The sequence below is a fragment of the Triplophysa dalaica genome, chromosome 9 (assembly GCF_015846415.1).
Source record: "Triplophysa dalaica isolate WHDGS20190420 chromosome 9, ASM1584641v1, whole genome shotgun sequence".
Classification (NCBI taxonomy): Eukaryota; Metazoa; Chordata; class Actinopteri; order Cypriniformes; family Nemacheilidae; genus Triplophysa; species Triplophysa dalaica.
The window spans coordinates 6056993-6201171 of record NC_079550.1 but is presented as its reverse complement, the minus strand read 5'-3'; the positions used below and the strand labels follow the sequence as shown (position 1 = coordinate 6201171).

At 37.0% G+C, this 144179-nt stretch overlaps 8 protein-coding genes across 10 annotated transcripts; all 8 read right to left on the bottom strand.

Annotated features, from left to right (window-relative positions):
- Window positions 1–5011: 5011 nt before the first annotated feature.
- On the bottom strand, window positions 5012–8851 carry LOC130429020 (uncharacterized). Its single transcript, XM_056757369.1, has 3 exons — window positions 7855–8851; window positions 7546–7674; window positions 5012–7404 (listed from the first exon to the last, which is right to left on the bottom strand). The coding sequence occupies exons 1-3, from the start codon at window positions 7934–7936 to the stop codon at window positions 6827–6829; spliced, it is 789 nt and encodes a 262-aa protein (XP_056613347.1). The 5' UTR covers window positions 7937–8851; the 3' UTR covers window positions 5012–6826.
- Window positions 8852–17596: 8745 nt separating this feature from the next.
- Window positions 17597–18684, bottom strand: LOC130429085 (P2Y purinoceptor 14-like). The gene has a single exon (XM_056757453.1). It carries the CDS (start codon window positions 18682–18684, stop codon window positions 17716–17718), a length of 969 nt encoding a protein of 322 aa, XP_056613431.1. The 3' UTR covers window positions 17597–17715.
- A 9680-nt stretch (window positions 18685–28364) lies between these two features.
- Window positions 28365–41638, bottom strand: LOC130428282 (P2Y purinoceptor 14-like). Its single transcript, XM_056756165.1, has 2 exons — window positions 41544–41638; window positions 28365–32709 (listed from the first exon to the last, which is right to left on the bottom strand). The coding sequence occupies exons 1-2, from the start codon at window positions 41566–41568 to the stop codon at window positions 31709–31711; spliced, it is 1026 nt and encodes a 341-aa protein (XP_056612143.1). The 5' UTR covers window positions 41569–41638; the 3' UTR covers window positions 28365–31708.
- A 2414-nt stretch (window positions 41639–44052) lies between these two features.
- On the bottom strand, window positions 44053–46066 carry LOC130428137 (G-protein coupled receptor 87-like). Its single transcript, XM_056756003.1, has 3 exons — window positions 46012–46066; window positions 45151–45547; window positions 44053–44653 (listed from the first exon to the last, which is right to left on the bottom strand). Exons 2-3 carry the CDS (start codon window positions 45501–45503, stop codon window positions 44053–44055), a joined length of 954 nt encoding a protein of 317 aa, XP_056611981.1. The 5' UTR covers window positions 45504–45547; window positions 46012–46066.
- A 6503-nt stretch (window positions 46067–52569) lies between these two features.
- LOC130429108 (transmembrane 4 L6 family member 5) lies at window positions 52570–55355 on the bottom strand. Its single transcript, XM_056757474.1, has 6 exons — window positions 55249–55355; window positions 54642–54835; window positions 53795–53863; window positions 53506–53660; window positions 53176–53368; window positions 52570–53088 (listed from the first exon to the last, which is right to left on the bottom strand). The coding sequence occupies exons 2-6, from the start codon at window positions 54816–54818 to the stop codon at window positions 53074–53076; spliced, it is 609 nt and encodes a 202-aa protein (XP_056613452.1). The 5' UTR covers window positions 54819–54835; window positions 55249–55355; the 3' UTR covers window positions 52570–53073.
- Window positions 55356–62163: 6808 nt separating this feature from the next.
- rnf168 (ring finger protein 168) lies at window positions 62164–69443 on the bottom strand. The gene is given in 8 exon segments (XM_056757452.1): window positions 62164–63168; window positions 63171–63195; window positions 63543–63618; window positions 65517–65611; window positions 67783–67953; window positions 68145–68215; window positions 68384–68788; window positions 69365–69443. Coding segments are annotated over 7 exon segments (1425 nt in total). The 5' UTR covers window positions 68718–68788; window positions 69365–69443; the 3' UTR covers window positions 62164–62515.
- A 919-nt stretch (window positions 69444–70362) lies between these two features.
- Window positions 70363–83496, bottom strand: ano7 (anoctamin 7). Its single transcript, XM_056757451.1, has 24 exons — window positions 83333–83496; window positions 81100–81249; window positions 80734–80791; window positions 80137–80285; window positions 78092–78199; window positions 77627–77763; window positions 77222–77279; window positions 76977–77087; window positions 75905–76070; window positions 75719–75809; window positions 75520–75616; window positions 75183–75326; window positions 74976–75113; window positions 74757–74855; window positions 73969–74071; window positions 73764–73875; window positions 73636–73690; window positions 73368–73465; window positions 73122–73276; window positions 72793–72998; window positions 72139–72275; window positions 71532–71622; window positions 71122–71241; window positions 70363–70652 (listed from the first exon to the last, which is right to left on the bottom strand). The coding sequence occupies exons 2-24, from the start codon at window positions 81187–81189 to the stop codon at window positions 70518–70520; spliced, it is 2658 nt and encodes an 885-aa protein (XP_056613429.1). The 5' UTR covers window positions 81190–81249; window positions 83333–83496; the 3' UTR covers window positions 70363–70517.
- A 2318-nt stretch (window positions 83497–85814) lies between these two features.
- ece2b (endothelin converting enzyme 2b) lies at window positions 85815–138880 on the bottom strand. Of its 3 annotated transcripts, XM_056756687.1 has the most exons (20): window positions 138726–138880; window positions 138555–138635; window positions 110747–110833; window positions 109364–109508; window positions 108011–108226; window positions 100839–100963; window positions 99375–99521; window positions 99206–99268; window positions 96833–97021; window positions 93387–93529; window positions 93054–93168; window positions 92450–92560; window positions 92196–92294; window positions 91968–92045; window positions 91362–91465; window positions 91129–91239; window positions 90954–91021; window positions 90063–90253; window positions 88854–88949; window positions 85815–88432 (listed from the first exon to the last, which is right to left on the bottom strand). In XM_056756687.1, exons 2-20 carry the CDS (start codon window positions 138585–138587, stop codon window positions 88256–88258), a joined length of 2298 nt encoding a protein of 765 aa, XP_056612665.1. In that variant the 5' UTR covers window positions 138588–138635; window positions 138726–138880; the 3' UTR covers window positions 85815–88255. The 3 variants fall into 3 exon arrangements, with proteins under 3 accessions (XP_056612665.1, XP_056612666.1, XP_056612664.1); XM_056756688.1 differs by lacking the exons at window positions 138555–138635; window positions 138726–138880 and adding an exon at window positions 118017–118134; XM_056756686.1 differs by lacking the exons at window positions 138555–138635; window positions 138726–138880 and adding an exon at window positions 112443–112554.
- Between the last annotated feature and the right edge of the window lie 5299 nt (window positions 138881–144179).

The following is a 144179-nucleotide window of genomic DNA, read 5'->3' as shown; positions in this document are numbered from 1 at the left end:
AAAGTAGCGTTGAACAGGAAGTGGCTGGAGATGAGATGGATAGAGGAGGAAGTCAAAGGTTTTAAGGGGTCTGTCAGATATATTGCTGGTATGGTTAGAGGTTTTATCACTGTGGACAATTGCAGAGAAAGGAAACTAATGACAAGAGTCTAATAGTCTAGACAAAGTAGATTATCTGTATTTTAAGATGTGTGCTATGTTCTTTCTGCAGGCCTGAGTTCGCACAGACTGGTGTTCGCAGAAGACTTCAGGTCAAATGTAGACTGTAAAGTTTGGAAGTCTGTGACAGGATTTGTCCTGGCGAATGCTGATATCTCCAGAGAGGGGGCTGCCATCCTTACAGAATGAAGAAAGTAGCTAATCCATCTTTTTTCCCTGTGTTTTCTTCAGTTCTTTGTCCGGTTTATCTGTGTTATGTGTTGTTCTTCTTTTGGATTTTTTTAAAGAGAACCTTTTGGATTACCTTCTTTGACATGCGTTCGTATTGACACACCATTCCATAACATAGATAAGGAAATATATGTCCAGTAACCTAATTGGCGAGGTAGACAGAGTAATTTTACGTTGTGTTTTGTAGTCATCTCTTGCTGAAATTATAAATATCTTTTATATATCTTTGCTTGAAAAAAAGTGTAAAAAGAAGTGTTCACTTTATTTGTATACTGTGACACAAGGACGTCCTTCTGAATCATTCCCACAAAAGTACTTCTACAGTGTTGAATTTGAATCTTTGAATCTCTTGACTCCAACCAGATTAAACTCATAAAATCTTCAACAACAAATAAGGTATATACGTTCTAGGTTCAGGCACATGGCATGCCAAAACAAACAATGTCATGTGTCTCACACAAAACATGGCTATAGAAAAGCATGACAAGGTGAGGCAGGATCATGACAACAGCTGTGTGCACCTGCCGTGCTTCTGCTGCGCTGCAGCAGACATTTCTAGGTGTTTCTAATCTGCACTTGACCTACTTAACCACCGTACTTCTCCCGCTTCGCCCCTCTTGCACGGACCTCGCTAAACCACGCCCCCCCTTGCCACACTCACATTTTTGCACGTCATATTACTGAAACATTATTTTATCTTGCCTTTTGTATTGCAGTTAGGCTATGTTGCAAAAATACTGCCTTATTTTTACTGCGCAGTATTTCGTTATATTTTTTCATTAAAGCTGTGTAAATTCGCACCGAACAAGCTAGGGGTGCGTTTCCTGATAATGTTGTCTCTTAGTGCGCTACGAAGACTCTAAAGGTAAACCTTAACTCCAGTTATACCTTTTCTAAGTGTGTTCCCCAAACTATACCTTAGGATATTACTTAAGGTAAACCTTCTTACGTGCGACGGTGGTCCTGAAAAGGTTGATATCGATGCCTCAAGAATCGATTTTTCACTCTAACCTTCACTGCGTACAGGGTAAAGTATTGAGAAAATGATGTTCATTAAATAAAAGCGCTAAATAGAAATGGCATTTATCAGGGCTCACCAAAATAGCATAAATAAATAAATATGAGTATGTATTAATCATTTTGCAAGTGTACGATCCCACACCCTCACAGCCATAAGTTTTTTGCGTTAACCAGCTACATTAACTGGCTGTTGGCTTTCCTTGCTTTTGAAAGGGTCATTTATAATCTCATAAATTGCCATAGTGTGTTAATGTTCTGCACAATCTGTTTTGATTACCCACAAGCCTAATCCCATTATTGGCTTAAATTACTCATTTGTGTGATTTTATGATTTACCCAGTAAAAGCGCAAACATGCGAGACATACTAACAACCACTATGGCGGAAAAAGAGGGCCCCCAGCTTTACTTCTGCCGAAATGGCCATACTGCTGGATGAGGTGGGACACCACAAAGGTGTACTTTTTCATAGTTTCCGGACAACCGTTTTAAATAAACACAAAAATGAAATGTGGGAAAGCATAGCCATGAAAGGAGGAGCGTCTAGTTCCTGCCCACAGAGACAGTGGGACGTTGTTCGTAAAAAATGGCATGATTTTGCCAGCGCAAATTGAGAGGCGCTACAGTCCGGAGAGACAGGGATGGAACAGGTGGAGGCAGGGATATGCCAAACAATCTGCGCAGCACAACATCAAGTTGAAGGCGTCTCTTCCCGATTGGCCTCTTCAGGTGTTTTATCAGTGTTGGTGCTAAACTCGGCCGGAAGGTGGATCTCGCGGGCCAGAGTTGAAAACCACTGCCAGGGCCGGCCTAGCATTTCGGGGGCCCTAAACAGATCACAAAATGAGGCCCCCCATCATCTAATGTACACAACATACTAACTTTACACAGATTATATCACACTGACAATCTGACAATGTCAAATTAACAACACAATATTATCCCTTTACTTATTCCTGTAGCTCAGTGGTTAGAGCATGGTTCTAGCAACGCAGAGATCATGGGATCGATCCCAGGGATTACACATACACAGAATGTATAGTATAATGCAATTAATGTAAGTCACTTTGGAAAAAAGTATCTTCCAAATGCATAAATGTAAATTCTGATTTGTAAATACACACAACATAACTTCGAAAGCTAAAGGGTGCAATCAGGTTATTCAAAAGAAAGAGGTTACAAGCAGCAGATCAAACGTAATAACACGCACTACAGTCAGTTTTACTGTATTTGTGAATTAGTAAATTAATCTTTCAAATAAAATTCTAAGGACACTTGAGGATGTGGTGGAGGAAACAGATAAACTGGAAGCAAGGCCAATGTAGGTTTAGACAGGGCCAAGACTGTCATGTGACGAGGAGGCCTCTCCTTTGTGTTGTAATTTTAATATTTTTTATTATATGTTTTACTAATAAACCTTTGTACATGTAGTGTTATTAATATAAAAAGCCTATTTTAGTTGTATTTCAGTTAAGTGAGATCTACACTCACCTAAAGGATTATTAGGAACACCATACTAATACTGTGTTTGACCCCCTTTCGCCTTCAGAACTGCCTTAATTCTACGTGGCATTGATTCAACAAGGTGCTGAAAGCATTCTTTAGAAATGTTGGCCCATATTGATAGGATAGCATCTTACAGTTGATGGAGATTTGTGGGATGCACGAAGCTCCCGTTCCACCACATCCCAAAGATGCTCTATTGGGTTGAGATCTGGTGACTGTCGGGGCCATTTTAGTACAGTGAACTCATTGTCATGTTCAAGAAACCATTTTGAAATGATTCAAGCTTTGTGACATGATGCATTATCCTGCTGAAGTAGCCATCAGAGGATGGGTACATGGTCGTCATAAAGGGATGGACATGGTCAGAAACAATGCTCAGGTAGGCTGTGGCATTTAAACGATGCCCAATTGGCACTAAGGGGCCTAAAGTGTGCCAAGAAAACACCCCCCACACCATTACACCACCACCACAATTGCAATAATGAGAAATTGAACAGGTGTTCCTAATAATCCTTTAGGTGAGTGTATAATGAAGTTTTTTTAACTGACCTGCATTTTCAACAGCTGTAAGTTCATTCTTTGGAAAATACTTCAAAAGTGCCACTAGGGTGCAAAACACATGCACGCACAAACACACACACGTGACAACCACACATTCTTCAAATGATTCTGTCCCCTTCCTCACTAACCCTCACAAAACACATTAAGCATATTTTATTTAAAAATAAATCTCCATTTTGTATGTTTACTGAGCGGATAGTCCTTGTACAGATCTTTACAAGTACACACAGCTTATTTTCAACAATATTTTATATACAGTGTCTTGTTAAAATTGATACATTTTTATTGAACTCTTACCCTTTTCTTGATCCTTTCTTTTCTCATCTTCTTTCCTCTGATTGACATTGACACAACGAGCAAGTAAATTCAAATTTCACGCATGGCAGGGGGCCCCCTAGTGGCCATGGAGGCCCCATGCAACTGCCTATATCGTTTATTAGGTAGGGCCAGCACTGACCACTGCTATAGGCTTCCCACCTTTCTTGGTAAAAAACTGGGATACAGTTTGATACGCTTTGCTTTGTCGTTCCTCTCTCTCTTCCCTTTTTTTGAAAACCAGATTTTGATTTAAAGTTACCATGCAACATTGTGGTCACTGTAGTTCTGACGCATCTATGCAACTAAACACCGTCACTGAGAGCGGTAAGGCAGGACCAAACCATTTCATGCAGATACAGGGAGTTGTCGGTCAATATGGATGTTTACTTTTTGGTCAATGGGGATTTTTAACTTTTACTGCCAAAAACAAAGACATCATTAATTGTATTATTATATAAATATATATATCTATGTATATACTGAATGATGATGGTTTGATACTTTTGTAACCCTGTTACATTAATTTTTACTTATTTTTGGGGCCCTATCAGTCATGGGCCCTTGGAATTGTCCTAACTTTTCCCCCTATACGCACCCCTGGGTGGAGGACCCAGCTCTTACCGGCACTGAGCCCTTATAAGGAAAAGGCCCTGGCAATCCTCAGAGAAGCTGCCTCTGTAACGCCCTCATCACAAGATATGAATAATTAACAAAACACAGACACAGTCTCTATATTTTTTAAAAGCCTTACAACATTAAACATTTCAACACATTTTATTGAATTTTATTCTATTTCAACTTCACAGAAACAGAGGTGACATGAAGGACATGAAATATTCTTCTTTTCCTGTGTACATGTGCATGGCACGTCCCTTTAACATGTTTAACATGTCCCAAATATGAACTGAACAAATATTCAACACTTAACACAAATATTAGCCTGTAAGAATGTCTTTAATGTTCTCATTTAGCTCAGAGAGCTTATACAATGTTCAGGACATTAATCACCTCACATATACATTTTATCAACTTCAGGGGGTCCATAGACCATGATAGAAAGTCAGCGTGTAACCCTCACCTGGCATCAAAAGAGAAATAATAATTGACTTAACCTGGTGTTTGAAACGTGATTTAGCTTAAAAAATGTATTCACATACTATGAATTGTCAGAGTCTCTATCCCGTAACACACAGACTGCATACAAACGGGACACTAATGTCATTCTGTTGAATATAAATTCTTGGTCTTTAATAAGTGTTAAACATCCCAAACATTTTCAGATATAATGCTTAAGCACCAAGAACAATGGGATAAAGTGCATTATAGAATTTCACATTTCACATTTCAAGAAAAAAAAAACATGAATTGCAAAACATGCAATTAAACATGAATCAGAAATTGCAGAAACTGACTGATTGATAATAGAAATAATCATTCTGGTTTATATTAAAGGAATTTAAAACAAAACAAGTCTACGGTTCTGGTGAGAACTTGCAAAACGTTTCACAAACTCATCCATGTTGAGGCTGTCTGCCCTACTTGACTCAACACTAAGAATTCCAAGGTGACTTAACCTGTCATCCACCATTGTTTTCCTAAAATGAGTTTTAATCAGTTTTAAAGCTGAGAAGCTTCTCTCACAGGAAGCACTGCTGACTGGTTTGACAACAGAAATCTTACAAAGTCTAAACAGCTCATGGAAAACCTCTTTATAAGGTTAAAGAAAGACAACAAATTCTAGGGGAGTAGATGGTCTGTCCCCTCCACTTTTCTCTCTCCTGTCAAGAAGTCGCTTAGTCTGTTGAACCTCATGTTTAAGGTCCTCAAAATTTGACTCAAAGATCTGAGCGAAGGCAAACATAGGCTCCTCACTTAAGAATGTTCCACTCTTTGGGTTAAGAGACTGGATTCCTTGCATTATTTCACAATTCTTCTTTGAAAAACACCTCTGCATCTCAGCTGTGAGACTGTCAAGCACTTGATAAAAGACAGCTCTTTGGAAGCTCTCAACATCACTTTGGTCACTATTTCTCTGTCCTACAGTGCTCATCATCAATGAATCATTAAATCTTATGCTTCTTTTAGGCTGTCTTCTACACATTGTTTGTATACATATTTTGCAATGTTCTGCAATCTCTTCAACCTCTTTCCACAGTTCTCTAAAGTAATCTTCACTTCTGTAGTCCTGTATTGTGTCTGTGAGGGCACCTACTAAATCCACAGCCCTTGTTAGGTCAAGAGAGCTTGATTGGAGCATGTCAGAAAGACACTTAGCATCACCAAGAACTTTACAAAAGGTAACCAAAAGCCCTATGAAATGTAAATCTATCTGAGACAGAATTCCCTTGGCCTCCACTGATCTATCGCCACTATTTTCAAGTGCTATATCCTGTAACACTCTCAGCACTGATGGAAGCCTGTCTCTTAGATTAAGGCACCATGTATCTGCATGCCCACCTTACATCTGTAAGTCTCTGTAGTTCCCTGGGTTGCTGCTGTGGATACAACTCTTTTTGAACTGCAAGCCACTGGAGATGAACATATGATCCAGATACAAAGGAATAAAGCTTCCGCACTAGAGCCAAAAAGTTAACTGCCTCAGGCACTGATTTTATAGCATCGACAAGAACCAAATTTAACATAAAATGCAAATCTTGCACAGCTTTTAATGCGTGCAGACACACCAGAATGCTTTCCGCTCATAACGGATGCACCGTCATAGCCCTGCCCCACAAGATTATTTTTGTAGTCCAGACCATGTTTTTCAAGGCAATCAATTATGATTTTTGTGAGACCTGCAGCATCCAAGCTTTGAGCTGAATGAAAGTTTAAAAAACTTTTGTAGATGGCCCCATTGTAATAGTACCTGAGGACTAAAGACAACTGTTCTTTTTTCTTTAAATCTTTAGTTTCATCTACAATTACACTAAAAACTTCACTTTCTTTTACTTCTCTTATTATTTCAATTTGTACCATTTCAGCCAAGACCTGAAGAATTTCGTTTTGAATTTCGTGGCTTGTATACTTATATACTTATATAGCATTGCTACATGCAGTCATCCTTTTTTCTATGAGAGGGTCATGCTTTGCGATTTCATCTAAGATTACCAAAAAATGACCCTTGTTTTGAGATTCATCAGACTCTCGATGACCTCTCTGTGCTATATTTTGGGTGGCAGTTAAAAGTAGCACGTCTGCAATGGTTTTTATGTAAGCACAGTTTTCTTCCACTTTCTTTTTACGCTCTTCATCCGTGACATCTAGCATTGATGAGTTGCCATCAACAGATCTTTGATACTCATTCCAAGCGTACATGGCATTGAAGTGATGGTCTGCTTTTGAATGGAGCTTAAACCCAGAATCTTTCAACAGAGCTTTTTTCCAGTTACAAAAGCCGGCCTGTGATGTAAATGCAGATTCAGATGTATTTGGCAAAGAAAAATGCCTACAGGCAAAACAATAAGTTGAGTCTTGACTTTCAGAATATTCAAGCCATGAATTGTCCTTATACCAGGAGCTGTTAAAAGCTCTTTTCCTTGTACCAAACTGAGTTCTGGGAAATGTTTTCAAACCTGGCTGTACAGGACCCTTGTCTCTGGATCTTGAGATACCTGAAATATATGTAAAACAACGTGTCATCTCTATGAAAAGGTATAAGTATTATAAATGTAAAATAAACAATAAAATATTAATGAGAGCTACTCTGTAAATTAATACTAATTAGTTTTAAATATAGACTTCCCTTGGCCTACCATTGGGTCCTTTTGGAACAGCATATTTCCTGCTTGATGTGGTTGGCCGAGGCTCTTTGACATCTCCTGGCAGCTCTGGCTCACTCTCCTGCTCAGAGTCAGAACTCTCTGTGTCATCCCTCAACTCATCTATTACAGTAAAATGTAAAATTAGTGTAGAATCACAATAAAAATGTAATCACATCAAAACGAGGGCACATGTGAATAAAAAGTCACAGCTTTTCCGACAAAATAATTTATTTCAAGCTGAAGCTAAAGTCTGAACTTGACATGTGAGTGACTGACTAACTGTCTGCTTGATTATCAAACCTGTTGGTGGTTCTTGTGAAGCCTGACCACATTGACTCTGACTAGTCTCAGGTAGGGAGCTGCTCCGGGGTCCGGTGGTCATGCAAGGGTTGGAGACTGTTTGCACCTGATCTGCCTATTTTTGCTTCTTTAAAAAGAAGTCTGTTATCTCTCCCTTTCTTTTCATGTTTAATTGACCCTATGCAAAAATATGACAGTCTATAGTTACATCTGAGCATCAATACAATTTTAAAAATTTTTTAATTTCAATTCCATTAGGACTATACCATTAAATCAACTGAAGCATACGTTACTAGATTCGTTACATGGCAGGCCGTACTTTGGAGTAACTTAGCTGTATTTTATTAGCCCTTTATGAAACGTAAACAGGCTATTTGCAATTGAGGTAATCTTTTGAGGATCATGACCAGATAAATAGCTTAAGAATTTCAAAGTTAGCTTAACATTTAAACACTGGTGGTGGGTGTAGCTGACGTTAGCCTACATTAAGTAAACAGGCAAATAGTGTAATGTAATGGCACTGCACTGTTTATGTGTATATAACTAGCACAAATGTAACGTTAAACATAATATTTGGGCTAAATCGGGAACCGATCTCTCTTATCTGATTAACCCGTCTAGCGCCAACATTCATGTTTACTCATACAGAGACTTCACTTTCAAAATGATTTCCGCACACAAAATCCCGATGCCTAGTATTAAAACTAACCTTATATGCGGTAACCTTATATACCTTATCTGTTACTCGCATCACTTTCGTCCTTTATTAATTTGAAAGATGCGTGCGGCACCAGACGCTTTTTCAGCAAGTGGTGAAATGAGATGTCAATCATCATTAAACTGGCCGATAAAATTTGAGGTGGCACTCAGCACCCAGGACTCTGGCTCTGCCTCTGCCTATCGCACATGACATTTGCACATCGAATACTTTAACACATCACAACGGCTGTATATGTATATTTCTGTATATGTAGATAGTATTCATTCCTGACGAGGTTATCTTCCAGTTCTTTTAACCCCTCCTTCTCAAGGTGTCTCACAATAGCAGAAATAACAAATGAACGGCTTTTGTTGTCACCATGTTCAATCTCTGCAATATCCAAAAAGTCACATAACGTCACCAGATTTTCTCTTGACAATGAGTACAACACTCCTATCAATTCCAGTTTGAATGGTTCGATTGGGCTTTGAGTGTGTGCAGTGTGTTTCAGAAGAGTAGTCTTAGCTGATTTGGAAGACGAACTCGCTCCAGGTATTAACGATCAACCTCAGAGGCAGACTTTCTCTCCAAACTCAACATGGACACTAGACGTTCCCACTCTGCTGTTCCAAAGTGCCAGGCATTAAGATTAGTGACACTGGAGGTAGACCATCAATTGTGGATGCTGACCTTCACTGCATTTCATCCCAGCGGTGCCACCAAAATGTAACAACCTCATCACCTGATGAGGGGAGATATGAATAATAAATAAAACATAGACACGGAGCTGCTGCTTCACCATCAGAGTCTCTGTATTTTTTAAAAGCAGCGCCCCTCCTCTCCAAACAAGTGAACAGTTACCAAGAGAAACTAATCGAGACATGAGCCTCATTCAAAGCTGAGCAGGGAATATCAATCATCACAGACAAATAAAGTACATTCGAAACCATTAAGTTATTTTTCCAAATTAGAACCATCCATCCATCGTTACCTCCTCGCACCAACATGTCTATTCCCCAACCAGCAGCAACAGTGCTTCCCCAGCACCACACCTGTCCCCACCTTCACTAGCCTTCACTGAGGTCGCCCAACACCAGCAATCCAGGAAGGGCTCCAGAAGCCGTCCTACTATCCAATACGACTGCAGTGATGAGGTAGTGAAGCCTGAAAAAGAGAAGCTTGAAGTTCTGCGGGGAATCATGCAAGGGCTACAAGAAGCAAACAACCTTTGCTGGGTCACATTGGAGGTGAAAAAGGCAAAGTTTCAGATTATGGAGAAGCAGTATGCTTTGTTCGAAGCACAGTTTCAAAATTTATAAATTTCCGTTCCAAAAATACTATCAAGGTAAGGGTGTTTATGATGGTTGGTAGAATCCCGTGTTGTGTTTTAATTCAAACAATTTCATTACGTTACAGATGAACCATCGTCAACGCAGTTTCAGGCTCTTTTCACATCTTTATTTCATTCTCAGTGATGTGTATTTTCTGTGTTTCTTTTCAGAAAAAACCTGATAAATCACAAATATGTTTTCATGAATGTTGAATCTGCAGAGCATCTTTATTGTAAAAAAATATTCTTTCTCAAGCCCGATCTCATGAAAGAGTGTGTCAGTGGAACAATTTTACATGTTTTACAGTTTTCATTTGAGGTATTTTTCTATGTACGCAAAAGGCAATTTCTTAGTATGACACATTTTTCCACATAGGGGCCTATATATATAATACACCCTTACTCACACCATCAACACCTCCGGTGACTGCAATGTTGTGTAGCTTTACTGTAACAACTACTACTGCACAACATCTTTGTGGCTTCAGACGCCACCCTCCAGCAGATTTATGCAGACACCGGAAATGCATCTTCCAGCACCTAATCAAGCTCTCCACCAAGTTGCGGGTACGGACATAATGTTGTAACTGTGCTCAGACTGCGTGGTGAGGTTGGTGACTAGATTAAGAAGGTAGGTTCTGCCCCGAAACTCCTATTTTTGCGTCTTGACCCACTGCTGAATTGGCCCAAACAAAGCTGTTGTGTGTACTACCAGGCTACTTTGCCACCATGTCTGTAAACATGCCCCTGTGATCCACCACCACCTGCAATGTAAAAAATGTCCCTGTAAATTTACAGAAAAGTACTGGCAGTAGTGGTTCCAGCCATTTACTGTAATTTTGCAGGTTTGCAGCCGGTTTTTTTCATTTTACAGTTGTGCTGTAATTCCACAGTAAAGTACTGGCAGCGATTTACCATAATTGTACAGTTTTCTGTTTTACGGCCGTACTGTACTTTCACAGTAATGGCTATGTTATTTTATATTTACTCTACAGCCCAGATGGCAAATAAATACCTTATTTCTACCAGAAATGGGCCATAGTGCCACCACAACTATCTAACTCCCCCACAACTGGCCCAATATATAATAATATATTGAAAAAACAAAACAAAAAAAAACAAGCAAATGAAGGAATTGTGTTTAATTGATGCTGGAAAAAAATCTACTCAAATGCAGCAAAAATAAATTTAACCTGGTTCCTCAAAAGAGGTTTAGAAAATAGAAAAAAACAACAAAAACCAAGTCACACAATACAACAGAAACATAAAGATACACTGGAAACAATGCAACAAATAATGTCAAAAAATAAACTAAAAGCAACACATACAGTAAATAGTAACACAAACCAAAAACACAGCAACAAATACCTAAGCACTACATTCATATATTAAGGATTAAATTAAAACAATGCAAAATATTAAGTTCATTAAACATATAATAAGAAAAAAACCAATAAACAATCTGACTGAACAAACATGATAAATTAAAGACAAAAAGAATGTTTACTGATGTGCAAATATGTATTAGACAAATAAGTTACAAACAACACTGTAAAAGATGAAAACAGTTAGATGAAAGTTATAGCTAAGAGTGGTCCAGACCAACCTTACGAAAGTATGACTAACAGAAGGTATACTTTACTAAGAAGGTTTCGGGAAACACGTATTAACGATAAGGCACAGCTTAAGGTATAGCTTAAGAACGACGTAGCGTTAAGGTTTCTGGAAACGCAGCCCTGAACAATTTGCTTTTATTTGTTTTTATATGAAATTTTGAATTTATCTTAATCTCGTTGGGCTATAGCCTAGCTCGCGTTCTTGTGCCTCATTCCTCTTCGTTGTTCTGCATTTACGAATAAAAAATATAAATACAAAATATTGTTTTAAAATTGAGGTCTTTGTCATTTGCAAAAGAATAACAATATATACTACACAATAATAAAAAATAGATTATTTAGGAAAGGAGAAGCAGTTATAATAACAAATTGTGCTATTAAGCCATCTAAAAACACCGCAAGGAAATATCTTTTACCGTGATCAATCCTATTTTCACGACAATATTTTTATTTCACATAACATTACATTGCAGTTTATTAAGTCAAGTATATTTACAGGATCTCCACGGGAGGTGTGTGAAGGCACACACAGATTCCAGAAAATCACTGGCAGTGTGAATGAACAAAATCTTGTCATCCCGGGCCACATTCCTCCGGACACATTTTTTTCAGACAGTGAGAGAAAAAATCTGAGCATTAAAAAATTACATTTTCATCTTGAAATTTGGTTTGGCTAGAAGGAATTGTCACATATGTCTGACATTCTGACAGGGTGGGTTAGGGTTAACTAAACATTTTTAGTATGAGCATCTTCACTCTAGCTCATTCCTGACCGGAGGGATAAGCCATCTTGCAACCACCCCAGTCTCTCACCTATACCCAAAATAAAAACATAAAGAACATTTTGAAGCCTGTCCTTCTCTAAAAAAATAACTTCACACACTGTAAAAATAAAAGATTCTTTGGGTACACAACAGTGTAAAAGACCACCCACTGGGCTAGCGACAGAATCCAATGATGTGGTTGAAGGGATCTTGTGTTCTGCTTCTTCTCAGCGATCACTACATGAAGTTATTAAAGAACTGTTACAATTTATATGACTCTGTGGTTAATAAAATAACTTATATGACGTTTCAAATGTATCTGTATATTATAGTTAATTTATCTATAAATCTCCATACTTTATTATTTATTATTTATAGTTAGTCTTTCGATTGGGACATGCAGTAGCACAGAGTCTCACGCCGGCCGGGTACATGGATCTCTTGGACACAAAACGGTCAGTTCTGATCTTTAGTCAGAGGTTGCCGGGTAAACTAATATCATTAAGTTTGGCCGCCACATGCTTGCTCAGAAACATAACAACAGTTATTTTAGTCACGATCATGCAACGTGCTAAGCCAGATGATAGGTGGAAATTTGTAATATGTGAGCTTTAGTAATGCCCCATTTAAAATTTAAAGTCTAGTATAAACTAGTCCATCCTATCCTGACATATCAATTTGCGGTAATAAAACAGGCTCCCATTCAATCTACTGCTAATAACAGACTCTGAAGAATTTAGATAATATCAACAATAATACTTTATTATTCCAGGCAGGTCAACATTAATTAAAATCATTAAATGTGCATACACAGACAATTCTAACTTAATAAGCAAAGATTATCAACATAGTATAAAATTAAAACCACAAAGTTTATCATACCTGGCAAAATCAACCTTAAATACCCAAATGTAACAAAGAATCATGAATTCAATGGTCTTTGTGAAATTTAGTTTAACTCGTGGCTGACGAGATCATCAAATGGGATGCCAATCTATCCGTGAACAGGATTCCCCGATAAAGCCAATCCTCTTAGAGGAGTGCAGGTAATGTTCTAAAGTAAAAAAAAACTCTAATACACTCTTTGTTAGGTTTGAAGGAACTAGGCCCACTTTCACCTATCGCACCAAGACCTTTAAAACAATACCAAACATGATAAAACATTATAAACACAATATGGAATGTGTAAGCACTTTTCCAATGATCAAGGCCTGAAGAGATGAAGGGGAGGAGAGAGGTGTGATAAGAAGAGGGGTTCAGTTCATGGACATCAACCCCTGATGGGAGGAAAGGATATCATTCCTTAGAATCTAGCAACAAATGGGGTTTGATTGTTTTGTGTCCTAGCATCACAAACAACCTTAGTTCTTAGCACATTTCCATCTGCGTAGGGAATTTCTGTGTGATGTTTAACAGATGGTTCACTATCACTTGTACCATTGTATTTGCAGTGTTATTTCAAAGTATAATGAAAAGTATAATGCTAAAGTAAACCCCCCTTTTTGGCACTTGGTAGTGGACCATTCCATTCCATTCCATTTTCTACCGTTTGACCCATTAAAGTTAGAAATGCATGTGATGTGTTCACTTTTCACCATATGAGGCCTGTCTGGCCGTTATAATATAATCTATATCATAATGTGATTATAATATCTCTTACATTATATTAAAAATAATATAAATTAAATAATAATTTCATTGCTGGTCTCAAGGTCTTCGGGAAGGATACTAATAAATTAGTAAAACTGCACACATTCCTGTGTTTTAATGCTGCATTATGTCTATTTTGTTTTAAACAACAGCACTCTGTTGCTGTAAAGATGCAATAAACTACAAGCACATAAAGGACTGGGACCAGGGCTTAATTTGTTATTTTTGCAATAATATGGAATTAAGCACAGAATTCTCATGTTTTTTGGGCTGAGTTTTCTTATGTTAATCTATTTACATATGAGAAGGATGGAATTGGGCCAATTGGTACGGAACACAGTTTTTCTGATAGGTTTTAAAAACCTGAACTTTCTATCAATGTTAAGATATACAGAAGTGCAAAAATGCTTTTAGGAACTCCCACTGAATTACTGTTAACAGGAATTCCAGTTCCTACAGTGATTTCAGAACTTCACTATAAGCTCTTTTTATGGCTTTCAACAATCTCTAGACAACTGGACCAATTTGCTTCTTTGTCAATTACCAGTCTCATAAAGAAAGACAGAGCCTAGATCTTAAAGACAGTTCATACTGCACTGCACTGTATGTTAAGATGTTTTAACCTGGCTTTCAATACCACCTTTAACTGATTCACAGGGAATAATGATATTTTATTTATTACAATTGGGCTCAACTTCTCACTTGAAACAAGTATAGATATAGTACATGTTGTCTGAGTGGGGGTTAAGCTCTTTAATCTCAGTGTTGTGTCTCCCTCAGTGAGATAAGGCCATACACACTTTATTGACCCATGTAACAATACTCTCATCATTATCTTTGTAGTGATCAGCTTTAGTTTTGCCCTCTTTTGTCAAATTTTAGCAATTGGGATCCTGCATTGTTTTTTAGGAGCAATAACACTTACTGGTTTCATTCTACTTTCTAGCTTTCTTCCTACTTGCTGAATATCCAAACTTATGTTCTGCTCCACATGTGTCAGTCATTTTAACTCCAACAGGGCCAACTTAAACCAGTCAGATCATACACTTCCCTTTCTCCGTCATTTTCCTTTTACTTAAACAACAATCAATTATACTGATGTTTTCAGCATTAAATGATCACAATTGCTATATCTGTGCTTTTTTTACATCTTTTCTCATATGCAAAACATTATTTTGCAATTTAAATTGGGGTTGCGTAGGGTTTACAACATTAATTAAAATCATAGAATGTGCATACAAAGATAATAAATATCATCATAGTATAAAATTAAAACCACAAAGTTTATCATACCTGGCAACATTGAGGCACACAGTTGCAGTGAAGTAAGTTCTGGTTACAGAAGCGTTCCTGAGTCTTTTGCCAATGCACCTTATATACCCAAATGTAACAAAGAATCATGAATACAATGGTCATTGTGAAATTTATTTTAACTTGTGGCTGACGAGATCATCAAATGGGATGCCAATCTATCTGTGAACAGGATTCCCCGATAAAGCCAATCCTCTTAGAGGAGTGCAGGTAATGTTCTAAAGTAAAAAAAAACTTTAATATACTCTTTGTTAGGATTGAAGGAACTAGACCCTTTCACCTATCGCACCAAGACCTTTAAAACAATACCAAACATGATGTTCAAATCTTCATAACATGACAAAACATTACAAACACAATATGGAATGTGTAAGAAGAGTCTCCTGTAGCTTAGTGGTAAGAGCATTGTTGTAACAACGCAAGGTTGTGGGTTTGATCCCAGGGGATTGCAAAAACCTATGTATAGGATAAAGCAATGCAAGTCGCTTTGGATTAAAGCGTCTGCCAAATGCTTAATTGTAAAAGTAAATGTAAGAGGGGTTCAGTTCATGGACATCAACCCCTGATGGGAGGAAAGGATATCATTCCTCAGGATCTAGCATCAAATGGGGTTTGATTGATTTGTGTCACAGCATCACAAACAAACTTTGTTCTTAGTACATTTCCAGCTGCGTTACAACATAATTTTTTAGGCACCTTTAATTTTTACGGTGTGGGTCAGTTTTGCAAGAAGCTTAAAACATATACTGTAGTTTTGTTTTAACTGCAGCCTACAGAAGCTCTAGCTACCTTAAAATAATATCATGATGCGGATTGCTGGAATGATTGATTCTAATTGGCCAGTCTTTAAATTCCAAGATGTGTTATTAGAAAATGAAATAAACTTATAACACATGGTGGTACTACTTGTACGTTTTATATCACTCAGGTGACATTTTGGGCCATCTTATGAGAAAAAAGCTTTATGACTGCTGGGAACTATTTCTCTTAATTTGAAATTTGTGATGTCTAGACATCAAATAAGCTAATAAAACATTTCAAATTCATATTTTCTGTCCATTTTTTCTCATGTGGCAAGTATAGCTGTGTGGGATAATGTACATGCAGACAGCTGTCACGGCAGAATAAACACCTTCAGTGTGATACAAGACCATCTGCTTCACCATGTCTCTGTTATGATAAACCACAATGGGTATTTCTGAAAAACTGAAAACCAGTAAATGACTGACACCCAAAAAGAACCACTGATAAGGACAGTGTAAGATTCTACTTATTTATCCCCTAAGTCCAAGTTCTATTATTCTAAGTTGAAGAGTCTAGTTGATGGAACACACAGATTTTCTGGATACAGGAGACCAAGAATGACACAGACACAGAAGTGCAGTTCAATCATGGTCCAAAGTTTATTGAAAATAGTTCCCATATTCAGAAAAGAGGAAGTAAATATGTCATTGAAACTATTAATATTATTCACGTGGTTAGTTCTTTGTTCTTAGAGCTCCTTATAAGTTCATTAGATGTTCTTCATTAGTACATTTGCATTGAGAACTTCTTATAAGTACATTAGTATTTTTAGCAGAAGGCAGCACGATGTTCTGAACATTCTGTTAACTTGGTCAGCGCTTGAACTCAAGTAAGGTTAGACATAATTCAAGAACAATATTCATTGAAATACATTTCTCACAATATGATTTGTGAACAATAATCATTGCAATACATTTCACATAATGTGTGTGGGACACAGGCAAAACCCAAATTCTCACAGACAGTACAGCTTTTGCAATTTTCACCCACAGCATAAATTTGTACGAATCAGTTTGTGATCATTCATTATTTCAGAAATCTAAGTATACACCCTAATTCTACAGATCGTCGTTTTCGACCCACATTTTTGTGTGACCTATTGTTTCATTTGATTGATTAAATATTTAACATCAGTTTCATTTGTTTCTGCTCCATCACAAACAGATTAAAGCTTGTTTGAAGTTGTTGTGTTTCAAACATGTTTCCTTGGGCGGATGACTGTGGTATTGGTAACCTAGTAATCAACAATAAATAAAACAAGACTATCAGCCGTGTTTAGTGCACTGAAGCACAGGCCAGAGGACAATTCTTCAAAATGGTAAAGTCCAGGCTGGGTGGAATCTGTGATGATGTTTTTATGCCCTTTGCTTCACTATGGAGGAGCACAAGTCCTGAAGAATGGGAAAATGAGAACCAATATTCCTCTCAGCAATTCCACTGTACAGCTTTTGTATTCTCCAGGCATAAACGTGTGCACATAAGAAGTTTGTGCTCTTCGCTTATTTCAGAAATCCAAGTACACATCCTAATTCTACAGAACATCAGTTTCTACATATTTGTGGTTTTGTGAAAAACAAGCAGCTTTCTGTGTGGTCTTTAGTTCCATTTGACATCCTCACCACAATGTTTAAGCTGTTCATGCTGAGGAAACCAGGTGTGGTTTGTCTTGTTCATCATTGTTCTGTTTTACAGATTACTCCGCCTTCTGTATTTACCATTAACTGAAGACATCTTTTGTAAAAGTGACTCTCTGAAGGTTCTGCACATTAAGAAGTAAATGACGGGATCCAGACAAACGTTAAGTGAGGAAAGGAAGAGTGTGACCTCCTTTATCTGGAAGAGAATGAAGTGGTTGTTAATGCAATCGTTGACTTGGCTGAGTGTGTAGGGCACACGGCAAATGTGATATGGTACAAAGCACAATACGAAGACGGCCAGCAAGCAGAAGATGCTTCGATTTGACCGTCGTCCTGCCTCACTGCTGTCCTGTTGCACCCTTTTGTAGGAGCGGTACACATGACATGCTATAGAGGTGTAGCAAAACATGATCAACAGGAAGGCCACCCAGAAGACTCCAACGTTGAAGTGGACAGAAATTTCATGCCAGTATTGACCCAGTGAACTTTTTAGTTCCATGCAGAAAAAATCCCCAGGAATGGGCTGGTTGGTTAATATGGAGTTTGGCAACATACAGATGATCATAACAATCCATGCTAAGAGCGCCAGAAACTTCCCCACAGTGACACGCTGTAGAAGGGTCGATACGCTTGACGTGCCGCAGACGATTTTTAAATAACGTTCCAAACTGATAAGGCTCATAAATACGATTCCAGTGTACATGCATAAGTAGAAAAGTACAGCAATGTAGCGGCAAAAAATTAGTTTTAACTGCCAACCACCATAACCCAGATCTCTCGCCACACGCCAGGGGTATGTGAAGAGCATCAGAATGTCAGCCACCACCATATTTTTTAGGTAAACCACCAAGACTGAGGAGCTTGGAACTCTGAAGAATGTCCAAGCTGCAAATCCATTGAGTATAAACGCAAAAGCACAGAGGATTGAGTAGAATAAAGGCAAAACCTGCCGTGCGGACACACTGTGTACATTTGTGCAATTTCTTTCCATTGTCTGAGTCTCATTGCTGTAGTCCATATCTGGAACAACAAAAAAGTGGGGACAATTAAAAAAGTATAATGTTCATAACTACACCGTAAAACTTTGCTGTAGTTTTGCCAGTAACTTAATGTAGACTTAATTAAAAAATTTGTTTTGAAAATATACTTACCTAGTTCTTATATTTTCTTTCATAAAACAAGACTAAACGTCTCAGAACACATTTCTTGGTATGTAAATTTATCATCATTTTAGACATTTGAGATATTTTTTCTAGAAAACAATACAAAAATGCTTAGGAAGAATATCCTATTTCTGCAGTGTAATGCCAGTAATGAGACCAGTCTCTTCTTGCTCATTTTGAATCTCAAAAGTCAAAGTGTTTCATTTTGAATAAAGTCAAGTTTAACTCAAATTGAAAACAGTAATAGGAAAATATTAAGTAGTAATCAAAGTTACAACAAAGTTTACAGTGTTGATAAATTAGTTTTTGTTCAATAATTAAACACAGAAAACTTATGCCAACATCAACACATTTAATTATTACAATAATTATTACGAAATTGAAAAGCTATCAAAATCATAGTCGTCATTATTTATTCCTTTCACTTTTTGAAATATTTGTTTTAAACCAGGTACTTGGAAAAAATTGAAAATAGAAATAATTCTATAAGAAATTGAAATAGTTCTAACTTATTTGGTGAAAGAAGCATAGCACTTTGTACATCTTAGTAAAGTAATAAAACTGGAAGTCCAAAATACAGCTGATTAATACATTATGGCCCGGTTTCACAGGCAAGGCTTCAGGTTAGTCCCAGACTAAATGAATGTGTGATCTGTCTTAACTGAATACAGCTTGCCCAGAAATATATTGAGATGTATCAGTGTCATTGTTTTGTCTCGATATGCACACCAGTAATGTATTCTTCAAAGGCCTTTTTATAAAAGCGACATAAATATCTTAATTCAACTATGGCATAGCCCTGGCTTGAGATGGGCTATCATTACATATTACATCATTGGCCTATAATATAGTTCTATACATTACATATTTCTAGATTAAATTGACAATTTGATGGGTACCATCAAACAACATTTGTACTACCTTTTTATATTCAATCAATAATTATTAGTATCAGTATTATTAATAGTTTGATTTGTTGTATATAAAAAGCTAATATAAACATTGTTATTTGTGTTATTTATTGCAAAAACATTTTGGTGGATGAATACAAATACTATTAAGGAAACTAACTTACTTGAAGAGCTGAATCAACATGTATCATTGGAGAGGAGAGCAGAAGATTTAGATTGAGCAGTTACAGTATGCCTCACTCAGCAGAGGAAGGAGGCGTGCCCCGTGTGACAGGAATTGAAAAAAACAGAGAGGGCATTCTTGCTCGGCGGTTCTCAATCGGTGATGGGAAGTTCGGATCATTTTATTGACTCGGACCTTTGAGTCTCGTTCAGCAAAATGAACGAATCTTTTTTCGAGTTATATCGTTATATCGTTCATTATAGCAGAGTATTATAGTGTTACGTGTTTGTTTTTGTTTCACTTTCCTAACAAATCTACTACTTATGCAAACGTTGATCACATCACAAACAATACAAAACTACAATGCTATAATTAACAGAAAAGATTAATACTTGTTTACCTGGGTATTTAGTCTATGATTAGCTCACCTCACCTCTTATCTGACAAGTCTTCGGATTTGACTCCGTTCGTTCATCACGTGACAGCCATGCACGTTTAACAAATGCAGTCAGACCCGTAAAGTATCGAAAGCCAACAGGATCACAATTCGCGTGCTTTGGATCGCCGTATTACTATTAAAACGCCGATTTCTTATGTCACTCAAAATGCAAATGTATTAGCCAATATACATAGCCCCTCCTCTTCTGGGTTTGCCTGCTCTACTGCAAGTCGGAGGCCCGTTTCATCTCAAATCCATATCCAGCTTAACTTTGTGGAAAAACGAAAAAATGGAAAGAAATGAAAGAAAAACCCGCTGAATAGAAAATCATATAACTAATGCTGTATGTTCCAGGAAGCTATATGTGATGAATGTGTAATATGTCAAATTAAGTCAAGTCATGATTAAAGGTAGTTCACCCCCAATACGAAATTTCTGTCATCATTGACTTCTATTGTATGAAGAAAAAGTCAATATGTACGAACGGTTTTCTGTAACTATCTTTCTTTCAAATATCTTCTTTTTTTAATGTTGATCATCGCGCCCGCTGTAGACACGGTGAAAATTTCATGCTTCGACTGTTGGGATTCACGGTAATTTAGTGTTGAAAACCACACTCGGTCGTGATTATTTGTGGTGTAATTCAATTTGCAAATGCATTCATCCGTTAAATCGAGCGCACAAATTAAAACAAGTCGCCAAAGCTTGAGGTAAGTTGATGTTCACGGAGGATAGCCCGGTAAAATGATTAATGTACGTAACCAGATAGATATACAGTTTATGTAACGGAGGCCAGATGAGAGCAAAAGACGTTAGCGACACCCTCATTGTTACAGCAGGACTGTCTCCCAAATAGGACCGTTGGACGGTGTGATTGAGACGACCCGTTACAAATACCAGTGTGACAATTTCTTGACCGTGACATCCCTAACGTTAGTTAGCTTACATTTCTGTATAAGTACGGTTTTAAGTGTAAGTTACTCTGAATAATTTGCTTAGAGTTTGTTTGTAGAGTCACTTATACTTAAATATAGTTTAAATGTAAAAAGCTTAAAGATAGAAGTCTATAGTAACTATTAACTATTGTCACATGTGGTATTGTTTGTTTTAGGACACACTTGCAGGCCACTGGATGCTGACTACTGAAGGTTAGGTTGTGTGTGATGGTGCTCAGCACAGCTTCATGTCTGGCCGTCCCACTCTGTTCATAGCATGTTACATATTCAATCTTGAGTACCAGGAGGGGGCAGCGTGTATCTTGGAGTCCACTGAAAGGTATTAGTTGAACAACTTCCTTACCTGCATTTTATAGATATGTTAATGTTATATATCCAGACGTCACACGTAACATTTGGTCGCGAATGAGATCGTAATTGTACGTTGGCATGTAAGTAGGTAAACGTAGAAGTTCTGAGTGATACGTTGGTTGTGATGTCATGTCCTATGTCATGGGTTGTCATCTCATCTTTCGTCCCTGAATCCCCGTTTTTACTTTGGCGGTTTTTGTCTCCACAGGTGGAAAAGTCGAATGCTCTCTAGGATGGATCTTAGAAGTTTTTTATTAAACTGTCAAAGAACCTTTACGGACTGCATTGGATTGCATATTGCCTTACGTTTACTTTGAAATTTGCCCTGCACATTACATATAGACAGGCCTATGAAGAGTTATACAGTATGGTTGTGAGTCAGTAAGAGACATTCACCAAGGTTGTCATGATTCCACTATCATGTCATGTTTATTCGTGTTATTTGAGTGGAGTCGTGGCATAACCTATGGTTTTATGTGAGATTGAATGTTTCTTTCTCGTGTCTCGTCATTGTTCCCTACATCTCGTTCCTTGTCAGCCTCTCCTCAGTGCTAATCCCCAGCACCTGTTTCTCGTTAACGATCCTTTGTCTGTCCCCCTATAAAGAGTCCTCATGTTTCATTGTCCTGTGCTCGTGCATTGTATGCTGTACATGTTCATGTCCTTGTACCTGTTGATACCTCGTTCCTTGTATGAGGTTGTTCGCTGTTGTTGCTAAGTAAGTCTAGTTTAGTCAGTATAAGTGTGTTGTTAGTCCAGTGTTTGTTTTATAGTTTAGTTAGTCAGTGTTTGTTGTTAAAGTAAATATTTTCCTGTCTTGTTTTACCCCCTCGTGGGTTTTGTTTTGCGTGTTTGTTTAGTCTTGTTTATTGTTAAATAAATCTTTGTTACCACCTTACCGTTTGTGTCTGCCTGCAATTGGGTTCCCACGCCATTGTCTCCATGTGAGATTCATGACAAAGGTACTGTACCTTTAAGGGAGGGAGGAGTTAGTTTGAGTGTTGTGTTCCGGTGGTTGATGTGCATGGTTGTATTTGTCCTCACTTGCTGTTCAGAGTGTGATTTATTAAAGTGGAGAGTAAAGCTGTCTGGATGCATCTTCGTCTCTTGTCTCCTTATTTATTATACTCCACGTGGTGGTCAAAAGTCATACACCTGATTCTTCTAAACAATGACAGTGTGTGTGGTTTTGTGATAGTTGTTTAAGGGTTTAAAGTTGTCCTGTTCCATTAAACTGTTCCCTGGTCTTTGATTTTTTTCAGCACTTTCTGCATGTTTGACCAGTGGTGTAGTCTACGTGATACGCAGGAATACGCCGTATACCCACTAGAAAAGATCAAGAATTTCCGTATACCCACTTAAAAAAGCGCAAGGTTACGTAACAACATCGTTTGTGTCAGAAAAGTACGACCCACTGACTTTTGGTGCAACCAGGAGATATGAAATCAAATAGGTCATTAAAGGCAGCATTTAGACTAACAGTGTTATCGTAAGCCTGCCCCAGGAGCTACTGGCGCTTCGTGCAGCTGCAGCAGGTGTTACACATAATGAGTCCGACGAGGCTCATGCGATGCTTTACGCGGGGTCCCCACTCCTCACGTTAGTGTTCCGGGGTCGCAATGTGCACACTGTTCGCCCGTGTATTATACTTTCTGCCTTTAACTCACCCCACTTTTAAACCACAGTGTAGTCTTTAATAAAACGAGCATATTTGTTATCATTAACCAAACTGCAAGTCATATTTTGACTGCTGGCATATTAAATTGTATCTAACTAGCCAACTTCACAAACGTTAGTTTGTGTGTTGAATCAATAAATGAGGGAGAAAGGGAGAGATAACTTATTCTACAATGTTTATAATTGTTTTAGATGATTAGAGATGAGAACTCCTTACAAGCCTTGTGAAAGTCAAGCTAGAGACACTGGCAGCAATCTATAGGTGCAACAGGTGCTTGATAAAACTGCACAAATGTTCATTGTTAATTATTATAGTTCACTATCAATGTCAATAATAGATGCAACTTACATAAGTGTGTGAAAAATCTAGTTATTAGGGACGAGTATCAGAGTTTGATTTTAACCATTTTTTTCAATATGATTTACTGTAAGTCTCTGACTTGGCCTTAGTTAAACTAAATCAAAATCTAACGTTTATACTTTCACAAGATATTCTTTACATTATGTAGTTGCCCTGCTTAAAAAAACAATAGAACCCTGCCCAAAACACAAGAGATGCAGATGGGAATCAATAGAAAAGGCATAAAATAAAAAATTATAAAGAAATGTGTTTCATAATGGTATTTAAATGAAAACCACTAGAATGTAAGTAATACTATTTTTAGCAGGATGGGTTTGTGTAGAAATACTTAATAGCTTTTCCCGTGGATCACTAATGTGCATTGAAAATTGCCAGCTGATAAAACCTGTGCTTTAGTGACTGTATACATAAATAAATCTCTTAACTGACTGATTTAAAACCAGCAAGTCCCACAGCTGTCATTGGCTATTGAAATCTTGCTTGCAATAAATCTTTCTTGATTACATATAGAGGCATACACTATCCTTGCATTCGTGAGTGTGGTGGTGCTCATGGGTTGTCGACCTGGGACGGATGAGTAGGCTGGGGGGAATCATAGTATACTCACTACAAAAAACTAGACTACACCACTGTGTTTGACCAATGTCAAGCTGTGACTATACATTGTTAGATTCATCTTTACAGACTGGCAACAAGATCAACTCAACATCAGAGTTACTGCTGGACAGAGGTCGGACATGCAGAAGATACTGAACATCAAAGAACATGTGCAGGACCTGGAGGATTTCTCTGAAGATCAGTGTACAAGTTAAATGGCTCATAAAGAAAAAAACTCTTAGACAGCAGTCAGACAACACAAAAACTAAAATTGATTGTCCAGGTACATCATACAGTATAAGAAGCAATATGTAAACTTTTGAACGGTGTGATTTTTTTTTATATATTCAGTTATTATACTGTTTTGTGTAATATAGGTGAAATAATTTGTTCAGGGCAGTACCAAAATAAAAACAAATCTTTAAAATTACACTTATTTGAATAAATTATATTTCAAAAGTTTTTAGGATTTTGCAAGGTGTATGTAAACTTTCGGCTTCTGTGTATATTCCATATGATATCATAAAATGATGACTGAAAACCACACACTCTTTTATCTATTCCTATTTTTTAGTATCAGAATCAGAAAGAGCTTTATTGCTGAGTATGTATGTTTGCACATACAAGTAATTTTTTTTGGTGACGACACAGAAACAGCAACAACAGTACACAGAGACCATAACACAATAGAATACAGTACACAGATGATTTATATAAGGGCCTATGGGTATAAAAATTTGAAATACAATATAATAAACATAAAATATAGATGTAGAGAGTAAAGCTATGTGTGTATGTAAATATGTACAAGTAAAAACTAAGAATCGACTATTGTAATTAAAGGTATGTGCTATGTACAGCAGAATTAAATATAATTTACGGAAAAAGTTGTATATAAATAGATAGTGTATTATCTGCAGGATATAATTACTATTGAATTTAAGTATTATTGCACAGAGTTATTGATGGCACGGTGGGTATAAACCATTGAACTGTTCAAGAGATAGATGGCCTGAGGGAAGAAGCTATTTTAGTGTCTGGTTGTTTTGGTGCTCAGTGCTCTGTAGCGTCGACCAGACGGCAGCATTGTGAAGAGATGATGGCTTGGATGTGAGAGGTCCAGGGTGATTTCTGAGCCCTTTCCTCACTCTGGATGTATACAGTTCTTGGAGGGTGGGCAGGGGAGCACGAATGATCTTCTCAGCAGTCCGAACCGTCCGTGTAGTCTTCTGATGTCTGACTTTGTGGCTGAGCCAAACCAGACAGTGATGGATGTGCAGGGGACAGACTCTATGACTGCTGTGTAAAACTGTTTTAACAGAGTTTGTGGTAGGTTGAACTTCTTCAGCTGATGTAAGAAGAACATCCCCTGCTTGGCTTTTTAGAAATGCAGCCAATGTGATTGCCCCACTTCAGGTCCTGAGAAATGGTGGTGCCCAGGAACCTGAATGACTCCACTGCTGCCACAGTGCTGTTCATGATGCAAGAAGCTGGAAGTTTTTAAGCTAATGTCCGGAAAGGTTGTCCTTTTAGGGCTGCTCATCTCTCCTTGAGTCAGTACAAAGGTCTCTTTAATGTCCTTTGGTATTCTAACCATGCCTTTAATTGCTCCCTTATCCACATATGTGCATTTTGGACATAATTGGTTACATTGAAGCATGAAAAACATAGTTTTAACCCTTTTCAACAAATACATTTTATTTGATAAATATCTTCTTTTAAATTCTGTATTAAAATGTATTTAAGACATAAGTGATGTTATAGGCTGTAATATGTGTGTGCAGTGAACTTTAAGTTGATAAAAAAACGTAAATATATGTAAGTTATACACCATATAACCCAGGATAGAATATAAATGTATGTAGGCTATGCCACAAAAGAAGCAATTATTTAACAGCGATCTATAAGAAGTGATTTGAATTTATTAATTGACCTCAAATTGTCAGCAGATCAACTAAAACAGTATTATTAGTAAGTCACGTATCAAAATAAGAGTCATAATATTACAGGCTGAAAAAATGACCTGTATACACGACAAAAACGTTCGTTTAAACAAAACACTGCCAAAAAGATCGCATTATGGCAATACAAACGATCGTGTCTTCAAATAACACGCCAAAAAACTTCGCGTAAAGAAGACAGAAACGTTCGCGTTTACACGGATCAAAAAGTCACGTTCAAAATTTTCACGACGAAGCGTCCAAATTTCACATGTTTCGCGTTATAGGCCTACATATTTTCCCCGTTCGCGTTCCATAATTGTTTTTACAACTCTTGTTGAGTTTTTGCTTATTTCAACATAACATAAATAAAATAGATAGTAAACTTAATTTATATGCATTTTTGCAACGCATCTGCGCGTAACGCGTAACGCCTGGGCCACACATATATGGAAAGCCGTTTGGGTAATATTTCGCCAACAACCTATGGAAAGCCGTTTGGGTCATATTTCACCATCAACCAGACGCCTGGTGTTCAGAAGACGCCTGCTTTTACGGCGTTTAAGACATACAGACGCCTGCTTTTACGGCGTTTAAGACATGCAGACGCCGTAAATTACGGCGTTTAAGACATACAGACGCCTGGTGTTCAGAAGACGCACGCTTTTATGGCGTTTAAGACATACAGACGCCGTAAATTACCGTTAATAACGCAGTTTAAATGCAATGCGAAACGCCGTTCATTTCGCCGTTTGAACTTCCATAGTACGCCGTAAATTACGGCGCTTCCGTGCAACAAAGATGCCGTAAAAAGCGGCGTTTTCTATAATATTAAAATCAGCCCAGAAACAACATACAGAAACAATAAGGGCAATGCTGACCAAAAAAAAGATATTGTTGGGTTATTCTTGTATAGCAATTTTTTTTTACTTAAAATGACAATCGGATAAGCATAGTGAGAATTCTGTAATCACCCTCTTTACGTTTCAAACCTGTATGACTGTTTAATGTGTAAACCGTATAAACACAAAAGATTATTGAAAGAAAGTTAGTAACAGAAAACCATTCGTCCACATTGACTTTTCTTCATACAATAGAAGTCAATCGGGACCATTGGTAAATGATGACAGAAATTTCGTTTTGGGGGGGAATAACTATGGTACCTTTAATCCTGATTTGACTTAATTTGACATTTTACACATAGTTTACTGGAACATACTACTGTTTTTCAACAAAATTAAGCTGGATATGGATTTGAGATGACACGGGCGTCCTACTTGCCGTAGAGCGCTCAAACTCAGAAGAGGAGGGGCTATGTATATTAGCTAATACGTTTGAATTTTGAGTGACGTGTGACGTTAACTTAACGTCGATCGGCGCACGGCGTTATTTAAACGCATGGCGGGGTATGACGTTAATTTCGCACAAGACGGCGCTTATTTAACGCCTGGCGGCGTTAAGGAATCTGCGTTTTAATATTAATACGGCGATCCAAAGCACGCGATTTGTGATACCATTGGCTTTCGATATCTGTACTGCATACCTGTTGCTCTACGAACCGCGTATATGGCAAGCCGATGGTGTCACAATTACGCCATAGATTAAACGCGTTTGTATACGCATACGTACTGCACACGGATTATGTTTGGCCCAGGCGTTACCCTAGTTCACACTAAACGCTTGAGCAGAGCGAGAGCAGCGTGTATGTTTTATCAAATGAGTGCTTTACCAGGAGCAGCGCGTAAGCATCAATCAGGATCGTCTTGTGAGAAGCATGTTTATGTGGGTGGGAAGTGGGTAGTTTTAGGTTTAGGTTAGGACTAGGGTTAGGGTTAGGTGCTCTAACATATCTATTAAAGTATTTTTTAAATCGTTTTGTTGAGTTATATGTTCTCATCAATCATATTATTTGTGTAACTAAAGTTTTGTTTTGTTTTGTTTTTGATGTATGCTAAATACAAGAGTTCAACAAATGTGTGAAGAAACGGGACTTTTATTTTGACTTGAGTTCAGTGAGAGTGAAGCTTACCTGCAACTGTGTGTTTTCTGCTGCTCGTGTGTGAGCACTGATGTTCCCTCGTGTGCTGATGTTATACTATTGCGTTGAGATGTAAATCAACAAATAAACAACACAAAGAAGTTATATCTGAACGAGTCTTTAATGAATGGATGACGACAACATATTGCACATTAAAAATGTAATATGCAAGAGAGAAGAGTACTGCACTATCTTGGCACTGTCAGTACACCAAAGCATTTCGGGATTATTTTAGAACATATATATGATCATTTTTATTGACAGTTTCTTTATAAAAAAAATGTGTTGATTGTGTTTTTTAATACGGATTACAAACAGAGTTCCATAAACACCAATAAACACTGACCAAAATTATAAACGCAACACTTTTGTTTTCATCCCATTTTGCAGACGCTGAAGTCAAAGGTCTAAGATGTACACAAATGAGCTATTTCTCTCAAATATTCATCCCCAAATCTGTCTAAATCTGTGTAAGTGATCACTTCTCCTTTGCCGAGATATTCCATCCACCTCACAGGTGTGGCATATCAAGATGCTGATTAGACAGCATGGTTATTGCACAGGTGTGCCTTAGGCTGGCCACAATAAAAGGCAACTCTAAAATGTGCAGTTTTGCTGTTGTGGGGGGATCCGGGGGGTCTGAAAACCAGTCAGTATCTTGTGTGACCACCATTTGCCTCACGCAGTGCAACACATCTCCCATATGTCGGGAAAGTGATAAATAACTTGGAGTCGAATGGGTTGGCGGATATGTTGCCTATTTTAGATGTCAACAAACATCTACAAAGGTGCTATAGGTACTTCCAAAATGCAAATGCAGACTCTGTACAGTGGTTAGGGCTTTGCAGACTGCAGTCGTTAAAGTCGCAATGTTGTCGACAATTTTATCTCTTAAAACGAATCATTACGTACTTAAATGCTTTTTTCCTGTGAAAATAAAACTTCCTGCTTTAAAATAACTTGAATATAAATTCACTTCAGCTTTATATAAGTATACGTAGATTCATGAATGTCCAAATTAGCTCTGTCTCCAATCAATCGCAGGGTTGTTCCAGATGCTGCTTTAACTGAAAGTGAAACTAAAAGTTAAGCGGAGAGCTGACACAGCAATGCAGGAATAATTTTTGCCCGAATCTATGCGCCATCTTTGCATATTTATCCCTCAAACTGCTGATCCTCAGGGGTCACAAGTTGATGTGATTGGTTACAGGTTTATGACATATTTAGTGGGAGAGTTTAAAACCGCATTTTAGACTATCTTTGTTAAACTGTTTTATGTAGAAAATACTCAGCAATTGTTTAAAAGTATAAATTTACACACGGTTTGTGTTAATGCATATTAAAACACCCCTCATAAAAACTTGATATTAAAACACCCCTCATAAAAACTTGATATTAAAACACCCCTGATAAAAACTTGATTTTCACCACAATTGGTCTTTAAATTAATAGCTTACCACTATTTCTAGATAGAAAACCCATCTCCCATGTGCCACAAAAGTGAGCGTTAACCTTGAGATTAAGAGAGGATCATGATATCATGTAATTTATGTTAGCAATATATTCATATAGTTGAAAGTTGAAATCCATCTCAGTAATTTTATATTCATGTCAATTGTTTTATGTGCAAATCTGTCATTGTTATATCACAATGTAACATTACAGACTACTACTTAAAATAATGCCATAATACAAACAATGAGAATACAAATACACTCATTCAGCAAACAAATCAAGGTCCCTCAGTTTAACTCATATTTTTTGTATAAAATGAAACTACAAACTCTGACCTCTACTTATTAAATACATAAATGAAAATGTGATTTTACTTACATTCCTTTCTGACAAATGGGTTAAACACAGTGGTTTGAGAAAGTAAATGGGTTTTTAACTAAACCCCTTAAATATTGTTGGTTGTTCTAAATATTTAAACACAAATATATACTATATATATATATATATATATATATATATATATATATATATATATATATACATTAGTGGTGGGTCGTTAACGGCGTTGCAGTGAGACTCTTATCGCGCGATAAAAAAAATGTCGCCGTTAATCTATTCTCAAAGTTGGGTTGGGAGCTGGGTCTATACTACGCAAGCTATGATGACTTTCACCTTGATATTTTAGCGCGGATGTATACCAGCTTAACTGCACTGTACGGGGCGAGAACAAGATTTTTCAACTCACGTGATTCGCGTCATTCGCGGAAGCAGAAGCCGCCTCATCATCTCATAACCAGGGCTTCATTCGCGCAATTCGCGCAGCAAGTAGGTCTATTGGCTCTTTGCATTAACATATAAATCACTCGCGCTTGACGCGCCATTCGCGTTTGGTCTGAACACAACATAACGTTACTGTGAAATTACCGCATCAAACGTGACGTGCTAACATGGATGCAGCTATGAAGCCGCCGGGTTTGCTTCAGGGAAAATACATTTTTAAGAAGCTTCCCAATAGAAACATCGACAAGACTAAGGTTGTTTGCACCTTGTGCAATGCGGAATTGGTTTAAAAAAAACACTTTCTCTCAACAGGTAGTGGTCTAGCTTTAGTTGAAACCAGTAACTTTGTATTGAGATCTAATGTATTATGGCTCCTGTATGACATATCGCTTGTTGCTCCCTCACTCTTTGTAAATCGCTTTGGATAAAAGCGTCTGCTAAATGACTAAATGTAAATGTACTGTAGGAGCTCTTCCAGTCTCAAGTACCACCTAAACGCAAATCATCCCTTAGCTAATGCGGAAGTAAACACAAGTTCATCTTATTGAACATAATTTAATTTTCATCACCAATTATCATAGTAGAACAGCTTTCTCAAGCAGTTTGTGATGCATTTTGGAAACAGGAGATGAGCCCCTGGTCTAATGCGCCACCTGGCTTGAGAAACCCGTTCTCAAAGACTTACTTTTAGTCATTATTTGGGTAGCACACATATTCTGAATGTCTTCGGCAGAATTCAAATGAGCCATTTTAATCTAGATTTATCTAGATTAATCTTGGAATTAATCTAGATTAATCTAGATTAAAAAAAATAATCTATGCCCACCACTAATATACATATATATATATATATATATATATATATATGTATTTTATAAATATGACTGTTCAAATGTATGATATTTTGTAAGCATCTTCTGTAAATCATGGTAAAAATGTATGATAGCCATTATCAAACATTTTTAAGCAGACAAAGATATTTTAAGTACATGTAGACCATATAAAACAAGTGAGATCTTACTCAGAAACCTAGATGAGATTTTTCAGCACAATCTAATTCTGAAGAACATGTGTTTTTTCATCTTTGTGGTTTTGTACACCACATTTCCGTGTGACATTTCCTTTCAAATGTCACCCCTTTCTTGCTATTCGTTTCGCAAGTGTTAAAACCACGTGTTTTTATCAAACTCTCTTTTCCTTTAACTTTCTTTTTACAGATTACTGATGCTCAGTCCGGTCCCGATAGAAGGCCTTCTGTTTTCAACATTTACGGAAGGCATCTTTTGCAAAAGTGACTCTCTGAATGTTCTGCACATAAAGAAGTAAATGACGGGATCCAGACAAACATTAAGGGCAGACAGGAAGAGTGTGGCCTCTTTCATCTGGAAGAGAATAAAACGGTTGTGCATGCTAAAACCAGCCCCGGGCCTTTGGCTGAGTGTGTAGGGCACACGACAAATGTGATATGGTACGAAGCACAAAACAAATACAGCCAGCAAGCTGAAGATGCTTCGATTTGACCGTCGTCCGGCCCTGCTGCAGTCCTGTTGCACCCTTTTGTAGGAGCGGTACACATGACATGCTATAGAGGTGTAGCAAAACATGATCAACAGGAAGGCCACCCAGAAGACTCCGACATTAAAATGGACAGAAATTTCATGCCAGCGTTGACCCAGTGAACTTTTTAGGGCCATGCAGGAATAATCCTCAGGAATGGGCTGGTTGGTTAATATGGAGTTTGGCAACATACAGATGATCATAACAATCCATGCTAAGAGCGCCAGAACCTTTCCCACAGTCACACGTTGTAGAAGGGACGATACGCTTGACGTGCCGCAGACGATTTTTAAATAACGTTCCAAACTGATAAGGCACATGAATACGATTCCAGTGTACATGCTTAAGTAGAAAAGTACAGCAGTGTAGCGGCAAACTATGAGTTTTAACTGCAAGTCACCGTAACCCAGGTCACTCGCCACACGCCAGGGGTATGTGAAGAGCATCAGAATGTCAGCCACCACCATGTTTTTTAGGTAAACCACCAAGACTGAGGAGCTTTGAACTCTGAAGAAAATCCAAGCAGCAAATCCATTGAGTATAAACGCACAAACACAGATGATGGAGTAGAATAAAGGCAAAACCTGCCGTGTGAACACACTGTTAAAATCTGTCCCGTTTCTTGCTTTCTGAGTCACATTGCTGTAGTCCATATCTGAAACATCGAAAGCTCTTGATTAGTTACATTAAACAATAAAGGGACTTTAAAATCCATGCTACTTAAAAATATAAAACAAATCTTTGTAACAAAGCATTGTATGGTATAACCTCAAGACTTTGTTCCAATAACCCAAGGTTTCCCAAAACTGGGATTTGCGAACAGCAGGTGGTTCACAAAGTATTTGCAGGGGGTTTGTGAGGTATAATGTACATCTCTACTAGTGCACAGACAGGTTGTTTCCAATGAAAAAAAATGTAAATAGCAAATAAATATCTAGAATATACCACAGAAATACTACTAATAAAAACCCCCAAAAAGAGTGTTCTTGAAGTTAAACATGCAAATGTGGCATTCAATTATTGAAATATTAACATCCTCAAGGAGAATACTTCAAATAAATGATTGAGATAAAATGGGTTTGTTGGACAAAAATGTTTTAAAACCTCTGTGATAACAAATCTGAAGGTGCATATAGAATCTGTGATTTCAAGCATTTTTTCTGAAGAGTTGACGTATGTGTTATTGTGGAGATGTGGTTTTTGATTCAGATTGAGACTGAGATAGAACAGCCTGTCCTATTGATGTTGAATGGCAGAAGAAAAAATTGTATGGATGTTTGGTATGTATATACTCCCACGTAAAGATGGTTTGTCTGCTTTTCTGTTCAGTTGTGAATTTATTGTGCTATCATCTTTTTCAGTGCCTTTCAGTGTTTCTAGTTGCATCTTCAGTGATTTTGCAACCGTTTATTGCTGTTTCAAAATCAATACAAATAACACAATTATTTGATTAACAGGGTATTTAAACGGGATTTAAAAGAGAAAAGTAAAGTACTGAACCTGAACACATGCTAATTTAAAAGAAAAAGTCTGATTGACTCGTCATATACAAATTTTGACACAGATGATAATAGTTGGTAACCTTGGTAACCAATGGAAACTCAATTAGTAACTAAGAAAGCCAACAATTGACTAAAGACGTTGTCACACTTGACATTTGGCTCCATTGACTTCCATTCATACTCATGCAAATGCAACAGACCGGAAGCGAAAGCCAGTCCGAAGATATTATGCATTTCGCTGCATAGCAGAGTTCAAGTTTGGTGACCTGCGAATTCGTGTCACAATAATGCGTGGTTTCAGAGTGTTTTTTTTTTAGAGGTCATGCTGCAATCTCAACCGCTCATCCGGTGTGAGACACTTGTGAGAATTAGTTTCACCTGCAGGCCACTTGTAAGTACATTGATTTCATTCATACAAGATTAGGTAAATATAAAAGTCTTGTTTTCTTGTAAATAATCTGCGTTTCCAGATGTATGGCGTTTGTGTAAATTGGGTAACTTTACTTGTGAAATTAGTGAAGAACTGTCTAAATTCATTATTTTAGGCAGTGAAAAAATGGAAGTTTTACTGGCTTTCCCTTTACAAAGAGAATAACATGCCAAATGTTACCTTGACAACGACGCACGTGCACTCTGATTCCAGCGCCCTTTTGTTGAAAATAAACAACATTAATAATACTTCTTGTTGAATATTGTGTAATTATGTCTAATATATATCACCCTGTTTTTTCACTCCACTTGGTATTTATAAAGGAAATAACGTTATATGATAAAGGAAACATATATTTAAGGAGCCATTTTTGAAAATAATTTCCAATAAACTAAATTATATTTTACCATATTTAACCATCTAAAATCATATTTATCACTGACAAAAATAGCGTAAACATATACAAACTAAATTATTGTACTTACATTTACATTTACATTTAGTCATTTAGCAGACGCTTTTATCCAAAGCGACTTACAAGTGGGGTAGATAATGGAAGCAATTAGGACATCATAAGTACAACAAAAGCATAAGTGCAATCAAAAAGAAGACTAGTCTCATATAGCCTAAACACAGTATATGGAACCATTCATTCATACTTTTTTTTTTTTTTAGAGTAGAGAAGAAAAGAGTAGAGAAGAAAAGAGTCAGAACAGATCAGTCAGATGTTGGCGGAAGAGATGTGTTTTCAGGCGTTTCTTAAAGATGGCTACAGAATCTGCAGATCTTGTAGCAGTGGGCAGATCATTCCATATAGGTGGAACAGATCCGGAGAAGGTGCGCGAGAGAGATTTTTTACCTTTATGGGATGGCACCACAAGACGTCGTTCGTTTGCAGAGCGTAGGGATCTGGCGGGTACATATGTCTGCATTAACGATTTAAGATAAGGTGGTGCCGAACCAGTAGTGGTCTTGTAGGCCAGGAGCAGAGTCTTGAATTTGATGCGAGCGACTACGGGAAGCCAATGTAGCTTAATGAGTAGAGGAGTGACGTGTGCTCTCTTTGGTTCATTAAAGATAACTCTTGCCGCACTTACATTTAGGTAACGTCAAAATCCCGCACCATACTTGTTTTAAAATATGTTCAGAGATTTCGCAATCCAGGATCATGTGATCACAAACGGAACTCGCTTCCATGAAGTGACCATAGGATGCACCCTTCGCTAACGGACTTCAGAAAGGGCCCTCCGCGAAGGGATTCAGGTGTTCAATTTCGTTTGGAACGCCCCTACATATGGCGTCCCCTCCACCATCGCATAAGAGCCTTTTGGAAAATGCCCATTGATTAGACTATGTGTTACTAAACATTATTTAATATGACGTTGAAATCTATAAAATAACAAAAGTCATTTTGATGTCGTTCACAATTGTTCTTTAAAATGAGAGATACATGCGACCAAACAAATAACAAAAACAAAAGAATATTATACACATCAGAATGATTTTCATTGCTGTCTCAATTTATGCTTACAGATGCATCAATCAAAAGTTCTAGCAGTTGTAAAGCACCTGATACCAAAGTACACTTCTTGTTGCACATTGTATCATTGCGCCTTGTGCCATTCACTGAGGTTGAAAAAGAAAGTTCAGGCTCATTGGGAAGTCCACATAAAAAAGGCAATCATTTTTCAAGCTAAGCTCATAGTATTTAAAAATGATAAGAATTTGTCTGTTTGAAGTACTTCAGAAGGGTACAGAAATATATGAAACCGCATGAAAGGCTGTTAAAGACATTTTAAATGCTCTTGGGCACACTTCCAAAATCATTCAGTTCGTGTGTCATCCGTTCATTTTCTTAATTATAATAATCAAGTTGTATATACATACTTGTACCCCTTAAATGAAAACAAAAAAAAGAAGCATGTGTGTTAGAGAGTTTTACAGTGTATGAAAAAATTTGAAATATGTCTTCGGCCTCTTGTATAGTAACGGTACTGTGAAGGGGGATGTTAGAGGTATTTAATCAATGTCAAATCGATTTTGTTTAAAGTTTTTCTTTCTGATTTACATACTGTTTATAATTTCTAGATAAAATATAATGCAAGTGCCACTTGGCCTGCAGAACAGAGGCCCATTATCATTCCCCTACTTGCAGCAAAACTGAGAAGAAATAGAATGGAGGGTCACCTGTACAAGTGCTTCCCATCATAAACTCAACTTGAAAAAATATGAAACATGTATATTGTAAACGATTCATTAGACAATATATATTTCCATATACAGTATCTCACAGAAGTGAGTAAAACCCCATATTTGAGTAAATATTTGATTACAGTATATCTTTTCCTGTGACAACACTGACAAAATGACACTCAGCTACAATGTAAAGTAGTGAGTGTACAGCTTGTATAACAGTGTAAATTGAATGTCTCCTCAATATAACTCAACACACAGCCATTAACGTCTATACCGTTGCCAACAAAAGTGGATTTTGAGAAATATCCATATTTACAACTTTACAAACTTTAATGTCTAACTTGCGTTTTCTGTCAGCTGCACGTGAGGGCGGCATTCCGGCAAATAACCAAGTGTGTCTTAAGTTCTCGTGACACATACGGCAGTGCACAGGAAACTAACAAAAATGCTGCATTCTCACTTGCAGCTGACAGAAAAAGGAAGTTAGACTTTACTGTTTATAAACTGCCAAATATGAATATTTGTCTTAAACAAACACATTGATTTGCTTCGGAAGCCATCATGGACCCCATGTAGTCAAATGGAGTAGTGTTTTGATCGATGGATGCACTTTTTAAAGCTTCAAAATCCAGTCCCACTTTCCCCTCTATTATAAAGCTTAGAAGAGCCAGGATAAATGTATTATAACTCAAACTGTAACCGTCTCAAAGAGAAGGTCATATACACCTATGATGCCTCGAGGATGAGAAAAACATAGTGTTTTATATTTTGTCCCTGAAATTGCGCTTTCATTTCACTCAGCGGCCATCTTTGAAAAGCCACTCGGGCATGCATTTGCAACTCCAATCTCTTTAAAAGGGGAAGCATCAAATTCTACAAAACTGTTTGCCAAGCTTACAATGGAATTTTATCAATAAAATCTGAAAACACTCAAATGTTGTTTCTTTGGCTGATCTTTTTGCAGTTAAATAAAAACGTAGTTTTAAGGCCAGTATGGATGCGCTGTCCTAAGTATACATCTCATTATGCTGACTGTTCATATAGCAACTGTAGCCTGGTTTTCAATACAGATTTGCGCAAAGTTTAAGAGATGTTTCATAAATGTCGATTAAAACAATATAACGAAAGACTGAGTTTCCATTAAATGATGTTATACGATTTTGATTCTTCTGGCAGCTGTAGTGACGCGATGACTTTACTGATTAGCAATTTCATTCCGAATGTGGGGATTCCTTCAATAGATCTGCCACATTGAGTGTTGCATTTTTACCAATTCAAAACAATACAAATGACATGTCTTGGGTATTCTATAGTCTGTGGTTCATTTAATATTGATGTTATCAAATTCCCCTTTTATTACTCCGGCCAAACAAAAAATGAGAAGTGAGCTCCCTGAATTGGGAAATAAAACAAGGATGAGAAAGTTGTTTCTATGAACATTATATCACCCGAAGTTTAGGTTCTCATTGCATCGGAGGAACATCTTGTTGACGAGTTGATGAAACAGAACGTTAATGTCTTGAAGAACTGTTTTAATAATTTCCATTTAATCCGATGATTTGTCTGTCCCTCGCCAACCAGCAGGTTGCAGAGATCTGGACGTTTTTCTCAGTAGGAGGGCATTCAAGAGGGTTGTTTGTTTCACATGCCACTCGTGGTCAAAAAGAGTCTGATTTGGATTTTAAATCCTCCTGTTGAGGTTTCTTGTGGAATCAGCTCCTTTGATGTCCCCAGGATCTCTGCTCTCTCAGACATAGTTGCACTGTTCTTTTTCTCTCTGGATTGGTGTCATCCATGGTGTTGAGATGAATTCCTCGATGACTGTTGGGCCGGAACAGGTCAGTGGCTCCTAGGTTGCCAGCTGGGTTTCCACGGTGCGCCTTCTTTCTTTCGAGTCCGAAGGCAGGATTTACACAGTCTTTATGGCCAGCTTGCTGGGGTCTGTGGGGCCATGCAGCGTGTGTGTCTGCAGGTTCTTCTGGATGGTTCCTGCCCCACCCCTCTGTGTTTGCTGGCCAGAAAGGTGTGAACAGTGGGGTTTCACCGCCCCCCCTCGCAGCTTTGGTCTTTTAGCTGGGGGACTGGCTAGGAGAGATTCTGTTGCATTTTCCTGTCTGTTCACATTGTAGTCTGCAAGCTAAGTTCAGTTAATTTTGATTCCGTGGCTTGGACTTCAGCGGGGACTATATCAATATTAATTCATATTAATCAATATATTGCTCAAACTTCAATACTAGAAAATGGCCACTAGGTGGAGTACATACACCATAATAATTGGAATGTTGTAAGAGTTGGCGGTGTCTCTGCCAATTTATTCACAGCACTCTGCACTCATTGTTTAAAAATGTTACAGCGTGGGACGCGAGGGTCTCGATCAAGATAATAGAAATGGGATTAACACATTCTTGGTGAGTTGTCTTTTAAAAGTCTCTCTCAGCACAGCGCAATTTAAAAAGAAGTGATTGTTTGGACTCGGTAGCGGATGTATGCTGGGCTTGGATTTGTGACGGAAGAAAGTAGTTCCCCATTTCCTTTTCAATAGTTTGCCTATACAGATGATTTGTGTTCAGCAGGAGTAGCAAGGGAAAGCTTGTTTGACATGCTGTCGGGAGGGGGGGTAGGGCCCCGAACTCGCAGGTTCCTGTCGAACCCGGAACATCCCCCCTCGGTGAGGGGAGTGCGCCGAGCTCAGAACCAGCCCGAACCCGGAGTACAAACCCAAAAATGCATGATGCTGGACAGCAGCCAATCAAACTTACACCCCAAAAGGCATAATGCATAGGCTGCCGGTGTGGCAAAGTGCTCGAGAACATGAGTGGGTGTGGGAGCATCGTGTGCAGGGACAAGGCGCTGGCTCTGGACATAGAGCGGGCCTGGGATGGACTTGGCCATGGGACTGGGAGCGGGCTTGGGACAGAACACGAGCCTGGAAAAAGAGTGGGCCTGGGACAGGGAGCGGGCCTCGGTCAGGGTGTAGGCGGGCCGTAAGTAGGAAGGAAGGGAATGGAGATTGTCTGAGGGGTCAGAGCCTGAGGGAGGAGAGCCCGGCCGGGGGACAGGGCTTGGGTCTATAGCGGGAGACTCAAGCCTGGAGCCGAACTCGGGGCTGGCAGCTAGAAATCTGTGAATGATGGGGCGGTTGGAGTTGCGCCGCTGGGACCATTCAGCTGGAAAGACGTGGAAGACACGGCAGCCCGGCACACGCAGGCTGCTCACTGGGTGCGCGGCCTGAGCTTGCTGAGGTCTTGTGGCGGCGGACTGAGGGAGATGAAAATCGTGGAGGGCCCTCAGAGGGTGGCATGGTCCTGGAAGAAAGAGGTCCGGTCGCTGTACTCAAATGGACAGTGGCCTGCACTTTCGCCGTCAATCTCCGTGGGTGAGTTGTCGAATGGAGCAAGACAAGAAGGCCGTACAGATCCGGTTTGGTCATTTTCCGGCTCACGTGGATGTCTCGTTCGGAGAGGGCTTGTCATGTTCCATTTCCCAATAGGTGGATGACGCCTAAACACAAGAGGATACCGGGGAAGGAAGCTGGCATCCGACGGAACCAGGAGATGATCGACGTTTTCTTGTAGAAGTGCTAGGAGTAGATCGGTGAGATGGAGGACCCCGCAGCTGAGCCGATATTACTGGATAGCGCTTGAACGAGCCGGTGAGTCACCGACAGTGGAACTGTCCCGTCCGGATGAGGAGGAAGTATCAGACATTTTGAGGTTGTCTTATGAAGGCTCTGACGTAAAGACTTTTGTAGAAGCAAAAGCAGAGATATTTCCCTGACTTGCGATGTCGAAAGACTGAAAAAGTGTAGGTAAAATTGTTACCTATTTATTGAAAGGTTCGCTAGGTCTGATAGGTTGAAATCATGATAATTACTTTGAATCAGCTGCTTAACTGAAGCAGATTGGCTGATTGCTGATGCGCATCAGCTCAGGCTTGATCATATGCTCAAGCTCCAGCTCCTCCCGAATTTAGTTAATAAAACATCATTAAAACTGGAAGGATTTAAAGACACTCCGACGTTGTTTCTGGTTTATCTACACACTTTTGTCATCGAACTGATGTATAAATGCAATATCGCTCTCGTAGTCGTGTATGTAGTGTTGGAATATCCATTGTTGTGCAAGTTACTTCCAAACTGTAGTACATTACAGATTACTTGTTACTGTTATTTAAAATGAATCTCAGAATTGTAATATGTTACATGATTCCTGTTTTACTTTTGAGTTACTTTCACCAAAATAACTACAGAAGTAGAACTGAACATTCTAAAATGACAAAATGTCTTTGTGCTCAAGGCAACGCACGGAAATGGACGAGAAACGTGTTTTCTGAGACATGCAAAAACTTGCTTAACAAATAAGCATGGTTAAGTTTATTGCATGTGTATAATGTGTACAAGCACGTCTATGTTTTAGGTGTTCTAGACTGCGTATAACGCTGCTCAAACGTGATATTTGGCAGCCGGAATAATCAACTGTTGTACACTTACGCGTAATTTCTCTCATTGTGCAACGTGACATGCACCTTAGCTCGAAACATTGGTAGAAACATAATTCGGATGCATTGTCTAGTACAGCTATATTTTCCTCTTTGGTTGAGCTGCGTTGAGTTTGTTGCAACTCAAGTGTTACTGAACATGTACAGAGTAAAATATTACTGAAAATTAATAAGTAATGCCTTACACTACTGCGTTACAGCAAAAAGTAATACGCTATTGTAAAAGATTACTTTTGTATTTTGTATTGTCCTTTAGTTGTTAATCAAGGATTTAAAAGAAAAAACTTCTAGATTCTCTTGGGTGACACTGAGCAAGTTCAGCTGTTTGTCCACCTCAGAGAAACAGCAAACACAATGGGGGAAAGACTTCCTTTTTGTCTGAAATCAAAACTTATGATTTATAAATCCGCTGTGTTTAAGATCTAATGACATGAAGATTTGGCCTGGAAGTCTACTTTACTGCTCAGTTTACTACATTTAACATTTACATTTATGCATTTGGCAGACGCTTTTATCTAAAGCAACTTACATTGCATTATCCTATACATTTTTACATGGGTATGTGCAATAACCTGGGATTGAACCCACAACCTTGCGTTGTCAACGTAATGCTCTTATCACTGAGCTACAGGAAAGCTACTTCTTTTTATTAACTTATTTCATCTTTGAAAACCTTTTTTCCTTATGCTTTTCTTGAATCAAATAAACCACATCAAAGAGCTCACAAACAAATGCTCTTTCATCACAAATTTTTGTTTGTTTTACCTTAATAATTTACACTGTGGTACTGTCTATCAAGAATATTCAACATGATTTAGAATCAAAACTTTTAATTGATTATAAACTTGATAGAAAAAAACTTACTTTGAGGAGGTGAATCAGTAATCATTGAATCATAAGAGGCGCAGAAGTATTAGACTGGGCAGATAAACCTCACATGATATTACAGAGGAAGGAGGCGTGCTCACTGGGACAGGAACCAAAAGAATGGGTAAAAGAAGTCGCGTGGGTAGACACTTGCTCAGCACTACAGGAGGTTCCTCCACTAACACGTCTATACACAAGCACAGTTTCCTTCTCTAAAAGCTTTACTATTATGACATTTTATTGCTCTTTCATGCAGGAGCTCTGGAGAGTTCTCAATCATATTGTTAAAGTATACAATATTCTATGAAATAATGCAGAGGATTTTATATTGTGGTGTCTTGGTAATTTAATTTAGAATGAAATTTAGACATGTAATAAATGTGGTCCCAGGGTTGGCATGGTGTACACCACTTCATCCTCAGAACAAAGTTACAGTGGTTTATAAGGGTATGACAGTGATCTTTAGAGTAAATTATTCGGGTCATGTGTTGGAATGAAAAAATAATACATTTTAATAAGTAATGTACATACTGCCAAAAGTTTTTTTATTAATATATTTTTTTATTATAATGAACAAACCTTCAGTAAAAGACGATGTAAGAACAATGCATTAATATAAAACAAATTGATAAAAATGGGTTTGCGTGCTTTGCTGACATATTATAAGCTCTCTGAGATGTGGCCCCCTGTGTTGCACCCTATGAGGCTTCTGAAGTGGTTCAAAGAGGTGGTTTAAATGTAGGAAGCTGTGCTTGTTTTTATCATGTGCAGTTTATCTGGTTTCCTCTCTCAAGCTAGACTGCGGCTGCGTCCAAATATCCCCACTTGCGGTTTTGGCCACTTGAGAGCGCGTCCACGCGGCAGGAAGAAAGAGCACACGTGTGTCCAATGTCTTAAAAATGCCAAAAGCATTATTGTGCGCTTAACGCGCACTAAACCCAGCTTGAATACCGCTTTGGAGCAGTATTAAGGCCAAGCTTATCCCATCATGCATCATGTTCTGGATGTGAATCATGAGACTTTTTGCTCGGGTCTCGCGAGATGTTGCGGAAAGCGCTCCATTGTAGGTGATACTACTAGATTGTATCTTAATTTTATCTTTGTTTGGCTAACATGTTTTGTTCTTTTGTTTTAGTTTTTTGATACAATACAAATAAAGCGCTATAAATCTGACTGGACTATATAATTACATATTACATATAATTTATATAATTATATTACATATAATAGTAAAACGTAGTGTTACATATTTTATTGGTGAAAACTCCAGAGTTATGTATTTTGTAAAACTGCTTTTTATCTCATAATTAGAAACACCACATTAATTAACGTAATATCTTTGCAATTGCTAAGTGTCCCATCGGGTTAGAAATACCTTATGCTCACTTGGGATCTTCACACCCACTAGAACACTAGGGCCATAAACAGGAAACACGTTATGAAAGTAGTCAATCGGTCAAATGCAAAGACCGCAAGTGGGGGTATTTTGACGCATCCTAACAATTGGGGAATATGTCACAATACTACGATGATATCTACAGATGTAGATAAAATACAAAATTCCTCAATGTCAAGTTAACAGTCACAATTAATTGCCTAAATTATTCAAAATATGTCATTCAACAGAACAAATAATATACATATAAATTCAATTTATATATGTATATATATATACAGGTACATCAAAACAAATATATGTTTTCAAAACTAATTATATAAATAAACAGAAAATTGCTAACATTCTTCCAAATATCTTTACTGGTCATCAGAACAATGAAATGTATTGAGGATTGGAACAACTAGAGGGTGAGTAAACTTCAGGGTGTGGATTCTTCTTTCTTTTTTCCTAAAATCAATCTTAAGAGATTTATGAACTGTTTTCCAAGTTTTTATTTTAACGGGAATTTGAAATATTTCTGACTTATTAGTCAGGTAAGTCTTTTTTTTATGTTTCATGAATCCAGCCCCAGGTTTTATATCCCAGTTCAATAGAATCAACACAAACAGAACTTTTGTCACAGCACAAAGTATTAAATTGTCTTCCCCAGTAATAAAGTATTCAAAAGTTAGAAGACAAGTGATTGAACCAATAAAATAAGCTACTATAACAAACATACTAGAGCACAACATCATATAAGATGAACGAGTTGGTCTGGAAGGCGTTACAACTTTTTTTTCAAAGAACCGCAGCAGTAACTTTTTAACTCTTAGAACAGGTTTCATTGGCTAAATTTTCATTTCATAAACATCCACATATGTATTATGTCTAACCTATATATATTGTACATATTTTCTATCTTAACTCCGTATACAGAAACAACTACAAGTAATCGACTCGTTGATTTTTCCAAAAAGTGTGAGCATTGAGCTTTTCGATGAGTCAGACACTGAAACACTGGCTCAACCAATGGTTGACTGACCAATGTCAGATAGGAGGAGTCTTTTGGATTCGCTTTAATTCCATTGATGACATTACTGCATAGAAACATTCTGCCTTTTGTTCCAGTTAACTACATTTCCAGCAAATGTTCAGATGACTTCTGAAGGCCTTACAGAAGACAAAGTAAATGAGTGGATCTAAGGAGGCATTTAGTACTGCAAGCACCACAGTCAGTTCCTTCAGGATGTAGAAGGTCTGGACTGCTGTACAATCGCTCAACAGGGGTTTGATGAACACGTATGGCAGTCTCACCAGGTGATATGGCACGAAACACACAAAGAAAACACCCACCAGTACTTTCATGTTACGATTTGACTTGCTCAGCTTGGTGCTGTCGGACTGGACTGGTGCAGCACGCTGAGCTTGCTGGAGTCTCCGTACGTTCCACCAGTAAAGCAGGATCAGTGATACCAACACGAGCAAAAATATTACAAAGCATAAGATTTGCATGATCAAGTAAATCATGTTGAGCAAATTGTTATGATAAATATCACAGTCAAAACCTCCATCAGGGCTTCTTGAATCAACATTTGGGGTACTTGCAAAAACTACAATATAGACACAATTAACCGCCAAAAGGATAGCCCAGGTTGTTATGCAGATGTTGCGGGTTGATTGCACTGTTTGTATAATGTGAGCCTCCAGCGGTCGCACAATTTTCAGGTACCTTAAATGGAAAAACAGTTTGAATTATACAGACTTCTTTCAAATAGTTATAGTGTCATTATGCATAGATATGGTCTGCATTTTTGTCCCACTTCCAAAATTTCCATGATTCACTGTTAATAAAATGTACATTTTTATTAAAATGTGCGTTTTTGTCAGAGTGAATCATGAATTAAGCATGCTCTATTCTTCACTATTTTATGGGTACATTTACATTTACATTTAGGCATTTGGGAGACGCTTTTATCCAAAGAGACTAACATTGCTTTATCCTATACATTTATATATAGGTATTTGCAATCCCCTGGGATCCAACCCACAACCTTACCACTGAGCTACAGGAAAGCTAGGGAAAGTGCAGCAATGTAAAAACACATATTTAGTCTGTCATTCTTTCACCTTTTTTCAAAAGTATTTAAGGATTTCTTTATTTTTTAATCAGAATTTAATCAGAATCAGAAGAACTCCACAGTATAGAAGCAAACTTGTGTACTGTACCTGTTTACAGCGATGTAGCCCATGAAGAGAATACTGGAGTACATGTTGAGGTAGGCTGCTGGAGCGCCAAAGTTACAGTAGATACGCTGAACTTCCTCTGAGCTGACAGCATATTTAATTATGCGTAATATCAAACACAGGCAGACGAACATGTCCGCAACAGCTAGATTCTTTAAATAGAAGGTGATGCTGGACTTAGTTGTAACTTTACAAAAATACACATATATTGTAATGGTGTTGAGCACCAGGCTTGCCAAACAGATCAGTGTGTAGACACTTATGAAGAATGGACGAGCTGGCATTTCAGACAAGCCACATGATCTTTCAGTTGAATTTGTTGTGTTTCCCTCCATGTTTGAGCAGACTGGTGATCAAGATGTAAAATCGAGTATTTAACCTATTTGAAGAGGCAGTAGTTGTATTTTATCAAATATAAACATTAAGCAAAATACCTTAGTATAATGAAATATTCTTGACAAAAATAAATTAGTTCCTTTCAGTAATTTTAATTTAATTTTTTACAATTTATCATCAAACTACTGTTTAACAGCTCATAGTTCTTGGCTCAGTTCACACATTTTAGGGGGTGGTAGGGGGATCTGTTATCATATTAACTTTAATTCAATACATTGAACTAAATACATGTCATGTCTGTATTGAGATGCTAAACTATTAATGTCAAACATTAAATTAATAAATACTTGGTAAATGAAAACTCTTGAAATGATGTGTGAAATCTTATATTTCAAAAAATCAGTCTGTGTAATTCTGCTCTAAATTAATATGCTCTTAAATTAGTTTAACATTATTTGCTATGGGTTCAGTTTATACAGTAACATATAAAGTAACAGTATAACATACCTTATGACATCTGTTCTCCACTTACGAACAACGAATGTTCAAAAGAGTGTGTAAAAACAGGAACCTTATATTGTGTTGTTTCTTGAAGACGTATTTCTTTGGTAACTGAGAATAAGCCAGATGACGCAGTGGTAGAGAAGTGCCTCACTTCACCCAAATCAATTTACCAATGTACTGTATATGAAATCCTTTCTTAAGTTGAAGCAAACAATTTATATTAAAATGCCATGTTTTTTTTTTATGTGCAGCTCAGCATGTAATACATTCAGGAAGTTCAAATACAACATGAAGATAAACCCTTTAGTGCTATATAGCCTATACAATATGAATAGACCATGTACGCTCATGTCCATGTTTACGCTCACGTCCTCTCCCCCACTATAGAAGCCACAAGCCATTCATCTCTACCTAGAGCTGTGAGCATGACAGAGGAGCAGAGTAATTTTGTACTTGCTGCTTACACAAAGTTCACCGGATTACAATAAGCGATGTTCGACATCTTTGTAATCTTCATTTCGACATATAGAATTCATTTCAAATGATGTTTCATCTCTTTCTTAAAGTAGCCGTAACTTTCTGCTCTCTGAGATCTTTAGTTTGATCACATTTTTAAAAGACAGATACAGCTGTACGATTATTTCCGAAAACATACGGCGCGTGTTGGGGGGGTACTAAAGCATGTGCACACCAACAAAACACAGACATATGACTCAGTTTCACTTACCACGTGGAGCAGGCACGAGCACACAAAGACATCAAAGGGGGCTTGCACCCCTGCACTCAGGGGAGGCGCCAGGACTACTACTCTGTTGTAGTTTTACAATTCTTTAATTATAACGTAAACTCAGATAGCACCCGCGCTATACATATAAAAACAACACAACATCTGATTTGCCAGGGCAGGCATAACAATCCACTTTACCTGCTCTTAAACTGCTCTTCTCTTTGCTTTAAAATGGAGAGCTTATCTTCCAGTTACGTGCGATTTATTTAAAGTAATGTTTTATTGAGTTCGCTGCTATCTGAAAGACACATTTTCCTACATTTATATACTGGAAAAGTTTGACTGGGCAGCCAACCACAAACTCACAGGCTGAGTCTTGATAACAGATGCAACATATAAAATCCAAAAATGTTTGTTTGTTTTTTTAATGATATCAGCTTGTTTGCAATAACAATAAAGTAATACTATTTTAAGAAATAAAATATTTATATAAAATATCAGTGGGACTATTCATCATTGTTGGGAGGGACTTTTCTCAATATTTTGTTTTTTGGCACCCCCAGATTCCAGCTTTGTGAACAGTTGTTGTTCCGCCAGATATTGTCCTATCCTAAAAAAACGTATATCAATAGAACACTTATTCAGCTGATGTAAAAATCTCAATTTCAAAAAATGTACCCTTAAGACTGGTTTTGTTGTCCAGGATCACAAATTAACAGTGTCATCAAAATTGACAGATGCATATCATGCAAATCAGGCGTTACATTTACATTTATACATTTGGCAGATGCTTTTATCCAAAGCGACTTGCATTGCAGTAACCTTTACAATGTGCAATCCCATGGGATCAAACCCACAACCTTGTGTTGTTAACGCAATGCTCTTACAACTGAGCTACAGGAAAGCTATTATGTAATTGAAATTAGCATATTTTCATACATTTGATGCAAGGCATTGCAGATGAATAGGATAAACAAAATAACTAATGCATATCACCACAGAACTTCCCCGGTTATTACAGTTATTAGTTAATGACTTATATCAGGTATTTTCCTTTTAAATGTTATGTTTAAAAGAAATATACAGAAGCAAACAGATATTAGGCTTTAAAGAAACACTTTAATTTGAATTTTTGTAATTTTGCAAAAGAAGAAATGGAAACTAAATCAATATAGTCTACTAAAATCTCAAAACTGAACAGTAAATATAGTGTCCTGCCTTAAAGGGGTCACATGATTAAAAACATGATTAACTTGTGATTATGGTGTAATAAAATGTGTTTTACGGTTGAAAAAAAACTATCTTTTGCATACTGTTCATTAGTGTAACTCCTCTATGCCCTGCCTTTCTAAATTGCTTGGATTTTGACAAAACAAATCGCTTTGAAAAGCTGCCCAGTGCGATGTGATTGTCTGAATATTGAGCACAAAAATACTACATCAAACGGCCAACTCGTTTTTTGAAAAGCTGACCATGTTAAGCATGAGAAGATCGCATGTTTAACATTGTAAAGAAGTCAGAATGCATGAAACACTGTTGCAGGCCCCTTTAAACTATAAAGCGGAGAATAGAACCCACGTGTAGACAGCAATACCGAACTAATGAGACACAACATTAACAAAACTCAAGACTTGAAACTTCACTTGACAGCGATGCTAGAACACAAGGCAGGATACATTTTATAAATCAGCAAGGATAAGTTGTTTTCACATAATGCAATTTCCCAATTCCGGGTAACACATGAAACACTGATGTGAAGTCGGTGAACTATGTTTGGTTTGGTGACAAGACTGGCCTTGTTCTAAGAAGTGATACTGCTCTTCTAAGAAGAGTGTAGAGGAGTTTATTTCAAAATGACTGTTGTTTCTGAGAATGTTGCTGGTAATACACAGACAATAAGGTACAGAAGGCTGTGTTTTATCGTGAATAAATCATGAAGTCGTGATTTATTCTTGACAATGCACTAGCCTCCATTTGTTAACCCTTTTTATAAAAGGGTTCACAAATATATTACAAATTTTAAAGCCAACAAATATTGTACAAGAAAGCTATTGACAAATCAGATTCAAGAAATGGACAAATTATTTTATTGAGAGCTTCTACAGCAACAACATAAACAACGTCTGATGAAACATCTTTAACGTGTAACATGCATGCCAACTGTGACTTGGCTCACAAAAGTTCTTTAACTTATAGGTAAGAGAGTTATGCCATTGACAGAATAGAAAAAAATATATAATCTAGTATTGCACATGTTTTTATAATCGTAAACTATATAATTGATTCAATTTTATTCAGTTCACCTAGTGAGTATGAAACTGACTTGTTTAAATGAAACTAGTATGATCAGAGATGACTCTGTGGTAAGTGCACATGCTATTATCAGATGAGTGGTCATCCATTTGGTTACTTCTCACGCTGTTTTAATGCCTTGTTCTTCCTCTAAACAAAATCCTTTATAAAAAGTCTAAACTAAAGTAATACATGTTGTTGAAAAAAAGTGGTTTTTACCCTGCATGTGTGTCAATAATTTCTATTTCCGTTTTCTTATTTGTCATATCTATAAATCTTGTTTTGAAGTCTGTCAAAGATGTTATCTGCTTTATCTTTTGGTAGAACAGGAACTAAACTTGGGGCATCATTAATAAAGCGTGCGTATTTGATCGTAGAGTGTGCGTATGCACAAATCCATGGGAACGTTCAAACGTTGTCTTTGTCCACAGCCCAGCTTGTGTATATTCATACTGAAATTGTCTTCAGTGCGCCCAATCTACAAGAGTTCTAAACTGTTTTCAGCAGATACCGTACTGCATTTGTATGTTTCTGTCCAAAAAAATCCACTTTGAGTTGCTATGGTAGATTTGAGGAACATAAATTATATTTTGTTTATAAATATGTGGGTGTGCAGAGTGTGTTTTGAAAGAGCGGGACATAAAAGTGCAGCATTGTGACAGGGAGACGCCAACAGCGAGAAACAATTCCTCAATTTTGAAAGAGAGGAAGCAGAAACAACAAATGCGGCTGACTAAATTTATGAATTACATCCTGAGAATAGCAGGGGCTCTATGAACTAGAAGATATTTTAAGCCGCTGCACGTTCCCGGAAGACCAGAATAACTAGACCAGGGGTTGACAAACTTTTTCAAAATATGGTGAACCTTTTATGCGGGACCCCTTTATTTAATTTTTTTTTGGTATAAAGAAGCATTTAAACTGTGAGACAAATAGTTAGTGTGATATTATAAAGACAATGGGCCTCATTCATGAAACAGAAAGATTTCTTGTGTTAATCGTTCGTAAAGTCGTTTTGACGTAAATTTTCAGATTCATGAAAATGCTTCATATTTTCAAAATGTTAGTTTGTACGAAAGAATTGTACACTCGATCCATATCACGTTTAAATAGCGCATAAAACCACACGTAACTGTCTGTTTTTTTTTTACACAAACTGATGACACTGTTTTGATGCAATATGTATCGTAATGATATTTCATGAGTTCTTTTGCCTGGTCTTTTATCATTTTTCACTTTGTGTTAAATGCAAAAGTAGTCACACCGTGTCTATAGGCCTACCAGAGGCGTCCAGCGCGAAGCACAATGACAAAAGACATTAGAAACAAATTTAAACCCGTTTTTTTTAACATAACCCATAATTTAACATTTTGTCTACACTGGATGCGGCGTGGCGCGACGCGACAAATTTAAAAAGAAAACAGGTAGGTAGTCATGTCGCACCTGTCGCGTCCGGTGTAGACACGGTGTCACCGATTTTTTTCACACAGCCGTCCAATCACAGTGGAGAAGAGGCAGGACAAACATTACATTGACCAACCTTCAGAAACAACAATGAAGAAGTTGTATTAATGGTAACTGCATTTTCATATCAAGTAATATTCTGTTTAATAAGATACTAGAACACTACAACCTGCTTGTTCTTAATGGGTTTTGTCGCGTCGCACCGGGCTGCATCATGTGTGGACAAAATTGACATTATAATGAGTTTCTTATGTCTTCTGGCGGGGAATGCAGCTATCCCCCCCTCCGCTTCTTCCTCCTGGACCAGACCACAGGGCTGGCAGGTTGAGGAGACGCGTTGGAGAGTGCGGGTATCTCCGAACTGGAGACGTCTGACGCAGAGTCCCACTACTCTCTTCTTCCCTGCCTACCAAGACAGACTGGCTGGGAAGGACCTCTGAAGGTGGGAAGGTGCTCCCCTCCGACGGCCTTGGAGGTGGAGAGACCCTGTTCTCCCTGCGGTACATGGCTTAACGGATGTGGTCTTCAAGGTCCAGGGGAGCCAGCAACCATCATCTCCCATGCAACGAGGGGAACATTGAGTCCGGAGCCAAAAAGGTACTTTAGCTATCCCTCTCTGCACCCTCGCCCATCCACGGCAGCCAAGAGCTCAAAGCCAAAGGACCGAGCATCAGTGGAAGCGCAGAGAGCTCCTGGACAGTGCAAGATGGAGGACGGATGGAGCCGGGGGGATGGAAGGCGAGGCTGCCTGCTGGACTCTCATTTGGCCGGTTTGTCCTGTCAGGATTTAGACAGAGAACCCAGTCGCATACAGCCAAATAATGAAAATATTCTTATTTTTATTAATAATAAACACAAAAATAAAAACCCACGATGGGGAAAAACAGGAAACAATAATGCTAAACAAACAAAACACTTATCACAAGGGGGGGGGAAACTTGGCGGATTAAAAGGAACAAACGTGCAGGTGACGTGCAGGTGACAAGAATCAAACAGTAGGGGCGAGATTACGGGAAACAAGGGGGCGTGGCAAAGAGACACGACAGGAGGACAACAATTGACAACAGTGACAAAAAAGCCACACAATTCTCCACACATAACACAATAAGCACCAAACACATGGTACTGTCATGACTCTGAACAGGACAGGAGAACTCATGACATGAAGGACAGAATCATGACAGACCACATATTGTTGGTAGAAATTAAACTGTTATAATCTTCAATAAATTATTTTCTGTTTTTTGTTTCTCAGAAATTTTCTGGGGACCCTTAAGTACATTCTGGAGTATGATGAATTCGGTTTAAACTATACACATATATCTATATATATATAAAAACTTGTCTTTAAGACTGCAATTTACATCAAAAATCATCTTGAAATGATTCTTGAAATTTGATAAAACGGCATTCATGAAATTAAACTTTGGGCATAATCCAAATTTTTGAAGATGAAAATTTACACTTAATTTAGAATTTCTTAAATCAGCTGCCATCTATGACATTTATTTGCTAATTAATTTCAAATTACAAGTGATTGTTTAATCCTGTCTATGTTTTAATATTAACTTCAGCTTCTAGTTAGTGTTTATGTTGTTTATAACATTCTGAGATGTAGGTTACATAGTAGTTAAGCCAACAAGCATTCACTAAGAACAGGTGAATCTAAAATTGTTTGCCCTCGTGTAGCTCATGAAGTAACTGCATTTTAAGAAAGCATCTCATTTCTCCAGAAAGTTTCCTTGTGTTCATTTAATACATTGGCACTGTGACACATTATAATGTGTAAATGTGTTGAAAACGATACTCTGCAATACAGTGAGCATTTTTTAGAATGTACAATAGTATTAAAGGTTTATTAACTACAAAAGAAGAGTTGTGCATTCCAATTATATCAATCAAACTGCAGTTGGTTTGTTTTGATTTAAGCCAGAATAATAAAACAAATACAGCTAATTAACACAATAAAACACAATAAAAACATGATACCATAATAAAGGAACATGATCATTTTGGAACAACAATTTATTGCAATATATTAGCAGATAATACACTATTAAAAATTAGGTGGGATCTGCAAACAATTGATTATAACAAAGTCTGCAGGAAAGATTAAAATACATTTTTATCGCTACTCTTTACTTATTTTTATTTGTATATGTCCCAACAATATAATAATTTGCAGTACTTTGACCTCATAAATAAACAGATTTTTATGATAAAGTTATATGCATTAAATTTGTAAACAATGGTGTGCTCATGCAATCATAGTTTATAACCAAGTAGAAATGATAACAATTAATTGAAAGTAAAGCTATTTACATTCACATCAAGTCTACTCTCAAAAACTTGGATTTATTCAAATGACCCCCAACATTCCTATACAGTGTAAAATCTTAAAAATAACAATTATAAACAGCTTATTTGTGGAAATCAAAAATGGTATTAACGATAGGTTTATTTTCAGATATGTGAAAATCAACTAATTCACTTCTCATTTCTATTTTGTGTCTATTTAAAATAGATGAATGTGAGTCAAAGCTCACATGCTGAGAAAAACCCAATCCTCTGAATCTCTCCTTTTACGCTGGCGAAACCTAGCAGAAAGGAAAATATTGTTTAACATTGCTATCTCCTACAGAAATGCCAAAACATTTGTTTTTCGTTTTTGTAAACATTTGTACCTTGTTCTTACAGAAACTTGTTCCACAAATCACCCCCAATATTGTAGTGAGGAGATGAACGGCACAGAAGATGAGCTGAAGTCCACTTGCTGCCATGAGGACGGAAAACAGAACAACGTTCCAGATCACGACACCTCGAGGTTCCTCACAGGCTGATGCCCACCTTTCTGGCTCAAACAGGTAACACTTCTCTCTGCGATAACAGAAACAGAAGAAACATGTTCAGAATTTTCACAGTTTTAATATTATTTAATGTGCAACCAGATTCAAATCATTGCCACAAAAAAACATATGCAGCCACAATTCTGATGCAGGAATTTGAGGTCTCACCCATGTTTAACTTGTTTTAATGGACGTTCCCAACTCAGGCCCTCGGTTCCGTTGTGCTGACAAAGGGGGCCCAGCACCAGACCATTGCCACTAATCAAAAAACAGATCCCGGCTGCCAGCAGAGCCAAACACGTGTAACCAAACTTACACAACATCTAAACAAATGACAGTACATGAGATCTGCACTGAATGTTTACAGGATACTGATCATTTCATTTAGACATGTGATATCATTAGAAAAGGTTATTGTGGTCAATTATTAGTCAGCAAATGAACACAATTCTAGCACCTGAGCTCTTAAGTAGCAGCATCCCTTCTGATCAGAGTGTGATGCAGATCCTCGAACAGCCACAAGCACCTGACAACACACAGCACACACACACACATGCGTTATTGGACAATCCATATGACTGCTGTGTCATGTGAAACTAAATGTTGCAGATGACTTGATGTGGTGTTGTTAACACTGACAAATGAAAACATAAACTTTATCTTTGCAATCCATATTAGGTCACAGCTTAACCTGTCAGTCCAATAGTCGGAAAGCTTTATTAGTTATTGTAGCAAGCCCAGAGGTGGAAGGTCACACACAATGGCAATATGTAGAACACTTAATATAGTTAAATACATAAATCGATTAAAGCATTACTATATTTACATGGAAATATACATTTAAATATGTTTCAACTGTATTTACATAATAAATATAAATGCACAAAAACCTGTTTTTACTTTGTAGGCAAGGAACCCGTTTTAAATGCTTGTAATTGAATTACTGAATAATTAAATCAAATTCAAACTCACAATTGAGTAGTATTGAGATCAATTATTCTTGAGGTTAAATAGATAAAAATAAAATGTTTTGAATGTATCTTTTTCGTTTTTGTTTATTTTATATGGTAATGTTTTTATCTGTATTTTCAAACGCTACTACTAATAGGTAATATTGTTATAATGTAATTATTAAATAATAATAATAATACATGTTGGTATTGTTACTATACTTTTTATAATAAAATATAATAATAATGATAATAATAAATTTTAACTTTCTTTGCGTAACATCAGACATTTGATCACATCTTCCGTATTATACATGAATTTCAAAGAAAACCACTTGTGCAGTCAGAACTCACCAGAAATCCAGATGCCCATATACCACAACACCAAAGAGCTTCTGTGGTTACATGATGTTCTATCAAGTATCGATAATTCATGTCTGGAAATAACAGCAGCACATTTGCCACCACGCACACGGCTGCCAACGGAATCAGAGCCATCCCCAAACACCTGGAGCACCGTGAAATACACATCACAGTAGTACAAAACCCTGCATTCAAACAAGACAGATAAAGTAAGAAATTAGATCTGACTCATTCTGACATTCTGTTTTTAACCGTTATTGGGTTTATTAGACAACCATTTATATGATATGACATAATATGCAGTAAATAATGCAACTCGGAACAAAAATGTGCTTATCAAATGTTCCCATTAAACACAATTCATGTTTGATGTGTTCAATAAATTCTCTTGTTTAAATAATTCTTCAAATAACATACAATGCAAAAGTATTTGGACACTTAAGCCACACATAAACATCCATGAATTTATGTAATATGTGCTAATATATCATAACATTACATTCTAAACCAGGTGCAAACAAATAATCCCAAATAAATTTTAGTTTATAGGACCCGTCTTGTTAAATGCACACTGATGTAATTCAAAAACCTACTGTACCTGTGCAAAGACCGTAGAGTGAAGTGGTAAAAATAAGTCTCCAGATGGTAATAACACTGGTGTTTCGTTCACTTCAATGCACAGAAGAATCTTGAAAGCCACAAAGCATCCAACAAATCTCAAGAAAAGGAACTTCAGCCGCTGCTTAAATAACTATGTCTGCCTACGTTTCTGTGACACATACAAAAAAAAGGATGTTGAAAGTATCATTCTTAAAGTTTGAATGAGATCGCAATTTGTGGAATAACGTACATGATGCCAAACTACAATGATGACGAAAGTGATCCATTAACCAATAGAGAACTAGTGAATCTCAATAAATTATTTATATCATTGGAATAAAATGGAATAATTACATAATGTTGAAAATATGTGGATTCTGTGCAGTGTGCTTTTATGGGATATGCTTGTTTTCCAGTGGCTCAGTGGTAAGAGCAAGGCGCTGGCAACGCTAAGGTCATGGGTTCGATCCAAGTCGATGGTACATACTTAAATGTATAGTATAATCCAATGTAAATCACTTTGGATAAAAGCGTATGTCAAATGTCAATATGAACACTTTATGACTTTATCATACCAACCTTTATGCTTCTGTAGGACGGATGAAAACGTCAAAGGGAACATGGAGCTTTTTTAGTCAACAGAAAGGACATCATATCAGAGTTGAATTTATAGTGGCATTTACAGCTTCATTTAAAGTCATTAGAGACAACTTGACTCAAAACAGCCGAACATAAACTTAACATCTGCAACTTGGTGTCCCTTCTATATCTGCTGTTATTTTCTGCCTCTACTAGTGTGTAAAAACTGCCAAACAATATCTATTACACAACATATACAGTATGTTTTAATATATATGTCTTGTTTTTAACAATCCGTGTACTTTGTTGTAATATGAAAGTACTGTGGCACTTGTGCAATAAGTGGGTGAGAAACATGTGCATGAGTAATTGATGACACTTTTATAGCATTTGAAGAACCAGGTCAACTGACCAGACCACCATCAGTCAGCAAACTCACGAGACACTTCCTGAAGCAATCTGCCGTAGGGAGATTTTGCATTCCTACGGGCAGCATCCAGAGAATGGTTCACTGTGGGCTGAAGTATTGACATAACATGACTTTTATTATTAGCTATCATTTTTAAATACGACTAATAATCTGTTCTGTGCAACAATTGTGTTATTATGTTTCAATGAAAATTTTGAAAATGTAATGCTATGGGGTTGAAGGTCAATACCTGCTTCAAAGGTGAAATATCTTTTTGAGGGATTTTTTTTACATGCAGAGACACACCTAGATCATTAATTATTAAATATGCAGGTAATTGCACCAAACCATACCCTACATAATGTAGGCTACACAATGTACATGTTCATTTTTGGATGGTTCAAGTCAAACTCACTATGACAAAAAGCATTGGGGGGATTTTTGTCACAGGGAATGAACGGTGAGGAATGTTATTATTCACACAGTGACGAGAGGCACGAGACCGAACTGGGAAGTGGTGCAATACTTTAAACCACATATATGGAAATACTTAAAACAAGACCATAATAGTATATGAGTAAGGTCAAAAAGGCATTTGAGTTGTTATATAATTCATTTGGATGAATACATTTCATTTCTTTATCATCATGTTGCTCAAACCCTCTAGTCTAGACGGTTTCATCAGACACATGTGTTCCTCCACTTTATGTTTGCTTATTATGATTTTTTTACTGTTATATTATAACTTATAACAGCCATCCTCAATCGGCGGATTGTTTACTCTTTGGTCTATGTCTCCAACCTTTCGACCAGATTTGTGATATTTTATGAACCATAATGTTTTCATTTAAATTTAGCATTACCATTATTGATCAGCGTGTAAATATTTTTGACCCTGTGAAAAACTAGGCTTAAGACTCATAATCTAGCATTAATTTTAAGATTTCAAACTTTACAGTGGTATTATTCAGTCAATATTGAATAGTTTGTTTTTATATAGTTTCACAGAATATTCTGTAAGATGAATTTGTGTACAAATTAAAAAACCGTAAAAAGGCTTTTGCTGGTTTTCACAAGCAGGTTCACATTTTGTAATGAACAACTTTCTAATTGTGAAATTATTTAAAGATAGAAATAGTTCTGATATGAATGCCATGGAAAGGCACGTTAAGTAAGTTACTTTGTTTTCTGGTTATTATGAGAGCATTTTAATTGTTAAATTACATTTGTTGTCTCTATGTTGTCAGAAGCTTTTTATCTACCAATATTAATTATCATACTTTATATCTGGATGTCAAAATATAAACTAACGGCCTGATACAATATTATATATTTTATATAAGTAGATCCATGTGAGATAAATTGATAAAAAAATGACGCATGACCCCCATTTGGAAGAAAAAATAAAGAGTGGACCTATTGGAACTTTAATTGAATACCCCTGACGTATAATATAAAAATGTATAATGCCATTTGTATTAATATTTTGTTGTATAATATTTGTATTTAAATACATTAATACTACTCAACAGTTATTTGCGTAGGTCTACCGGAAGTTAAAGTCCCCAAGAACAAGAAGTTGAGTTCGTTTTTATTCAAAAAAATTACGTATTTTGACGCATTTCTGGGTGAAAAGGAGGGTGGGTTGTCGCTACTCGATCCGTGCCGGAAACACGATTTGTTCTGAAACGGACGCCACTTCCGGTTCATCAAGTTTTTTTTATTTTTTTATTATGCTTCAGAAACAATTACAATAAGGCATATTAAATTTGACGATAGAATTTCTAAGAAAGACAAGAGCACAAATAAAACAAAAAAGAAAATACATTTAGAAATACGCCCATCCAATTACTGAGTAAAGGATAAATAAATAAAAATAAGACACAAAGATTGAAAAAATAAAAATCTAGTAACCTACATAACATCAGGGTCTTCTAAAAGCTCAAACTCTTCAACCAATTTTAATAGTTTTCGTCCGACTTTCGATTTAATTTTAACTAAAGATTTACAGTAAATCCAAAATTATTTTTGAAAAATCAAAAACAATGTTTTTGTTTTAAGGCACATACACTTATGAATATGGAATTTCCCCAAAATAAGGATATTATTGATCAAAAATCCAAAGTTTAACTCCTTCATAATCAAAAATATACTCCAAAAAATATATCCCTTTTGGAAAAAGCCAATAGATCAATTGAATTCTTTAGCCACTTATACAGATAAGACCACAAAGCTCTACTGTATTGACAATCAAAAAATAAATGTGCCGTTGTTTCAATTTCTGAATCAACAAAACGTACATATATTATGATCAGTATTAAACCTATATCTAAGAAATTCCAAGGAAGGTTATATATCATTAAATACTTTATAATGTACTTCCTTGGCTTTGGGAGGTATAGGAAAGATACATGGTTCTTAATTTTTTAAGAGAGCTCTTTGAAAAAAACTGAATCACATTATTTCAATTACACTGAGCTGAAAATTTGTCATGAATTAGTAAAGTTCGTATTACTTTGTTTGGAAAACTATTCCTAACAAAATCATTCCCATTCATTTGTAAAGATGGTAAATTAATAACCAAGGATACACTGGGCAACATGTTTCTAACCAACATATCAAAAGCCTTGGGAATACTATTTAACACCTTATGATATTTCTTGTAATCACATTGCAAATCATATTTTTAGCAAAATATTTGTGATTCAAAAAGTGACCATTTTCATCAAGAATATGAACAACAGACGGTTCATCCAGTTTTTACTACAATCGACTCGATCCGTTCAGGTGTTGCTCGATTTGTACTGCGCATGTGCAAAAGCGTCTCATGACAATAGTCCTGCAGTTAGATATTTGGTGAAGAGTGATGAGTAAATGTGATAGTGGTATGGATTATTTTGCATTTAATGTACAACTTTAATATTATCTCTTAAAATAAGAAACTCCTGACAGCCCTATAGAGTGTTGGAAGGTAAAACAGGTGTCTACGAATTATACCCTCAAAGGTAAATACAGAGAAACTGACTGTCTAACGTTACACAATATGTCATGTGCTTAAATTATACATTAACTTTAAATGACCTGTTCAGTTCATGTATTTGGGTGTCATGCTGAAGAAAAAATGATTTGATAAAAGAACCATTAGCATTCTACAATTAAAACCATTACAAAATTCCTGTTTTGTATTGATAAACAAGGCCTAAAGGTCAATAGCATTCTCCTCAATCAGCAATTTAAGTATATAGATAAGTGAGTGAGTGTGTGACTAAGGGAGGCAGGGGTGGAGGGAGGTAGTGAGTGAGTGAACGAATGAAGAGAAGGAACAAATGTATAAATAAATAAATTGAATGAATTCTAGAAAGTCTGTGTGTTTTCTAAATACAGACTTTGTTTTTTTAAAACTTTTTTTATTTGTTAAAGTTTGCTAAAATATGTACAGCATAATTTATAAATAAAACACACTTTGCTGAATGGTGTCTAACAATTGTAAGGTATTGAGTTAGATTTTTATTTTACAATTATTTAATTGGGGTAACAATTTGTGCCACATATTAACCATGACATATTTTGCCAAAAAAAAGAATCACTCATAAAAAACTATTGTATTTTAGTTTTTCTATTTATTAAAAACATTTTTTTATAAATAAAATATTTCTCACTCCGAACACGTAACATTTTGTCATATTTTATTTTTATTGGTATTAAAAAATAAAATAAAAAAATAACATAAAATTACTAGAAAAATTTTTTTTTCGCTCTTAAAAGGATAGTGTATCCCTCCATTCAGTACGTTTCTCCAAACCATTACAAATTGTAATTCGTTTAATGTTTTTTGATGTTAAGTGCAATGTTCAATAAAGAGTTTATTAAAAAAATATTTCCGGTATGGAAAGAGTTGTGTCAAACAACTTTTATTAAAAATGCCGTAAATTGTTTCGGCCAGAAGTAAACAGAGTCTCGCGCATGCGCGGAACACATCGTGTTTCCGGGACGGGTCGTGTCCCGATCCGAGGATCTGTAGCTACCCGATCCGTCCCGGAAACACGATTTGTTCAGCGCATGCGCGAAAGTGCGTCTATTTCCGGCCGAAACAATTTATGGCAGTTTTTTTAAGTAGTTTGAAACAGTTTGAGACCCGACTGAAGGGGAACATTATTGATGTTGATTTAATTTTATAGCTATTCTTAACTGTGATGATTATTCATACTAAAATTTGTTTTAATGAATTGGTTCACTTGACATGTGGCAATTTGAACCTTTATTAAAGGGCAAACTTCTCTTTTCTTTCGGTGTGAGTGAATGAGGACTCACGGTACAAAGGTGCGCAAGCGTCGAACAGATCGGGCAGAATTACCATTTGCGCATGCGCGTTTTCTACTACGTCATTATGCACGTCACTTTTGTCATCGTGCATGCTTCCCGGATCGTGTACCGATAGAGTGCATTTTCCAAACGGAAGTGAGCAACCGTATGCCCAGCTCCCTTTGAAGGGCTGAGCCCTTGAAGTCAACTCTGTCAAGGGTGTAGGGCATTCATTTCTCTCCGTTTGGACTCCCTTCAAAGAGGAAAGGACTGGCCAAATGTTACCTTGACAACGCCGCACATGCACTCTGAATCCAGCGCTCCTTTGTTGAAATTAAACAACAATTTTAATAGTTCTTGTTAAATATTGTGTAATAATGTTTTATTTCATCTTGTATTTTATTATTAATAAAGGGAATATGTGATAAAGGAAACCTATAAACAAGTAGCTATTTTTAAACATAGGCTATTAAACTTTCCTATAAACTAAATTAAGTTATTATAGTTTAAAAATCTCAAATCATATTTATCACTGACAAAATAGTGTAAAACAAACACAAACGGACTTCTGAAAGAGCCCTTTACGAAGGGATTTAGGTGTTCACTTTCGTTTGAAACGCCCCTACAAATGGCGTGCGTCCCCTTCACGAAGGGCCCTTCAAGGGCGCATAATTGCCATTTGGAAAATGCCCATTCTGTAACAATTCACCACTGACCCAGACTGGAAATCTGGGCAAAAATCTGCATAAAAGTCGGTAGTGTATTTCATGCAGTTGCACGTTGAGACCCGTTTTCTAAAGTTTGCATTTTCAGTCCCCTTAAACGCAGTTTCTGTATAAACAGACATTTTTTTATGTTTTCAGTTGAAAACTGTCTCGTGTAAACGGCCTCTAAGATACAGGAATGAAGTGCATTTTCAGATTTTATCTAAAGATTATGAGGGCACAATTTTTTTTAAAAGAGAATGACCCGTATTGAACTATTTAATATTTAATGAAAAATAGGCATTGTTATTTTTTATTTCACTAGGACTTTAAGTTTGGGCCACATAATATTTCTTTATGTTGTTGCCGCTGTCTATATTACTGTGTATTATTCTGTTGAACACAAAAGATTATGAGAAATATCGTAGTGGTTTTGTGTCCATACAATTTTAATGGTGGTCATTGTTGATTGGTTACCAACATTCTTCAAAATATTTTCTTGTGTTTTGTAGATGAAAGCCATATTCAGAGTTGGATCAACATGACGATGAGTACTTTTATTGTAAATTTGGGAAAAATTGTTCCATTGATTTTTTTCAACAACTGTCATGTCTAAATATAATTCACAAAAATGGCACATATTTGGAAGAAATGTGTTCAGTTGTTCACAGAAAGAATTTTTTTTTTTTGCGAAACACATATCTCTAATAAAATCAGATAAAAATAATAAATTTAGATTCAGAATGAACATAATTCACATATCTGGCAAACACTGATATGGTTGCAATTCCAAGGTTGATAACTTCTGTGTCCTAGCAGTATAATGAAACAAAATATTTATATATCTTTTTTATTTGGAGAAAATTCCTTGTTTATCCCCTTGAACTTTTCACACATGAAATGACCACACTCCAACAACTTATTTTTCCATAACCTAATATTTTATTGAAACTAAGTGTGAAACATCTGCAAATGCGTACAAATAAAACATGTGTACAACTTTTTAACAGCATTCATACTATTTTAAACTCTTAACTAGTCAACTGATAAATGCTTTTAGTAATAAAACTATTGTATCATGACTTAAAAGTATCATACTCCCAAAATGACAGCTTGAAAAGGCACCAAAGGGGTATTAGCAACATACAGGAAGAAATTGAAAAGCTATGACTGTGGACAGCATCCTTCAGTAGCAGCAATGCATCTCACATCTGTTATGATTTGTAGTCTCGGATGTAAAATAAATCCGTCTTACACAAGAGAGGACAGCTTCAGCTGCCCATGTTGGGAAACATCTCAGTAAGGGTGGTCTGCTTGGTTCCCTTCTTCAGAGGAGTGGACTGGACTGTTGTTGATGTTGAAGAGGACACAGGACTCTTCCCAGAGTTCATTGCAACTAGGTGGGAGCCTGTTCCAGACAGTTTCTTAGTAGCTTTTTCCTTGTCCTCCCTCGGTCCTGTGGAGCTCTTTGCACTTTTCCCTTTTGTGTTGTCCTCATCCGGGTTTGAGCTTGTGGAAGCCGAGCTGTTTTTTTGCCTGAGCTGATAGCTGTCGGCCGAACCCTTCCTGCGATCCACGGAGTAATCGCGGTTCAGTTCCCTCTGAAGTCTCATCGCCAGCCGTCGATCCTCCTCCTCTTGTTGCCAGCGACTTTGCATGGATTCCTCGCACCATGACATCTCTGAAAGGATGGAGCTTTCGGCTGGAGGGAGTTCAAAGTGTGAATCAGAACACGGTCTCTTGTTGAGTAGATCAGCTTCGGGTTCGACCTCCGTCTCTGAACTCTTCCGTTTGGATGTAGTGTTGTTGGGACTGTTGAAAGTTTGTTCCGAGCAGCTAGGATGAGAGTTGGAGGTTGAGGGCTTGCCATAGTAATCCAGCACTGGCATGGTCTCATCAGTGTCCTCTTGAGAGTTTGACAAGAGGGTTTTTGAGGGTTCAGAATGTTTTCCTCAAGAACAAAAAAACAGCATTTGTAAATGTAACATTTACATTTGTAATACTTTAAAACTCTTTGATGGTAATTAAAGTAAGTTTTTCAATTATGCACTATTGTGTACTATTGTTGTCGCTGTCATTCAAAATCCTCCAAAAAACACTGTCCTTTCTAAAAGATTAAATACTGTGATGTCAAATTGGACAGGCACTGTTTAATACTTTTATTGCTTACATATTTGAAAATCCTAGTGACAATCATAAATTGACTAATAATAATCATTTTTAAAAATCACGAAATCTTGAGATAAAAGGTTTCAGAAGGACAGCCACGATATGCAACTTAATTAAGAAGCATTTTACCTTATTAGCCATAAGGGAGGAGTTTGGGCTGCTCTCAGAACTGGTCGACTGTTTATGTGGCACTGGACGAAGAAACCTAAGATGAATGGGAATATCATCAATAATTCATTAATTATTAATCATTATTATACCAAGGAGCTGTTGAATGCTTCAATCTGATTGCTTGACAAACGTTCTACGAGTGGGCATTAATTTGCAGTAAATGCACAGCTATCAAGGTGTTCCAGGTCTGCTGACCGCATTACAGTTCCAGATCACTTCGCCAAGTTTAAACAACGTTTATAATCTCATACTTAACTGTTAATGAAACCGTGTGCAGTTTCGTTTTAATAAACAAAGCATTTCAAAAACAAGAAATAAAGGCCTATATTGAAATCGAATAAATAAAATAACTCAAAAGAAAAACAAAATGCGTTAATAAACACTGATAGCCTACTGGTAAGTTTTCCTCTTCATGCTGCTTATTACTGATAACATGTGTATTTTTATAGACCTACTCTTTCAAATGTTGGTGTGATTTTTTTACTGCTGAAGATAGAAACAATACGAGGCGTAAATAATATTATCCCTGGCTTTTCTGTCACATTACTGCAAACACGCAGGTGTGCAGGTCTCTCGTTAAAAATGTAGCGTTACAATGCTAAGTGTGCTATTTGTAAAAGTCAAGTTACTCATCCACAACACAACATAAAAGGAGTAGTTCACCTTCACAATGAAAATTCCTCTGTGTTCTGCAGAAGAAAGAAAGTAATAAAGGTTTCAAATGACAAGACGGTGTGTAAATGATGACAGAATTTTCATTTTGAAGGTGAACTACGCATAACACTTAAGTCCTTTCACACAGAGATCCAGGAAAATACATGGAAAATGTGTCCAGGAATTTGGCCGGGAACGTTAGATTTTGTTCATTCACACGGCAAGTGATTTTCTGGATTCTGTGCTTGTGTTCACACACATCCCATGAAGATCCTGTAAAGATACGTGATGTAATAAACTTCAATGTAATGTCACATGCATTTTTTTTCTTCGTGACAATAGGGTTGAGCACGTTGAAAGATAATTCCTTGGGGTGTTTTAAGGTGGCTAAATGGCACAATTTGTTATAATTACAGCCTTCTTTTATTTAGGTCCAAATAGGCCTAAATAATCTCTCTTTTTTTGTTTGGTATTCTGTAGCATATATTTTTGCAAATGAACAACGAAGAGGAATGAGGCACAAGAACGCAAGGAAGGCTATAGCCCAACGAGATTAAGCTAAATATAAAATGTCATATGAAAACAAATAAAAGCAAATTGTTCAGAGCAAATTCACACAGCCGGTTTGAAAAAATATAATACGATTCTGGGAAGTAAAAATTTGATATTATTTTTGCAACATAGCCTAACGGCAATACAAAAGGCACGGAATAATACTTTTTCAGTAATATGTTGTACAAAAATGTGAGTTTAAAATAAGTTTATCGTTTTTTAAAACAAAATTTGAGTTGCAAAGTTTTTTAGCATTTACATTTTGTAACTATTTGTAGAATTAGCTCATGCAGACCAAATGAAAAAACAGTTAATAGGGCCTATAGATTAATGTCCATTATGCGCTGAAAACCATAAACAAACACTTATGTCGGTATATGATCATCATGTTTATGTTACATTTACATTTAGGCATTTGGCAGACGTTTCTATCCAAAGCGACTTACATTGCTTTATCCGATACATTTTACATAGGTATTTGCAATCCCCTGGGATCGAACCCACAACCTTGAGTTATTAACGCAATGCTCTTACCACTGAGCTATATTGTTTGCAATGTTTTTGTTTAGAAAAACAAGCAAATAAATCACTTTTCGGATCAATCCGGGATGCGTTTGCACTCACACAGAAGGCACTCTGGCAATTTTACGTCAATTTTCTGGGATCAGTGGTTTGTGTGAATGGGTTTTTTATAGATTAGCGCAGATACTAACAGAAGACACTTACTTCTCAATATCCCCTAAATTCGATTTTTTTTTCTTCACTGGCGTAGCATCAACAGGCTTGATGTTCCAAGATGATTCAGAGATTGGTCCTGAATTCTGCACAGACAAAAACAGCATTACATCATTTTTTATTAACAGAAGTTGATGTGGAGGTTCAGACACTTTCCACATTGCATGCATGATATCTAGTAAACTCAAAACAATTCTTAAAAGCTTCCATTTGAGTTTAGGTGAGATTTATACAGCAAACTTTCAAAGAAACATGCGCAGACAAAGGTTATTTTAGTTTACTAAAATTGATACTTTGAACAAGTTCCTGTTCGTTCATATCATATCAAATCAAATATTAACCTAAAATGATTTGGAAAAACTTTACTCAAGGAAACTTTCGAATGTTGCCTCAAAAATAAACGGAAGTTATAATAATAAATTAAATATATATATACATTAGAGGTGTTGCGATTGGTCGCCGATCATGATCGGCGGTCTCAAAAAGGCCGATCCTGAAAAGCCGATCAGATGACACAAAATTGGCGAGACATTTTTTTAGGTACTATGAAAATGGCTTCACCAGTCTGGCAATTCTACAAGGTGTGTGAAATAGACATGCATTATCAATCTGAAAGATGTGTACTAAGCGAATTCCACGATGTGGGAAGCACCCAAAACATTTTTACACCAGCAACCTCTTTAGACATTTGAGGGTTAGTCACATAAAGGAGTGCGAGTAGTTTTCAAAGTTAGCTTGTGCTTAGAGAGAGCAGGACAGTTCAGTAGCTCGAGCGCCACTCAGCTGCAGAGATCGCGTCAACCGAAAATTCATTCTACCAGTGATGGAAAAATTTGAAGGCAATCTGTCATTTTGACGGACTACAATAAAGGGGATTTGTAATTCCCCTATTTATCATTACGTGTCATTAGAACGTGATCGTGAATGGACTGAACATGATTGTGAGCGGCAGGCTATCGCGTCTTTACAGAGTTTATACCTCATAAAATAGCGTCTTTTTGGATAAATAATAGCTTTCAGTTAGTGGAAAAATGTCTCTCACTAAGTTTTCTCTGTTCAGTGAGCGGCAGAATCTGCACATATATGACCAAACCACAGCTTTCTTGTGAGTACAAAACAACTTTTACAGGCACCTGTCATTGTTACTGATTGGAAATATGGACATAAACATTTGCTTGTAATTAGATTACTCTTTATGTCAGACAACAGAAACATTGAATAATAAATGAAAAGTCTAAAATGAAAGTCTTGCGCAACCTCTCCTCAGCAGTCAGTAACAGAGACATTTTTAAAAGCATCAACCCTACTGCAAGGACAGTAAGAAGCATAAAGAAATATCAGATTATAAGACAAAATAATGTAATAAATTTGCTTTGATCATGGCCACTTTATATTGTGGAAGACAAAGGGTTTCTGGGACTCATGTCACAGGCTGCTATGTTTTATGAAAATATGTGGTAACACTGTCCTTGAAGCATTTATGTTCAATTTATTATAAACGTAGTTTTAAAGCATTGTAATGCACATTTTAATGCATTGTAATGTCTTATAGATAATTGTTATTACAGTTAATACATTATTACACTAAGCAATTCATTGTTACATTACACATTTTAAATTGTTTATAATTCCTGACAACTAAATATAATGCTTTACAATACACATTATGAATAATAATAATAATTCTTTATAATGCATGATACATAAATGCTTCAAGGAAAGTGTTACCAAATATGTTACTTACTAATATTCATTAGTTAATTCATGAGACTTTCTCTTCTGGTACTGAGAAAGCTTCAAATAGCTCAAGTAATCGGTGATCGTATCGGCCGATACAGCTTTCAGTGATCGAGGATCGGTGTTCGGCTCCAAAAATCCTGATCGGAGCACCCCTTATACACATTTAATATACAGCAATAATAAAAATAAACCAATAAAGTATAAAATGCATATACCAAAATTGCTTAAACTTGAACTAAAATTAAAGAAAAAAATCTAAAAGTAAAAGCTAATTTAAAATTTAAAACTAAAATCAATACTATAATAACTCTAGCAAAGACTGCTTACTACAAAGAAGATTACTTCAAAAGTTTACTAAAGTAGATGTCATCACATCATTAACTGATCCAGTTCCAAAGACCCAGTTTTATCTTCCAGTACTTTCTCATCCTACATGTGCATGACAGATCTTTGAATTTGCACCCAATGAACCAATACCAAACTCCAGTATCAGTCCATCTGTGATGTGTGACCTCACCAGCTCTTGGCTGATCAATCTGGCCAATCGCTCATCATCCTCTAGCTGCTTCTCCTCCTGTCTTCTCCTGGCCTCCACCAGCGGCTCCTCCTCCTCGGCTAAAAGGCGCTGGATATATTCCTCACTGGCTCTCTTCTCGGCGTCCTCCAGAGCTCGTTTCTCCTCCACCAGCTGTTTAATGCACGAAATGAGGTAAAGACAACCATACCAGACTATAGCGAAAACCTGACTAGCATGACAAGCACACAAAACTGTCATGTAAACTTGAGATTAGAATGTAATGTGCGTTTCAGTGAGATGTGGCTGTTTTTCTATTCACTGCCAGCTAAAAACTCAATATTAGACCATCATAAAGCCCTCACCTTACTGATCTGATCCTCATACTCTCTTCTCACTTCACCCGGCTGACACACCCGAGGTTTTGGAATCATGACTGGAAGAGGAAAACCCATTACATGATGAGAAAATGATTATTTAGGGATTTATTGATTTTTGGCCACAACTACTTCATGCATACTAAATGCCATAATGACTGATCGAAATATCTATTGTCCTACTCCACCAAATAGTGAAACACAAGCTTCAAGAACCCTTTACTCACCGCTGACATCATCATCTTCGATCCCCTGTAATCTCCGCTCACACTGCTCTGGAAAAGCATTCTGTATGCGTTTCCACATCTCCATATTGATCAAAGTCTTGTTCCGGCTATTGAGTCGTGCCCAAGTGGACACACGTTTCCGGCAAAGCGGGCAGCACATGTTAGACTTGTCCACTGTCTCGAGGAAGCATGGTTTGCAAAATGTATGTGTGCAGGGCAAGGTGACCGGCTCCAGGAGGATGTCCAGACAAATGGGGCACACGCAATCTGACCGCGTAAGACCCCCGGAGCTTCCTTCAACAGGACCTATGTCCACTTCAGACACAGGTGGCATCTTGCAGCCTGTCCCTCTCTCTCAATGAACACTGGTGTTGATCCTGGAGTTCAGATGCACGTGACAATCAGCTGAAAAAGAGGACAACTTTATTGCAGCCCCTCCATTACATGTAATTCAATAATGTAACGTTACACACACAGAAAGATTTTTTCGCTTTTTTTCAGTCATGGGTACTGATGTAAATCATACATTCTGCATAAGAAGCACTAACTTGCCATTTTATAAACAATACAATATATGTAACAATATTAAATCACCCGTAGAAAATCAATAAGTGGAAAGATTTGAACAAAAGTGTTTGTTTACCTGGCAATCGGGAGAAAACATGTCAGACAGTCGCCTACAAATTTGCGCATATTTTACCACAAGACGTAAATAATGGAAAACATTTAAAGTAATTAAAATAATTAATCAGAATAAGCATGAATTACTTGGTTCGGATTTAACATATAATACAAGTTGTGAAGCTAACGTTAACTGCATCTGCAAATCTAGACAATGGAGGAGAAACTTAAAAGCACATAGACTGATCGGTTAGAACCGAAGTTATATTTTTATTATTAAGAGCATGACATCCCCGATGTTAAATGATTCGTTGATCTTAGCATAAAAATACACATAAAATTGATTTAATTCACACCTACGTTTCAGGCCCCGAAATCGCGGCAATTTTTGCGCCTTGTTACTTCCTTGTGAAGCCATAGAAACCAACGAAAAAAAAATACTTTCAAATTAAAAGTCCTAAAATTTCGTGCATAGAGATGTACGATTGCGAGTACTGTCTGAGAGATAATGGTGAAAGAAAAGAGTAATTATGAATTCTAATAAAAATGGATGCTTCAGAGAATAAGAGTTTAAAAATCTTATTGACTTTTCTGAAATGTAATAAAGAAAGAAAAGAAATGACATAATTATTGTTTTTTGTTGATTTTTATCCATGTCATTTAAATAAGCACGTTTATGATAAAAAAAACTATTGACCATAATTTACATTCCAAATCGGAAGTCTGGAGCAGCAGATTAATTGCTTTTATAATGCCTGACAACAGCATAACAGATTGTTTCCAGTTAAAATTAATGGTATTTTATCATTTGTAGGCCTGTGTCTTTAAACAATGGTTTTGATTGTCTTTAAAACATCTCCTCTCAAGCCATTGTGTTAAGTTAAATATAGCTACATGGTTTTTAATAGGTAGACTTCAACATGTTCGTGTTATTTTGTTTGTTATATCTAAAATAACACACTAGAATGCATAAATACTGTTTTATTAAGTGTGACTTGGACCTGTCCAGTCCTTACAAGCACCTCTAGAAATGAGATATGAGAATGATGTTGTCTTCCTACAACAATGTATAGAATTACTGCAAATATGTCTCCCAGAGATGTGCAGTTGTGAAATTAACTGAGGTTAAGTCAAATAGCCATGATCAGACGATTATTTAACAATTGTGACAGCCCTATTTACACTCAGATAATAACTCTTAAGCCAGGGATCCAAAGTTATTTTTATTTACATGTACATACGATGTTTGCCTTTAATGTGAAAATAATTACTTTTGACAATCAATTTATTTAAAAACAAACCTATACAGTAAACATGTATTCATAGTGAACATGCAATGTCAAATATGTTCTGAACAATTTTATGCTATCAATTATATAAGTAATATTATATAGTTATATAATTGATGGCATAATATTATATAGTTATGTACAAATACTTCACACAGTTTTTTTCATGGTTTTCAGGATTGTGCCTAAAATGGAAGGGCTTAAAAGTCTAGAACATCAGACTGTCAGAGTGGTGGTTTGTCTTCAAACACAGGTGATGTTCTACAAGGAGAGGGACTCTGAGACATCTGAGATAATACTCTGTGTCGCAGCTCGGAGCTTTGCATTGGTACATCATCTAAAATGGATTTGCTTAAGGACTGAAACACATAGAGAGAATATGAGTGAGACCAGATCAATATCTGTACACACACAAAACATACATATCAGACAGACAACCGTTCAAAGGGGCACTTGAATGAAACGTTCTTCCTGATTTCATGATACAAATGAAAGGAATATTTCTTTAAAATATTTTTTTGCCAACATATTTATTTTTTATTACAATAAATCATTTGAATATTAAATGTTTTTGGAAAGGATTGACCAAATAATGAAGAAAAAGCAGCCTAAGCCCAGAATAAACTGCATGGAATTGTCTGAAGAATCTAGTTTTGATGAGTTTGCACTTAACATTAGTAAAACAAAAATGTTGTACTTCAAAGTGGACTGGCATGTCTATATACAAACTTTGGCGTGGTTGCATTGTCATGACAGAATTCGCTATTGTCACATCAATGGCTTAGTTATACAGTACGGTTGGACAGTATATAGAGTAGACACACTCACCTGATTTTCAGCCAGTGCCTCTTTGGCCATATAATGTTCTCTTTTCATTTTAATCTCCACCTCTTCTGGAATATCAGGCACCATCCAGTCAATAATACGACCAATCAGGAGCACAACATGCTGAAAATCCATAATTAATGTTTTAATGTGAATTATGTGTTTATCATGATTATCTAAATCAGTTCATATTACTTATAAAATGAAATGGCAAATTGATGACTTTTACATAAACAAGATTTTAGATTTTATTATTTTATTTGGTATTTTTCCTTTTAGAAAGAAAACATATATTTAAATTGAATTGCTCTGTTTTGATAGTCGTAAAGGCATTTCACTGATTTAGATTTATAAACCGAACAAATTACAAATTACAATTCAGTCTGATTGATCAATACAACTTATATGAGCACCTCAAATATAATGACAAAACTCAGACGTATGGCCAGAAGATGAAAGTAATCCAGTGTGTGCTTTCCTTTCTCATCTCTGAGGCCTCGATATCTAGTTAAGTAAATAAAAAAAAGTTGAGTAAATAGTTATATAATTACTATATAATATACATGTGATGGTTAATACTGTATACAAGTAGAAGATTTAACCATACATAAAGTTCGAAAACCAATTAAATAATAAAAAACAAATAATTTAGTATTTAAATTCCTAAAACAGTAAGGCGATTTATAAACAAAAGTAATATATCAATTTAGGCATACGACAACTATTTAAACTCACCATCAGCTTTTATTCTGTAATCCAAACATATTTAATCAAAATATTCAGGCGCAAAATTGTATGGGTATTTTACCAGGTTAAGTTGGAATACTGAGTTCTTTCCCACAATAAAAACAACGTGATTTGCTCACACAACACTCTAAAAAGTGCTTTATTAGCTTTGACCCATGCTGGGTAAACTGGACAGAATACACAGCTGGGTTATCTCCACCGATGGTTGGGTAAAACAACCCAGCAATTGGGCTCGTCCGAATTTTGTGTGTTTGTGACAACCACAGTGTTTACCTGCATGTCGTTTGGCTTTGAGTCCAGTTGTCAGGTGCGACTGAGAGAGTAAAGTTGATATAGCCACTCATACTGCCCGCATTGTAGCGGTAATAGAGGCGCGGAAGAAAGTCAGATGTGAACGCAATCAGAAAAGCCTGGCAAAAGAAAAACAGACAAACAAACATGAAAGTTAAGGAGGTTTCTATGTTAAAAGAGAACCTATTACATTAAACATGTCCGTAAAATAACATTTCATGCAGTGTGTGTGAAATAGTCTGCCAAGTCGTAAAGCCGAAAGTGAACGAATAACAAAGCTATTGGCTTGGGAAAAAATTAGTCGACTCTGTCGTTCTAAATTCAGTTCTGCGTCAGATTTGCGTCCCTCTGTGATGCCCACCTTTGGTGCATTTGTGACACTGCGTCGCTGAATGGGGTAGACCAATCACAGCAGACAAGACCATCTGACCAATCAGATCAGAATAGGTGGACAGATGAATCGCCGAAACGAATCATTTGAGAGTCAGTCAGGATAAAAGGTAATAGTAACTGCCTATTATTAGAAACTGGAAGTGTTTTTACACCTTGTACTTAAACTTGTTGTTGAACACTCCATAAATCAAAGTAGGACCTTAAATATCTAAAAATTAGCCAGGAATTACAGAGGACACGTACATTACTGAAGACAGCCAGGTAAGAGATGAACTGTAGAATGGTCAGCCAGATGCCGATGTCTTGAGCTCTTTCCACAACAGGCCTGCGATACTCACACACAAACTTCTGGGCGTCAAGACGAACCTCCACCCAGTTATTTATCAAAGCAAAGAGTGGGGCCAAGGGACAGGCCGCTACAAAGATGGTGATGAAACCAAACTGCAGCACTAAGATAAAGAGTTTCAAAATTAGTCTTCCAGTTTAAGCCTTTTTGAAAAGCTTAAAAATTAAAGTTTGCCATATAGTTTCAAATAAGTCTTCTGCTGATATCTGTTAAATAGAGGACTTACCCATCTCCAGATACTCATCAAAAAGCCCTTCACACACCAGAAGCTGATAGTCTGTTTCCCATGGGCCGAGCTCCATCTTGCTGTCTGATTCATCCTTTATCTCTTCATTGGGACCTGGCTTCAACTTCCTCTTTTGCCACCATCCCTTTAGCTTACTATATAAACACATGATTCATGGCCAAATTCTTAACATTATTTTTATAACGTGTTAAGAAAATCTTAGATACAGTAGACATAAAGACGTACGGCATGATAAATTCCTGGACATTGCTGATGAGCTGTTTTCCTACCATGATGACTAACAGCTCTTGAGCTAATTCAATGAGACATCCAGAGGATCCACACTAAACAAAACAATGAAAGAACCATACATACATGCATAAGACTCTGAAGTGAAGTGATAAAGTATATGGACGATGTGTAGAACAATGTGAACGAAGGTTGTTTGAACAGAACAAAGGACATAGCAAAGAGGAAGAAGAAGACATGTGCTGCCTACAGTGTAAACACTTACATCCTCATTTCGGATTCCTAAGAGCATACTGTAGTTTCCAGGGTATCCAACAAACCTGTAATACAGATTAAAACATAAGACGTCTGTCAGGTCTTCATGCATATTTATTCTCATATTCAGATAACCACCTGCCCTTGAAGAATGCAATGTAAACAGGAGATGAGTAGAAGTTGACAAACTGGAAGACAAACACCTTGAGGATAAATGCATCCTCGTATTTGGTCTGAGTGCGGTGCATTTCTAAAAGAAGGTAAAATATAAAATTGTGTTTTTGTATTTAGAAATTCTTCATCAGTATATTTACTGTAGCCTACATGCAGTTAGGTGACTTACCCCATTGGGTCAGAATCTTGGCCAGGTATGTATACAGCCGTGATAACAACAGAATAACCACTAAATTAAGCATAGAACCAGTAAGACTAGCTATCCTTCCAGCCTGTGTGAGATAAAAATGTTCTCTTAGTTAGCAATAGTGAAAGCATGGTTCATTTGTAGCTTTTACAAATACAACATATAAGAATGATTAGTTAAATATGGTCAAGATATTTTTTAAGTGATGATAGTTTTGATGGATGGACAGCTTCACTGCCATCTGGTGGGGACCTGGCAGCGCTATGAAGACCAAATTGGGCCATAAACCAACAAACCAACCAAGCTATAGGGTAACAGACAACCATTGGATGGTATTGGTTGGCCTATCGAGCAAGGCTCTGGTAATTTAATTCATTATGGCTCTTGTCATTTATTTCATTATTATTGTTCAAAATTATTCATCTTAGATGCTGTGTATGTCATTTAGCCTCATAATTAATTGATCCCTCACATTGAGTGTTTTTCAAAAATTCTCTGTTCACGAAAGTCATAAACATCTGAGATGCATGAGCATCAGTCAATTTTAACAGAAACTATTCAGTTTTAAACTAAATTTCTCTGTACTTCTTCTTTCTACAGTCACTTTGGATCAGGGTGTTTGCTCATTTAAATGTTTTGCAAATATATCTCACCTAAGAGAACAGGACAATTGCTGCATTAACAGTCCCATCACAATCTCACTTTCACAATCTTCGTTATGAAAACTATATTCCAACATGGTCAGATATGAGAAATGTAAAGAAACTTACTGAGAAAATGAAGAAGGCATTCTGAGATCTGTAGATAATGATGCTTAAAATGGTCCGATACAGGATAATCCCCATTAGGAATATCAAAACCATGGAAATCTGTAAAGGTGAAGCATTATATTTGTATTATTAATCTTTTTGTGACTGAAGAAGACATTCCAAAGACAACGATCTAAACCCCCCTAGGAGTGGACACTAGTAAGTCATGCATTGACTAACCATTAGAATGATGACCATGTTGCCGGTCAAAGTACGTCTCAGTCGTTGTCTCTCAGGAAAGTGGGGCTCCTCTGCCCCAGTCACAGGATTACGAACGGAATTTGGTGCCAATGCTGTAAATTCTGGCCTTGGCCTCTCCTAATATCAGAAAGTCGTGGTAGGAGCAATATTGGGAAATAGCATCAAACTGTAATATTAAATCATCACCTCAATATCTTCAAATTCAGAGCAGTCCCAGCGGTGGGCCAGTATGGAGCTGGTGCGTTTCCAGTACTCCAGGAAGGTGACCGCCCACAAAGACATGAACATACTGAAGAACACGGTTCCTCCATTGTCAAATAACAAGCCTGCCTATTGCAAAGTTTTGAACAGGCAGTGTGAGTACAACATGTGATAGCATCTAAATTGTAATTTGGAAAAACGTTTATTTATTATTGTTAGTTGGGATTTATTATCTCTTTTAAAAAGACACCTAAGAATGTTACTCAGCATTTAATTCAAACCTCAGGCATTTCAAAGCTTGGTAAAAAAGCAGAACAGTCACCTTATATATATAGCAAATGCTGGAGAGGTTCCAGTAACTGCAGATGTTGCATAGCGGACACATGACAAATGCATCTTCACTGGAGCAAAGTTCTTCTCTATGAAAGAGATACAGCATTAACACATGAAGGTCAGTGGTCGGGAATCGGGACGGGTCGTCGATTTTATTCAGTTATTGACAAGTAGAAGATTTTACTCACGCTGGAACATCAGTGACCATCAGCCAGACCCCAAACAAAAATATGACTAAACCCACTACAGCTGCAGGTAACAGCCAGCCTGTGTAGAAGCCTGCAGAGAAGACAAATGAAAAATTTAAAGTACAGATCACATGCAGTCCATTAACAACCAGCTCTCTGTGCACTGTAGGTGAGGCATAATCGTACCAAGCCAGGCAAAATAGAGGGCTATCTTCTCTCCGAAGTACTCGCGAATATGATCCAGTGGCTGGTATTTCCTCCAGCAAGCCCAGCGAGCCCAGTAATGATGAAGAATCTGCCTCATGTTGAGAGACTGTGGATCTACTGGAGTTGTCGGCATGTCAAATGGACCCTAATCATAAAATACAAATTATTTAAGTTTTTAATCATATTTTCTATTAATTTCTTTATTAACAGTGTGGTAAGGTTTTGTGTGATTTGAACACATCATATGGTTTCAGGACGCATATAGACGATTTCAAAGTGATAATATAAACAAACGTTAGTGCGCATGCATGCGTCGGGGAGTGCCTTTGACTTTCAGTACACATGCACAAACAATAGAGTGCCTGTAGATTATTTCTGATAACAAGAAACCGAGAAGAACCATTACTTGCTAAACTTGTCTCTCCACTGTTTTGAATTTAGACTACGATACCGCTAGACCGCTAGATGTCAATACCAACACTTTGATAAAATGCGACAAAACAACAGGACCAAAAATTGTTAATTGAATCAAATTAAAATACATCAAAATTCTACAAATCGTTGATTTAATACTATTGTTATACATAAAATAATTGTATAAATTAATATGAACATAAATACAATAAAATAAAATAAATTTAAATAGTTATAGTTATATTATAAGACACTAGCAAGACAGATAAACAAACACAGACCGGAAGTTGATTGCAGTCCAGTTTTAATCATGCATTATGACAAAATTTTCATAATGACACACGAACAGAGCGAGACAAATTGTAACTAATCAATATTAAACTGATCGGAAATATAGATGTTGCGCACCAGAACTACACGATGAGCCACACGGTTGAAGTGTCCAGTTTGATACAGTAAACAAGAGGCAATGATCAAGCTTTACTGGTGGAGAAACTTCTTCCATTTTCATGAGAGATTCCAAAGACAAACACTTTTCTTTATTATATCCCTCATAGTACTGTACGCATATGTAAACAAGAATGAATGTGTGTGTTTGCTGAGGTTATGTTCATACTAATGGTGTCTACACACGTACCTCATGAAGAGGAAACGCAGCGCTGAAGACCTTCTCACTAACCAGCCTGCCAATTCCAACCTCGCCTTCCTTCAACTCTCCATACGGAGTCCTGGCTAAGATCTCATACAGCTTTAGAAGAGAAGTAAACAAGAAAAATCAATGTATGATTCTTTAGTTAATGTATCCAGAGCATTATGGAGATAAGAAGACACAAAGTCTACAGAACAAACATTAAAGTTTAGGAACAAGCTCTTCAAACTCACTATCTGGTGTCTTTGTGTGGGCTTGAAGAAGGTGTCTTTGTTTTCATGACCCATAAACCTGAAAGAAGCATCACATTTGTGTAAGACAATGTTTTTGTGAAGGATGATAGCACTTCTATTTTGCATAAGCGTGTGGTAGTGTGTCAGCTGTTTGTCTTTTAGGAGGTGCTGTAGTCTATATAAATATTTGAGTGCATGGACTTTGTAAAATGTGATGCTCATATCCTCCTATGTTTGATGTTCACTGTTTTGAGTTCTTTTGAAGAAACATTTGATCCACATGCAAACTTGTTTGAATTAAGCACATGGCTGCATGTAATTTCAGATTCTTGTCCTGTGTATCTCTAGTACAAGGAAAAAAATATTTTAGGCTTAAAGGCAATAGAATTCAGTGTAGAACTGTACCTCTCAAGTTTATTGCTGCGAAACTGACACGTATAGTAGTCCAACGGAAGGTTGGGCACATCCTGGGCCATTATGTTTGGAATGTGCAGTTTGTCCAGGACGTTCTCCGACCAGTTTGATATCAGTGTTGTGACGACCTGAATTCACAAACTATTAATAGATTGAACATTGCAACACCGTCTCACAGGAACTTGTAACTATTTTACAATGTGGTTAATTCATTTTCACTATTTCATTTGTGCGTTTTAGTATTTAAGCTTTCTTGCCAATAATGGTTATGTTTAGGGTTAGCATCAGTATTACTTTTTTCTGCTAACTACACATTTTTGTATTCATTTAATATGCAATAATATGAATTAACAACCTTGTAAAACAGCTTACTGTGAGACTTGTGCGTTGAGTATTTTTTTAAAAAAAAAGGGGGAATCATTTGCTTTATGGTCTGCATAAAAGATCACTTTTTACCTGTAATGGTACCCGAAGGCTGATCTCTTCAGCGAAATAACACAGAATATTCCAGGGGGCGCTCAAAAGAACATACGTAGTTTTTGTTTTTCCCTGCACAACCTCTTTCTGGACACATTTGAAGATGGAAACTGACATTAAATGCATTGCAGATCCTAATATTCAGTTCAAAATGTATCACACATGTTATGGGTGAATCTCTTTTTATAGCAAAACACGACCCAAACTGTGACCCAAGATGTGACCCTGGACCACAAAACCGGTCATAAGTCGCAAAGGTATATTTGAAGAGTTTGGTTCTACGATGAGATAATTATTGTGTTTTTTTGTTATTTTATCATGTTTTTATTGTGTTTTATTCTGTAAGTTAGCTGTATTTTTTTGTTATTATGTCTTAAATCAAAACAAACCAACTGCAGTTTGATTGATATTAATTGGAATGCACGGAAACAAAACATGTTTTTGGATTTTTTGAAACAGAGTTATCTCATTTTGGAACCAAACTCTTCATTTCACGAGTTCACCTGAGCAGATAATGAAGATAGCAGGGGTAATAAAAGTATGTGTGTTTGGCGTGCTGTCCGGAGAGCAGGTTCCGAGCTGGCCCGTTCCATCCGAAGCCGGAACGCTCCTGCCCCCAATAGGGGTGAGTGCGTGGAGCTCGTAAACAGGCGAGTCCAGAACTCACCCCCCAGAGTCCTGCTATCAAAAAGCTCAAGTAGAGGAACTGGGGAGGTGGTGGGATGTGAATCCTTTAGAGACGGCTTCAGGTAAGGATTTTTCTTCTAAATTTGCTGTCTTTTTCTATAACTTCACGTTTTAGGACTGTGTTTCAAGACTACATTAAAAAATCTGCAAGAAAAACAGTAAAATTAAGTTTTTCTTACAGTGATCAACTTAGGTGTGAAGTTCTGAATTTCAGCTTTGGTGTTCATCTACTCTCCACAAAGTCATTACAGCGGTAAGCCAATAGAGAGCGTTAAAACAAACCTGCTCTGAGGAACCCTAGATGGACAAATTTAAAGGCGACTTTCTCAATATTTAGATTTTGTAGCATGTCAGATTCCAGATTTTCAAATAGTTGTATCTCTGCCAAATATTATCCTATCCTAACAAACCATATATCAATGGAAAGCTTATTTATTTACACATTTCAGATGATGTATAAATCTAAATTTCGAAAAATTGACCCTTGTGGCTGGTTTTGTGATCGAGGGTCACATATTTCATGCTAAATGCAACTTTAGTTCTATCCACAACATACTGTATGTAGCACCCTTGTCCATTTTTTGTAAAATCAAAAGGGAAAATGTAGGAGACAAAAGGGGACAGTAATGGACTGATAATGAAATGGAATGTATAGCACCACAAACATACTGTATGTAACATATTTAAAAATAACATCACATTGTTTGGAAAGTAAACTGTAAAACAAATCCTAGCCAACATGTGTTGGCATATTAGCATATACGTTTTTCTGTTCAAGGTTATTTTCAAACCAGTCAATATTATATATATATTCAATATTATACATACAATGCTTACAATGGAGCCAAACGGCACCCATAAACAGTGTATACCAGGAGGTCATCCTCCTAGAAATGTACAAATGATGGTTTGAACCATTAAAGTAGATTACCAAATGGTCAAGCTGCTTTTAAACCCACTTTGCATTTATTCTATTAACATATTAAAACGTTTTTGCAAACCAATAGGGATCAGAAGAAAAAAATGAATTTGCCATACCAACATTAATAAAGAATAATTTGTATTGAATAATACAGTATATTTTCATAAATCAATTAATCAATAAACTTCAAAAAGTAAACTGCAGGGTAGTCCCTTTTCACTGTCTATATCTTTCTCACAAACTGCAATTCTTCATGTGCAATGGTGCATGATCGGTTTCTAAAACCATTAAAAAGTTTGTATAAAAACGTGTTTGTATGTCCAAGATCAAAGACGCTATATTTTCTTAATAATGCATTTTGCAGTTTCCACAACTGAGTTAATCTCTGAACACAGATCTATGATAAATTATGTACCGTCTCCTGATGAAGACCGGCAGTCTGGAGTCTGGAGAGAAATTCTGTCCTCCACTTCCTGTGGGCATCACGCGAGGAACTGGCTGCTTCTTCGTCTGATTCAGCCGACTTTAAAGGGTTCACAGACTCCTCCCAAACCAAAACAAAATCTGTCAATAGATCCAAAATGATGCAATTAATTTTTGTTTTTCTTTTACTAAAACTTTCAGCATTTATATTTTGGCATTATAAATAGGTTGATAAACCTCATACAAACACTGTAAACATTATTTTTTTAAAAAGTCAAAAAACGTAAAATTACAGAAAAAGACAACAAATTTACAAGAAAAAACAAGTAAAACTATTTAATATATATCCTTATATCCTATAATTTTACATGAAAAAAATGTGGTATATTTCTGTTTCTCCAGCGTACCTATTTTTTTTACAGTGTATGAGAAAGTACAAACACATCTTTCAATAATTAAAATAAATTATTCTGAAATTATGTTCTACAGTATACAAAGTGATCACACATTCTTCGACTCTTTAAGATTTGGTATTTCAAGAACAAAGCGTATCCCATTTATGTCTGGCATTATGTCTGAAATTACTCACCAATGCGAGTGACCCCATCACTGAACAGGTTCATGTTTTCCTGAGGTGTGGCATGCATCTGTGTATGACATATAGACATCCCCATCATAACCATACATCAATACCAACAACTGCTCTGCATGCAAAGCCGAAGAGAATTATTTTCAGGACAATCCCAAGCAAAATTCTCTAATGAGCCTCTTATCAGGAATATCAGGGTGGAGTTGTGAGAAGCTGTAGGAAACTGTAAGAGTTTGGCATGCATGTGTTACATTGTCAAGTGATAATTAGCTTCCTCTCTTTGTGACTGGAGATGGGTTTTGTAAACAATATGCACTTTTCTCTTCAACAGTGTAAATTAAAAGATAACACAAGCTGTTCTTGTACCTTCATGCTACCGTAGGTTTGTTCCGGCTGATCAGAGAGGGCGATGAGAGTAGCATTGTCCTCTACTAAATTCTTCTTTCTCTTCATCATCACCCTGAGCCAGCGTTACTCTGTTTTGTCCGACTGTAGACAGATTAAGTTTCTACCCCCCTTTTGAAAAAGCACAAAGAAAAAAACTGATGAGGAGCATGTGCAAGAGTGACATTATAACAACTAAGAGTATTGGATCAAAGGGGATCAAAGCTATTTATAAGTAATGTCATACAGATTAAAAGTGGTATCTTCATGAAAAATCTCATAACAACCTGTATCTAATAGCCTGATTCTCAGACGGTAGATGATGGAAGTTATCACTAAAAAATCATGCTATAAAGAGATCCAAGAGACACTCTAATACCAGCAAGTTACACTCACTCATTATAAATACATTTGCTGAAGAAACAACAGTTTGCACAAAATGATCCAATTATAAAAGTGCACTGTGTCCTCAGAAAACCCCTGAAGATCAGAAGTCTCTTAAGTGAACCGTGATACACAGAACATCACTGCAAACACAATCGCATGCAGTTAACTACACGTGAACATATCTCCAGAAGTATAGGACACTTGAAGGGATAGTTCACCCAAAAATTGTGTAAGCTCATTTATTCACTCTCGAGTCATTTCAAACCTGTATGACTTTCTTTCTTCTGCAAAACACAAAAGAAGATATTTGGAAGAATGTTGGTAACCAAACAACACTGGATGCCATTGACTTCCAATGAGACTTTTCTCAAAATATATTCTTTTGTGTTCCACAGAAGAAAGAGTCATACACAAGCTTTGAATAAAACAATGGTGGATAAATTATGACAGAATGGTTAGTGTTGGGTAAACTCTCCATTTAAGCCTGACTAAATAACACAAAGTCAATGCATTAGCCTACATAACAAAATATCATACCTGATGGTATTTATTAAAATGACAGCACATTTTTTCATGGCAAAACATTTCATGAAATATTAGAATGTTTGTTAACTTGTTAATATTAAGAGAGTTATACAGATATATATTAGCATTGTCATACAGATACATACATACATATTTAATAAAATAAATGAAAACAGTGGTTAGTGTCAGTTAGTGATTGCAGACAGGTAAAAGACAAAATGTCTAACCCAATGACATTTGTATGTATTAAAGTCGGGCTGAATTGTACTAAAACTTTGTGTAAGTACTGAAGTTTCAGCGCCGTCTTCATTACTCACTTTCTGTGTCAACAACACCACCCAGACGTTAAGCCTGATATCTGAAAAATATGTGTTTTTCATGCACTACAGAACACTAGTTGAGGATGTTATTTGGATCAGCGAGCGCAACCCTCCCACCAATCAAAAATCTGAATTTCAAATATGGGTCATGTGCCAATAAAGTATCAGGCAGTATATACAAAAGTATTGTATATAACTATAATATGTAAATAAAAACACTGTAGTTTAAAAGTCAGAGAGCACTTGTTAAAATTAATAAAACATTATTTTTAACGTAATATATATATATATTTTTTACAATTGATCTAAAGAACACAAAAGTGCATTCTAAGACTGATATACAGTAATTATATTACTTAATTTTCTGCTATGTGCCAAAGAAGTGTGACTTCACATCAAGCTGCTGGATTCAAACCTCGTCTGCCTTAATAAAAGAAGAAAAAAACTAGAGCTTAAAACTTAGACTAAGTAAACTTTTGAACAAGTGTGAAATGAATTGCATTTCTTTTTCCAGTAGACGCTCTTTGATCACAGCCACTTACAAATAAGTTGCTGAAATATACAGTGCCATTCAAATCCACAAACCAGTTGGTTAAAACAAACTTTGAACGTTTTTAAATGTTTGACTGAAGGTTGAAAAAAGTTTTGAAAGCCTTGTAAGGCAAACCGCCTTCATTTGAGACCATAGGATTTGTGAAATGTTAGATCACCTTCTACATCAAACACTTTTAATCCAATTACAACATAGGATGACCATCTTCAGTTTGGTGGTAGCTTGAAAGCTCTTGGAGAAGCTCAAGCTAATGATGTTGGTTTCCAGTAAAGAATAAAAAGCTTCTCTGACATTATATAAATACTGCTTTAGTATGCAGCACATGGGTATTAAAACTTACTGTTTATTTCAGTCCCACACTCCAATTCTAGTATATGTCTCTGTCAATGTTATCATGATTAGATTTTGCATCCACCTTCTCATTTCTCACCTGTAATTTCTGTCCTAATGCCGTCTGTCCTGCTCTCTGGATCTGTGGCAGCTCCAGTTGTCTTCAACTCAAAACCTTGCCGTTTTCTTTAAAATAATATAATTAATAATATATAATAATATCATTTATGTTATCACCTCCCTCAGCACTCCAGAACTGTATGAGAGCACAATCCTCCAGCAGGGCGAGTAATAGACTGTAAGCAGCGAGGAAACAGAGCAGTAGAGTCTGTGCAGGTCTTGTTTGCTGTTAAGGAGGAGTTTCTCTATACTTCACTCACACACACATTTGCAAATACACACTCTTGCACACAGAAACCAAACAGTAATATATATTCATTGTGTCAATCTTGTCAAAGAAAATGCTTTCTTGAAACAGACACGTATTAAGAACTCAAATGGAGAATTTATTTTATAATATGAGCACACACTGAATTTCTCTCAGTCGTGAGCACACCCCTCACATTTTAGTAAATATTTTAATTTATCTTTTATGTGACAACACTGAAGAAATTACACTTTGCTGTAATGTAAAGTAGTTTGTGTACAGCTTGTAAAACAGTGTACATTTGCTGTTCTCTCAAAATAACTCAACACACAGCCATTAAGCTCTAAACCGCTGGCAACAAAAGTGAGTACATCCTTAAGTGAAAATGTCCAAATTGGGCCCAAAGTCTCAATATTTTGTGTGGCCACCATTATTTTCCAGCACTGCTTTAACCCTCTTGGGCATGGAGTTCACCAGAGCTTCACAGGTTGACACTGGAGTCCTCTTCCAATCCTGTATGATGACATCAAAGAGCTGGTGGATGTCAGAGACCTTGCGCTCCTCCACCTTCCATTTGAGGATGCCCCACAGATGCTCAAAGGGTTTAGGTCTGGAGACAGGTTTTAGGTCCATCACCTTTACCCCCATCTTCTTAAGCAAGGCAGTGGTGGTCTTGGAGGGGATGATGCTCTGCTTCAGTATTTCACACTATATGTTGGCATTCATGGTTCCCTCAATGAACTGTAGCTCCCCAGTGCCGGCAGCACTCATGCAGCCACAGACCATGACACTCCCACCTTCATGATTGACTGTAGGCAAGACGCACTTGTCTTTGTACTCCTTACCTGGTTGCCACCAGACACCGTGCTGCATCTCAGTTTCAGGGTCTTGGCATTCTCATTATAGCCTAGGCCATCTTTATATAGAGCAAGAATTATTTTTTTTGGATCCTCAGGGAGTTCTTTGCCATAAGGTGCCACTTCCAGTTTGAGAGAGTGAGAGCATTAACACCAAATTTAACACACCTGCTCCCCATTCACACCTGAGACCTTGTAACACTGAAGAATCATATGACACTGGAGAGGGAAAATGGCTGATTGGGCCCAATTTGGACAATTTCACTTAGGGGTGAACTCACTTTTGTTGCCAGTGGTTTAGACATTAATGGCTGTGTTTTGAGTTATTTTGAGGGGACAGCAAATTTACACTGTTATACAAGCTGTACACTCACTACTTTACATTGTAGCAAAGTATCATTTCTTCAGTGTTGGCACATGAAAAGATATAAAACAATATTTACCAAAATGTAAGGGGTGTACTCACTACTGTGAGATACTGTGTACCTTAGGAGATTTTATGAAAATAAATTATTAAAATATACTTCAAAAAATATGTTAGCGTTTTTAACAAATAAATATATTGGGAAAAAATCTAGCAATTTTGGTTGTTAAGATTTTAATTATTTTGTTCGAGTAATTTTAATTGAACAAATTATTACTGTTAGTAAATCAACCTCAATTTTATTATATTTATGTATATATAACAACCTTGGCAGTTGATCTAGTTCACAGCATGCTTTGTATCTGACTACATTGGAGATTCGTTTTCCAGATTAACTGTCATTTTTAATGTTTTTCAGTAAAAAAAAGACTTAAATTGTTACCGTTGTTCAGAAGAGCGATGCTTTTGCCTAGGCTGAGGGAGGCACATTATTAGTCATGAAGTGTATTATTTAACTTATTGAGCAGTAACTGTACTAATGCCAGTAAAGAGACCACCAGTCTCAAATTTCATAATGAAATATATATTTAAAGTAAAGTAATCCGTGAAGTTAAAATTCAACATGATGTTGTTCAGCGTAATATTTTTTTGTTTACTTTCAGTAACATTTACTTGATATTTTAACAAAAACTCAATGTATTTAATAAGTAGAATTACTTTATTCTGGTTAGTAAGTTGTACAAGAATTATAGCAGCACATTTTACTTACTATTTCTTTTTGTTAAACTCGCTTTAAACAGACATGTTTGACTCCTGACGTATTTTGCAGTGTCCGAACACTGCATTTGTAAGATATTGTGTCAAGTTAAGTTAAAAGAACTTAAACTTTTACACGTATCTGTTATTTCTGCAATTGCATGTTTAAAAAATATATAAAAATATATTCAAAATGCATTTCGTGTATAACATAAACTCAACTACAATAATCTTTTTTTATAATATATATCGTTTATTGGATTGACATTTGTCTAGGTGGAACATTGCACTACACAACTGGCAGAGCATCTTGTCCTGTCAACTAATATATCAGGGAATGCAGTCATTAAAAAAAGAAAAACACAACAAGGACAGTGTAATCTCTCAAACATCAATGCCAGCAGTACAAGTGAGACATGAAAACAAACACCAGTTGATTAAATGTGCATGTACATTATAAATTAAATAAGGCAACAATCTTCATAATTGAAAAAAAGAAAGCAAGGCAACGGACAACTTCAGCAACAAACGGCAACAGGGTGGACGCTATCAGCCTGCTCTGTCCCATATCAACGCCATGTACTGTATGTGGCACATTTAATGACATTCAGAAAAATAATCAATCACATCTATGATTTTATCTTCTTGGACACTGAGTGTTAGGGTCAGAATATTACCGATACCTCCATTCCATCAAGCCACAACCTAAAAAATGGCTTTCATCCAGTAAAATGAATACAAACAGAAACTTTATCAGGTCTGAACCCGTATTGTTTTTATATGCAACTTGGTATTTGTGATTGAAATCGTGAATAAGCAGGTAAATAACACACTTCATGGCATGTACTGGCTAGTACTTAACATTTCAAGTTTCCATTTGACTTTTAAACTTGAAGTCTAGTATATTTAAGACTACATATGTCCTGTAGATCTCATTCCACACATCTATACTTTTAAAAATTAAGGCCGAATCTAAATCATCCTGGCACCTGACACTACCTCGCATTCCTTACGAAGCCCAACAACATTAACACCACAGAAAATATGTATAATTTATAAGAAATATATGACAAAGTCTGAGCCATTCAGTCTGATGGCGTACAATACATCATCAATGCAAACCTCTATAGAAAAAGACTTAAGGTAAAATTTCAGGGAGATATGCCGAACAATAATAATAAAAAACAACAAAAACTAGATGGAATTGGAGTTAAAATCAGGCAATCCACATTAACCAGATTCTTTGTCACAAAGCAAGATGTCAGACACTTTAATCCGCAGTTCAATCACATTATACTGTACGCTCAGGGTCAAAAAATGATGAGGGGTAATCTGCATACAGCAAAAATCTAACCTGAAACGTTCAAATAATACATCTTTGATGCAACACCCTGAAACACTTTTAATGGTGCCGGGACGTTTAGCAGAAGGTACAACTGTTAGGGCAAACATCAAAGAAACAGTTAACAATATAATTTAAAAAAGAAAAGTATGTCTTATCTATATTTTGACTAAACTGGATACATTTTCCCGCATTGTGGCATCATTTTTATTACAGAAAGTCATAATAATATGCCTTTAATATGTAGTCATGTAATAAAAATAACATGAAAAAAGTAAGAATCTGGAGGAGAAAAAAACTTAATAAAACTAACAACAAATGTACTTGTCTTAAAAATAATGTCACAATGCAAAAGTCTTAATGATCCAACAAAAATGTCCAATTTTCTTTACGCAAAATATAATTCCTTTTGTTTCATTTGATTTTGGGGTGAATTTCACCTTGCGATTCACCCTTTTAGTGGTTTTCAGAATATATGATAGCACTTCAGTAGACTTGACAAAGTTCTGCACAAGGCAGACAACAGACGTCTTACTTTACAGACACATTTACACAGAAAAACATCACACAGTCTCACCCTCACATGATTTAAGACAAACACAGTGATAACACAAAAAAAAGAATTCTAATGAAGGCAAAGCAGTGCGGATTTCCACTTTCACCTACGCAAGGAACAAAACCGAAATTGTTCTTTGGCAACAAGCAGTTTAAAATGAACACTTCATTTCAACTTTGTCTGGATCTAAACATGACACCACACACACAGGTGGGATGAACAAACAGTGGCTATCCCCGTCATTCATAAAAGCAATCGAAAAACACACTTTCATCCTTGAAAGAACTTCCTGTCGGGGGCACAATTGTCGTTCAGCACTTCCTGTGAGGTCATTACGAGATTATGGAACTTCCTTTGAAGTCATCATCACAGGTGGAGCCGACGCATTTCCTGTGAGGTCACAATGAGGGACTCCCAGTGGCATCACAATGTTCATGTTCTCCATCTCAGACGGCGAGAAATCAAGCTTGTTGTAAACGGAATGAAGGACGGAAACACACATATGCACTGGACGCACGGATTGTCCCCTTAGTTGTCCCCCAACTTCCGCAAAGGAATAAATAAAACGTGGTGTGGCGGTAGAGGAAAAACAGATATCAGTCGGCCGAAAACACAGAAGAACCTAAAAATTGGCAGATGCTCGCTTTCTCCTTGTATGACTTTGAGCTCATAAATAAAAAAACTGTGCTTGAGAAAGAGCCAAAACTGTCCATTCAGATTTGTTGGCCAGGCTGGTCTGTGCGAGTAAGCTGGTGGCCCCTGGTGTCTTCTGGGTAACGGTTTACCACACCTCACAGCGATGCCCTGAGTTCATGGAAGACCCCAGCGGGCACTGGAAGTGCTCTGCGAAGTCGGGAGAATTGGACAGAGTGCCGATCACACGGTATTTGGGTGGACTGTGGGGGTCCGTCATCAGACCCTCGTGAGCACTTTCTGGAGTTCGGACTGAGCACCACACCTAAAGAGAACGAAAAAGGAATTTGTCTCAGAACAAATGCTTTCAAAAGACAAGTTTGTTTTCTAGTGTTACTTTAGCTTAAGTGGTTGAATGAGCTAACAAACTCTGTTATAGATAAAGGATGCACCAAAACATAATTTCTGTATCAATATATTCATTGTGATTATTTTTGTCATTGTGACCGGGTCTACAATGATTCCACACAAAGGATCCCCCTTTTCTAAATGACTTAATATATTGACAAACTTCTGTTATTAAATAAATTTGCTATATGTGCAATAGCATGAATAGTTTTATGCCCAATGTCACTTTAGATCAAATTGCCTGCAACATGTATGCTTGTATGATATATACTGTACGTACAGTGATTAAAGCAAGATTATTTTGGTATGAGTAGAGTTGTGCTGGCGCAAGGCAATACCTGTGCAAAACCCACAAAGAAGAGTTGGTCGTTGGTCAGATTGACAGCTGGGAGTCTTTTCTCTCCTCCGTTCTTTTGCACCCATGATCTATACGCCTGTATAAATAAGAAAAAAATCAAACTAATTATTTACTTCAATGAAATGCTATATTGTCATTTATACCTTTAACTATAAAGAGAAGTGTACAATCCTGTCCCGTAGGGCCAGTTTAGCTCCAACTCTAATCTAAGAACAGCATTTCTAGATGTATTGTGGCCAAAGCTCAGGAGTGACGAAGTCCTCCAACAGCAATGTGAAAGACTGACAGCATGACAAGACGCATGAAAAATGCGATAAAAATCAAGGTCATCACATAAACAAGAAGTGACGAAAAAACGTCTGAATCACGAAAGAGGAAAAACTCGAATTTACATGGGTTCAGCTTTTACACGATGGAGACAGCCCCGGCCGGCAAAGGATCTATAAGGCGATACCATGCTTGCTCTCTTTCTTTTGGACAGGTATGTAATGCTTTGAGAAGAACTTAATGGATTTAGTTTCTAATTCGTTACGTGGATTTACACAATACACTCATGTGTTTGGAGGAGGCGTGGTTTTGGATGGCGAATCAGATAGAGGGTGGAATTATAATTTCAGTGCTAGCAGGCTAAAATTAGCACCTTTCCAAATCAAAAACCCCACCTTAAAAAGTGAATATGAACTTGTTTTTCTTTGCAGTATTTGAAGAATGAAAAAAATACAGAGCATCTTTTCTGTTATTTTCACCTGTTTCTCCAGTTTTCATTTCTTAAAAATAAATGCAAAAGGATACATTATTCTTATTTGAAATTTGTTGAAATCATGTTTACAGAATAAAACAAAAAATATGATTTTACCTTAACACATAGCAATAAATAGCAAATTCAGAAAACCTAAAAATTGTCCCTTAATTTTTCGAATTTAATCATTGATTTGCTAAATCAGATGTATTTTATTAAGGTCTGAAGTATACTCCACATGCGGTTCATGCGGGACTGCACACCCCTGCCTTATCAGAAAATAATAATAAACTTGACATCATTTTGAATATTTTCATGCATATGCAGAGATCGAACCTTACGTTGGCCACCATGACTGTCAAAGAGTATGTAGTTCTCCAGTGTGCATGATTCAGCTACTGTATATGAAGTAATGATACAGCATGTTGTGTTTAAACAGAAGTAACTTACATGATAAGCAGCTTTCAAGCCTCCATTGTCAGCTATGTTTTCTCCCAGTGTCTGTTTTCCATTAATATGCTCTCCATTGATGGTGTACTGATTGTACTGATCCACCATACATTCAGTGCGGTTCTTAAACGCGTCGACTGATGAGTTCTGCCACCATGGTCGAAGGTTTCCATCTTTGTCATACTCTCTACCTGTTAAAGGTGGTTCGTCCAGAAAAAGATTATTAGTTTAATACAACTATTAAATAATTTCTGTCTAATTTCAGTTAACATTATTTATATTCTATTATTTAATATATAATTCATATAGTTTACTAAAACTACATTTTTTTCTGTTTTAATTCTGTTTAATTTGAATAAACATGTCTGTTTAATTTTAATTTTATGTTTTATTATTTTATATATAACATATATTAAAGTTATCATATGTTACTCAAAAAGTATTGAAAAAAATCTGTTGATTGAAAAGAAAAAAAATATCAGCATACATATAATTTTAAACACGTTAAAACTAATTGGTGAGGCACCATTTCAAAATTTTGTTGAGATTTTTTTTTTAAATAAATATAAAAATAAATTAAAGATATAATTAAATGCAAATATAAACAGCAACTAATTTGACCAAATATATGATCCACGCAAAAAAAATCCAAATTAACCTGGAAACTAAAAACAGAAAAACAAAAACTGTTATAAAATATGAATAAAACTACAACAAACACTGACAACAAAACTATAATTAGTCTGGTCCAAAACTTTACTTTATATCATCAATTTTCTAATAATGTGCATTCAATGAACAGTGAAAAATTAAAAAATGTACAGAAAGATCTCTTTCGGAAAAACAATTCACAAACAAATCTTGCTAGTCTGTGTTTGTGTGCGTGCTGACCTTGATCATCAAATGCGTGTGTTAACTCATGACCCATGACCACACCAATGCCACCGAAGTTCAGAGCTCTGTGAAACATACACAAACATCCATGATCAGCTTTAACACACTTGTCAACAATGCAACAAAGATACACGTTTTAGGCAAGCTAGCTAATTCAGGCAGGACTGCTCACTTGGGGTGATCTTGGGCGTAGAATGGAGCCTGTAAGATTCCTGCGGGAAACACAATCCCGTTCTTGGTTGGCATGTAGTATGCGTTCACTGTGGGCGGGGTCATACTCCATCTACAGAAGAAAAGACTCTGTCGTCATTTGTTGGCAGACATCTTATACTATATATATAAAATAATAAAATCTTCTGTATAACACGCGCGCACACACACACACACACACACACTTGGACTCACTGGTCTTTGTTTGGTTGCTTGCGGAGCTGGTCGGCCATCACTCGCGCTGAGAAGTTGTAAAAGTTGATCGTGTTCTGGAAGAAGTTGTCCTCCATGACCTCATACTACAGGCAAAACGCATCACACTGTGCATAAGCTCAAACATTTTAAATATTAATGGATTCAATAATTTAATGTTAGTTTTAAATATCAAATAATTCAAGTATGGATAAAATATCATAATTAAAGAAATGCTTTAATTTTTTTATCTGGTTTCATTCTAACAATATAAATCTCTACTGTTGAAAGCACAACTTCACTGTTAAGACTTTTTTTACATTTAAACAGGAAAAATCAGATTTTTCTTAATCTGCTGATGTATATAATATGTAGGATAGTTGCTAATATTAATAAAAAAAAGAACAAATAATAACGGCTGAATTATTCTTTTTTAATGATCCCGAAAATGGGAGGATTATGCACTAGCCACCTTTTTCTGCGTCAGAAAGAAGGTGTAAAATAGTCTTTTTTTGACGCAAATGGACCTCAGGCAAAAATAATTTTAGTTAAGTTAAGGCACTGAATAATAAAACAGAAGAAAGTAGCACTCTGCATTTGTCTCCTCACCCCATCATACACGTCATCAAGCTCTTTGGGGTCCAGAATGAAGTCTGGAAATCCGATCATGTCGTATATGGCATCTGCCTAGAGTCAGAAAAGACACTTTATCCTGCATTTCTTGGCAAAAAACACGTTAACAGTTAAGCTGTTTTCGCCAGATTGAATCTCAGACAAATCCCAAAGTTTTGCTTATCCTGTCATGCGGCTGTCAGAAACGCTCTCATCCGCTCTAACCTTGTCTTTGGCAGCCTGTCGGGTCTGTTCATCCATCCAGTTCAAGTCATCCAAAGCTTCTTTGAAAGCTGTGCGGATTTCATTGATCATCTCCTCCGCCTGTGTTTAGAAAGACAGGATGAGGTGGCGCTCATTACGCACTGCCGCCACATGGGGGCAAACTCATATCATGAAATTCTCTACACAACAATCTTCAGTATATGTCAGATGAGTTGAAAACTTTGTTTAGGTTTTTAGAAATGTGATTCACTCACAATTTCTTTGCTTTCCTTGTCGAAGGTGGCTTTGACGAAAAGAGCACCCAATGCAAACCCAAGAGTGTCGTCTGTGTTTCCAATGCACGTCTGCCAGCGTGGAGTACAAGACTGGACATAAAACATATTATACATAACCAGACAAGACATAACAACCAAAAACATGCAGTCATAAAGTTGTCATAAATGTTTCAAATGCACCTATATTCTGTAAACATCATTTTTGTTTTGAGCAACATTATCGGGTGAGTCAATGGTGACAGAAATTTCAGTTTTAAAGGGACAGTTCATCCTAAAATAAACAGTGTGTCTTCATTTACTCACACTCAAGTTGTTCCAAATCTGTATAGATTTCTTTATTTTGATGAAGACAAAAGAAGATATTTTGAAGAATGTAGGAAAGCAAACAGTTCTGGGGCACTATTGACTAGCATTGTCATTTTTCCTAATATGGTAGTCAATGGTGGCCAAGAACTCCTTGGTTACGAGCATTCTTCCAAACACATTTCTCTGTGTTGTTCATCACAACATATACATTTATACAGATTTGAAACAACTCGAGGGTGAGTAAATCAGTTCCTATTCCTGAAATTCACACACATACCTTCTTGGTGCCATAGAGGCTCTCTAGTAGCTTATCCTGAGCATCCTCAAAGCGCTGGTCAAGACTGGATGCTGCTTTCTGTACCAGGTTCCAGATCATGTAATTATTCAAAAGACTGAAAATGGAGAAAGTGTCAGAAACGACAATCTTCTTGTGTGTGTTCATTTATTTATTATGAGAGCGAGCACTACAGAAGTTTTAAGAGGGAAGACGTATTAATAGAGAAACAAATAAGAGGTAATAGAACTGAATGTTCTGACCCACAAGCTAAACACGCAGAGGGACGTCCTCTGCCTGAACTCTGATTGGTTGTTACTATAGAGACAGATGTACCTGCGCTCGGTTTTGTTGATGAGCTCTGAAACCTGTTGCAGGTATTCCTTAGCGTAGACCACCACGGGCTCAGTCTCATTTAACTCCAGCGGCGAGAGGGCGGAGTTCATATAATCCAGCCAATCAACGGCCGGAGCCAAGCCCTGTGACCAAAACAACACAACGTCAATGTCAACAACCTCATTCGTCAATGTGTTTCATTCTGATTTACCATTAAAAAGATTGGATTTATAGGGATAGTTCATCCCAAAATGGAAATCCTTACATCATTTACTCACCGTTATGTCATTCTAAACATGTATGACTTTCTTTCTTCTGCACAACACAGAAGAAGATTTTTTGAAAAATGTTTGTAACCAAACAAACGTTGGACCCCATTGACTCCCACAACTGAGACATTTCTCAAAGTATCTTCTTTTGTGTTCCACAGAAGATTCATATACACGTTCTCAATGACATGAGGATGAATAAATGATGCTAAAGGATTGTTATTTTTGCATGATCTTAACATTTAATGTAGGCTTAAAATCATGAAGTAAACTTACAATTAGAAAAAGCGAAAAATGAGCGAAAATTTGATATCAGATTTTAAGTGATGCAGAACCCTTCTGGGAATTTATGAAAATCAAGAGAGGAATAAAACCAGCATCTGCCATTGCGCAGCAGCAAAATACATACATCTGTAAATTTTTAAAGGCATTTCATATACAGAGGGTCTACACAAAGATATACCAGGCGAGGCACAAAATATGTCACAATTTGAACATACACAGAGTAGTTCTTTCCATGGTCATGCAAACACTTTTCTTTGTCTTGTTGCAAGCATAACAATCTCTATGAGCCACTGCATGTTCAGATCCGCGCTCTCGTAAACAAGCAGCAGGATAGACCCAAAAACCTGCATATTTGCATTCCTCAAACCCAGATGCAGTTTTAGCCGATGTGCCCTTGGGAGTCATACAGCAACAACCTCCATCATAAACAGACAGTTAAAAGCCACTCATTCACATCTTTCTCTGTAGGAAGAAAACAAATTAGCTGTATAAAATGGATCTTTAGTTTTATGAGGTTATGGTTGAGCTGGGATAATTTTTTAATAAACTCAAAGAGCAAAAACTTGGTCACCCTTTATTTTAAGGTCCAATTCTCGGTATTAATACAGTAAACTACTAATTTGTTGCTTAATAATAGTTAGCAAGGTAGTTGTTAGGTTTAGGTAGGATAAGGGAAGTAGAATATGGTCATGTTGAAAATGTGCTACATAAGTACTAATAAGAAGCCAATATGCTGAAAATAGGCATCTAATAAGCAGCTAGTTAATAGAGAGAATTGGACCCTATACTAAAGTGTTACCAAAGTGTTTTGATGCTAAAAAAGAACACTTAACAATATTTTAGTGACTCACACATGCTTGGATGATAAGAGCTGAGATACAACAAAACCTAATATGGCATTACTTTAGGCTGACAGACATCAGATCGGGTTTGCCCACATTTACTAACTATCTGATGCACACAATACTTTTTCAGCATTTGTATACTGATTACCAACGCAACATTTTTGAAAGTTTTTAGGGAACATGTTTTTCTCAAATTATGGAGTCAGTTAAGAATTGAACAATGCAAGACGATGTCAACTGTTTGCAATATTTGTTGCCGCTAGTGAAATTGCACCCTGCAGTGTTTGGGTAAAAGGTCTTGTGAAGAGTAGAAAGCTGAAATGGAAGAATTCTCACAGGCGTCACATCTTTGAGCTCTTCGGCTGCCAGAGAAGGAAATGATATGAATATATAATGTATCAGCCTTCCAGATAAAGACTGTGGAATAAAGTTTCAGTGCATAGTCCGCAGCTTACTCACAAAAAACACCTTACATTTTAACATCTAACCTGTTCATTATGCTGTGACATCTGTCAAATCACATGCAAATGAAATATGTTATGTTGTTTTTTGCCGTTTGATTGCACAAATCAGAATAAAGCTCAACCGTTCCTGCCAACTTTTAAAGGTCTCTTGGGGTCATTTAAAGGCCACGTTCTAGACGATCTTAATTTTCAATCTTTAGTTATTGTGTAATGTTGCTGTTAGAGCATAAACAATACCTGCAAAATGATAAAGCTCAAAGTTTAGTGCGAAGTGAGATATTGTCTTTAACAGAATTCGCTTTTCAAGGACTGCAGAGAACTCTCTACTTCCCAGGTACATGATGTCACTATTCAGAGGTCTTCCATAGAGAAGAGGAAGAGCCGCTAGTGTAGTGTTTGCTTATCAGAGAACGTACACATGTCACTGAGCTTTATAAATATGAGGTTTTGAACACAAAACCTCATATTTATAAAACATGCATAAACATATATTAAACTGCTATAGCAAATAATGACCTTTAAGAGAGAGCAGACATTTGATATCAGGCATATTTTAACCAGTAGGTGATGAACCGTTATGCCCACCCCTCCACCCCCTATACCTCACTGTACAGTTGCTCAGCAACTGTTGCCACGGAAATCGCAGGAGCCTTCAAAAAACAAAAGTCTCCTGAATGCAGGTGCAGAAATAAAAAAATCTTAATAATTAAAGCCGAAGAAAGAATATTAGATTCAAAGAGAAACAAGTAGAAAATGTCCTGCTGTATTCTATTAAAAAAAGAAAGAAAGAAAGAAAGAAAGAAGGGAAGGAAGGGAAGGAAGAAAGTAAAGAAAGAGAGAGAGAGAGAGAGAAAGAGAATAAGAGAGAGAGAGAGAGAGAGAGAGAGAAAGAAAGAAAGAAGGAAGGATGGAAGGAAATAAAGAAAGAAAGAAGAAAGGGAAGGAAGAAAGGAAAGAAAGAGAGAAAGAAAGAAAGAAAGAAAGAAGGGAAGAAAGGAAGAAAAAAAGAAAGAAGGAAGGGAAGGAAGGAAGGAAAGAAACAAAGAGAGAAAGAAAAAAAGAAAGAAAGAAAGAAAGGGAGAGAGAAAGAAAGAAAGAAGGAAGGATGGAAGGAAGGAAAGAATGAAAAAAGAAAGAAGGAAGGATGGAAGGAAGGAAAGAATGAAAAAAAAAGAAAGAAAGAATGGGAGAAAGAAAGGGAAGGAAGAAAGGATAGAAAGAGAGAAAGAAAGAAGGAATAAAGAAGGAAAGAAGGAAGGAAGGAAGGAAAGAAAGAAAGAAAAAGAAAATAACAATTCTGTATTCTTGTCACACACACACAGTGGCTCTCCAGAGTTCTGCATTATTCATGAACTCGCTCTCCTCATATCTCACACAAGCATGTTCACAGCAAACACATATAATAAGCAATACGTGCTGAAACCCTCACTCATTAAACTGATTTAATGATACAATTAATTATCCCTAAAACTATTTTTTTCAAAAACACTTTCACCTGTTTAGTACACTACTACCATAAGCCTTTAAGACTTTAAGACTCCCATTAAACCCTCATCTCGCCCTCAGACATAACACACTCATACCTGCAGCTCAGCTATTGTGATCTTGTGGTAGATCTTCTCCTCATCTCGCCGCTCATCCTGAGGCACAGTGATGTTGGCCAGCGCAGTCTCAAAGTCCAAAATCTGCTGCATTTGACCCCGAGAGGAATTCTTGTCTCCTCCCAGTAACAAAGCCAACTCCACCATATAGTCCAGATAAGCCTTCATCACCTAAACACAGTGACATAAACACCATGATATTAACTCATAACATAACAGAAACATGCAAAAGTCAATCAACAAATTCTCCATGAGTGCAATTTTCTGCAGTTTCACACCAAAGAACTCCTTATTTTAAAACACCCAGTTGTTTGTGTCGGTCAGACCAGCGTGAAGCATGAATGAAAGCAAAAAATACCCTTTCCATTTTAATATAAAGATGTGTTTCCACTTTCTCAAGAAAACGAGACAGATTGAAAATAAAAAAGAACAAATACTGGTATTTTGGAGTATGGTCATATCTATTTAAGTGAAGATCTGAAGGTAAGTCATCATGCTTTCAGGTTTGCTTGTCTGAGTTACTTTCTCTTAGAATCAGGTAAAGTGACATTTATTACAGAATGGGATTGGAGGAGGCGGCATTTGCATTATCATTCTAGAAAGGGCAAAAAATGATATATGCCCCCGCAGATAAGAAGATCAATATTTGCTCCAAATAAAGTGTTTTACATTTAAAAAGCACAATTACTTGACGTTTATTTTGTCAGCTTTTGTAAACAGGACGTTTATTTTTATAATCATTGTTCCAATCATTGTTCCAATCATTTATCCAAAGTGACTTACATGTAGAAGACCATATCACGTTTTGTCAACACGCTAAACAGTATACAATGCCATGTTACAAGGAGGATTACAGCTGAAGCAAGCAAGGGAAAGAATGACCGACATGAAAGATTTTTTTACTAGACATAAAACACAGTTAGACATTGGTAAGTCAAATAAATGCAGAACAGATATGTTTTGAGCTGTTTTTGAAAGTTTTGAATGATGCTGCAGTTCGAGTGGAGGCTGGCTGTTCATTCCAACACAGGGGAACCGAATGAGTTAAGGTTTTACATTTAGACATCGTCTTTAGTAGCACAAGTTACGCTAGCTAGCAAAATTGTAACATCCCAAACAGCAGTATTATTGTTCCATAAAGATAAAAAAATATGTGCTTTCATCCTGGCATCAGTGTAAGGAAAAAGATAGTTCACCCAAAAATAAAAATTCTGTCATCATTTACTCACTTACTCGAAAATACACAAGAAAATATATTTGGAAGAATGTTTGTAACCATATCATTTCTTCAAGTGATGCGAGTTCTCTCTGGCCTCGTCTATGTACCCGCCCTGCCCTCTTGTTACCTCAATTAATTATCTGTTCCCTGCTTAATTTAGTTCCTTATTTAATGCCCTTGTATTTTCTGTCCTATGCTCGCTTGTTTTGTATTACCTTGTATTGCTAGCCTGTTTCCAAGCCATTATATCTTCTTCCTGTTCCTTAAGTCGTGTCAAAGTCTAGTCTGGTCTAGTCCAGTCCAGTCAGTAAGTGTCAAGTGTTATATTAGTTTAGTCCAGTCCAGTGTTTGGTTCCTGTAGTGTCTGTGATCTATTATTTTGCTGTCAGTGTTATTTTACCCCCTCGTGGGTTTTTGATTTGTGTTTGTTAAATAATTCATTGTTTCTCCCGCACCTACATTTACATTTGGGCATTTGGCAGATGCTTTTATCCAAAGTGACTTACATTGTTTTATCCTATACATTTTACATAGGTATGTGCAATCCCCTGGGATCGAACCCACAACCTTGCGTGGTTAACGCAATGCTCTTACCACTGAGCTACAGGAAAGCTACTGCCTGCGTCTGAGTTCTGTCCTTCCCCGATCCTGACAATTGACTACCATAACAGGAAACATCTACTATTGTCGATGGTGCCCCAGAATTGTTTCGTTTCCCATAATCTTTTAGACATCTTCTTTTGCGTTATACATAAAATAATTTATATATGTTTGAAACAACCTAAGGAAGAGTAAACGATGACTTTGGGAATTTTTTGGTGAACTATCCCTTTAAAATTACAAGTGGAACTTTTCTGTTTTTATTGATTGAAATACTGCAACGGGTGTTCAGTCTGTTCACAAATCTTTGTTTTTCTTCTTTTTGAGAGGTAATATAAACATTCACGTGGACATTTGACAGGCTTGTGCTAAAGTGCTTTAGAGTGTCCTGTGTTGACCGCCCGGCTGGAATGATGTTTCATAAATTTTATGATTTTCATCCCATCTGCCTACATTCTCTCAACCTGAACGCTATCCAGATTTTCGGTACTTAGAACACAAAGAATTGAGTTGTAAAATCAGCTGCCAGATGTTACCTTCTCATTTGTTTTATTGAGGTAATAATCTCGAGATGGCAGGAAAAGCCCTGACTGGTCAACCTGAGAAACACAGGTAAACATACATCTGTGTTAAATCTAGTCATACAAGTGGTAAACATATTACATATAATTTAAGAGAAAATATCTTCAACCATAAACTATGTACCTGAATGACATTGCTGTTGGAGTTTTTTGGGTCCACGCTGACACCCACAGTGAAGAAGGGCTGAGCTCTGTACGGTCCAGAGACTGTCTTTAAAACATCCATAAAGTTATCTTTATCCCAGGCTTCGGTGATATTCCAGCCCCCAGTCTGCACACACACGCACAAGAATAGAAATTGAATCCCTTTCCAGCAACATGATTGAGGTTCTTGACCTGGATTCTTAACCCTGAGCCTGGTCCTTTACACCAGGTAATAACATCGGAGTATTGGACAACCTATAACCTTCGCAATGCTCTATCGAATAAACTACAGGAATAACAATAGATATACTATACAAAAATAATTATATACGTTTTCTAACTTCCTAACAACCACTTGTCCTGAAAACAATAAGAAAGTAAAATGGTACAAGGTGGTGAGAGGAGAACAGGATCATGAAACGAGAATCAAACTTGGATCACCAGAAGTCCTTTGGATGACATATTTACTGCCCACTTGACCATCAGCATCGACAACATATTAAGTAAATAAATTGTATTGCTGTTTAGAATTTTGTAATGACATTAGGGTCCTACCTGACCACATGTGATCAGATCACCTGAGATAGTTTGCTCTCGGAGCGAAAGGGACATCAAATATCAAAGCCAATTAAATCCATCTCACCTCAGAGAATAAAACTATTCTCGGATCTCTCGACACTTTGAGGCTTCTAATGTTATTCGCTCAATCACTATGTCAATGACAAGAGATGCGAGAAAGAGCAAAAGATGAAGAGAAGGGAAGACACTTGTCACAAGTCTGCTCAAATGGTAGATCGTGACAAACCGTCTGTTCTTTTCTACCTCCGTTTTTTCCTATCATATTTCTTTTGAACCCTCCAGCGGACAGCTGCATGTGTGTGGGGAGGGCCTTTAATGAGCAAGATGAAGTGCTATTTGACATCGCTGCTTTGTGTCTGCCGAGATGGATTCATTTTCGGGAGTCTGTGTCGAGGGATAGTTTTAGAGATGTCTTATTTAAAATGGCTGATTCAGTCAGACGCGAGTGCATCACGGTGTCTACACCTTCATTATTTCAGGGCTTACTGATTTTCAGACGATGAAGTTGTTCTGCTAATAAAGGCAATGAGATCTATTTTTTGGAGACGCACGGCAAACCAATCGATACAACTCCAAAAGACTTCAAATTAATTCCATGGTCGTCCCACATATTTGCGTTCAGTGTGTCTCATTAATAAATGGATAAATATCAACTTTCACAGCTAATAGCTCATACATGGCATTTTGGGTGTTACTATAGGCATTTTTCTAAACAAACGGTTTCATTTTTTACAATTCCCTCTTACTTATATCTATATATGAGCTGTGTTTCCAACATTTTATGTGAAAATACGATTTTTGGCTCAACAATCAACCACAATACCACTAATTCTCCACACCAGAGGGGGCGCTGCTAAACACTCACCTTTGCAATCAAGTCGATGAGCGGTTGGGCTCCGAGCTCTTCTATTCGCTGTTCATTCAGACAGGAAAGGTAGTATGATTGCGTTTTCCTCTCTGCCTCACTACTTGAATTAAATGTGCCGTTCTCTGTGGAAAACATGGGAAGAACATTTATGAGTTGCACTGTGAAACAATTTGTTTACCGAAGATGAATAAGAGGATAGTTTACAAAAATCACAATTATGAGACATATCGTTAGAATTATAAGGTGCTATCTGACATTTTTGTCAAAATCGAGTTGAACTTTATGAATAAACATATTATTCTGTGACAACAATGTTTTTGCGTTGCATTGTGTACATTTGGAGACTTTTATCTACACTTTTTTTAAATGGAATGCAAAGTTGTAAGGCTTTTTATCTCAAAACTTCTCGGAATGCAGATTTTTTGCATTGTGCATTTTGGATGTGACATATCCGCTCAGAGAATGTATTTGTTAGTAGTATACTGACCCATCTGTCTATATTTAACTAAACAGTTGATGATAGAATTTAACCATAAGAAAAATATCAGTTATGCACAAGTTTTCTATAAAAAAAAAGGGAAATAGAAATGCGTTATGAATGTGTCAAAAATGAGACATGAAAAAGATTTCTGTGAATTAAAATGCACAAACCAGAACCAATAAAACCCAACAAATAGAGAAGTGATACCTCTTCCGAGAACAATAAATAGTTACTTTAATAGAATTTTCTTGTGTCCATTCATGAGAAATATGGATGTGACGATCCTGAAAATGGCACTTAATGACTTGAAAATGATGCAGTAAAAATAACATTTTAAGAGGGACCACACATGGGTATTTTTACATGGGTAAACCAAAGACAAGAAATTAAGAGATAAGAAAATAAAAACCTCACACAGCTAGGATGCATTGAGCAACATCATTTAGGTAAACAAACATGACAGCGGGGGAACAACTCGCAACGGGTCAACGCACATGGCCCTTGAACGGCCGAATGATTTTCTCCAGCTCTCTGACAAGTTGACAATAGGGTGCCCTGTGATTGGATCTCGCCTCGCTGCATGGAATGATGGAACACATGCAGATGCAATGCAGAGACGGTGAAATAAGGCTCATGTCATCCATCTTTTTAATGTCATCTCCATGGCAGCATTCTGGTGACAAAACGTGACGAAACGAATGAGCAGGGGTGGCTTTCATCTTCAATCACCTCCGCCATCAGTCGCAGTCAAACAGCGTTTGCCCTAGCAGCCAGTGGTGAATGAGGGGAAAAAACATTGCCGCTGTCATGCTAACTATTCGTACGAGAAATGGTGTGGTTGAGCAGACGTATCTGGAACAGGTGACTGGCAACTCGGAGTGCAAAATGGACAACAAAAATACAAACAAGTCAAACATATGAGACCTGCGTGTTTTACATTGTTTCTTGTCCATCAGTGTATTGTAATACACAAAACCATTAGTAGGTGAACAGTGTAAACACGGCGACTCTCTGGCACTGCTCAGTTTGTTAGTTTGAGCAGTCAGACCTGTCAGCCTCTGAATCGACCAATGGGCATGAGATTCTAAAATGAAAATGTTATAGCTCAAAGGTTACTCAAAGGTTCTTCATATTTGATGAGAAATTGTTTCATCAATAAAAACAACCTTTGATTGCAGATTTTGCACAACTGAGCTCAGTTTGTGACATTGTTGAGATCTCTTTAAAAATCTTAATGGAAGCATTTAGATTAGGTCTTTTCAAGAGAGAAATATCTGACACATAAGCAAAAGTTTGAATTTCCTCTCAATTTAATCCCATTCATATCTCCGGAAATAATTGAGATAATAAAGAGATATAACATTAGTTTTTTCCTTATTATAGATGGGGTTGAACTACTCTTTAACTCAACATCCAAATGTACAACATCCTAACTTCCTATAGGAAAATCTTAGGTGAGATCAAGGTTATTTCTCCTAGGCATCAAAGAGCTTAAATGTTTTGTTGAAATGATTTTGTATCTCAAATTTTTCTGAACTCGAACAAATGTCTCCATTAGAGTTTCAGAAGAGGTCTCAACACATGTCACGAACTGATCTCAGATTTGTCAAGTCTGCAATCACAAGTCAATTTTATTAGGGATCTCAATATTAACTGAAACATTTCTCATCAAATTTATCCAAATCTAGATTATTTTACCTCTACAATCTACATTCATTTTACAGCTCCAAACTCTTCATGAAATTTGACAATTGTCTCATTTGTTTCTGTGTTTTTTCCTTCCGAGCAATTTTAAGAGAAGCGTCTATAAAAGTCCTATTTGGCCCGATTCACATTTCGCATCTTTTCCACACTTATATTCTCCATTTTAAATGAATAGTGGGTGACTCAAGATGGAAATAGTTCAACTTTCATTCATCACATTTGAAGAGAGAAAGAGGCGCAGCTCGCGTTTTTTCCAGCGTGGTTGTAGACCAGAAATGTGAATCGGGCCTAAAACAACAACCAGCCAGGACACCGTAGCAACAACACAGCAACACCTCAAGCATAATGGCCGCAAGTTTCACTGGAATCAATTCTTAACAATTCAGTTTTACTTGTCACCCCTGCCGACTTCGGTAAAACACATTTCACCTTCAAGCATCTTTACGGAGAACAGAGGTTTGAGCAAATAAAGGCACACACAGACAGATATACAGGCAAACACCCACTCTCGAACGCACGGTTACGCTTATCCACGCTGTCACGTTAACATCACAACGATTGGTGCTCTCAGTTGTTGTCATGGCAATTTTTGAAAGAAGGAATAATTTACTCATGTGTCTGCGATGCCCCGTAATTAATAATCTACGGGACGATCATCCGTGTAAACAACCGCAAGTTACAAATCCCAAGACAACATTTTCATTTCCCGCACTGATTTTCTTCCTCCTCCATAGTGTCGTCGTCTCATTAGAGAGTGATTACATTAACACAGAAGGCAGAAATATTCAGGTGATAAAGTCTCAGAGGCAGAGCACCAACCCAATTAGCGGTCAGCAGGTCTTGAGAAAGGACACACAGGGAGAGAGAGGAATGGACTGCACGTCGAGCAGAATTCATTGCTGATCTAGCTCCATGTGGAGCATTTGCTCGTGTTTGTTTGTCTTTGCTGGACGAAAGGTGACAATCGACCGGGTGCTCATTTGTCTTTTTCTGAACGTCCCTGGGTCAGTGCAAAGCACATAATGCATTTAGATTAAAAAAAAATGTACGTGAGCACACACACTTACAGAAGCATCATCTGGCGTAACATTGCTTAAACCAAAAACTCTCTTTAGCATTCTCAGTCTGACTTTTCAACTCACCATTTCCATACACTGAATTATTCAACGATAAATTAAGCGACCATTTGATTTTGTGTTCCCTCATAATCTTGAAAATATTCGGGGCGCGAGCAAGCAAGAGGAATACAAATATTTTTTTTTTAATGTTTGGTTGTCCGTGTCTCTTCGCTTTGCAGTCACGTATGAGCTTAAAGTGGACAAAACTTTGTAGATTTCATTCACTTCTAGGGAGACAAACCAGAAAACATTGATGACTTATCTATAAATGTATTCAAATACATACAATATTGTGGCAGTGAGTAACACATACAGATGTGACAAACTAAAAAAATGAACCTACGAACACCCCAATCCAATTTTTAAAAGGAAACACATTAATAAAAAAGAAAACTTTAACCATTGCACAGTATTTTTAAAAGACAGCGGATCGTTTATAGGGCTGCAAAAAACAAGAACGGGTGGTTCATTTTAAAACTTAAAATGTATTCCTACTTTTTATTTTAAGCCGCACTGTAAAGATCACACTATTCATTTACATGCACACCTTATTATTAAAACATCATTAATTCAGATTAATTATAATGCATTCGAAACAGAAGCCCTGAGGCATAACACAATATCCGCACATTTGTTATGAATTCATTTTGAATGCTTAAAATCAGCTGTACCCTTGAAAAGCTCAGAACACAAAAAAAGCTCAACACAAGGGTTGTTCAACCTATTGTGCATCACTTTTGTGACGCATATCCAAGATTTACAAAATGGTTTGCGAGATTTTGTCAGTTGTGTGTGGGGGGTAAAATTGGTTATTTCAAACCAAAATGAAATTGGGGAATTGGGGGGAGGTGTAGAAAAGAGTTTGTTGAAAAGTGATTTTTGATGCTGAGATCCATTTTTATTCATATTTGGCTTTGTCCTTATTGTTAGGAAAGTGAAGTAAAGACATTAAAGTACAGGTGAGGGAGGGTGCACGAGATCAGCACATGACCCTGTTCAGATGTGAACCTTCTTATGCTTTCTTCTTTCTTTCTGCGGGAGTTGTGCAGGTTTTGTGACAAAAGTCATTAGGAAAATCTCTTCATTTGCTGTTCGCTGGAGCGTTGTGTTCACCTAAGCATGCTGCACATACAATGAGCTGTTTACAATCTCTCTCTCTCTCTCTCTCTCTCTCTCACACACACACACACTTCATTATCTAAACAAATTCATAAGCCAATAAAACCTGAACCGCAATCCACAAAGGCCTATCATATATCAGCAACATGAGATCGAATACAAGTTCATGTAAGTTGAGAGTTATTAAATGTGCAGAACATCCAAAGGGAAAGGGGCGAGAGAACTGAGCCAGACGATTGGCTGGCGCTGGCTGCGGGGGAGATGCAGCACGCAGAGTCAATTTTACTGAGTGTCACTGGGGCAGAACGCCTGCAGGAGCTTCAGTGTAAGAGTGCATGTTTAACATCAGAGAGAGAGAGAGAGAGAGAGAGAGAGAGAAGTTGTGATAAAATCCACGGCGTTACACTCATTTTGCACACTTACTCCTGCGTTACAAATACAGGTGCTTAAAAGGTTCTTCACACAATGCCATAGAAGAACAATTTTTGGTTCTATAAAGAACCCAGTTCGAAGAGCATTTTTTCGCCGCAAAGAACCTTTTGTGAAACAGAAAGGTTCTCTAGATGTTAAAGTTGCTTTATGGAACCAAAATGGCATTCTATGGCATTGAAGAACCTCTTGAAACCCCTTTTTTAAGAGTGTACAAGGGATTATTACATAAAGAGCTCGAGCCAAACAGGCCAATAATTATAGAGAAGAATGACCAAAAAACTAAATGATCTGCATTTCCTGAGGAGGATATAAGCGCTTGCAAGGGACCATGTAATGTAAATGTTGTAACAACGAGCATGCAAATACAGTACATAGAGAGCGAATGAATGATTCTTTCATCAAAATATTTCATCATTTATTCACCCGCATGTCATTCCAAATCTGTATGATTTTCTTTCTCCTGCAGAAAGCTTAAGATGTTTTGAAGAATGTTGGTAACCAAACAACACTTGACCCCCATTGACTTCCGCTGTATAAACACAAAACCAGACATTTCTCAAAATGTCTTCCTTTGTGTTCTGCAGAAGAAAGAGTCATTTACAGGTTTTGAATGACACGAAGATGAATAAACGATGACAGAATTATTATATTTATATGAACTGTCCTTCTAAATTCCCATTAATTTCGAATGTTTGATATAAAAATTTCTCATGCTTGGTGTCAAGAATAACTCATCCTGTATCATATGTGCTATGTATGATACTTACAATCGTGCGGAAAGGCCAGTACTTAACAGTTAGCAACCATCCGGAACACCCTATCAACCATCTAACAATGCTATAAAAACTATGGCCTTTCAATTAAAAAGCACCCTAGCAAGAATTCAAGCCCTATTTGCACAGGATTAGTATTATCTGACGACCTTGTATGATTTATAAATTACATTCCCAAATCTGTATTTCATATGGCGCATTCGCACAGGATAAGTGAAGCCTGTGATTTTACTCAAAATACTGATTTATTTCCCAGATGTGATGGCAAGGCTTTGCGTATAGTTTGTATAACCTATTGTTGAAGGTGTTTAATGATATATGACCAGACCTGTCGGCATTTGAGACACGCGATCGTGGTGATCATCTGTCTGGTTCGCGATCACAGGTCTCAACTGCTGACAATATTACAAGTGTTTCCGTGATAAATAAATAAACGGGAGACTCCCAGCCAAAACAACAGCTATGAAATTGTATGGAAATGAACTAGCAACCAAATTACTATCAAAACACTTCAAAACAGCATCAATTATTCGCTAAATTCGATAAAACCTTGAAAAAATATTTATGAGCCCGCCAAGGACTAATATTATCACAGGACCTCTGTGTTCATCAAAAGGTCATTTGTGGGGGAATTTTTACTTTACAGATTACAGAGATGGCCGATTTGCACAGGATTAAGATCACAGACAACCTCTGCAATTATTACAAATGACTAGAGGTCCCCAGGTAATACTACTAATACTACTACATTTTATTTATAGGCGCCTTACTGACACTCAAGGACACCATACAGAAAACAGTCACGACCGTCATCAAGTAAAAACAGTTAATACAAGCTAGATATAAACATGGGATAGGCACACAAATAAATACACAAATAAAATCACAGAAAAGCCAACCTAAAAAAGTATGTTTTATCTAATCCTGTGCGAATAGGGCTTTAGTAACCCCATAAATGGGAACAACAGGCAAGTCCAACTGCAGTTTCAGGCAACATGGATATTTGATTTTAACCCATCAGACGTCAAAAGGATAATACTGCAATGACATCATAGTCCCCGGTTAGATTCAGAAGTCCATAGGACTTTACAAAGTTTATTTTTTCAAATTTTCTTTTAAAGAAAATGTAACATAAAATCAAGCCTTGTAAGCGGTGCAAAAATCAACGCAAGTCAAACAATGGAGGGATTAAAGGTTAAAGAAACACAGAATAGGTGCAGAAAGCCAATCGGGCCCCTATCACACAGATAGACAGGGTCGAATGCACACAGTGAAAACAAGTGATCAGGTCGCTCAAAGCTGAAATCGATATAAGCTTTTGCTGAGCAGAGTTGCGAGAACACAACCCCGGAACAGAGAACTGAAGAGTAAGGCCATCCAAAAAACATGAATGTTGCAGATTTCTATTGGAGAATCCACCAAATCATTCAACCGCTCTGCTAAATATATAGAGCTGTGTGAATCAGATTGACTGAGTGAATCCCTTCCTGCAAAATGGATGAGGATGTGTGTGTGTGTCTGTGTGTGTTTTCCGGCTCTTACCCAGCAGGTGTTTGAGAATAGCCTGGTTCTGGTCCCAGATGCTGTTAAATGTGCTCCAGCGGGACCGGCCATCTGGCAGGGGGTTTTTGCGGACCCAGCCCCCACAGGCGTATTGGTAAAAATCCTGACATGGGTCGGTGGAGCGGTCCAAAGCTTCCACGATCTTACTGGCCACTGTCACGCAGGCCTCTGTTAGGCAGATACTATGAGCCGGATCTGTGGGTATAAAACAGATTGATATAGCATTTAATCTGTGTATCTAAATGAATATGAGTAAGCAGCAACAAAATTATAAAACTAATACTATATTTTATAATATCAAATCTAGGAGGATTTGATTGTGAAAAGTAGCAATATGATGTTTGCTTATTATTACTGAAACTATTCATCCACACCCACATTACTTTGGTTAGAATATCTAAAGTTATTATATTTTAATGATAATTTCTTTAAAATAAAAAACGATAAAGACCCATTACGTGTTCCACAAACAAACACTTTTATTTTATTAACTCCTCGCAACTTCGTGTGAATGCGGTTCAGCATTACATATGATGCGTTCTGGGGGTTGCTGTAGCAGGCAGTTGTGTAAACTCTTAAGGGACGTTAAACTTAAAGGGACTTAAAACTACAAAGAATATGAATTTTGATAGGACCTGACAATGCACACTGTTTTTGAAAACAATACTGCTATTGTCTCTCAACAATAAAAACATGAATTTGTAAAAATGGTGACGTAAAGTATATTGGATATTTCTTACTAGATTAAGAAAGGGACATAATAAAGCGTATATGATGGGATCACATGCCATCAGTGTCATGGCAAAGCACTGGCATCTATAAACTTGTCAGACTACAGAGCTCTTAATAATTTATCTTGTGTTAAAGATAAAGTATAATCAAGATTTATTTCATTGAAGGAAAATTGTGCAAGATAAGAGATAAGGAGATAAAGGTTTGCTTACATAAATTAAATGCTTGTTTTACTCCATATGCAAATATTTTCCTTTAATGTATAAAATGAGAATGAAACCATTGCCAATAAGGTAAGAAAAATAAAAACAAATTACAGATATTTTTGAAAATATAACTCACAATTTTCTCAAGTAAATATATCTGCTATTAAAGATTTATATAAACTAATTTAATTGTAAACCAAACAATAAACAACAAAATATTAAATACAATATAAATATGGATAAGTAGTGATTCTGTTGTTCATGGTAAACCAGGGACATTTTTTAGAATAAAGTAAACGGAATACATTTTTATGCATATAAATTTCATATAAATGACATAATTAGCAGTAGCTTATTGTATGTAAAAAGTAAAAAAAATTGCTGTTCATGTTACCTCTGTTATAGCGGACGACCAGTGTGATAGCACAACCAAACAATGCTAAGAGCGAAGCAAGTAGTAGACCAGCCAACACCACCTCCAGCTGAGTCCTCCTGCCCAGTGGACCAAACAGCTGAACACCACCTTTGCGGAAGCCCACCTAAAAAACAATTATTATGAACTTCAGCTTCATTTCAGGATTCATCATTATTAGTTGGTTAACATCTAAACATGCAATGAAAACTAACAAAGGCAAAGCAAGTAAAAATACCATACTATGGTCACTAGACAGTTTGCATAAGTCAATGCAGATTCTCAATTGCGTATGTCAGTGGCTGAACATGCCCTATTGCTCCCACTCATATTGAAAGAAAAACCATACACAAGACTGGACCAAAAATACATGGAAACAAGCTAAACTGTACATTTCTTCAAATCTGGAGAGCATGACTGAATACTGTACTGTAGTAGACTGTACAGTCCACTGATTATTTCAGAAATTAAGTAACCAGTTTGTTAAGAACACAAAGGTTTGTTAGCTTCATGCATTATTTTTTGACTATATTGAAATATAAAACAAAAATTCACATCTTTGGAAATCTGGTTTGTTCCTCTTTAATGTTTTACAAGTTTTGTTTTCATAAGGACACTTTGTTTCTCTTCCTCCTAAATCAGAATTTACTGACTAATCCGTCTAAAGCCTGTTCATAATTGTAAACTTTGAAAAGGTGACTATTTAAAGTTCATCCTAAAATTAACATTCTGTCATCGTTTAGTCATCCTCGTGCCATTTTGAACCAGCCATATGACTAGAACAAAAAAGGTGCTTTTTTCTATGAATATCCTCTCCGCTCTTTTCCACATAATGAACAGTGACTGTCAAGCTAAAAATGCCTGTTGAGCTCTTGACACTGGACATCACTGGAAGAGGTTTGTATTCTATTTCACATGAAGAACCGTCTGAGAGAATTGAGGGGAGCAGTTCAGTTAACCTCGGGAGTGTCTCAAGGTTCAGTGCTTAGCCCCCTCTTCCTCTCAATATGCACCTATCATCAAGACACATTCTGCATCCATTATTCCATCCTGATGATTTCACACTGACTGCAGAATATATCTCGAGTGTGCATTTCGAGAAAAATCAATGTCGCTGATATATTTTAGGATATTTCTGTTATATTCAGCTAAAACAGGGCAAACATTCATTTTAGTCCGGGACTAGCCTTGAGCCTCATCTGTGAAAACGGGCCTATATGTTTAAAAAAAAATGTACACTGCCTTTGTAACTGTCTCTTTAAAATTAGTTACCGGTGTCGTTGCAGTTCTCATTTGTATACTTTAAATAGCGTCTGCATTGAATTAAGGTAAATGTACAAACGCTGACCCCTGACCCACACCCACCTCCACACTGTCAGGAGAGATGGCTCCATCAGTGGGGATGTCTGACCCATCCTCTTCTTCAAAAGTTGCACGCTTGTAGTTGGACATCTGAAAACCAAGAGAAAGATAGTCATGTCTTATTTGTAAATGTTACAAAGTTAACACCAAAGGCATATTCACAACAGACACGAAAATGTCGTGCAAACCAGGTTTGAGGGGAGAAATCCCCCTAGGCACAAAAATGTGTATGATAACAGAACAGAAATGTTCTATCTTTCTGTGGATGGAAGACCCGAATAGGTCCTTAATGAGAAAGACCTCAAAAGTACTTTGTGAATAACATTTCCGCCAACCCTGAACTCTTTTGAGTCAAACCAGCTCAAAAGTGCATTGTGCTTCATTCCAGCCCTCATCGCATAAAGACCACATTTACAATTCAATCAATTCCCGATGGGGAAAATCTCACATCTTTTATCATTAAACATTCGGTTTTCCTTGGAAAACCAGAGATGGATTTTCAACCGGCTCTACAACCACAAACAGCGCAGATGCTTATTTATGAACAGATGCATAAATATAAATGAAAACTCAGACCAGATTTAGCTCTCGAACACTTCAACTATGAGGAATATAAAATACTCCCGGGAGAAGGGTTGAGTTTGTGATGAGCTTATTCATTAAAACCTGACAACAGTGAAATCAAATGAACCCCAAGGACGCAACAGTGAAATAAGCCCAAAAACACCCTAAACCATACATATCACACCAGCAAATGAAAACTTTAAAACTGCCTTCTTTGTACAATATATTTTCTAGCTTTCACATTTTTAATAACATATTTTTAATTCCTTTAACCTGACCCAGTGTGAATTGGGAAGAACTTTGAATGAAGTGTGGTTGAATCAAAGGTGAATCAGCAAGTGTATGTATAATGCAGAGCAAAGTATCAACCTGCAGTAGTTTGATCAATCATGTCACTAAAAAAACTTCCATTTCTTATGGCTGGGATCCTTTAAAAGGCTTTACATCCCAAAACTGCGCAACATTTGGCTCACTCTTCAGACATCACAATCTTACTGTGACAGATAACAAGTACAGGAATTGTATCCTTGAGGTGTAAAAATATTTTCCTAGTTCTGCTTTCATGAATGAGCAAAAGCAGGCCTGTAAAAAGTTAACATAAGGTGTCTTGTTTGTGGTATGATGTCAGAAAAATAAAAAAATTGGGCATCTTGGTCACCATAACAAAATCTTAAAGATGAACTTTCGAGTTCTCACATGTTTTTACAGTACAATGATAGTAAAAATGTAAAAACAAAGTAAAATTTGATCCTTCAAGTCGTGACCTCTCTAAATTTCATTCCACACAGTTTAAAACTAATAGAGAGTCGTATGGAAAATCTATAGAGAGCCGAAAATAGGCCTTGAGGCAGTAGCGGGCCAAGATTCAGCTCCGAGTCTGACAACAAGACATGTCGCAAGAGCGTGTGAAATGGAGATGAATGTTGGGTGGGGGGTTCCTTGTTTCCTCACCCCCTTCTCCGTCTTTGGAGAGGAATTTAAACAAACACACACTTGCACACACGCATACACATCTATGACAAGTCACAACAGACGAGGTGGCTAATCTACACCTCAGGGTGGCTTTTTGCTTTGTCGGTGTCAAAGATTTTGAGCTTTACCCCACAGTAAATGGAAAACATTGCATGAATCTAACCTCGTTTACGGCGCCTATTGATATCTCTCTGCCGTCACTGACAGCCGTGCAGAAACACAGACGAACAAGCCTGGAGCAAGACCTCCCGCCCATCTCATTCGACGAGAGCAGACTAAACAAATCTGAGTAATTACACACACACATCCACGTATAACATGGAGGGATATACAGAAAACAGCAACTTATTGCTCAAAGGTTGCTCTACTCGGTTACAGTTTGATCGAATTAACCTGACCGAGACGATTCTCCGTGTTTGATATCTTTTCAAATCAAGAGCACAGGTTGAGACAACGAAAAAGGGGGAGGAGAAGATAGATTTAAGATTAGTGAGTGTTTTTCGAAGAAGAAGAATGCCTTCATTTGCTTTTCATTTAATGACATTGGCGCCTAGGGAAAACTACTGAGATTTACTTCAGAATTTGATGGGTTCATTTCATCCAGTTATGAACAGCCACGTACCACAAAACAGTTTTTCTGAGGCGGATACTAATGACCAATTTGTCTTTAAACGCTTGTATGGTGTTCATGTTTTTGTCACTCAGCCAGTGTTAAAGGGTCTAGTGGACCCACATAAAAATGTCTGTAAAAATACTTTACATGTTTACTTCATACAAATTACAGGCAACATGGACAGAATATATGGTATATTATGCACCGATAATACATTTCTCCACCGATACCAATTACTGATTATTTTGAGTGATATCTGCCGATACCGATTTTGAAGATTCAATTAATATTTCTCAATTTTCTTAATGTTATTCAGTCATATAATGAATATTAATATTGAACATTAAACAGGTACAGTTTCTTTTTACACTGTACAAATTCCTAGCATTTTCCTTTTCTCTTTTGATAGACAGGGTATATCGGCCCTGACCATCTGCTGTTTTTAAACTATCAGCTCATAGTCAATAGTGTTAAAAATTGCTTTATTCGACCGATATATCAGTACATCTCCAATAAATGGTTAATAATATGTTTTAGAATTATGCTAGATGGTTTATGCTTTTCGAAAAATGGGTCCCAAATACAGCACAGTGATTCTAATGTTGTAACTAAGAGGGAACTACTAAATCTTTATACGTTTTAATCTTCAGCCTGCTGTTTTTATCGTTGAACTACTTCAGCTGGAATCAACCTATCTATTGCACGGATAACGACATACGATCCTGCAAGATTGATGCTGGGGTGGATACTCCCGTCATGGCTTTGAGGTACACTACTGAAAATTGATTAACTTAAAAAGGAATTATTATTTAGCGAATGACACATTTGAACTTAGTCGAAATATGGGAATTCTGCGTTCTATGCGCTAAATGCATCGCTCGTCAAGGCGCAAGTTTATACACGACATATCTGGCTCCATCTCAGTGCCAGTATTTCAATGTAAAACAAACAGACTACTGAACAATTTTAACAACTTGTCAGTGCTTTAACGTGTGGAGATCTCTCCATCATTCTTAACGCCTCAGAGTTTGGTGAAATCGTTTTAATGCTCACTCTGTGAACAACAAGGCTGTGATTTTATCGGATACTATCATTGAATAAAAAAAATGGATTTGGTTTGCTTAACAGAAATATGGACTTCTGTTTAACGAACTTACTCCCTCTGGTTACGGTTTGTATGATGCCCTGTGCCCCTATGGCAGGGTAGGGGGCATCGCTGTGCTATATAATACAAAATTTACAATAAGTCCAGTAGTCATCCCCCAGTTTAATTATCTCTTCACCCATCACTACAGTTATAGCAGACCTCCAAAGACAACTGAAAACTTTGTATCTGCATTTGCAGAACTGCTATCTACTGCTTAACTTTGAGAGAACACTTATCCTTGGAGACTTTATCATCCACATTGACAAAAAAAGACTCTGTAATGACAAAGGACTTTTTGTCTTTATTGGAATGTTTTGATTTGAAGCAGCTTGTGAACTGCTCTACACATACCACGGGTCACACCCTGGATCTCGTCATTGCAAATGGATCATTCTTGTCACAGTTTTCCTCCGCTGACTATCATCATTTTGCTATATTTTTTTATATGGAAATGTCACTTCCTAGCACTGTCTCATCATTGTAAAATTACCATAAATGGAAATCCTTCGATATCTCTGACTTCTCTGGCTGTATTGAGCCCTCATTAAGTGTTTTTTCTCCATCTGAACATCTGGAGGTGAACATCACTTTGTTACATACTGTTCTTATGTCTGGTCTGGATTCATTTGCACCTATGAAATCCAAGTCTGTGGCCTTTGTGCGTTCTGCTCTCTGGTATAATGACGAGCTGCCCTCTATGAAGGCAGCGCCACCAAGCTTGGAAAGAGCATATACTTGAATATAAGGCAGATTTTGTTTCAGTCAGGTCCCAATATTTTTCTCAGATAATTGACACTAGCTTAAATAACCCCAGATGAGTTTCATACCATAAACAAAGTTCTCAAAGGAAACAGCTCCCCTAGTGTACCTACCTCAGTTCATCTTTGTAATTGGTTTCTTGATCATTTCAGTTCTAAGATTGTCAATGCTCGCAAATGTATTACCACGGTCTTGTCTGATTCTGTTCTTAGTATCACACGTTTTTCTGGCACCTATTACTCTAATTTTTCCTCACTTGATTTAGTTCCCATGGTAAGGAGGTTTCAAAATTGAAAGCTACCACTTCCATAGTTGATCCCATACCTAGTGATTTGTTTAAATCATGTTTCACTTCTCTATGCCCTGTGGTCCTGAGTATAGTAAATGATCTTTTTGAGCCCCTACAATCCAGTTTCCGCAAACAGCATAGCACTGAAACAGCATTAGTTAAGGTAACAAATGACCTGTTAATCGCTGCTGACTCCGGCTGTCTTTCAAATCTGATGGTTCTCGATCTTAGCACAGCTTTTGACACGGTGGATAATTTTAATTTACTCAACCGTTTGGAAACAGTTTTTGGTGTTACTGACACTGTATTCAACTCGTTCAGGTCTTTCCACTCAGATCGTAGAGCGATTCTAGCTTTGGGTGAATACAGATCCAAAGTGGGGGCAGATCAATTTGGAGTTCCCCAGGGATCTGTTTTGAGTCCCTTGCTTTTTAATATGTTCATTTTTCCCCTGGGTCAACTTCTAAGATCCTTGGGTCTTAAGTTCCATTTTTATGCAGACCCCAAATCTATTTTCATTCAAAACCGGGCGATAATACGGCTGTTGCCTTTCTGGAACATTGAAACTCTGAGATAAAAACATGGCTGTCTCATAATTTTCTCTGTCTCAACAGCGACAAGACTGAGACTGGTTCACCACATCAAATTCTCAAAGCTGATTCTGTAACCTTAACGGTGGATGGCTTTGCTTTGGAGTTGATTTTTGATGCAAAGTTAACATGTCCAGAATATGGTCAAAACTTCATTTTTTTTAACCTAGAAACATTGCATGACTGCGCACAATGTTATCTTTCTCGATGGCTGAAAAACTGGTTAATTTATTTGTCTTCTCTCGCATCGACTATTGTAATGCTCTGCTTGCCGGGTCTTCTAAATATACTCTAAACAAATTGCAGTATGTCCAAAACTCAGCGGCCAGAATCCTGACAAGGTCCAGGACAAGTGAGCACATTACTCCCATCTTGGAGTCATTGCACTGGCTCCCGGTCAGGTTTCTTATCGATTTTAAAATTCTCATGTACACCTACAAGCCCTTGCATGGTTTAGCGGCACAATATCTGTCTGAACTTTTAACTGCAAACACCCCAAGATGAAATCTTCTGATTCAGGCTTTTTAATTGTTCCTTCAACGCTTTTATGTTCGATGGGTGACCAGGCTTTTTCTTCATTTGCTCCCAAACTCTGGAACGCTCTTCCCACTGAGATCAGATATGATGACTCTTTTACTATTTTTAAATCTACACTTAAAACTTATTTTTTTAAGGCAAGCATTGAAGGGATTATTATTACTATTATAATTTGTTTTTACTTTAATGTATGCTTTCTTTACTTTTATTTTTGTATTTTATCTATATGTTTCTGTGAAGCGCCTTGAGATGCAGCTTTTAAAGGCGCTTTATAAAATAAAGTTTATTATTATTATTATTTATTGGGGAAGTGCCTAATCTGTCAAATCTGAGCCTGTCCAGGTCATTGCCATTCACAGATAACCTTAACAAAGTTATAAATGCCTATACATAGATAAGAACCCTTTTCCATTACAAAGTCATAATGTACACATATTTTGTTAATATTTAAAAACACTTCTATTCTTATACAATGCTATTGATGTTTTAAACAAAATATATTCGGACACCATCATTTGCAAGTCAAATGATTATATTGCAGGCTTACACACACACATACAATTGTTGTTTATATTAAATGAGGTACAACAAAGCACCGGGAGCCCTTTGGAAAATGTTTTAAAGTTCATCCGGAACGCCACACTCGATCATCTCTACTGTTAGTGTCTCAGTTAAACAAATGTTGTATCTTCGCAGCCAGATTTGGAGTTTCAGTGCGCTCTTCCTCAATGGCCTTTTACAGGAAACCATAAATGAGATTAGAAAGACAAAACCTTTGACTCATGGTGATGTGAAACAAACACATGCACACACACTGCGCCCACACAAACACGCATCCCAACATCTGCTCATCACTAGCTTAACATTTTACCGTCGTTGAGTTGTTTTCCAGAGGTTGAGGTTTTCTCATAAGCAGCCAATTGACACTTTAGTGTTTTGTCATGATTTCCCAGACTTCTTTTAAATATAATTTAAAAGTAATTTAAATATAAGGAATAGGTTCTTCCTTCATACGAATCTGTTTGACACATCTCTGATGAACTGTCATGAGCAATTTACTTCTTTTAGTCTCTCTGACTATGATAAAAATAGCTGTCATACCACGCTTTCATTTACTTTTGCAGTATACGCAGTAGTAAATGTACTGCACAAAGTACACTGTAAAACACTTTAGAACTTAAGTTTAACCGCTTCATTACATTTTAAGCTTTATGAGTCAATTGAATTTAAATTATATTGAATTTATATTGAAAAATCTAGTAGTATTTTAAATTTTTCGATTTTAAGTTTAATAGTTCAATATAATTAAGTTAAATTGACTCAAAAAGCTAACTTTGTTTAACTTAAAAATTTAAGGCACCTGAAATGAGTGATTTTTTTAGTGTATGCAGATTATTTGTCCCCAGATGAGCTATAATAAAATTGTTAAAATGTGAGAAATACAACAGATTACATTGAGCTGAATACCATATCCCACAATGCAATTCTCTTGACTTGACCCTTCACCTCCAGTGTGACAAATGGAGATAATATCAGTCACAATTCTTAATTGTTTATTTTCATGAAGATGCTATTTTCTATTGTAAGAAAAACTAGATATCTAATTTTCAAAAAATGTTCAAAGCTAGAATAGAATGACAGACAATTTGATCAATTAAAAGTGTTGTGTGTATTCAAGTAATGTAGAGTATGCAGTATGCATAAAGGCAGTATAATCCAAACTGTTTTATACACATCTCTTCAAGCAAACATATTCTAAGCAGACAAATTCTACACACAACAACAAATTTCTTCACACTCACCATATATCAACACTATGCGCTGTAAAAAGGACGTGAAAGACATCGGCAGTCCAAAAGCAGAAGTGAACTTGTGCCACTGGGGTTGTGTGACTGGAATAAACCATCGACTGGAGAATGGGGGAGAGGAAGCCAATGTTTTGTTAGCATGACCCAGAAAGAGCAGGTCGAAACCGTGGGAGAGGGAAGGCTGCTGGGAGTGAAGAACAGATAAACCTCACTTCCTAAAAGGAGACTCCTACCTCGGTTTCGTGGTAACGGTGAAACATACGATACGGGGAAGTTGTAAAAAAGTTAATGATGTTACTGTTAACTGTTACCAGGACCTTATCAAGCCATAGTGTCATAGTAAACATCTGGGGACACTGAGACGCTAAACACATGAAACCAGGAACAGAATCTACAAACCATTGCAGCCGAATTCTACTTTCTAGTCATGTTGGAACGATAGTATTTATGAGATGTAAATCCTGGAAATATCAACAGGAAACCTATTACAAAGAATCATGGTATAAGCACCTTGGTATACTTTAGTCCAAATAGGTCACGCAAACGAGTTGTCCCAAGTCCGATTCGCGAACCGCCGCAGATTTATGTCACTACATATAGTCCCCGCCTACGTTTTGCTACGACTGCCTGTGAAGACTTCACTCTTCTCCCCAAAACAATGTAGCTCGTGAGCCTCATTCGCAGTAGACCAATCACAGCAGAGTAGACCATCTGACCAATCACATCAGACTAGGCTAGCGGAAAGGGGGGAATAGACAGATGAATCACGAAACAAATCATTTTAGTAAGTAAGGCATGAATAACTGCCTAATATTACGAAATAAAAGTGTTTTTACACCTTCTATGTACATAAACATGTTGTTGGACACTCCATAAACCAAAATAGGACCTAAAAAATCCCTAGTTATGTACTCTTTAAAGTATTCAGTGAAGCGACTGATGCCTATTAGTATGTTATGTCAATGTTTTTAGTTGCCAACCAAACCCAGCCTAAGTTTTTGCATTTTGTAGTTGTTTTGAAGCCCAAAGCCAAGAAATCCAATAAATAATAGTACACATTTTTGTATGTATTGTTTGCTTGTTTATTGTAGGATAAGAAGTGATCCAAGAGCCCTGACCCCAGCACTGTTAGACATCTAATGAATAGACCTGACTGAAACATACATTTATTCTCAAATAAAAACCCAGAGGGGAGACTTCTGTTGAGACTTCTCATTTCATTTCAGTCCACCCACACCCCATTAAACACCTAATGCACAGCTTTTAGAGTTCATTTTGCTGCAGAGGAAATTAGAAAAAGGTTTCTGTCTGTGTCTGAAAGTGAAAAAGACAGAAAGGCATATAAAATTGATTGACTCATCTATTTGTTCCACAGCACAATTACATCACATTATGATTCTGAATTCAGTAGGAACATCCCAAGAGGATCTGAAAGCGGAACACACATTGAAAAATATCAGTTTGACATAGGAGTCTTCTAAACAATGACTGGTCTTCGTCTGTTCCATCCCATCAGATGGACTTCCAGACTATCCTGCTCCCACTACATTCTCTGTACAGTATTTCTCAACTTTTTCTCTGAAAACCTTTTACATTCTGCCTGATGATTATATATCTCCATATAATATTTTAACTCACAAATATACCCCACAAACAGCAATTAACAAAATGTGTGTATGATAAATATAGCAGTGGTTAAAAGGTAAAATATCTGCTGTGACGTCCTCGTTCCCGTATAATTGCACTGCCCATCCCATCACCATGGCAACAAGGCCCCATCACATAAACTATCTCTAATTAAATCAATATGTTTCATAACATGTTCACAGAAGCAATTTGATTGGATACAGGAATGGCCAACCAGAAGCCTTCTTCAGGGTCTGTTCACTCAAAGCACTTCAGTGCCCTATTACAGGAAAAATGCTACAGAACATTTCCGGGACTACGATGCACAAACAATAAACAAACACCGCTGTAATATGGAGTTAATGATGAAGAGAGAAAGAGTGAGTGAGTGAGGTCATGAAGTGTGCTCTAAGTGTTATGTAAGAAGACCTTTAAGATGTATTGATGTAGTTTAAGAATAGTAAATGTCACTCTGGATCAGCCGCAGAACTTTTAATATAGACAAACCATTAAAAAACAATGCACTATTTAGACATACTCCAGTGTCAGAATGAGACAGCACACACCCACAGACTGCCCACCGTCCATTCACTGACCGTATGAAGAACACAGACTGACTGAAATCGACAGTTTAAATCTGACCTGGCTGGTTTTAGGCCAACTTCATGGAGTCTTGCGGGCTTTATTAGTCAGTATATACAAGCATAAATATGATAAAACAAGCAGTTTTTTGTGAAAGTCCCAGTGAAATATAAAATAACACTACCTTCTTTTTCATGAAATATTGCAGCGTTTATTGTTAATAGTTTATCAATGTGGGTCATTCTTTTTTTTAATTCTGTGTGCCTTCATAGTCTTTAGTTAACATCTGAAAATGCACTTCGTTCATGTAATGACTATCCATCTTACATAACGTACTGCTTGGGCAGAGCATCCTTTAACTCCTCCCTGTTAACTATCAGTCTGCTGCCAGTTCCATTTCAGAAAGCAACAGCTGTTTTTATACATCCAATCAAATCACGACAGCCACTATATTTCTCATTCAAAATTCCATTTCACTCGGATACGGAATATAAACTATCGCAATTTCTGGTTCACAGGGACTTTAAAGAATGTAGAAGGATCGCAGGTTAGTTGCATCAAACTTTTGATCGATATATTTAAAGTTTTTTTAACTTAACACCAGCTTCATTTGTTAATTCTGCCTTATTTTTATTGGCAGTTTCTTGAACCTTAATAAATTAACCGCTTCTGGAAACAAGTTTTCCCCATTGTAAACACAATAAAGAACTTAACAGGTCTTGTTTGACACTATAGGTTATTAGTAAGCACTAGTTAGTTTGTAACTAATAACATGAGGGTGCGTAAATAGTGACAGAAGTTTCATTTTTGGGTGAACTATCACTTAAATTTGGTTGCTTCATTTGTTCTTCAGGCAAGACTTATAGGTCTTTAAGTATGTTGCAAAACATCGAAGTGACACTTGGTCAACAATTTTATTCCAGCTCCTGGTCGGAGGATTTCTATTTAGTTGAATGTGAGGTTTACACTATGTTTAATAGTGTACCATGTTAACATTTAAAGCAACACCATACAACATTTGCTCATTGTCCCACCATGTGGTTCGATGAGCGCTATTGTCTGTTACTGTGGTTGTAAATAATGTCGTTATAACCTCCCCTGTGGGCAGCACAATTTACGTGAACTTATTTATTGAACTGATGAAACCTGCAAAAAACGTTGTTAGGAAACCATGTGGCACCCTTCTGTAGGCAGGGCATGTGCAGGGCTGTGTGTACCGACCCAAACACAGAACTTACAGAGTGTGGTTATAGCTGCTATGAGGCTGCTCAGGCAACAGTGGCAATAGAATTCGCCCAGTCAAGAGTTGTTCCACCACTGAAATAATTGTAGAGAAGTTATTTCAAACGGCTCATCGTATGGGGTCTTCATGAAATGTCTGTTACATATTTTGCTTAAAATTACTTGTCAAAAACAGCTATGCTCACAGCAACCCTTTTGGTGCATGTCTCTTTAACTCTTTCACCGCCATTGACGAGTTATCTCGTCATTTAAAAAAAACGCTTCCCCGCCAAGACGTGTTTTTGCGGCAATCAGTGTTTGTACTGTTGTACAGCAGTTTGCCCTATTACACACCTTTGGGAAAAAGTACAGAATCCCAGAACCTAGAACGTACTGTATATGTTTTAGCGGCTTTTAATGATTGTTCTGAGTGTAATCTGGGCGGAATCTTTGAAAAAAAAAACATTAATTATTAATTATCTGTTTAATCAAAATGATGCATTTTTAAAGAAACCTACCCACATCTACGGAGTGATAAAAGACGAACAAATGAAGATAGAAGACTACAGTTTCTTTTGTTTAAAAGCTGAGACTCTGTTCTTTCATTTGACATATTGTTTGTCCATATATTCTTTACAGAAAATGTACTGTGAGCCATTAAATTTGTATGAAAATGTTAAAAACCCCTGGCGTGGCTGGCAACTTTTTTTTAAAGAGGCTGGTGGCGAATGAATTAAATGATAATGAGTTACTGCGCACCACACCCCCCTTCGGTCCGGCGTGTCGACACAACATGCGTGTAGTTCTGCCAGGGCAATGGTTTAGCTAAATTATGTTTCATGAACTCCTCTGCGGTTACTGTCGCTTTAAACGTCTCAAATCATTCGTCCTGAGACCAAAAAAATGGTAGAATTGGTAGATGCACTGGGGACCCAGTTGTAGCATTTAAACACGGAAAAAGTGAGCCCTTTAAGGTTGAAAAACTACATAGTGCTACTTTAAGTGTGTAAGCATCTACGCCCCAATTAAATTGAGCTGTTGAATTACGCAAGGCTAAAAAAGAAAATAGTTGCAGAGCTATTAGGAGCTGTACTTCACGGCTGTTCAGGTGAATATTGTTACTTTTGCATTCACGTCAATCAATTTCTTAAAAACGTTTCTTAAATTAACGTACCGCATATCACTGTGATCTTTTAACTGTGCAGTTTACTTGTTGAACCAGTACACAGTACTGTAAACAGTACTGTACACTGTACTGTACACACGCAACGAGTTCACCAGAATTGTGATCAGGACGACTTGCAAACCAATAACTCTTCTTACAGATTCGTTTAAACCACTGAAACTTTTCTGTCACTAGCAAATATTAAAGATCAATAAACCATAAGAGAACGCAGGATGTGAATGAGTTTTGCTCATTTCGTAAGACTGGTTAGGTCTTAATGTGCGTGTGTGTAGAAGATCAAGATGGCACCACTTCCACCTCATTTTCAGCCAGGAAAAACCCTGGGAGATCCAAAATTGAAAAGTAAACAATACATGAAAACTGTAAGAAAGGCTTCTTTGTAAGTGACACGGGTACTGTGAAATGTCTTCCTCGTGGTTGAGTTTTAATTTTTTACAAACACCTTAGTAAATTATCGGATGATTTTAGTACGTCATAGATGAACAAACAAAGAGACCATCTGTTTATATTTTATTAAATCTTTGTAGATATAGTCTGAAAAGGAAAAAAAACATTTTTTGATAGACAACTTACAATGTAGGATTTCTGTGCATAAAAATGCACAAACCAGAAGTAATAATAGCCAATAGAGATGGAGAAAGGAATGCCTCTTCATAGAACATAAAATCGTTATTTTATTTAAAAAATTGTGTGTATATTAATAAAGAATAGGTACAATTATGACAATCCTGAAAATGGCACTTACTAGACTATGTAAAAATCATTCACTAAAAATGTCCTTTCCTTTAATTCAATACATACTGTCACAGTACACAATTGCAGATGATTATTAAGATAATTTACATATAAACGTCTTAAATGTAAAGTAGCAAACTTCTGTGGCAAATGTTGACTCACTACATGAGCAAGAAAGCGTGTGATAGCTGACAGCCAATTAGACATCAACATAAGTGAGTGATGAAGACTCTCTCCTAAGGACGAGACGGAGAAAAAGACTAGCCTTATGAAGGGAAGGGAGAGGTTTTCCCAAGTTCCAGGAGTGGCGTGGACCTTTCTCTGCACGGAATGTGATTGTTTGAAGTGGTTTCCTGAGGAGTGTTTTCAAAAGGAAACTGCTCTGTGGGGGAAGGCTGGCATCGTCCAACCTCTGCCCCTGAGAGCTAGAAATACCCTCACAATCCTGCCCCGAGAAACCCACCCAAGCCAACCCAAAGCCACCTTGAAAGGAGCGAGAGCCAAAGAGGAGGTCCACCCAAACAATAATATATGTGGGCGGTTATGAAAGGGCCACACACATCTCTTTTGAGGCTTAGAGACTGTCCAGGCGAACTATGGGGTAACAGTACTCGCTTTGAGCTGACAGCATGGGCATTACGCAAGAGAGAATACAGAAAACTGAGAGATGGAAAGCAAAGGTTTGAGAACGGGCCATCTAGGGTCTCCAGGCCTCTAAATGAAGGTGCTCAGACATTGTGTCGCCAGGAGATGTGGGTGAGGTCACCAAGTACAATCACACAATCTACATTGTCTGACATGTTAAAATATGCATGAATAAATTCACATCTGACAAACGCATACTAGAAATACACATTACACATACAAACGCGCTGAGGATTAGTTTCTCGCACCGACCACATGTTTCTTTTTCATAGGAAGTGAGTGGCTTTTCGTTAGAAAGGGGCTTTTTTAGGAGCGATGACACACATGCACAATCTGCAAAATCTTAAGAGCACATGTCAGAGCCTAAGTGACCTCCCTTCATTATTGGAGGAAGTGGAATTCCTTAAAGGGTGCGGATTACACAAACAAAAAACACTTAACATACAAAAGACTGCCTAGTTGACGGTGGATAGTGACCAGCTGGGAAAGCTCTGATAAATTGCTTGACTCACATTTGCAATCTGGCCAAGAGTGGAGTCGTAATCAACAAAGTGTCTTTTTGTGCGTAAGTGAGAAAGACAAAACATTAAACAAAGTAAATGATTTATATGCATTTTAAAGCTGTTGTGTTTAACTCCTGTGCACTGGCTGTATCAAATAGAACTGCAAATAACAAATGCTATTGAATTCAAAGAAAAGACTATGGTGTATTTTTGGTGTCCGGATTTATCAAATCAAAGATTAAAATAGGTAGTCCTGCCATAAATGCACACAATTTGTTGATCCAGAACGTTAAATGACAGGCTGCTCATTCAGAAATTCAACCAATGGTGTACTTGTTGTTTCTGCACATTAAACTGTGATAGGAACTAGAGGCTTCATCTTGTGGTTTTGGTCTAGAGACCTATACTATGGTTGTCTTTGCTCAATGGGATCTAGTTATTCAATGGCTCAACGTCTCAATGTCTCTTTGGATTTGGGCTCTTAGTCTTTTATTAAGTGCATGCATGGTCTAACAATACAAAATGTGCATTGGTAATTTATGATTATACATAAAATGAAGAAGCTATGAAATTACTCAGTGTACCTAAAGTAATAGGCCTGGATGAGACAACATACCATGAATAAATTAATTTTACAAGTACAAAAATGATGTTGTATTAATGTATATATAGTTCTTAGTGTGACTACCCAATAATTTGATGAATCAGACCTCAAACTGTTTGATTTATTGAATTGTAATGTTTTGTGTAATTCTTTGAACAAAGACGGTCAGGGTTACTGCAGTGAGAACATTCAGTGTTTAAATGTGTAAAAGGTTGTGATATACTGGGCTTGTTTATTGTTTAATATTGTTGCATGACTTCTTCCTATGACGTTCGCATGATTTTTACATTAAAAAACATCAAAACCAATAAGTAATAGGCTATTTTCTACCCGGGTTTTGTGGCCAGCTCTGCAAACGCTCGGTTTTGGAGCATTGAAGACTTTATAAGTAAATGCCCACTGCTTTGATTGGATAGCAGTTTGTGTAGTTGGAGGTTTCTGTGAATTTGGTTTGAGACATAAAGTTATGTTACACATTAGCACCATTCACAGTTTTCGCACGGCATTAGTATTATCTGGAAACCTCCTGTGATTTATAAATGACCTCCTGACATCAGTATTTCATGTGACACATTTGCACAGGACTTATTTCCCGGATGTGATGGCAAGGCTTTGCGTATAGTTTGTATAGCCTATAGTTGTATTGCGTTTAATGATGACCGTACCTGTCAGCATTTGAGTGTGAAATGTTACGAGAGTTTCCCCGATAAATAAACAAACGGAATCCTGATAACTTATGGATATCACCCAGCACCCGAAATCATACCAAAACACTTTAAAACAGCCTCCATTATTTGCAAACGGTGGATAAAACCTTGAAAATTATATATGAGCCCGCCAAATTACAGAGATGGCCGATTCACACAGGCTTAAGATCACAGACAACCTCTGCAATTAATACAAATGACTAGAGTACCCCAGGTAATACTAATCTCGTGTGAATAGTGCTCAGGGCACTTCAAGCGATATATAACAAAGCATAGTGAGCATAGTACAAAAAAGTTTTACTCACATAAGATTGCTGCGCCATTCCTATCGGATCCAATATTGAAGGCACAGCACTGCTTATTAACCTTTTTGCCTTGTTCATGTAGGAGTCCTCGGAGAAATGAACAAATGCTCCATGTTTTTCTCATAATATAATATAATCTTTTACCACGCATTCCTAAGCGCGAGCCAGTGTGCAGGGCTAGAGAAGTTGTCGTTGATATTCTTTCTGTGTGGAGGTCGGTGTTCAACCTATCATGTCATAGATAGGTGCATTCCAGAACCTGGCGTTCACTGTGCCTGGTGTCAATAACAGATGTAATCTCAGTAACAAGGGTGTTTTCAGTTATGACACTTACATGATGTTCACGTGAATACGATTCCCTCTTATAAAACTTAAGCTCAGGTTAAAATTGTGATTTTAATTCATGCCTCCTTTAAAATCATTAGATTTTCAGAAATTAGGAAAGCAAACAGTTTTGGGGCACCTTTGACAACCATTTGAATTTTTTCTACTATTGTAGTCAATGATGTCCCAGAGACATGTTGGACAGAACAAAGAAATGTATACAGGTTTGGCACAGCTTGAGGGGGCGTAACTCCTGACAGAATATGCTTTTTTCGGTGGAGTGTCCCTTCAAAAGAACCATTTCTTGTCAACTTCTTACAGTCAGTCTAAGGAACCCTTTTCCATTACAAAGAACAGTTTGTGCAACAGAAACTTTCTACAGATGTTAAAGATATTTATTCTTTATGGAATCAAACAGCCAATGACAGTTCTTGGCATCCTGAAGAAACTTTATTTTAAAGTGTGCATTAGTCATCTTAAAGAAATACCAATACATCTCATCATTATTTTCAGACATTTTATTAAAAATAAGTTAGACTTTTTCGGTTTTATATATAGAATCCCAAATAAAGTCATTTTATTTTGAGTATCTGATACAGAGTCCCTAACAAATTATAGTGCTAAGGTGCACACTACATGTCCATTAAGATTATTAAAATCAATCCAGTGTCAATTGACTACTGAATATGAAACAAAAATAAGTATTGAAAAATTCTAGTTGTTCCCTTGAGTTTTACAATTCTATTTTTACAACATTGACAAAACATACTTTCAGAACATCTCTAATAAGTAGTATGGGATGGTTCCCAGGGACTATCTTAAACCAGGACTAGGCGTTAGTTAAACAAGGGTATTTAAATTGTTTTTAAAAACATACTTTGTCTTGAGACAAAACAATCGCAACAACATCTTTTCAGATGTGTCAGTGCAAGTTGATTTCGATAAAGACACCTTTAACGTTTCAGTAAGTCTGGGACTAGGCGACGTCCTCTCCCTAAATATTATATACCTGCAATGAAGTTCCAATGCAATACATGACAAATTAAAATGTAGAATGCCAAAGCAATAAACTGTTTTGTGACAGAGAGAAAAGGGAATAAGCAAGCATGCAGTAAAAATCATTGTCATAGGCCTATAAACCTACCGTGTCCTCAAAACATTTAATTCTATCGAATTCACTTTATTACTTGCATATCTTGGGCTTTAGGTTTCAAAAACATCTCATAAAATTGCCTGTTTTCTCTAAAGGTAGCAGGTCTTAATCTGGGTCTTGGGGGTCAGGTATTGGTCTGGGTTTTGAAGATTTTTTTTCAGCTTTGTTGTGATAACTCCCTGTACTGTCTAGTTCTTTACAAGTTATTACCAGAAATAATTCAATCCCAGTACATGTAAGAGAGCGAGAGGGCGAGCAGGGGGGTAAGAGAGTGAAAGAGAGCAGAGCGCTGGCCCGAGCATTCAGTGGTGACACGAAACGGAAGTCAGAGTTCAGCAATCTCCTTTTCCTCTTTTCTTCAATTCATGACCTCTCTCCACACTCTGACAGTGAGACGCGCTCGATAACTCACACGAGCACACGCAAACACAATAAACCACAACACACGCACCTGTTAATGCTGACAGAGCAAACCATTAATTATCTTTGAAACATTTTTACACATACACACACATAGAGCGGTTCTTTACTCCCACAGCAGTGCACATTTTGTTAGTCTGCCTTATTTGAGACATTCAGTTCAGTTCACGGATCTCTGTCCTAATGAGCTGAATCATGATTTAAATTAGGTGTGTTAAATAGGGGGACATAAGTTGTGCATGGCTGTAAATCTGAGGTCAGGAAATGGAGAAAGTGATATTTGCAGGTCCTGGAACAGCATAAATCAAACATTATGACAAAACCCAATCAAAACCATAAACTCCTTTAGAAACTAGTTTGAGCCCATTCCCCTGTTGAATAAAACAGCATATACTCGTTTGTTATGTTTATGCTGGTTTGTGCTGGTTAAGGCTGGCCGTGTGCTGGTTTAAGCTGGTCCTTAGCTGGTCCATAGCTGGTTTAAGCTCGTCAAACCTGCATCAAAACATACCTAACCCAGTTTATGCTGATTTTTTCAACAGGGTAGTAACCAATTATAAATGCTTTTTCTTTTCTATCTCAGTTTTTTACCATAGACAACTAGCATATACGGACATCAAAAGGTGTCGCATGTATCTCTCAGATGTTTCTTCTGAGAAAAGCAACTGCACGTGTTTTTCAACAATGTCTCAATTCGTGGTCAGATCTGCTAAGACACCATTTGATTTTGCCAAAAAGTCTGGCGGGTTTGTACAGTGCGACAAAAGCCTGAAGAAAATGACAAAGCAATACCCCCTCTCCTTCGTATGGCTGCCTCTTCCGAGTTTGCAGGTCTGCAATAAATTGATTCTGCTTCAGTTATGCATTTTTTTTATCTCTTTTCTGTAAAGTCAACTTGCGACGGCTGTCAACCGTTTTGCCATCAGACAGCAAGCAAACAAAACAGCAGAACAACCTCTCATTCAAACATACCACACAGAACCAACAACAATACTGAAAAGCACTGTATGTACCTCACACATGGCAAGCAAATGAAAGACACTGCCTCCCCCTCTCGTTCCCTCACCCTCCCTCTCTCTCTCCTCCGTCATAGAGACCATAAACACACGCAAAACGCTCTTAGAGAGGAAGGGAAAAAACGCAAGAGAACACAAGCGAACAGACAAACAACATGCAATTTCGCAGTCGGGAAGGTTTGAGAGGGAAAGAGAAGGGCGGGACGCGAAAAGAGGGTATGAGAGAAACAACAGGGGAGTTCATAGACAAAATGATGATAGTGAGAAAGTAAACAGTTTGGCCTGTGAAATGTGCCGGGGGCTGCTTATTTCCTGCGACATGACAAAACAAAGGTAAGGTTAAATAAAAGAAATGCACAAGAGACTGAAAGAGTAAAGTTAAAAGATTTTACAACTGTGGTGCTTAAATATATTGAGCTGTGGTGCTGATTGATTTGATTCCGGTATACGCAACATTTCCCAATACCGTACTTCCAATCATTGTTTATTTTATCATTGTCCTCACTGTCCGTAGCACCAATAAAAGAAATAAAAGATAGGACTTTTTTTTCTAAATCTTAGAGACGTCTTCACATCAAATTTCTACATTAAATGATTTAAGTCACAAGCACATGGTCTAAAGTGCACTCAGGCGTGTTCGAATCGACTTTGCTCGTCTAACGACGAGAAAACGGTCAGCCCGCCCGGCCGCATGGTCTAAACGGGTTGTAAACTTTAGGGTCCTATCATACACCTGGTGCAATGCGGCGCCAGCCACAACACAAGTGTTGTTTGCTAATTTCAGCCTGACAAAGTTTTAATTTTCATGCCCACGTTGTTTAAATACCAAATGCATTTGCTCCCATTTGTGCGCCGATAGGCGTGCTGGTCTGAAAACAAGGTGTGTTCAGGCGCATTGAGTGGAGCGTTGCTATTTTGAGGCATCACATTTTTTTGTTGTTTATTATTTAAAGAGCACAATAGTAATATGCACCATTAGGCGGGTTCACAGCGCTCATACACTCTGCTTAAAATGGGTTTTAACCTCGCGCATGAACAGATGCATTTTCTCTCTGGAGAAGCGTCCAGTCTTTGCACTTGCAAATTACACCATGTAAATTATGCCATTGCTCTTAAAGGGAATGGGAGAGGAGTGTCTAGCTTCCTCATACTGAACATTTTGCTTAAAACACACCCATGACTCATTAAGAACAGGGACAACCATTTAAGACCATGTGCCTGCCGCACCAACCCCTTTTCCCATCCTTCAACTAGCTAAGTGGATTCGGACACGGCCTAAGTACACTTGCATCCTGCGCTTTAGACCATGCATTTAGATCATTAAAATTGGGCCCAATGTGTTTTGTGTTCAGTTTAATATATTCTTTTTTTTAGGTATGAATTTTGCGGTCCAAAGTTGTACTATGCACTATACACTATGCACTTAAACTATAAAATCTAGTGTATGAATTTTAGAAGGGTAGTATTGTCCAAATGATGTAAATTGCAACACGATGCGTGTCAATAAAAATCGATATGTAAAATGTACTTGTGATGTAATTTTCTATCTGTTTTGCCCAAAATGACCTCAGTGACTGTCAGATTGAAGCTTATACACTCCACTGGAAAACTTGCTTATGCAGCATCTAATAGTCCGCCTCTGTTCAGCTACATAAACGAAACTATGACCGTCGAGTGTGTGATGCATCCAGAGTTCCCCACTTCATATTTTCGTAAAGAAAGAAAGAGATGGTTCTTGAAAGAATCTTTGACTGAATGGTTCTTTATAGAAACCAAAATGGTTCTTCTATGGCATCGCTTTGAAGAACCTTTTAAGCCCCTTTAATTTCAAGAGTGCATGTCTGAAAGATCTGGATCTCCAGATCTGTAAATCTGGCAAACATCTAAGAAAATGCAGTTTTATATCCATTCAGAATCATAAACATCTTACACACATCTTCTTAATGTCCATATGAGCAAACTTTAGAACTGTTTTACATTTGTATTGTAACTATACTCCAAGCAAACTTATAGATTTAAAATACTAGTTTAATATTTGTAACATTTTTTTGTCCATGAAAGTACACTCTGTAAACTACCAAGTCATTTAACTCCAGTTACACAAAAAGCTATCGGTCTTGAATGATATGGGGTTGGTAAAAGATGACAGAATTTCCATTCATAGGTGAAATAGCAAGAAAGTACAAGAAAACTACAGAAAACATTCTATTTAGGCTCAACCATCCCTCCATGTATAACCATTTCCGTCCAGTTATTTAAAAGAAATACCACATAAAACCAAACTGCAACCCTTCCTTTCCTGCAAATATATTCCCTTTACAGTAAACACACATTCACAACACCCCGTTTCCCACAGTCCCCAAGCCGCTCATTCATAAGGACTTCATTTAGTCTGCTTACAGTGTGCTAACACTCCTGCACCATTAGATGCGGCTTCCATTGTGGCAGGGGTAGGGGTACGGACACAGAACCGTACTGTTGTTGTACAAAAGGCCATTCTGTTCTCTGCCAGCAGCCCAACATGCCCTGATCCAGTTAGACACTTGAGCGCACTTCACACGAGCACCTCCCTCTCTCACTCTACATCAAACATATGACAGCCCACTGAGAGATGCTGTTTAAAAAAGCTAATGGTGCGTTAGGTATGTGGTTTTGATATCAGAGTTGCGGTCAATTTGTTCACTTTATTCTTTTTAAATAGTTGGACGCCACATTCAGTCAGGTGCAATAACACCGACAGCTTAAGTAACCAATTTAGATTTTTTGCTGAGATCTGAGGTTGCATACGTAATTGTTGCAAATGTGGTCGATATGAGACACATCTTACTTCAGTCTTGGTGAAACAGGATATTTGTCTACAAAAATCTAGAACAGGACTTGAAGCCAGGTGTTAGATCAAGTTATTACATTTTAATAAAAGATTATGAGAAAAAAATTCAGTTACAATAATATGCAATAATGAATCATGCACAATTCAATAGTTGTACAAGATAGCGTCGGTGAGCTTCATTCGCTTTATTTTAGTGCATGATTTTTCATAGTCAGTTAAGTGCCATTTTCAGTATTGTCACATCCATAACGCTACATATTCCTCATAAATGGACATATGAAAATGAATATAAATAAATATTTTATGTTCTTTAAAGAGGCTATAATTTTGGGAATTATTACTTCAGGATTGTGCATTTTATTTAACAGAAATCCAACAAAGTTTTTTAGTCTCCCAAAAAGCGCATTCTTTTTTTAATGTTTTTATTTCCCTTTTTTTAATAGATTTTTTATAGACTGACTTTTTTATGTTTAGTATCAACAAGGATTCAGTAAAAAATAAACAGATGGTTTAATATAAAAGTAACAAATTCATTCTCTGAGCATTTTTATGTAACGTCCATAACGCAAAATGTCACATTACGCTGGAATTTTATATAAGCAATATGACTGATCCTCTTTACATTGCAGAGCACTTCGTTAAAGCCAAAATAACTCGATAGTGTAATAAGACCAGATATTAGTCTGCGGACTCCGCCAATGCAAAAGCCCCCCGGTCTGGTGAAAAATCTTGTGCAACTAACCCATAGGACCAGGAATGCATAAAAACAAAATAAATTTGTGATTTTTAATTTCATGTTGATAATAGTATGATATCATGTTCATAATATGAAATTGTAATACACTTTGGCCTTTCAATCCTACTCTTCAAACAATAATATTGTACAAGGTGTTTATCACCTCAGTTAAAACAAAACAATACCTGCGCTTGACTAGAATATATAAAACTGCATATAAAATTTAAATTCATAAAGTTTCATGGGTTTTAAAAATGCAATACCAAGAAAGGTTAAGGCATTCTGTTTAATCATATACGGTTCTGCATATTCTTAAGTCACTAATCCAATATGACATTGATCATAAAAACCTGTGTACACAAGGCCCTTCTTTAACTGACGGACAAAATGATAAAATAAATAAATATTGGACAAACCCAATACTAATAGATTCTCAGTTTTTGAAACGTAAAAGAGAAGTACATTCACTAGTGCTATCCAACTGTTGGGTTCTATTGTATATAGTTTCCTAACAAGACAGTAAATAGGTAATATGGTTTTAGCTTCGATTTGGACGAGATGGGATGTATGTGTAGGGTAAAAAAAGCACCCAAAAATGTCTGCTTTTCATGACAAGAGTATGCAACGTTGTTTGTCTGTTCTGTTTGCTATGCCACCCTCAGTTTGAGCGTGTCATTGATTAAATACAACAACACTGGGTGTGTGCGTGCGTGTGAGCGAGAGAGATTGTGTTTTCCCCAGGGTGAATGAATGACGTCACTGATCTGGGCATCAAGGTTACCTCACTCACTGCATACAGACCATGAAAGTTAGAAGGGAGGATAAGCAGAGGGAACGAAGGAAGAAAAAAAGAGTGAATGAAGTGCACAGAGTTTTCGCAGGAATATCTCCTATTTTCTTGCAGAGGAGTAAAGAAAAACACTACGCAAATACAGAATGTTGCCTTGTCTCCTAAAACTCAAGGGCTAAACCTGTGGGGAGCCATCACGCTTCTCTCTTACGAACAAAAATTGTTGACCATAACACATTTTGAATAGAAGATTTGGGACGCTTGAGCACATAATAAGCAATTTATGAGTGTGCATACAGCTTTCCTCAGATTTATGGTGGAAATGCACCACAGGAATCATGGGAGGGAGCCGTTCTAACGTCATCCTCAGCCGTGGAGCTGTTCTTCACAGGCTATCGTCATCTATTAACTGCTTGCTTCCTGCCTTCCTGTGAATTTCTGCTTGTGTAACCCTGACAGACTTCAAATAGCTTCCCTCCTGTTGTCTGAGCTTTCACACAGGTGTGTCTTCGTGTGTGTGTATGTGTGGTGCTTACACTGCAAAAAATGTTAACTTCGTATTTCTTTGTTTTTTTAAGTAAAAACAATCGTAACTTCCGACAAGCCGCAAAGATGCAATTTAAGATGCAAAATGAACAAGATATTTTGATTTCTTCAAAGATAATTATAATAATAATAAAATATTTTGTTGCTGCTTTTAGTTTTGACAAACTTTACATATCAGAACATATTTTAAAGTTTATATTATTTTAAGTAAACTAACTAACAACTTTTATTTTGCTTATGAACAAGTTCTTTGTAGATTATATTAATAGCCGATTGCCCTATTAAAATATATTCCCTAAAACTATGTTTTTAAACTGATTCACCTAAGTAAGCTTATAACATTGATTTGTTCTGTAAGTTAAGTTGGTGTGTAATCCTTTCTCTGGAAAATTTTCTCCAGTTTACTCGAGTATAAAGTAACATTTTTGAACAGAGATGGCGATAGAGAGGTAAAAGTTACAGATTGCAGAATTTATATCCTGCAAAGTTTTGGCCTTCAAATAAATGTGCTTAAATGATGAACAAATCATGACAAAAACGGAGATTAAACAAATATTTTGTGCAGTGCAGAAAGGAAATAGCTAACAATGCAGCAATGTGGTTAAAATCTAGAGTCATCAGACTTTTGTAATTTGAATGTGGGAGGAAATTATTAAGAGGAAGAAGAATTGAGGGCTTCACAGTCTAGTGGTTACCTACTAACAAAGAGAAGGAGAGATGCAGCTTGCAAAACTAAACCTCAGCCTCTCTCTTCTGTCATTCTAATGCCAGCTCTTAGGTTCTGCAGTGCAGAGCTGGCAGAATGTTAAGCAACCAAATGATGGAAATATATAAATTAATGGGAACACGGAGCATAAAAAAAATTGTTTAGAGAACGTATGAAGGGTAAACAGGGTAATGTTATAGGAAAGAGTTTGTGGATGCTCAATAGTTGGTTAAAAAAATGGTCATCACCATGAAAATTCTGCCATCAAGAAACTCATCCCCATGACCCTCTTCCTTATGCTCAGCATTTCAAGACACATTGCATCGGATTTGGTATCAGTGACACCAAACACATTGGACCATGTGTGTAAATAATAGAATGACAAAACAATAAAAAAGGTATACAATTTTTGTTATAATCTGAACCTGAAATTAACATGAAAACAAAATATAAAAAGCTGCTTTAAAATATAAATAAACTACAGTAAAACTGCAACAAACAAAAACCTAACATGACTTATATAATACTAATATGAAGATTTATAGGCCAATAATATAATACATTATTCTTTTGAACCAATTTTATGATATTTTTATTTTAAAAAAATCTGCTTTAAATCAGTTTAAACACTACATTTAGGAATAAATTATTACTTATAAGCAAAAAGGAAGTTGACAACAAACTAAATTTATTTATTGATTTAAATATTGATTTGTTGAATTTCTACTCAGTTTCAGAGAAAATAATGATTTGTCTGTTACATTGTAAACTCTCTTGATGGACTATCAGAGACCCTGAAGGGTTCCGTGTCCACACTACCCACAATCCCCTATGATGTATTTATGATGATGTTTGCAGAGGTGAAAAACAACTGGCCAAGACAATGCTGCTTACAAAAGACCTTCTCAAAGGAAGATGTGATGCAAACTGAGAGGGTGGATTGCTACACTGATGACCTTAGCTTGGACCCTGAACACGCACAAACACCGGTACAGATGGAGTCTTGGCGTATACAGGAAAGTGTGTCCATCTCCCTGCTCTCACCCACCCAATGACAGGATGTACCACTGCTCCCCAGCCCTGAGCAAATGCTTCAGGGGTCACACAGGGGATGACTAGAGAGAGCACTCCACATCCAGCGAGCTTAACAACCAGCCTTTCCCACAGCAAACCGCACCCTTGAGTCTCCCTAATCATTTGATGTGGAGCCAGTGTTTGGTTGATGGTTTGGATTGGGATTGGAGAAGTCTTTCCTGGATTACACCAAAGGATGACTGCTTTATACAGAAATAGTTTTACAACTACTACCGGGCTTGAAACTAAAGGATAATTTTAGCTTCAGCCGCCAAACATTCAGCAGTGTAAAGATGCATTAAGCCGGCCTCTCTTATCTTGGTTGTCAGGGGTTAATATGAAGAGTTTGTTTCTAGAATGAGATAACTCAATTGTGCATTCCAATTAATATCTATCAAACTGCAGTTGGTTTGTTTTGATTCAAGCCAGAATAACTAAAAAATACAGCTAACACAATAAAAACAAGATAACATAATAAAAAAATGAAAATAAAAAACAGATTATCTCATTTTGGAACCAATCGCATCATACATTTCCCTGAGTAAGTGTTTATAAGGCATAAACATGCAAACAGGATGATGCAGGTTATGTAACATCTTTATCTTCATAACCACCTAATCCAATAAGTGGCAGGCCAGTACGTCTCCTGCCACATCAAACATCAACAAAGCTGTGCAGAAGCTTTACAGTGAGTCTGTAGAAATGATTGAACAAAAGCAACATTATTGTTAAATGTAGAAAAGCTTGACGACACTTTGGTGAAATATGCAGGGTGCTAATTGTTTTGTGCGAACTGAACATAATTAGCACAGCAATTACAAAACTGCGCTGTGACGGAAATCTCAGGGCTGCTGCAGGATTTACTGAGATCATTCTGATTATTATTACGGTTCAATTGTGATGGTTGTCATGCTTTATGTGAATCGTCATGGAACCAGAAAACTGTTCTAAAACCTTGCGTGTTGTGGAGTAATCCTTAATTTACCATCACAAGATTTAGTGATTGGGGTTTTTCCCAATACATTTAGCACAGCTTGGTACACAATATATAATGTGCAATGGCGCAAATTTTCTTGTTAATGCGGATAACAGAGCTGGTTAGAAATGGCTCTCGATCTTGGAGCCGTAATTGATTTGCAGCATATTGGAAAGTGACTAATTAATGAGCAGCTGCATTAAATGAGCTTCCATGAATGAGTGAAACACAGAGCCTTCACATAATTCCTATTTCCTTTGCTCACAAAACAGTTACTCTTATCGGTGGAGCTTCATAGACCAGATTATTTCCTTTAAAAAAAAAAACTACCTTTTAATATTAAGAATGCATGATACTTGAAGGTTGGTAAAAAAAGTATTAAATAAAATTATGATTTTTGCTTGCATGGTGGATAAGCAAAAATATTCCTACAAACGTGCATTAAAACCTATAAGGAATATCACAGAAAATTGTAGGTGAGAACTTTTATATTGAGTATGTACCATCTAGTAACCATCCAATGGACCCTGGATCACAAAACAGGTCTCAAGTAGCATGGGAACATTTTTAATAAAAGACAAAAATGCATTGTATGTGTTAAAATTATAGATTTTTCTTTAATGCCAAAATCATTAGGATTTTAAGGAAAGATCTTGTACCATGACAATATTTTGTGAATTTCCTACCTTAAATATATAAAAACTTTCTTTTTGTGAGTGGATGGCCTGCCACAGTGCCTCAGATTAACAATTTTAAGGCATTTTTTCTCAATATTTTGATTTTTTTGCACTCTCAGATTCCTTAGTTTTAAACGGTTGTATCTCAGCCAGATGTTGTCATATTCTAGCAACTCACACATCAATAGAAATCTTATTATGCATCTTTCAGATTATGCAAACATCTTCATTTCGAAAAATTTACTGGTTTTGTTGTTCAGGGTCACAAATGGTTTTCACCTCACAAATCACGGAAAAAGTAAAAATATATTCTTCCATTACGAATATGAGCCATTGTTTACATAAAGTAGCTATAGAATATACGAACTGTCGTCAAAAACATTTACTAAACGTTCAGTCACAAAACCACACATTTTTCATAGGGATCTTCTATACAAACGTAAAGCTCGTGAAACACATTCGTTTAAAAAAGATGCGCTTGCGTGTGTTGCTTTTAAACCTGTTACAGTAAACGAGCTCTCATCGCGCGACCCCCATCGCTCTAGTTGCCATGGAAACATACGCCAGTATATAAACCGCGTGCAACTCAAGATGCTCTCGTGGCCCCTCCCTGTGAACAATCGGGCGAAACATCGCCTACAAAGTCAAGAGATAAAACCAGTTCGTCTTGCGCTGAAACCGGACTGGTGAATACCTCAGAAAACAATCCGTATTGTTCGGGTTTGTCGCGTGTAACCGGGAAACAGTTTGACATTAAATATACATGCGTTTAAAGCTAAATAAATAATCGTATAAAAAGTGCAATGACGCAGCTTTGCTTTGGCCGAACACAATTAACACATTGCAGCTCAACAAACATCTGAAGAGACATCAACCGTCTGTGTGTGAAGAGACACGGAAATGCGCGCGAGCCCTAATAATGTAGAAAGGACAACAACCTCATTATGTAAAGTAGAAATTATTTTAATGAGTTTCCTTAACGTTACATCAGTCACCAGAAACACGAGACGGGCGCTCGAGGGAAGAGTAAACAGGAAAAACAAATCTGCCGGGTTATTTCCACACAGCTTCGGCTTTTTACGCGTCAGGAATGGGTTTCATAGAGATCACATGGCAGTGAGATGGTCTGCAGATGTCTGTGGTGTAATAGAAAGCGTCAGTGGGACTCACGTTGTTTCGTAAATCTTGCAGCGCTACACTCATCGTGCAGCATCGGCGCTCCGCACGGGACTATGGCATCATCCCTCGCGCCTGAAACAAACACGATCAATGAGAGTTAAGAGCATTTCTCGAGCATTCGCGTTCATCGATCGACAACAAGACTGACTGGAGATGCGTTACCCTATCGCTGAACGTCTTCAGAAAACGGCGCGCATGATGCTTTGATGTGCCACTGCCGAAGATCAGCACGTCCTCTTCTCCGTGTATTACAACATCGAAAGATGTCTGTGGGTGATAGATAGAGATCAGCCTGTGCGCTCTTTCTTTCTCTCTGTCTATCTATCTCTCTCGTTCCCCCGCCCCTTTCGAGCGCGTTCCCGCGCCGCCGGTTAGTGATTGACTGCGCGATCCCGTACTCCTTCTCGTGCGCATCTGTGTGCGGGCTGTCATACAGTAGCATCAAGTGGGATACGCGCTGGTACACTACAGATCAAATAGTCTTTGTTTCTCTATTGTTTAATGTAAAGGTTAATTTATAACAAAAAATTTATTTTTTTTGCAGGTTTTTCATGTCGGTGGGTCTCGATGGTGAGTTGCAGGTGTTGTTTGACAGGGTCAACATGAACAAAACTAGGAGAAATTGAAGCAGGATTAAATATGACTTCAATTGCTGCAAAAACAAACAGGGTTTGTCGTGACCACCCTGTGTTTTGAGAGTATTAAAGTTCAAAAGCCAAAAGTTGTCACTTTCTGTTTTGTCTGTGTCATATTTAGTCTTTCATATTGTGGAGGAGCAAAGCCTATGATAGGAATAATAAGCAATTTCAATATCTATTTTGAGATAATTCATATCAGAACAGTTGCTTCAAAGAACATTAAATGGTTCTTCACGAAATGGCATCAGAATATAAAACTCTTTATATCTGAAATCTGATATTTAAGGCTTTGAAGAGTTTGTTTCCAAAATGAGATAACTAAGTTTTATAACATTCATAATGTTATCATGTTTTATTGTGTTAGTCAGCTTTTTTTTTTTTAGTTATTATGGCTCAAAACAAACCAACTGCAATTTGATTTATATTCATTGGAATGCACAGTAAAAAGCATGATTTTTGAAGATGTTAAAAAACAGAGTTATCTCATCTAGAAAATAAACTCTTCATATATGGGAGTTCTTTCATATGAAACTTTTCAAATGGTTCCCGCATGCGGGAACTCACTGGAGATCACAGCTGATTGAAAACATATGTTTTACATGAGTTAAGCTTGGATGGGGTTATGCAACAGATTTGAGCGGCTCTCTCTGTCTGGGAATGAGCGTAAACACCAGGCTGATGTCTCTGCATCTTGGAGTCCACCCAGCCCCTCCATCGCCTAAATTAAATGGCAGCTGCGTAAAGAGATGATGGCACACAATCAGAAAATACATAACAACTATTGGCTTGTACCCATAAGAAAGATACAAAAATTGCATTTGCCATTTCTCAGGTGCAGCCAACAACTGAGTTTGTGACTGGCTTTGTTTAAAATACTGCCTTACATACTTCAATATGAGATTATACTGCACGTTGTTTTTGTAAATATGTAATATAATATGTTGTATGAAACAATAAACTAAAGTTTTAAAGTACTATACTAACCTGTTGTCATGCAACCTGACCACTTTGTATGTTTAATTATTGAGTGGGGTACTTTTAATTTAATTTTTGCTTTTACTTTTTCATTTTTAATCTTATAGCAATTATGGATGGATGGGCATCCCGAGGAGGGGGAAGAGGTCAGAAACAGAATAATGAGAATAGCTGCTGTTCATTACTTTATTTATTTAATTAAGAGTGCTTCATTCTTGCTTTTTCATAAATTCGTACATTTTTGTGTACAAAATCTTTTAGTACATAATCTTAGACATTTGTCAGTCACCGTAATGCTTTGGAAGAAAGTGGTGGAATAAGCAGTTGGTTGCAATTTGCAACCTCATCATTAAATTTTATACACTGGACATTTAAAAAAAAATCCTATAAGATCAGGTTGAACACAATGTGTGGTAGAAACAGAATCCAGAGCTGTACAGTATGTTGTGGATGTATAGACCACTTTGGAAGATGTTAACCGTGCTGGTCCAGAAGCACTTACTGTAAAGTTTCAATTAGTTAACACTGCACAAACGTTTAAACAAAATACAAGTTAACAACAAAAAAATGAAACCGGAAGTGTTGCTGGACCAGGGCTGGATATTGTGTACCACACGTTTTTATTGCCTCTTTTATTCTTTTTATGCCAATAACACTAAAATTGTCCCAGGCTCTGTGAAGAGAATGGTCCACTACGTCCTCCGCCTGCTTTCACCCCTCTGAATCAAAGTGATGGACCTGTCTAATACCATGAATTGTTTATTTTAGGTGTTGTTTTATTTAAAAACGCATTTACTGGTTGGTTCACACCAAGCAAAGTAAAGTAGCAACATTGAACACACAGCTCAATTCAAATGCACTTTGTGATCGATAGCTGAAGGTTGTAACTCTTGGGTGTTTTCCATTAACTCCTGTATGCGTAATATAACTCGGCACTCAAATCCTGTCTTCATTCTCTCCCATTTGCCAGATGGGAAAGCAAGGTCACAGGACAGATATTTCTGCTGATATCTCTGTCTGCTGTCATCCTCATATCTCACCTAGAACAAGACCAAGGCCTGCCAGGAACCCAACTTGATCTCATGCACACGCTAGCTAAAAGTAGATGTGCTGTTTGTTTGTCGAATTCAGTTCTCTTTAGAGAAAATGTGATAGAAATTGACTCTAGTATCGTATTGTCTATTTCAGTTTCATGGCTGGAAGAAAAAAAGGTAGTCTCCATCTCCATTGTCATATTTTTATTATGTGTTTAAACCCAATGATCTTGGGGGATCTTGTAAAGTGAAGATGACTGAAAAGGAAAGATATTCACAATTCTTGCTTAAATTTTTAAAGCCTGTTCTGTTTATTTCCCTTGGCAATTTCTCTTACTTATTTCGGGATGTCTCTCCGAGCCTTTTCAATGATGGTTTTGTCTCTGCCTCCAACAGAATTCTGCTCTCCTACCCCCTCCTTTTCTCAGAAGGTCAGATTTTGCTTTTGGGTGAAATGTACAAGCTCAGCATGTGGCCTTGTCACATATTCAAAATAATATTTAGGGTTCAATGCAAGTTCAGCTGGATTGACAGCACATGTGTTTACCACATAAAATAAATTTGACTCATACCTGTGTCTAGGTTTGTTTATTTCAACAAATAATCAAGATAATTTAACAATCGTAACAGTGTTTATTAGGCCTACAGCATATGATTCAGTTTTACTCCTTCTGTGTCAAAAATGACAGTATCTGTATTTTTTAATCATTCTGATTCACTTCCCCTGACTGTATATTTTCATGTCCTGCACCCAAAAATATACATAGTATTCAAACTTGATCAAACTAATACTGGATATCAAAGTAAAAGAACGATTGCAAAAACACTGTTAATTATTTGTATTTATTATTTTATATATATTTTACATTTTTGTCGGCAATTTGCTGTAAGCAGATCATGCTACATTGGTAACGTTAACGCTTTTCATTAAGTTTGTATTTGTTAACATTAGTGATTGCAACATATCACTGAACAATACTTCTCCAACATTTATTAATCTTAGTTTATGTTTATATCAGTATTTACTGCAACATTATTAAAATCAAATGTTGTAACCATGAACTAACATGAACAATTGTATTGACATTAACTATCATATTAGTTTGTGTTTACTAATGTTAAATTGTTAAAGTATCCCATGTGGCGCCGAGATTTGAGAATTTTCTGAAAGAAAAGGTTAATGAGCAAGTGAAAGATTAGCATCCAAAACTGTCTCCCTACCTTACCCAGATACAAAACTAAGCTGATGTAATGATTTATAACTTGAGCTGTCAGGTACAATGTTAAGGGGAATGTCAGTTTGACATCATTTTTTAAAGTAGCAAGTCACCTTTGTCTCAAATAAAGATGAAAAGTCTGTCAGTCAAGAGGCAGAAGTTATAGATTGCAGCTTTGAGCAAACATACAGAATTTGCTGTCTGGGAGAAGCATATTGTCGCTGTCCTTCTGAAACCTTATGTCCAAATTCGCTCTTTTTCAAGAAAAGATTGCAAAGGCCTACAGTTTTATACTTTTAATCACTAATCTATGATTAGAACTTTTTAATACTTTTTATTGGTTAGATATTTGCTAAACCCAGTGACAAACATAAAGGATGACTAATAATAATGATTAATGACAACAACAAAAAATAATAAAAAAAGCAGCAGTCATATAAGCTATAAAAGACACAGACTAATAAATGTAATACAGTAGAATTCATAACAATTGTCATAATTGTCATATTTTGTTAGCTTTGTTTCACTGTGTGTTTGAATATTAAAAAGAAAAGCAGCTATTATAAAAGAATTTGTCCTTAAATACAATATCCTGCCTTTTTTAAAGCGGGCGTAACACACAGGGTTTCTGCCAATCTCATATTAATCTTGAGTACCTTTATAGTAGTATTGCATACATCGTATCTATGAAGACTATTTAGTTTGATCACATTTATAAAAGATATATACAGCTGTATGATTGTTTCCAAAAACATACGGCGCATGCGGGGAGAGGGGTAGGCTGAACCAAAGCACGTGCTCACCTATTGTCAACAAAACACAGACATCAGTTTCACTCACCACATGCGGTTCATGTCCGGCATCTTTTAGCGCTGGGACGGCTCCATATATCAGTTTCAAATGATCTCCAAAAGCAGCGTTATATCCACCGTTTATATAACATTCATCACCCCAAATGCAGTGAACAAACAATCACCTGAATTTCGTGAACGTATGCTCTCTCTCTCTCTCTCTCGCTCTCTCTCCCTCTCTCTCTCTCTCTCTCTCTCTCTCTCTCTATCCTGAACACAAGTGAAAGTGACGTCTGCGCATGCTACTTCTCCTGCTTTCCTGTAAGGAACTAAGAAAAGTTGTCACAAAACAGTTTTATATGTTTGAAAAAAAACTTTCCGAAACCTGTACAATCGCTGGGGGAGTGTATCGAGCATTTGTCGTTTTTTGACAAGTTGACCATGTTAAGCATAAGACAGCACATTTAACATTGTAAAGAAGTCAGAATGCATGAAACACCTTTGCAGGGCCGCTTTAAGCTGCTCTTTATTACAGTAGGAGGTTTACTGAACCAGGAAGTGAGGTGGATGAATACAATGATCCTGTTGTCACAAATTCTACAGGCTCATCCTTTGACTCACAAGAAATTGGTTCTGTGGGCTTACAGCAAACTTATTACAGAGACAGCTGCCCCGAGCAACATGGGGTTAATAGCTTTATTCACACACACACTGGTTACAGGCAACTCCACAACTCACCAATTCTTGTTTTTTTCTTCTCAGGGGTTTAAATAAAAAGACTTTGGGTTATATGCAGCTTTAACAAGCCAGTATCCCTCACTGTATCACATATATTCCTGATCCTCCCACCACAATGAATGGACAGAATCTTGACTCAGATTGTGGTTTGTAATGGATGTGCTGTTCAATTCAGCCACTGAATTGTGGCATTGCATGAATATATCAGTGTTTTGTCTTTACA

What these genes read in the sequence shown, in the direction of transcription:
- LOC130429020 (XM_056757369.1), bottom strand. Translation starts at nt 7,936, where the DNA reads ATGACCACCGGACCCCGGAGCAGCTCCCTACCTGAGACTAGTCAGAGT. An exon ending in TTCACAAGAACCACCAACAG is followed by an intron (nt 7,675 to 7,854) that starts GTTTGATAATCA and finishes TTACTGTAATAG; the next exon opens with ATGAGTTGAGGGATGACACA. An exon ending in TGTTCCAAAAGGACCCAATG is followed by an intron (nt 7,405 to 7,545) that starts GTAGGCCAAGGG and finishes CATATATTTCAG; the next exon opens with GTATCTCAAGATCCAGAGAC.
- LOC130429085 (XM_056757453.1), bottom strand. Translation starts at nt 18,684, where the DNA reads ATGGACTACAGCAATGAGACTCAGACAATGGAAAGAAATTGCACAAAT.
- LOC130428282 (XM_056756165.1), bottom strand. Translation starts at nt 41,568, where the DNA reads ATGATTACTGATTCACCTCCTCAAA. An exon ending in TACTGATTCACCTCCTCAAA is followed by an intron (nt 32,710 to 41,543) that starts GTAAGTTTTTTT and finishes TCGATGTTTCAG; the next exon opens with ATATGGACTACAGCAATGTG.
- LOC130428137 (XM_056756003.1), bottom strand. Translation starts at nt 45,503, where the DNA reads ATGGAGGGAAACACAACAAATTCAACTGAAAGATCATGTGGCTTGTCT. An exon ending in GGCTACATCGCTGTAAACAG is followed by an intron (nt 44,654 to 45,150) that starts GTACAGTACACA and finishes TTTCCATTTAAG; the next exon opens with GTACCTGAAAATTGTGCGAC.
- LOC130429108 (XM_056757474.1), bottom strand. Translation starts at nt 54,818, where the DNA reads ATGTGTATTTCACGGTGCTCCAGGTGTTTGGGGATGGCTCTGATTCCG. An exon ending in TATGGGCATCTGGATTTCTG is followed by an intron (nt 53,864 to 54,641) that starts GTGAGTTCTGAC and finishes GTGTGTTGTCAG; the next exon opens with GTGCTTGTGGCTGTTCGAGG. An exon ending in TTAAAACAAGTTAAACATGG is followed by an intron (nt 53,369 to 53,505) that starts GTGAGACCTCAA and finishes CTGTTATCGCAG; the next exon opens with AGAGAAGTGTTACCTGTTTG.
- ano7 (XM_056757451.1), bottom strand. Translation starts at nt 81,189, where the DNA reads ATGATGAAGAGAAAGAAGAATTTAGTAGAGGACAATGCTACTCTCATC. An exon ending in CTGCGTTTCCTCTTCATGAG is followed by an intron (nt 76,071 to 76,976) that starts GTACGTGTGTAG and finishes TTTTATGATTAG; the next exon opens with GGTCCATTTGACATGCCGAC. An exon ending in GTTTTGTCATTATATTTGAG is followed by an intron (nt 71,242 to 71,531) that starts GTGCTCATATAA and finishes ATGGATTTTCAG; the next exon opens with CATGTTGTGCTCCTGATTGG.
- ece2b (XM_056756686.1), bottom strand. Translation starts at nt 112,535, where the DNA reads ATGGGCGGGAGGTCTTGCTCCAGGCTTGTTCGTCTGTGTTTCTGCACG. An exon ending in TCTCTCCTGACAGTGTGGAG is followed by an intron (nt 109,509 to 110,746) that starts GTGGGTGTGGGT and finishes ATTGTTTTTTAG; the next exon opens with GTGGGCTTCCGCAAAGGTGG. An exon ending in GCCTCTATGGCACCAAGAAG is followed by an intron (nt 92,561 to 93,053) that starts GTATGTGTGTGA and finishes TTTTATGTCCAG; the next exon opens with TCTTGTACTCCACGCTGGCA.